At 42.2% G+C, this 113,441-nt stretch overlaps 3 protein-coding genes and 2 long non-coding RNA genes across 9 annotated transcripts; 2 read left to right on the forward strand and 3 right to left on the reverse strand.

Annotated features, from left to right (window-relative positions):
- Positions 1-2,366: 2,366 nt before the first annotated feature.
- creb3l4 (cAMP responsive element binding protein 3-like 4) lies at positions 2,367-11,191 on the forward strand. Of its 2 annotated transcripts, none has more exons than XM_084358558.1 (10): positions 2,367-2,628; positions 5,479-5,625; positions 5,702-5,975; positions 6,263-6,357; positions 6,448-6,537; positions 6,665-6,771; positions 6,881-6,949; positions 7,594-7,678; positions 8,030-8,126; positions 8,275-11,191. In XM_084358558.1, exons 2-10 carry the CDS (start codon positions 5,482-5,484, stop codon positions 8,628-8,630), a joined length of 1,317 nt encoding a protein of 438 aa, XP_084214684.1. In that variant the 5' UTR covers positions 2,367-2,628; positions 5,479-5,481; the 3' UTR covers positions 8,631-11,191. The 2 variants fall into 2 exon arrangements, with proteins under 2 accessions (XP_084214684.1, XP_084214683.1); XM_084358557.1 differs by having other exon boundaries at positions 2,368-2,628; positions 6,233-6,357; positions 8,275-11,190.
- An 8,885-nt stretch (positions 11,192-20,076) lies between these two features.
- On the forward strand, positions 20,077-89,022 carry LOC311260425 (atrial natriuretic peptide receptor 1-like). The gene is made up of 22 exons (XM_084358220.1): positions 20,077-20,746; positions 23,617-24,429; positions 49,412-49,599; positions 53,575-53,688; positions 58,242-58,377; positions 73,682-73,776; positions 75,731-75,866; positions 76,079-76,163; positions 77,481-77,598; positions 77,774-77,848; positions 79,162-79,239; positions 79,882-79,986; positions 80,070-80,141; positions 80,293-80,455; positions 80,954-81,109; positions 82,382-82,550; positions 83,764-83,910; positions 84,548-84,671; positions 84,770-84,838; positions 85,105-85,279; positions 85,814-85,912; positions 86,765-89,022. Exons 2-22 carry the CDS (start codon positions 23,673-23,675, stop codon positions 86,908-86,910), a joined length of 3,207 nt encoding a protein of 1,068 aa, XP_084214346.1. The 5' UTR covers positions 20,077-20,746; positions 23,617-23,672; the 3' UTR covers positions 86,911-89,022.
- Positions 79,614-83,759, reverse strand: LOC311260427. Of its 3 annotated transcripts, none has more exons than XR_014623014.1 (3): positions 83,687-83,759; positions 82,326-82,533; positions 79,614-79,818 (listed from the first exon to the last, which is right to left on the reverse strand). It is a non-coding gene; the product is annotated as an uncharacterized lncRNA (long non-coding RNA). The 3 variants fall into 3 exon arrangements; XR_014623015.1 differs by lacking the exon at positions 83,687-83,759 and adding an exon at positions 83,108-83,667 and having other exon boundaries at positions 82,326-82,530; XR_014623016.1 differs by lacking the exon at positions 83,687-83,759 and adding an exon at positions 83,108-83,667.
- On the reverse strand, positions 85,148-90,648 carry LOC311260426. 2 transcript variants are annotated; one of them, XR_014623013.1, is made up of 4 exons: positions 90,310-90,648; positions 86,747-86,832; positions 85,773-85,919; positions 85,148-85,257 (listed from the first exon to the last, which is right to left on the reverse strand). It is a non-coding gene; the product is annotated as an uncharacterized lncRNA (long non-coding RNA). The 2 variants fall into 2 exon arrangements; XR_014623012.1 differs by lacking the exon at positions 86,747-86,832.
- A 2,783-nt stretch (positions 90,649-93,431) lies between these two features.
- On the reverse strand, positions 93,432-109,501 carry LOC311260178 (NLR family CARD domain-containing protein 3-like). The gene is made up of 12 exons (XM_084357716.1): positions 109,484-109,501; positions 107,918-107,974; positions 105,860-105,985; positions 105,376-105,519; positions 104,690-104,735; positions 104,108-104,333; positions 101,044-102,826; positions 100,762-100,935; positions 98,232-98,405; positions 97,965-98,138; positions 97,830-97,876; positions 93,432-96,772 (listed from the first exon to the last, which is right to left on the reverse strand). The coding sequence occupies exons 3-12, from the start codon at positions 105,964-105,966 to the stop codon at positions 96,231-96,233; spliced, it is 3,417 nt and encodes a 1,138-aa protein (XP_084213842.1). The 5' UTR covers positions 105,967-105,985; positions 107,918-107,974; positions 109,484-109,501; the 3' UTR covers positions 93,432-96,230.
- Between the last annotated feature and the right edge of the window lie 3,940 nt (positions 109,502-113,441).

The raw sequence follows: 113,441 nt of genomic DNA on the forward strand, positions 1-113,441 counted from the left end.
AAAGGTCCTAACCTGTGATGAACGTTCATGAGTAAAATACAGCTTCATTGAGGAGCAGGGACACCGTGCTTATTTACCGTCAACAAAATGACAATCCATGCTTTTATTTTGATGGTAGAGTCTCTTGTCTTCCGGTGGTATTGTGTCTGACTGCACAGCTGGGAGGAGGATCCATCCAGCTGCTGAACAGACTGTTACCTTTCATCACTTATTACTGTAACAAAGAGTCAGAGGTCAACATGAGTCCGATGAATGGATGAGGGTCAGAAACCGTCAGTTTCGACTGAACACTGGTTTTCTGTTCATGTTTTTTATGTTATTGGCAGATTTTTAGGGACTGAAAAACAACCTGTGACCCTGAAACCAACTGAAACGATGAATTTTACACCTCAGATTACGACACATGTGGAGCAATTCAACATGTCCAAACATGAAGTTGCAGAAATCATTCAAACACCATCATTCAACCACGAATGTTAAATTATGCAATCCTTTATTCAGATGTTGACCTCTGGAAACAACGTGAGACCTCCTCTTAAAATCCAGTCAGGTCAATAACAGATCACAACAGGAGAACTCTCTCTAAACTCCTCCCTAAAGACGTCTCAAAGCCCCTCAAGAAACCAAAGTGTCCCTCACTTTTCCTTTGAATCCCATCAACAAACTGCAGATGAACCGCAACAAAGTTGTTTGGAGTCCTTTGAAAACATCTTCAGCCAAGTCAAGAACCTTGAAACCCGTCCTTCAATTAAATTTGAAATCAAACAACCATAAAAAGCCTTGAGAATGACCGAGAAGACCCTTGAGAATATGTGACGAACACTTGAGAGTCCGTAGTAGACCCTTAAATACCAAACCCTCAAGAAGACCTTCAGACCATTCAAGAACCCTGAAACCCTGTTCTTTGTCTGATCGTGACAAACACCTCAGAGTCCATGGTAGGCTTTTAAATATTGTAGGAAGCCATCAAGAACCCCTCAAGCTCGATCAGGAACCATGAAACCCTTATCTTTGAATAAGTGGAACTCAAACAACCATTAACCTCCTTTAAGAACCACCAAGAAAACCCTCCAGGATCTGTGATGAACACTCAAGAGTTCATAGGCTCTTAAATACCGTAGGAACCCATCAAGAACACCTTCAACCCAATCAAGAACCCTGAAACCCTGTCCTGGTAGTCCTTCAATGACCCAGCTAGTGAAAGTAAAAGAACCCCTGACATCTCCCAGAACTCCTCAAAACCACTCAGAAAACACTCAGAAACCCAATGAAGAAGTCCTGAAACCTTTCCAGGGAACCACAAAATCTTCCATGAATCCCCAAAGTTGCAAAAGACCATTAACCTTGGGATCCTTCCCAACCTGGTTCAGGATCTTCTGATCTTCATTAATGTTTCGCCTTTTATTCAGAGTCATAGAGAAGGTTGAAAGCACAATATTCAAACATGATCACATTAAAGACACTGAAATCATATAATTAACTAAAAATTTGTGAATGGATATTTTGAATTTAAGGAAATCTGCCTGGATAATCTTTGTATTTGGTGGTGAAGCAGTAATAAACCAGAATCAGTGAACAGGCATCGTGAAACACACCGGGCATCACGTGAGATCATTAACTGTGAAGCTTTATCTTCAAAACATGCAATAAAAACTTTATTAAAAGCTGTGTCACATGCAGAGGATAAAACAGAGTTCATGTGCTGGTTTGGTGAATAAACATGCAGCTCATATTCACTTCTGAGGTTTATTATACGTTTTGTAAGGGAGTCTGGTGACTTTCTTCACTTTTCTTTCTGTTTACTGGATTTGTAAACTTTGACACAGAAGCAGACAGTTAATCAATCAATCAATCAATCAATCAATCAATCAATCAATCAATCAATCAATCAATCAATCAATCAACAAACTTTATATAGCACCTTTCAAACAGATCAAAATAAAATTCTAAGTGCTTTACAAGTGATTGAAAAAAAAACATGGTATAAAAACAGGTTTAGAGACTAATGCACAGCAATACACGGTAGAGTAGAATAATAAAAGATAAAAAAAAACAAGCAATACCAATAATAATAAATATTTCATGTAAAATTTGATTTAAAAAGTTTATAAAATATGATATAAGAATAAGAACAATAAGAACAACAGTAAAATGTAAATACAAACATATATAAAAACATAAATAATAACCAAAATAATCTGTCGATCAATAAAAGAGAAATTATGTAAAGAAAATAAAGTCTTAATCATTTTTAAAGTTCAGTGTCTTGACCGCGCTACTGCTTCAGTACAGCAGGGGGCGATGTGAGCTCCACCTGTGATGTCAGACAGCAGCAGAAGAAGAAGACACAGCTGAGAACGAGGAGAGAGAAGAAGAAGAAGTGGAGGCGGAAGCTGTGTCGCTGGTCCTGGACGCGGAGCTGCCAGCTGGACTTTTTATTGACTGGACCGACAGAAGGCAGCGTGTGGTGTCTGGTAGTGTCCCCGGTGCTCCTGCAGCCGCGGAGGGGCCGCTCGGTGATGAAGACCCGGAGGGCCTGAACCCGGAAGAAGAAGAAGAAGAAGAAGAAAAAGAAGAAGAAGAAGAAGAAGAAAAAGAAGGAGAAGAAGAATCATCATCATCAGCTCAGTGAGTGTTAACATTAATCGTGCTGTTGCTCCTGTTGATCCGGCTGAACCAGGATCAGGCCTGAGCCCTGACACAGCTAACATCAACTGGCACTAACTAGCATTAACTCACATCAACTATCATTAACTAGCATTAACTCACATTAACTATCATTAACTAGCATTAACTCACATCAACTATCACTAACTAGCATTAACTCACACTAACTCACATTAACTAACACTAACTCACACTAACTATCAATAACTATCATTAACTCACATTAACTAACACTAACTCACACTAACCATCAATAACTATCAATAACTATCATTAACTCACATTAACTAACACTAACTCACATTAACTATCATTAACTCACATTAACTAACACAAACTCACATTAACTAACATTAACAAACTTTAACTAGCATTAACTCACATTAACTCACATTAACTAACATTAACAAACATTAACTATCATTAACTCACATTAACTATCATTAACTCACATTAACTCTCAATAACTAACACTAACTCACATTAACTGTAGTTGTTGTTAAGTATTTGCTACTTTATACTTTCACTACCTTCCAGAGGGAACCATTACTGTACTTTTTACTCATTAATCTGTTACCTGTAGTTACTTTGTAGATAAGAGATTTAAAAAACATGTAATGAGTAAAATATCAGACTTTGTTTTACAGGAAATTAAAACACCCAACAGTAAAAGCAGTGATGTAATGTAATTAAGTACATTTACTCGATTACTGTACTTAATTAGGCCTACAATTTTAAGGCACCTCTGATTTCTGGTCTTTAATACTTCCACTCTACTACATTTTTGAGACTAATATTGTACTTTTTACTCGTCTACATTTATGTGTTAACTTAAGTTACTAGTTACTAAAGTTACTAGTTACTAGTCAGGCTGATAATCGCAAAAAAGAAGGATCATCTATGGCACAAAAGAAGCTCGTCTGCCACCATTGTGCAACCAAAACAGGAAGAGGCATTGTTCAGATCAAACTGGGATTCTTGTGGTTGGTTTTTGCTCTGGACAGTAGTCTGCTGCTGGCTGTAGCCACGATGCTAACGCTGTGTCTTTTGATAATAGCAGTAATTTTCGATGTTTCGATTCATGATATTATCATGTTACCAGGGTCATATTTCTTTCTTTGTTTTTTAATATATGAAAATACACAAATAAAAGTTTTGGTAGGTGATTTTTTTTCAATCTGAGAGAAATATAATTCACCTACCAAAACTTTTCTCCTCGATCTTTTTCACATTTATTTATTTTTTAAAGGGACATAAGAACATAACAATGCTGTGAACACCGTTAAGTACGGAAGCCCTGAGAGGCAAGTGAGAAAATAATTGTGGTGATCCGTCTTCTGATTTAATTTGTGTTTGTGACATAAACCTTTTCTTTCACCTGTTCCTTTAAGTCATGCACACGGGAGAGAAAACAGTTTAGATCAGAACAAGAAAATGGAGCACCTGAATGTTCTGTTGACCCTCAGGGCTTCCGTACGTTTCTGTTTCTGATCGCCAATATATATTTGATAAGAGAGTATTAGCTGATGTATCAGTCGGCTCTTTGTGTTTCTCCATGTAAAATCTTTATGACGTTCTGATGGAGTGTGAACTATTATTGCATTTTATTTTATTATCAGGATTTTTAAGTCTTTGTTGGGGCATTTTGTAACGCAGGAGATTAATGAAGAGAGACAGAAGAAGAAGATTTGTGATCGTGACTGTGTCGAGTTTGAAGTTTGTCGGCGTCAGTGTTCCTTTGTTGTTCAGTCCCTGTGAACCCAGAGAAACGGAGGTGAAGGTGGAGCAAGATGGAAACACGTTCAGCAGCTTATCAGGTTTCTATTCAGTCAGACAGGCCAAGTGTGTGTGTGTGGGTGTGTGTGATTGTGGGTGTGTGTCTACCAGGATATCCTCCTCCAGTGTTGTGTCACCTGCTTTATCAGGATCTCCGCGCTCTCTTTGTTCTGCTCTTTACTTTCTCGAGCTTCACTTTCACGTGTCACACGTGCAGCTGATGATTGTTTTCATTCTGGATTCATCAGCTGATTATTGTCTCCATGAATCCACCGACTGTTTAGTGAAAATAGCGACAAATGTGGCGACAGTGAACCCAAAGTGACACCTTCACAATGTTCAACTGTTAAAACTCTAGCTGATAAATGGACCTTTAGGATCTTTCAATGACGTAACAAGCCCGACATCAATGCATTCGGATACAGGAGGCAGCGACGTGTTTCTATAGAAGTGAGTTGCATTTTGTCAACAAAATATGGAGGAGGACAAGGAGGAGGAGGAGGAGGAGGGAAAGAAGAAGACGGAAGAGGAGGAGAAGGAGGAGGAGAGAACCAAACAATATTAAATAATCTGTTTTTGCTCACTACAGCTGAGCCTTGCTCAAAGGCTTCAAGTCAGGAACTTTATTTTGAAATACAAGAATATGAAATGATCAGTTATCGATGTCGGCCATGAGGAGCAGGTGATTATCAGTATTAAAACAATTGTTTTGTTTGTCCCTAATTCAAATGATTTAAAGAAAAAGCAGCAAATCTTCACATCTGTGAAGCTGCAACCATCAAATGTTGTTTCAGGAAAAATGTCTGAAAAAACATTAAAACAGTTCAAACAATCGACTGATTGATTGTTTCAGCTGAACTTGTACAAACAGTTTGATGTATAACAAACATCAGAGTTTATAAACTGAACTAAATGTAGTGGAGTAAAAAATACAGTAGTTCCCTCAGATGTAACAGAGTAGAAGTACCTCACATTTATCCTTCAGTGCAGTACTTGAGTAAATGTACTTCCTCCGTCTGTGTGAATGTGTTTCAGGCGATGGACGCAGAGAGCGGCGAGCTGTTTCTGGGCGGCGGCGTGGCGGCGGACAGCTGGCAGCTCGACGCTCCGCTGTCCTGCTCTGACCTCGTCTTCTGCGGCTCAGAGAAACCCCTGCAGGACTGGGCGCTCGACCCCAGCTGTGTGAGTGTACCTGACTGTATGTGGTACAGGTGAGGTCACCTGATGCAGTGAGTCTGACCCTGTGACTGTGTCTCAGACGCTGAACGACAGCGAACCCGAGGACGTCCTCCACGGCGTCGACCCGAACGAGGTGTTTCCCAACGGGCCGCCTGCCGACCCCTCGTCTGAGAGCGACAGCGGCATCTCTGAGGATCCTGTGGTGGAGAGTCCCGTCACCATGGTGACAGCTGTGACCACGGCGACCACCCAGCCGACCCCGGCAACCATCTACCAGGTGGTTTATGACATCAGCGGCTTGAGCGGCGTGAAGACTGAACCTGGACAAGAGAACGTGATCTCTATAGAGCTCGGTGAGTGTTGGTGATGGTTTCTGTCGTCAACGTTCATTTAAGGTTTCACAAAGAATGAAACAACTCTTAAAATCTCAACATTTGTTAAGGGAGTCTGGTGATGTTGTGGTCACTAGTTCAGTGGTTCAACCAGGAGAAGTAGAGAGGAAATCCAACACTGACTTCACTCAGCTGGATTCATTCATCATTGATTTTTATTCCAAACGTGGACAGCTTGATCGTAACCTTTCCATGATGTCATTTCCTGTCCTGTCCAGATGATTGGAGCTCTCAGATGTTGTTTTCAGACTCGTGCGTCGTCAACGAGCTGCCCGTGCTTCCTGCCGCTCGCCTCGACGGCAGCTCTACCCTCTTCAACCCTCCGAGTCCTGACGATGATCCGGTGAGAGTTTTGTTTTCTTACTCTACTTCCTGCTGACGGTCGAGAGTTGAGGTTTGACCTGGAGGACTGACTCTTCTTCTACTGTTGCAGCTGTACTCAGACCTCCAGCTGACCGAGGAGGAGCAGAAGCTGCTGAATCAGGAAGGAGTTTCTCTGCCCAACAACCTTCCTCTCACCAAGGTCAGACTGCTGAAACTCTGAAACACCTCAGATCTGTTTTCACAGTATAAAAAATGTCACCTGGATACATGAGGGGGCGATCACAGTGTAGAGACTGATGTTGATCATGATGAAACTTTATCTGCAGGCTGAAGAAAGAATCCTGAAGAGAGTTCGGAGAAAAATCCGCAACAAGCAGTCGGCTCAGGACAGCCGGCGGAGGAGGAAGGAGTACATCGACGGGCTGGAGGGCAGGTACACAAACGGACCGACCGATGGTTCTGGTTTCTTTCATTTTCAGATCTTCTCAATATACTGTGGTTGTAAATATGTAAATATTGTAAATATGTGTGTGTGTGAACAGGGCAGCAGCCTGCTCGGCTCAGAACAAGGAGCTGCAGAGGACGGTGGAGCAGCTGGAGAAACGCAACATGTACGACCACTTTTATTATTGTTGTTGTTATTATTATTATTATTGTTATTATTATTCTCAGTTATTGGCTGTTTACTGATCGGATAAAGAAGGCTGGATTCACAGGAGGAAGTGATGAGTCACAGTTATTGAACAGCTTTGGTTAGTGTTCATAGAAAAGTCTTCAGGTACGTCAGTAAAATCAAAAACGCTGCTCAGAGATCGATCCAGTGTTTCCAGCAGCAGAGGGCGCTGTTGTTGTCTTCTTCTCTGTGTCGTCTTCTTCTTCATGTTGCCTTCCTCTTTCTGTAGTCTTCCTCACACAACATTTCAAACCTCCCCCTTGTAGTCCATAATGATGATGATGAATTTATTTTGCTTCCAGACTTCCAGAATTAACATCTCAGCAGCATCAGCTCAGGATGATCCTGACTGCTGACTGTTGTTCTGTTCTTCTGATTTGTTGAGATTAGCTCAGATTTTAAACATTCATCCGTTCTGGGCTTTTTGTGATGTAAATACAAACTGGAAAAACTTGAAGATCCCGAGGCGACTCTGTTAGTTTCACTGTGTCTCTCTGAGACGAAGACACAGAGGTCCATGTTTTCTTTGACATTTTCTGAGGTCAGATTTAAGTTAAAAGTCGATGTGTCGATGTGTTTCAGGTCTCTGCTGGCTCAGCTGCGACAGCTTCAGTCTCTGATCAAGCAGACGGTCAGTAAAGGAGCCCAGACCAGCACCTGCTTACTGGTACGACACATACACTTTGTCAGTTTTACAGTTGTCAGCTATTAAATGAATCCACAGCTATTTTAATAATTCACTCGAGGATTTTTTACAAAACAAAAGTCAAAATTCTCAGATTCCAGTGAAAATGTGGATATTTAGCTGTTTTGTCTGAACTCAGGTGTTCAGCTGAAGGTTCAGTTGAAGGTTCAGCTGAAGGTTCAGTTGAAGGTGATGTTGAAGGTTCAGCTGAAGGTTCAGTTGAAGGTTCAGTTGAAGGTGATGTTGATATCATTCAGTGTGAAATACACAACCTGAGTTTGCGTCAGACGTCATGAACACGCAGACAGAGATGAACTGTGTTTGTGTCCTCAGATCATCCTGGTCTCTCTGGGTCTGATCATCATGCCGAGTTTCAGCCCGTTCAGCCGCCGCTCGTCTGCAGACGACGACGACTACAGACCAACAGGAGGTCAGTCACTCTGACATCACTTCCTGTTTTTTCAATTGCATTTAATCCAGCGATGTTAGCGTCACATCAGCTGGTGGTGAATTTAATATGTTGTGGTTGATTCGATGATACAGAAGCAAAGTAAAAATCTCTTCTTCTGTCATTCTAGTTATTTCCAGAAACATCCTGACAGACCCCTCCTCCTCCCGGCCAGCAGCAGACGATGCCGACAGTCCGCCGGTCCAGTCCGACTCCTCGTCGCCGCCGTCTGAACTCACTAAATCTGAAGTCACTAAATCTGACCTCAGCCAATCAGGACCTGCTGATGGCACTGACATCCTCCAGGAACCAATAGAAACCCCTGAAAACACAGGCTTCGATGGGACGGCCCCAGAGGGGAGCCAATCGGGGAACAGCTCAGCTGTTGTTGCCGGGCAGACTGAGCAGCTGCCGCTGGGTCTGAGGTCGACGGCGGGGACAGGAAGCCACGATCCCGCTAAACCCGCCCACGCTGACGAGATGTAGACCGACTGTTTCCTCGGTCGTGTCGGGACACGTGATTGGTTGGTTGGAGTTGGTCTCGGTGATGAGCTGTCGATGTGACCGGCAGTGGACGCTCTGATCGATCGCTGCTGATCAGAATCAGCTTCTGTTTGTCATGAATTAATTGATCGGTGGTGGTTTTAAAGACATCGGCCATGATTTTATTTTAAAGGAATAGTTTGACATTTTGGGAAGTATGCTAATTCTTTTTTCTTTAGAGTTAGATGACATATTTAAAACCACTCTTACGTCTGTATGATCTTTAGCTTAGCTTGGTTTCATTTTTGGAAACAGGGGAACAGCCAGCCTGCCTCTGTCCACCGACCAGCCACCAAGTTATCTCTTGTTTGGTTAAACTAGGGTAAAAATGACACGTTGTAGTTTTTCTTGGCCATGCTAACAGTTTCTCTTTGTTTGCAGTCTTTGTGCTAAGCTATGCTATCTGTCTCATGTTTGCCGTTCACAAACATGAGAGTGAAAACCATCTTTTCATCCAAAGGCTCATGAAAATGAAAATGAAAATGAAAATGGACACATCTGTTTCAAACGATAAAAACAGGCGTCCGTAACGTTAGCATCGATGTCAAGCAATACAACCACTAGAGGGCGCCGCTTGGAGTCAAAACAGTCCACACGGCCCTCCACTTTTCCCTCGCCACTGTCTAGTCTCCTCTCAGCTCTTCTGTAGTATCTGTCTGTTTAAAACTCGTATAACTTCTCCTCAAAAAGTTCCAGCATTTTTAAAACTTCTTCCTCTTGTCCTGTGGTCCTGTCTCGCTTCAACTACATCGCAACACTGCCCCCCACGACTCATGGAGGTACTGCTCCATTGGTCCGTATCTGTAAGCTTTCAGAAAACGTGCAGAAATACAGATGAAGTGAACGGACGGAAGGCTTCATCCGTATCGAACGTTGAGCATAAACGAGCCTTAATGGGCATTTCTGCATTACAACACTTGTATTTCCACCGGCTGCGACACGGTGCGTCTCAGAAGAGGCGGAGAACACGGCAAGTTTTTTGACGGAAGTAGACAGAAGCTGCACAGAGCAGATCGAGTTGACAGGAAGTCAGACAGCACAATGGCAAAGTGCATCCAGTCAGTTTTCAAAATAAAACACCCTGTGCAACTATAAACACTAAAGAACGAACCATTTTACTACTTTTCCATCTCAACCACAGGAGGAGAATAGACACAATCTGAGCACCTCGACAGTGTCCGGCAGGCGTGAACACTCCCGGTGGATATGAAGCCGCGTGGAGGAGGGAACAAAACCACATCACACACGAGGTCGTAGAGACGTGACGCGTGAATCAAGGCGCCAGAAAGGAAGCAAAGTGTTTTTTTTAACAGTCCATTCTGTGTTTAAACTTTAACTCAAAGAGAAACGAGAAGCTTTAGTTCTCCTAACTGTGTCACGTTAGCTTTACTCCAGGTTATCTGGGCTGCTGAAGCCTCACAAAGAGACTTCCACATGAACTTCAACACAGAAACTCTCCTGGATTAGCTGCTGTAGATTAATTGTATATTGATCTAAGACTCAATTGATTACACAGGAGGAGAGTATACCTCCACATGGACTCCATGTGGAGCATGCTACAAGCTAACAAAGCTATCAGAGAATTTATTTGTTCTTTGCTTTCTAAGATAAAAAAAAGCTTTTTTACTGTTTATTCAGAGTTTTGTAGACCCACATCTAAATTAAACTGATTCCTGTGAGGCCAGTGGATCCAGTTAGTGTAACCGACCCGTCAGAGGTTCGATCCTGTAGAACAGAGAATCCGATCACCTGAGATGGATCCTTAATTTGGGATATTGTAGAATGAGATCTTATCTGTTCTGACTTGAGTTAACCAAAAAACAGTCATGAAATCCCTCCGGCTCTTTGACATTTCATTGATAAAATGGGGGAAATAGTTGTTGTTATGTTTTTGTCTTATTTTTACGCTGATCCGTTAATTTTTCACCTTTTTCAGGTGAAAAATTAACGGACACGCTGGTGTAACGTTGTGCCATCACCCAACACCACCTGCTGACCTCTGACCTTAAATCTGCTTCTCAGCCTGTGAGGCCTTTTTCATCCCTTATAGTTAAAGGAACAGTTCACCCAAAAATTAAAACTCAATCATAACCTCCTCCATGCTGATGTAAAGTCAGGTGAAGTCTCGTAGTCCACAGAACATTTCTGGAGCTTCACAGTAAAACAGAGTTGCAGCATTCTGCTGAACACCTGAAGCAGCTGGAGACATTTTCTTTTTCTTTCGATCGACTCATTGATTAATGGACTAATTGTTGCAGCTCTAATCAGCAGGCCTGTTTCTTGCTATATGCAGACTATGCGGTTGTAACGGACCCCTGGAGCCACCAGGGGGCGCCCACAAACTGTTGTAGTGATGATGTGGTTTTATGTGTTACATTTATTGTTTTTGGAGGGGAAAGGGATATTTTCTATTTTTATTTTATTTTACTCTGCTTTTCTTTTCTTTTTTTAAAAAAAAATCCTAATATTTAAAATAAACATTTTAAGGAAAATGTTGCATCTGTCTGTTTTCTGCATATTTCATTTTTATAATGCAATTTGTTATATATGCAAGTTTCACTGAAGTAAAGTTGTGAATGCAGGACTTCTAGTTGTAGTGGAGTATTAACACCGAGTGTTACTTAAATAAAGGATGAGTCTGTGGAAAATAATTCACAATATTGAAATATAACAAATATTAATACCAGCAACATCAGCAGTAATAATAGAAAGAGTGAGCGGACCTGTGCTGTGGTGACTCTACCAACACCCACCGCTCGTTACCAGTAACCACACTGGAGTCCCAGTGTACACACACACACACACACACACACACACACACACACACACACACACACGTCAGCTGCTAAATGTCAGCTAATAAAACCTTCAGCAGAGAAAAACATGTTTAACCTCTCTGACCCACCAGAGATTGATCACACAGAACACAAACAGCCGTCTTCATCATCATTACATCATCTTCATCATCGTCGTCATCATCACAGCCTCTGAAGGTTGGACTGTAGTCGAGCACATACTGTACAAAAAAATCATAAGATTTATTACATTTATAAAATGTGACATAAATTAATGTTTAAATCTTTCATTTCTATTGTATGAATTAATTTTGTCATTTTCTAAATTTCCTTTTTTGATTTATTTCAGAAGCAAACTAAGCAGTAATTTCATTTTATGTTTCAGTTTATAAGACATTTCTACATTTATTTTTAATGTTGGTTTGAGTGCATTTAAGGACATAAATCATTTATTAATTAAGACATTTTTGATTTTTGATTTTGGCAGTTTCAGTTCTCGACACAAACCAAGTCTATGTGCACATGTATATATATATATATATATATACATGTGCACATAGACTTGGTTCATATGTTCATACATATATACAGTATGTATATACATATATATATATATATATATATATATCATATATATATATGTATGTCATATATATATATCATATATATATATGTATGTCATATATACATATATATCATATATATGTATGTCATCACCTTTTCGCTCTGCTCATGACTATTGAACTGATGTAACAAGTGAATTATCTCGTCTTGTTTCTCAGACATCATCAGGCACCGAGTCGCTCTGAATTCTCATTTTTGTCTAAGTTAACTTCTGACACCAGCGTCGGCTCTGCAGCGTCTTCTGAAGGTGTTGAAGAGACTTAATGACTCACATCAAAACATTTAAACTCCTGTTGGTCTGTTGGTAATGAACGTTGTTGAGCAGCAAAAATAATAAATAAATAAAAAATGACACTAACACATTTTGTCTCTGCTTTTTCAAGAGACCAAACCTCTGCTGACATTTAAATGAGTTTTGTAGAAAACAACATGTTGAACCAGCACACAGACCTGATTTACAGACCTCACCTCCAGTTCAGGAGATATCTGAGCCAGGATCCTCTGGAGAAAAATGTAAATGCGACCTGCTGAGCCTTCACTTATAAAAACAGAGTTAATCAGTCAGAGCGAGCGGCCTGTTCCTCTGCACATGGTGAGCAGACCCACAGCTTTTTGAATATTTAGATCCTTTTCTGATGAATAATTGACAACAAGAGCCTGAAGGGGGCCACTTCCACTTCCTGTTGAAATGGCACCGATCCACAGAGGAGCAAAATACAGCGAACACAGTTCTACTGCTGATTAAAGATGGATGGATGGTGGAGGGATAGACTGTTGTCGATCACAGAGGACAGAGAGGCTTAATTATTCTTCATCAGTTCCCTTTAATTACATCTAATCTGCAGCCTGGTCTCACAGCAACATTATGACTTTCAGCTCAAAACTAAATGACATGGTTTAGTCTGACGTTACTGTTGGATCAGAAAGATACGTTTATACAGACAAGGAGCAGTTCATCTAAAACTGTAAACTCAGTCATCATCTCCTCCTGATGATATAAAGTCAGGCTCAGCCATCGTCTCCTCCTGATGATATAAAGTCAAGCTCAGCCATCGTCTCCTCCTGATGATATAAAGTCAGGCTCAGTCATCGTCTCCTCCTGATGATATAAAGTCAGGCTCAGCCATCGTCTCCTCCTGATGATATAAAGTCAGGCTCAGTCATCATCTCCTGATGATATAAAGTCAGGCTCAGTCATCGTCTCCTCCTGAGGATATAAAGTCAGGCTCAGCCATCGTCTCCTCCTGATGATATAAAGTCAGGCTCAGCCATCGTCTCCTCCTGATGATATAAAGTCAGGCTCAGTCATCGTCTCCTCCTGATGATATAAAGTCAGGCTCAGCCATCGTCTCCTCCTGATGATATAAAGTCAGGCTCAGCCATCGTCTCCTCCTGAGGATATAAAGTCAGGCTCAGCCATCGTCTCCTCCTGATGATATAAAGTCAGGCTCAGCCATCGTCTCCTCCTGATGATATAAAGTCAGGCTCAGCCATCGTCTCCTCCTGATGATATAAAGTCAGGCTCAGCCATCGTCTCCTCCTGATGATATAAAGTCAGGCTCAGTCATCGTCTCCTCCTGATGATATAAAGTCAGGCTCAGTCATCGTCTCCTCCTGATGATATAAAGTCAGGTGAAGTCTCGTAGTCCACAAAAAAATTCTGGAGCTTCACAGTAAAACAGAGTTGCAGCAATTTACTAAACAACTGAAGCAGCTGGAGATGATTTAAAACAGAGAAACAACCAAAAAAACCCATTAAAATGTCTCCATGTCTGCTGTAATTGCAGTCTGCAGAAGCCCAGAGATCCCAAATTTGCACCCTCAATACATGCCAGAGGTGGACAGTATCATTTAAAAAAAAAAAATTAAAAATATAATGTCTTTATTGTTTACTGCTTTTGTCAGTTTAAGTCCTCCATACATTATGATACCCTTAAAAATACCCTTATTTAATTCTTAATTAACTTTAATTTAAGGCAGCCAGAGATCATCAGTCTTCTTAACGCTTTGACTTAACGCCTAAGAAGCACCTTCATTTTACAAACTGCTCAATCAATAAACTCAATGAGACGTGTGTGACTTTGCCCTTTAATTCCCGCATTAATTTGACATTTTTGGTAAATGGATTATTTTCCTGGTATGACTCACTCCATTAATAATCTGTTATATGGGAAATAGTTTCCAGTTAAAACAAGGAAACCAGTTTCAAAGAAAGCGACGGATGTTTACAGTAAATCCTGTCGTGTTTCCATCACGTTTCCAGCCGCCTGGAACCAAATCCATTATTGATGTTTGTCTTCCACTCTGCAGTTTTCCAGCCGGTCCTGCGTCGACGCTTTACTGCTGCTGAGATCTCCCCTGAGTGACACATCATGTCCCAACACCATGAAGTCATCCAGCAGTTTATACGCTTTAAATTTTCATGTTTGGTTCCCAGTGAAGATATTTTAATAATGTTACATTTAGGAAGATGTTTACAGCTATAAACAGCACATGTGAAATCCCTGTTTTCACATGCAAAATGCACCTGAGACAAACACTTTCATCATATTTAGCACACACACAGTGAGAGCTGTGTGTTGTCTTACATCACCAGGACTCACTGTTCTCTCTGAGGACAGGAAATAACAGAAAACGAACCGATTACATCAGTTTCTGTATGTAGATTAAACCACAGACAACTCAATCTCCCTCCCTCCAATCCCTCTAACATCACTTCAGTTTGTCTCATCTGTTGAAAAAAATGTCTCAAATATGCTCAAAAGTATCTTCTGAATAATAAACATTCATATTTTTTTACCCAGCAACTGTATATGTAACACATTTATGATCCTAATGGGTAAAAGCTGGTTTGGTTTTCCTGGAGCACACTTCAGAGAAGAGTGGAAATCATTGCTGATGGGTAACAGCACGAGTGCACGTGGAGGGTTTACATGACGGATATATAGGACGCTGACTCCCACTCTTAGTGAAGCTAATGGCTTTCCTCTACATCCGAACGCCCCCAGCATCGCTTCTCCTGACGGGAGGCTGTCAGGACGCAGAGCGCTGCTGTCGCTGTTACATCTGCATCGCCTCCGTTTGATCTGGATTAAATCCCGTCTAAACTCTTCTCAGTCACGGTTTGAATAGTTTGTCTGAAGCTGACACTTCACTCAGAAATGTGTTTTTTATGAGACTGACTCTGTTCCCTCTTTCTCCAGCTTCACTCTCAGAAATAGATCTTCCTCTCCAGCACTTTCTACCTGACGTATCTTCTTCCTCTGAGCTCCATTGTTGGTGAGAATCTATTAAAAACACATCAATGAGCCACATTGTTGTCCCTTCATCACCATGAACACACACCCTGCTGCCACAGACACTCGCTAAAGAGCTCCCAATGTGGATTCATCCGCCGCTGAAAATAGTCCCCAACAAGTGCACTATTTCTGTGTGTTTGATTGTTTACAGCGAGCAGCTGTTTCAAGACAAAACAGGTGTTTTTTACGATCTTCAGGAGGAACATTTGGGCTTGTAGCTGCAGACAGGAAGACAGTCTCGTCCTGTGGTTCCCCACTTGTCCACCAGATGCCCTCAGAGTTTTCTGCCCTTCACCTGCTGCTCTTCACTGCACACCTGTCCCAGATGCCCTCAGAGTTTTCTGCCCTTCACCTGCTGCTCTTCACTGCACACCTGTCCCTGATTCCCTCATTGAGCCCCAGATTGCTGCTGCTGCTGCTGCTGCATGCTAATGTGCTTCAGCAACTCCTGCCTGTCGCTTCTGTCCCTGTCCCTGCTCTGCCTGTTAACACTGGTGTTGACCTGCTGCCAGTTAGACAGTCTCTCTTCAGACAAGGTCCCTGTAATTCAACCGCTGAGGAGCTTCTGGTGGTCACTGAGAAGCTTCTTGAATATCTTCATGTGTTGAGTGGTCATTTAGGATGTTCTGGGACTCTTTAACGTAGTTCTTGTTGGTTCTAGTTCATTCAAGTGGTGCTCTAGTAAGTTACAGTGGTCTTCACAGAGGTTCAAGAGGTTCTCAGAATGTCCCTGTCGAGGAGGTTCTGGAGATCTTTTTTGGACTTCAGTACTTTAGGTGCTTCTAGTTGTCATTACGGAGGTTCTGATGATCCTTCAGTGGTCAGTGGTCAGTGGAGAGGTTCAAGTGGTCACTGAGAAGCTTCTTCAAGACCTATATGGGTTTGGTGGATCTGGGTGTCTATTATGATGTTCTTTGGTACTTAAGGTGCTTCTAGTGGTCCCGATGAGGTTCTTGTGGTCACTCAGGAGCTTCTGGAAGTCACTGAGAATAGTCTACTGAGGAATGTCTCTGAGTTATTAAAAGAATAATTCCACATTTTTTGAAGTATCCTTTGTGTTCCTGCTAAGGGTCAGATGAGAAGATAGATATCACTGTGCAGTAAAAACGATGATGCAGCCTGTAGATTATTGACTTTAGCTATCCGGATAAGTCAACATGTCACCAGAGTATTTTGAAACATCTCTCGTGAGTCAAACCATAAAAATTCCTCACAAATGCATCACGTATTAAAACCAGCTGGTGGACAACACACTGTTGTTATAAACTCCCGTCCTTCCTGTTGTTATATATGTCCTTCCTGTCGTCCCTCCACTTTAACTGTGTGGTGGCATTTGTTTTTATTGGTCTGTGAAAAGCTTGTAAAGGGAACAGCTTGATGGGGACGAGATGATCCTCAACCTGCACTGATGGAAGATAACGCAGCTATAAAATGTAATGGCAGGGAGACGTAACGGGGGCAAAGGGTCTGAGCAGGACGCAGACACTGCAGCCACACTGCAGCTGCAGAGACTATGTATGTTACACGCTGTTATTACTGTAAAGAACGGTAAGGATGAAGGAGATTTGTCCACTGGAAGACATATTTATACATTTAGAGTGATTATTGTACCTTTGTTTTCTTGTTTTAGACCATTATCAGTTTTACTGCTAATATGTGTTGCAGGGCTGTTTTATGGTGTTATATTACTGAACCCCTGAGGGCCAAGTGGAGAAACTGATCTAAACCGTCTTCTCTCCTGAGTTTATGAGTTGAGAACTGGTGGAAAAAAAGCGTTTTGCCAGGAAAATCTTTTCTAAGTTGCTAATTTTTTGGTGAAAAACATGTAAAAAACGTTTTTTCATGTGTGAAACTGAATCTGTGAAACATGTCAATTTTTATGTTCTGAGAAAATAAGTTTTTCATCTGTGAAATCAAATGAAAACACTTTTTTAATTAAAAGGGGAAAAAAGGTGGATTTCACTTTCAGGAGGATATTTTCTCATAAACCAAGTGATTTAAAAAAACAAACAAAAAACATTGAAGTGAAAAAGACGGAAACAAAATGAAGGCACTTAATTATGTGATATGATTATTCTGCAAAACGTTTTCCACCAGTTCTCGACTAAAAACACATCAGAGGGAATAACTCAGATTTAATTCTTCACCGGCCGTCAAGACTTCTGTAATACACAGTACGTCATGATTTGGGTTAACTGTTCCTTTAAGCTTTGATCATAATTTAATCCGTCTATCATTAGTTAATCCTCGCCTATTAGTCTGCTTCCTTATCTCCTCTCCTTTCCCTGTGCTTCCTTCCTTCCTTCCTTCCTTCCTTCCTCCCTCATCTCCTCTCCTTCTTTGTCTCCTTTCCCCTTTGCTTCCTTCCTTCCTTCCTTCCTTATCTCCTCTCCTTCCTTTTCTTCTTTCCCCTGTGCTTCCTTCCTACTCCTTCCTTCCTTCCTTATCTCCTCTCCTTCTTTCTCTCTTTTTTCCCCTGCTTCCTTGCTACTCCTTCCTTCTTTATCTCCTCTCCTTTCCCCCTGCTTCCTTCCTACTCCCTTCTTCCTTATCTCCTTTCCCTCTTTCTCTCCTTTCCCCTTTGCTTCCTTCCTTCCTTCCTTATCTCCTCTCCTTCTTTCTCTCCTTTCCCCCTGCTTCCTTCCTACTCCTTCCTTCCTTCCTCATCTCCTCTCCTTCTTTCTCTCCTTTCCCCTGTGCTCACTTCCTACTCCTTCCTTCCTTATCTCCTCTCCTTCTTTCTCTCTTTTCCCCTGTGCTTCCTTCCTTCTCCTTCCTTCTCTCCTCTCCTTCTTTCTCTCCTTTCCCCTGTGCTTCCTTCATACTCCTTCCTTCCTTCCTCATCTCCTCTCCTTCTTTCTCTCCTTTCCCCTGTGCTTCCTTCATACTCCTTCCTTCCTTCCTTCTCTCCTCTCCTTCTTTCTCTCCTTTCCCCTGTGCTTCCTTCCTACTCCTTCCTTCCTTCCTCATCTCCTCTCCTTCTTTATCTCCTTTCCCCTGTGCTTCCTTCCTTCCTTCCTTCCTTCCTCATCTCCTCTCCTTCTTTCTCTCCTTTCCCCTGTGCTCACTTCCTACTCCTTCCTTCCTCACCTCCTTTCCTTCTTTCTCTCCTTTCCCCTGTGCTTCCTTCCTACTCCTTCCTTCCTTCCTTCCTTCCTCATCTCCTCTCCTTCTTTCTCTCCTTTCCCCCTGCTTCCTTCCTACTCCTTCCTTCCTTCCTCACCTCCTCTCCTTCTTTCTCTCCTTTCCCCTGTGCTTCCTTCCTTCCTTCCTCACCTCCTCTCCTTCTTTCTCCCTGTGCTTCCTTCCTACTCCTTCCTTCCTTCCTCATCTCCTCTCCTTCTTTCTCTCCTTTCCCCTGTGCTCACTTCCTACTCCTTCCTTCCTTATCTCCTCTCCTTCTTTCTCTCTTTTCCCCTGTGCTTCCTTCCTTCTCCTTCCTTCTCTCCTCTCCTTCTTTCTCTCCTTTCCCCTGTGCTTCCTTCATACTCCTTCCTTCCTTCCTCATCTCCTCTCCTTCTTTCTCTCCTTTCCCCTGTGCTTCCTTCATACTCCTTCCTTCCTTCCTTCTCTCCTCTCCTTCTTTCTCTCCTTTCCCCTGTGCTTCCTTCCTACTCCTTCCTTCCTTCCTCATCTCCTCTCCTTCTTTATCTCCTTTCCCCTGTGCTTCCTTCCTTCCTTCCTTCCTTCCTCACCTCCTCTCCTTCTTTCTCTCCTTTCCCCTGTGCTTCCTTCCTACTCTTTCCTTCCTCCCTTATCTCCTCTCCTTCTTTATCTCCTTTCCCCTGTGCTTCCTTCCTACTCCTTCCTTCCTTCCTTCCTTCCTCATCTCCTCTCCTTCTTTCTCTCCTTTCCCCTGTGCTCACTTCCTACTCCTTCCTTCCTCACCTCCTTTCCTTCTTTCTCTCCTTTCCCCTGTGCTTCCTTCCTACTCCTTCCTTCCTTCCTTCCTTCCTCATCTCCTCTCCTTCTTTCTCTCCTTTCCCCTGTGCTCACTTCCTACTCCTTCCTTCCTCACCTCCTTTCCTTCTTTCTCTCCTTTCCCCTGTGCTTCCTTCCTACTCCTTCCTTCCTTCCTCATCTCCTCTCCTTCTTTCTCTCCTTTCCCCTGTGCTTCCTTCCTTCCTTCCTTCCTCCCTTATCTCCTCTCCTTCTTTCTCTCCTTTCCCCTGTGCTTCCTTCCTACTCCTTCCTTCCTTCCTTCCTTCCTCATCTCCTCTCCTTCTTTCTCTCCTTTCCCCTGTGCTCACTTCCTACTCCTTCCTTCCTCACCTCCTTTCCTTCTTTCTCTCCTTTCCCCTGTGCTTCCTTCCTACTCCTTCCTTCCTTCCTTCCTTCCTCATCTCCTCTCCTTCTTTCTCTCCTTTCCCCCTGCTTCCTTCCTACTCCTTCCTTCCTTCCTCACCTCCTCTCCTTCTTTCTCTCCTTTCCCCTGTGCTTCCTTCCTTCCTTCCTCACCTCCTCTCCTTCTTTCTCCCTGTGCTTCCTTCCTACTCTTTCCTTCATCATCTCCATCTCTATCAATTGTTCCTCTCTTTTCCTTCCCTCTCCACCTCTCCTCGCTCTCCTTTCCATCCCACTTGACTTCCTTCCTCCCCTCCTTCCTCCCCTCCTTCCTCCCCTCTCTCAGCAGCTCTCCGCCCAGACAGACCTCAGCCAGTCCGTCCTGTCTCTCAGTCCAGCAGCAGCGGATTTAACAGCACCCCTCGGATCACCACACATGATTTAAACGGTGCAGTGGATCCTGGCTGCCCGGGTGAGCAGAAACCAGGCGGCTGTAGAGCCGGTGTGACCGGAGCTCACCTGCCGGAGTCCAGCGGTTCATTCAGCTTCATCTCAGCTGGATTTACGGACCTGCTCTCTCTCACTGTGGATTATGTGGATTATTACAATTTCAACAGGCTCTTGTCGTGTTGAACCAGTCACCTGACGGGCTGGCAGGACACCTATGTGACAGGTGAACACGTGAAGTTTGATAGTCCACAGTGAGTGACCTGATGGAGACGCTGGCTTTTAATCACGGGATTTATTTGACTCATTTTTAAACTTTTATACACGACTTTCCACTTTGTTACCTTGTCACTGGGATAAAAGACTCATACACCAACTGAGCTTCTTTAAAAATCATTATTAGACAAAAATAAAGTGAAGTTCCGAGTTATTTCTGTTTATCTTCTTCCACCCGGAGGACTTTACCGGGGGACTGGACGGGCGCTGCCGGGGGGAGCAGGGCACGCGCCGGGCATGTTTTGGCGGGCATGGATGGTTAGCTAGCTCACCTCTCCCGGCTAAAACCACCCAACTACCGACAACATGGAGAGAGGAGCAGACAGCCGCTGAGGTACTGACACACACAGTCAATCTGAGACGTGATATCATGTTTAGAGGATGTATTGATTTACATTTGAGAGGATAATTGACGTTGGGCCGCTGCGTGGTTCTGTCCGGAGGGAGTTGATGCTTTTAAGCAGCGCGGATCCATTACAGACCGGTGTTAATGTACGGAAGCCCAGTAGGACCAGCAGAGACTAGCCGTGAGGCACAAATGTGAATATAATAACAAAATTATGATTTAGTGTTGAATTACAGAAGCACTTTATTTATAACAACCAGGACAAAAAAAGTTTTAATCAATTATTTTGATTAAAAGCTTATAGAGTGCTGTAGTAATGAGTCAGTTAGCATGTTAGCACATCCGGTTCCCTCCTGTCAAAGTCTGCGGGTTTTTTAAATTGTTTTTCAGTTAAATGTCTGAAATAAATTAATAACAAGATCCCTTCTACAATATAAAATACATTAGTTAATGTCCCACAATTTAAAGTAATAATCTCAAAGATTTTCATGTAAATAAATATCTGTTAAGTCACTATAAAAGCGCTCGCATTTGCTGTAATACCAAAGATGTACGCGTGTCGGTGGCAACTTTCCTGGAAAATATCACCAGCTGCGCGGCGAGAGTAGGTGGTTGGCATCATAATGACCAGAATAAGTTAGCCTTATGTTAGACAGTGAATAAGATTGATAGCAACCATTTTTTTATTCAGTGAATAGTAAGTGTTAATTTTACCATCTCAGAAGACATCATTCCCTTTTCGCTTTCATGTGGTGTTGTGATGGAGGCCTGGCCAAGCTGCCAGCTGACTGACGTCACACAGGTGACACCGGATCTCTGAGAAGCAGTGAGGTCCAAAAATACACCTGCAGTTGCAGCTTCCAGAAAACTTTGAGATTGCCAATTTAATTATAAAACTCTTCCGTGTGTTAAAAACGGTTAGTGGTTGCTAACAGGTGTCTAAATGAGACTACAGAGGTTGGAAGAATCATAAATTTGTGTCTGACACACAGATTATTTTCTGTAATAATCCAAAATCCCATCCCATCGCCTTTTTGTCGAGGGAACCAGGGAGATGCTAACTTCAGGTTAGCCTACAAAAATACGTCATCGCTGCACCTGTCTATAGAGAGCCGAAGTCACGCCGCCTTATTTTGGAAAAAAATTGTACAGTAGTCAATGGAGAGAAAAAGAACAACTTTTTACACTGTTTAAATTGTGCCATGAATCACACACATGATGTTTTTTAGGTAAAAAAGATAATTTTCAAGTCAATAAAGTTGCTTTTTGTCATAAAGCTCAGTGATCTTCTCGCTCATCAACTCCAACATGGCTGCCGCCTTGGCTCAGAAAAGGTAGTAAAAGTGAAAATCACAGTAAATCTGCTCATATTGACAACTGCAGACAAAATGAGATATATGAAGTGTTGTCTTTTCCTGGTTTAAAAGGCTGTATTACAGTAAAGTGATGGAAATATCTGAACTGTTCTTCTTTTTCTTTACCCAGTTAGTCATTAAATCCACATTATTTGTAAAAAATGTCATTGTGTTAGGCTAATATTTTGTGAAAGTGCCGATAGTCATTCCTACAATATGGTCACAATATTGATGTTAAATATTTGTGAAAAAATATTGATACTTGATTTCGTTGCCTAATCCTAGCATTCATGAAGTGCTTTTGATAATTAGATTTCAAAATAATGAGATATATAGCATGTATCGCGATATAGCCTACAAATATTGTGATATTATTTTAAGGCAGTATCGCCCAGCCCTTCTCTGTTGAGATAGCAAGATAACAAGATATTAACAAAATGTAATATATTTGTCAGTAGCCTCAAAAATCCATTGGTCGGACTCGCCAACGACTACTCTATAATAGATTATTTAATGTTGCAGCAGGTTGAGGCTCATCAGTTGCAACGGCTCATGTTTTATGAGCTCGTCATAATAATGTTTGTACAATCTTTATCTGCAGAGAAGCTTTCAACCATAGTTATGAAATAAAACATGGGATATTTGCTCAAATCTAAAGCAGTGAAGTAGCACTTGTGTAATGTGATGACATTGATTAGACTGATATTCATATCAAACTTTCATTGTGATTGAACAGAAATTCAGATTCACGGCCAGTTTATTTTCCACTTCATGAAACGTGCTTCAAATGTAATACGAGCCGACACATTCAAGTGCCTGCAGCTGAAATACGGTCTCTGCATGCACACCTCTCTCTAGATACCGAGTTGTACACCTCTGTGTGTCAGTGGAAACCAAAATGACCTTTTCTCAATACAAGCTCTTGTATGGCACCAACACAGAGGTATATAATGAGAACACTAAATCAGGTGTTCGCTATGTCAGCATTAATTATGAAATATTTCAGGGTTGAATTGTTTTCAAAAGAGGAAAAAAAACCTGTCATCAGTCAGGTAACAGCTGAATCTGTTAAGAGAGCGTCACTAAATCTGTCTAGCTGGATATTAGTTTTTATTACAGGATGACAATGTGTTTCCCTCAGTTTGAGGTGTTCATGACACTGGACTTGAGAAAACACTCATCACTTTCAGTGTAAAACGCTCACTCTGTTTTGTATGAGGTGGGCAGGACTGGCAGGAAAGTTGTCCTCTAATTTCCCAGCGTCGGGGAGTTTTCCTCCCACGACTCAACGTGGCCCCAAACTCAGAAAGGCCACTCAGGACTGACTCGCACAAAATTATTACAGTGAGTTCAACCGTGACCGAGCAAAGCAGGTCCCATTGTCCTGACTGTTATTAGATTTCAGTTTTAGGAGGAAATACGTATCATCCTTTAAGCTTAATCAGGACAGGACTTCATTTATGTTGCATGTTTTGTTAATGTTCCCCTTGTATGTATCCACAGTTAACGGGGATAAATTATTCAGCTGTGGTGGAAGTGGACTTCCTGCTGGGGAGAGGATGGCCTTTTGGAAGGAGGGCACTACTCTCCTGCTGGTTCTGCTGGTTCTGCTCGACCTACAGCCGGTCGCTGGCCGATCGTCTCGTCACCGCAGCTTGAGACGTCAAACTCGAGGGCACCATGAACACCGGGCGCAGCAGAACATCACGCTGGCCGTCATTTTACCTCAGAGCAACACAGATTACCCCTGGGCTTGGCCTCGCATTGGTCCAGCCCTAGAGCGGGCCGTCAAAACCGTCAATGCTGACCCCACCTTGCTCCCTGACCACCACCTCACTTACGCTTTCAAGAACAGTGAAGACAAGGACGGCATCTGCTCCGAGTCCGTCGCCCCACTCATGGCTGTGGACCTTAAACTTGCGTACGACCCGTGGGCATTCATCGGGCCGGGCTGCTCCTACACCGCCTCCCCTGTTGGCCTCTTCACCACCCATTGGGATGTTCCCATGGTTACAGCAGGTGCCCCGGCCGTGGCTTTTTACGGAGGAGTATACCCGTCCATCACCAACACGGGCCCCACCCACAAGAAGCTTGGGAAGTTTGCCCTGCGGATCTGTGAGCACTTTGGGTGGCGGGAGCACGTGATGCTCATGTTCAGTGACAACAAGGTGGATGATCGGCCATGTTACTTCGCCGTGGAGGGTTTGTACACGGAGCTGAAGGGCATCAACATTACCCTCGCTGACAGAGTCTTCGAAGAGAACAAGCCGGTCAACTACTCCCAGATCCTCGCTGACGTTCACAACGATGGCCGTGGTGAGTTGCCAAACAGATAAATGTGGCTTGTTAGTCAACTCAAAGCTTTTGACTGCTGCACTTAAAGATTATGAGATGTTTTCTTAAGTACAGAACTGATGCTTTCCCATGTCCACTCAGTTCCTATTAATAAAACCTCATCAGGTCGGGTTAAAAAAAGCTGCGTTTTCACCCAAAGCACCCAGAACTTTTAGTCCCTGGAACTACTTTTCAGGGAACTTAAAGGTTTCTTCATCGTTTGCGTCGTTGTCTGGCTTTCCACCGTGGTCTAAAGACCTGTGAAGATCAGGGAAAGTGACACTCCTACAGCACGTGCTTAGAAGAAATTGCGATAAGTGCTTGACAAACTCAGATAAATCAACCCCAAATATTATTGGGGTAATGTAAAACCATTGATTGATGTAAAAGTTACAATCTAACCTAAAGAAAAATATGTTTATCGGCTTATATTTGCTCAAAGGCAACTGCCATACAACATACATTATTTAATCTGGCCTGCTGTATATGAGGGCCACCTGGAATCAGTGAAAATGTTTAGTCTCACTGGACTCTGGTCCCTGCAGTGGACACAAATTTGAGCTCCTCAACAGGTTCTAGTCTCTGGGGAAAGTAACTATGATGGACACACGGCTACATTTTCAATCATTTCAGGTCTGGCAGGGTTTTGCTGTATCGCTGCAGGTCTCAGGTCTGTGTGTATCCTTTTTACCAGCAGACATTTTCACTTGTTATAGCAGGAAAAGCACAGGTAGAATTAATTTCCATGAGTGTCACAGTAAGCTAGTGACGGCAGAAGTTGATGGAAACGTGGGGTGAGATGAGATGCCACAAAGATCCCAAAATGAAACTGGGGTGTTGTGGTTCGTGTGAATGGTTTCTTAATCGCTCAGCTACCAAGCTGACTTGTGCTGCTGCTCATTTCAACCGCAGCTGCTGGTTAATTGATGGAGCGTCCTGCTGCTGCTGTTCTCTCTCTGTCTGCGTCTGTTCGTCTATGTTTTGGCTCAGGTCTAATTATCCTCAGGTCAGTTTGCACCATGTCTGACTCTTCTCAGGTCTCTTATGAATCACGTGCAATAATTTTTTTGAAAACGATATGTGCTCGCTGGGCTCAGTTGGGCTTCAGTGTGTCCAGACAGGTCCAAAATTATATTTGTGTCGAGCTCTCTAACATGTTGTGTGAGTGTGATGTTTGTGGGGCTGCGACTAGCTTTTGTTTTTATTATTGATTGATCCGTATAATGTCAGCAAAACAGTTCATAAAGCTGCATGGATGATGCATCAACGAGCCAGTGATACCGAGACAGCTGATTGGTGCTCTGATTGATCAAAGAAAAGCTTCTTCATATAAAGTTCTTGTTTGAGTTTAGTGCTTCTTCATATGATTTCCTAATATGACCAGTTTAAAGCTGTCTTTAATAATGATGTATGAATACTATACAAGCTATTTCCCCCTTCAGTGTTACCTGTTTTAATCATAAGATCCAGGTGAGAGCTCTTCACTGTACTTGTTTCCAGGATGTTTGTGGTCCTTCTTTATTGAACAATCCTGTCTCAAGCTTGTTATTGACGTGTGTGTTTGTGCCTATAAATGGAATCAACTTGTTCCTCTCATCTCAGCTTTTCAAGGTTTAGTAATTCGACACCGGAAGGAAACTATTTCTTTAGGTAGGAGAGTAAAAAGCAGGACAGCGTCCTCTGACTGCCCTTTCTTCTTGAATTGATCAAACTAACAACTAAAGAAAAGTTTTGTTTTATAATTATTATTATTTGTTTGGCTACAAATCAAATTTCCGTTTCTCTTCAGTTCTTCCCTGCAGAGTCAAAGCTGCAGGAACTATTCTCAGCTCAGATAGAAATGACACATAACGTATAAGACATAAGACCACAGAGCAAACTGCAGAGTGACGGAACGGGAGCTCAGCAGGAGACGAGTGGTCAAAGTGCAGCAGCGCCGTGCGTCTAATAAACTCTTATAATTACAGCTTGTGATGCTTATCACGGATGAACACGCTGATATGAAGGACAGAAAGCACGCTCGGTTCCATAGATTAATATGTTGCACTTTAGAAAGGGGTTCGTCTTCAGTGTCGCTTCCTTTATTGTAAATACTTTATATTTTTTTCAAAGCAATACTTTGAATTTCAACTTAAATTTCACAACTTGGCACCCATGAAGTTCCTTATGCACCATAAAAGCTTGTAACTGATGTTGTTGTTTTTTTTATAACTGATGTAAAAAGCTTCCTCTGGGTGACACCTGTAAATCCTTAAGAAAACAAACCTGTAACCTGTAAGTTACTTTAATTTATGCATTCTAGCTACAGAGACCCAATAACCATGACGACTGCCGCTGCTCATTAATGTGACTGACAAGTGTCACTGTATTAATGTCACCATGACGACCATCATTTTATTAATGTCACCATGACGAGTGTCATTTTGTTAATGTCACCATATCATATCACTGGATATTAAAAAATGATATGTAAAAATCGTCATACTTCTGAACAGTTTAGATAAAAAGGCCAGTAACATCATTATTGGACCGGTACCTTCACCTTGTCCTTTCTCTTCATGGAGACCAGATGAGGCAGGTTAGACTGCAGGGACTTGACTCGGAGTAACTATGGACTCGACTTAACTTGACTTCACTTGATTTACCCAAGAAAAGACGACTTGGACCAAATGACTTGAGTCACATGTCTGATATTTCTGGAAAGCAGTGGACAAACACATGATTGTCACGGTACAAGTTGTAAAGAGGTTGTTCAGTTCCTGAAAAGCTGACGTTTACGAGATTTAAAGTTCTCACTGATCCAATACAGCTCAGATCACACAGCCTGGCACTCTTTATCTCATCTTACTGCATCCATATACGTCATAAATGTACCAGCTTCTTATCTTGTTTTTTGCACATTATAATCTCTCTCTCTCTCTCTCTCTCTCTCTCACACACTCACACACACACACACACACACACACACACAATAATCCAGTCATGACTGTAAGCAACGCACAGCAGTGTGTGTTGAATGTTTTCTTGTTGATTCAGCTGCAGACTGAAGCTTGTGTGAACACAGTTATACAAACTGTCTGCTCGTCATGGTTTCTGCCTATCGCTCGGCCATCTCTCCCGTGTGATTTGTGCCTTGTTCGCCCTGTGAGCGAGCCGGGCAGCACAGCTAGTTAACCCCGACATTAGCTCCTGATCTTTGCCTCAGGGCTTCATCACTGCAGCAGCAGCAGCCAGAAATATGAGCTGAATCGATGCGTCCACAGGCCAGACATCAGCTCGGTGCTGTAAATGGCTCTGCCCTGAGGACACAGTGGAAAGTCTGCATCAGTGAGTGATGCAGCAGATTTCCAGAATGGTGAAGGTGCTCAGGAGCAACGTGTTTTTATTTCATTAAGAGACAAAAACACAATGCAAAAAACAAAGGGCAACAACAGCTTTCTCTCACAAACAGACACAAAATCAAACCTTTCAACATTAATGTACAGAGGGTTGACACAAGGCTCTACCTAAGGAAACTCAACAGGATTAAATTCCTGTGACGAGTTCTCGTCAGCTTTTACAGAGGAGCAATAGAAAACATCCTGACTGGAAACATCATAAAAGTTTTAAGTTCATTTCCTCAGACTCAGCTAGGCCGGCTCAGCATCTTCATTCATGCCACAGAGCATGTTTGGATGTTGAAACTGGATATCTATTGAGTTATAGTCAGGATGTTTACTGGCCTCACCTTTGGCTTCAGGAAAATATTTTCACTTTTTAAAAAAATATTTTACAGACCAACAATTAATCGATGGAACCATAAAAGCATCGCAGATGAGCTGATAATGAAAGAAATCATAATTTTGCAGCCCTAAAAATGTTCAAAACTTTGTCTTGAATTGTTTCTTGACCGCTGATCAGTCGTGGTGGCAGCTGGCTAAGCCTCTCCAGCAACTTCCAGCTTCTCCTGGGGGATCCCGAGGTGTTCCCAGGCCAGAGGAGATATGTAAAGCCTCCAGCTAGGTCTGGGTCTGCCCCAGACTTTCCTCCTAGCTGGAAAACCAACGAAGAAAGGTGCCCAAGCTCAGGCCGGTCACCCTACGGCCGAAGCTCATTTCGGCTTCATGTGTCCGTGATCTTATTCTTCTCGTCACTACCCAAAGCTCATGACCGAAGGTGAGTGTTGGAACGTAGATCGACTGGTAAATCGGAAACTTCACCTTCCGGCTCAGCTCCCTCGTTCCCTCGATGCTCCGGCGTTACCAGCAGTCCATCTCACACACTTTACCTGAACCTTCCCACTGAAATCACTCCAAACTGAAAATGCAAATAAAAGCTAACTGTAGTAAAGAAAAAAAAAAAAACGATGTTGGATCACAATTTGTGGAATTCAAAATAATGTGCTTTGTAGCGTGTAATGAGTTGATATTTAACCAAAGGAAATCAGAGGAATTCAAACAAGGTTAAAGCATGTGAGAAATTATTTATTAAGGGCCATTTGACTTTGAGAAAAAGCAAAGCAGCGCCTCGCTGCTTCCAGCTCTCCTGGACGGAGGTTCAGTAATGAAATGAATGTTGTGAGTGTGCTGAGGTTCTGTTCTGGTCATAAATCCAGCACACAGGCCGCTGCTTCCTCTATCTGCGGAGGTGTATCAAAGTGTAAACCGACCGAGAGCACAAACAAACACAGCAGAGAGTTTCTCTGGTTCCCACAGAGGCATTAATCCTCCCGACAGGGCATTCATTAACAGAGGTCAGGAACCTGCCGCCTTATATGGAAACTACAGGCGGCCTATCAGATCTGTAGGTATTTCCTGCCAAACACACTCAGGCTAATTTTACCTTGTGTCTCTGCCTTTTGTCTCCTAAATCAAACATGTAGTGACTCTCAAAGCTGCTTAGACAGAGAACAACAGTAGATTAGGACTCTGTTTCTGTTTTGGAAAAATCAATAAGTAAAAAGATGAGGAGGTTTGTGCAAATAGATCCGATTAAAGCTGCATCTGAGATCACTCTCATTCACTCATTCACTATATCACAGACTCCCAGTAGTTGTACTCCAGAAGCAGTGAGCAGAAATAAAATGGAAAATTAACATTATCGGTTATCAGCAGATAACGAAATTACAGCCGATAAATCAAACTGATAATACAAAGCCAAATTGCTTTAGTTGACTTAAGAAGTGCAGCATTTACACACAGCATGTGGCGGTATGCACCTTTATAAAGTTACCAGCAGCCAATAAACACAGAAGAAGAACAACAATGCGGTTGTTGCGTTCATGGCGTAGAGCTGCTGCACCTGTGTAGAGCCACGCAATGTAGACAAGAGCCACACATGGAGTGTGCCTTGTTTTTCAAGTTCAGAGGAAGACAACGCAATTGTAACTTGCAATACGTGTTCAGCAAGTGTTCGCGGAGGAGAGAAAAAGTCTATGACTTTAACACAATAAATCTTATTAGTGCTATGAATAATAAATCAGCCATCTTTGCCTGCTACATCTGAGCCTTTTTACCCTCAGGGGTGCATAAACTAAAGGTTATAAACTTATTTTAAAATACATAAATGTGAAATTATTATCGGTATCGGCTGTGAGAAGCAATTATCGGTTGAAAAAATCCATATCGTGCCTCCCTAATATGAATCATGTAGCATGACTCTATAAACTGTGACACATTACAAAGTATGAACAAAGGGTTAGGGTTGTGGACAATTTTTGTATATAATTAATTTTACATTTTTAAGGGCAATATGGACGATATTGTTTCTAGATTGAAAATCAATTGATTTGAGCTTTTAATTTTGATCATGCAAATCATCCTGCCAACTTGTGCACAGGGTATTTCACAACAACAGCGTGACTTTCTTAGGCTAGTTCAGAAAATATTCACTCACATATTCATTTCTGAGTTCAATAAAAAGTACCTCAAAGTTACAAAGTTCAGTTTCTCACATGTATCCAGAGTAAACTCTCTTCCCAAAGAAATCAGTAAAGGATAGAAATAAAAGAAGAAAATGAACCCAACATCTCTGACGCTGTTGGAGTTTCCTCCGGCACCAGTCAGCTGATCATCTTTGTGCAGAGTAACTAAAAAATGGTGTATAACTACTCTTCGTGCGACTTATTAACTCTGTGGGTTAATGTCTCCTCTGATCAGACGTAGACTGACTGCTTCTCATTTCAAGACATGAATATAAAAGCATCTGCACTGCAGTAGTGTAGTATTTTTACAGCTACTTCCTTGTTAAACTTTGACCCACCGTTGTCTCTGTACGTCTGTAGTTGTGGAGACAATGCAGTACAATTGAAACCAGGGTTTTTCCTGCTATTATCAGTTTAGGTGCAATGGTTGTAGTTAGTCATCAGTGGACTTCATTAGCAAGTTTTATCATTAAGCTTTTCCTGGTGTTTTCTGGAAGCAGATGCGATTTCTCAGTAATCTTCCAACACTGAAACTGGTCAAATAAACATCATCTTAAACCTGTGACAGTGTTGATCTACCAGGTCCCCAGAGGACGAATCCTACGTTAGTGCCACCGTCAAGTTTAAAATTTAAATTGTCTAATAATTATACCAAATACTTTGTACTTTGTGTGTGTTGCTTATTGTTAGCATAACACATATAGTAGCCCGTATCTGCAAATCTTAGCTTGCTAACATGCTGCACTTAGATGGTGAACATTATCTGAGTGTGAGAGGGTCAATATTTAATATATAAAGAAATCCTCGTAAAAACCTATGTGGATTTGCCAAGACTTTTATTTTGAAGGGTAGACTTTTTAACATTTCTGGTGTCACGTGGGGCTGCACCATATCGGAAAGACTGGCACTGGGATTTTTAGGTTTTCTTGTGACGTATACTGTGATATGAAAAAATCCAGGAATCTTTATCAGATAACTTGAACAGCTCTGACGTGACTCAGACACAAACGTTCACAGACGAGGTAATGTTTGTAAGTTTTCCTCAGATCGTCTCACCGTTACCTTGAGGAAACAGACATTTTAGAATGAGAACTGTTACATATTATATCTTTAACAGCAGGGGCGGACAGTATTGAAAAGTCCTGGAGTTGTTTTTTCCAGCCCGACAGACTCCCTGATCCATATTCAGACCGCTTTGTGTCTCATTAATGCAAAGCCATATGTTCCAGACACACTGAGAACAGACTGGAGGAAAAACATGCACACACACACACACACACACACCTTCTCAGCATTATATGCAGAAAGGTGAATGCTGACAACATTTCTCCCTTTATTTAATTTTCTTCATAAATAACTGGAGGGAATCAACCAACAACAGATGTTCATTATTTTGCAAAAACAAGGTGTTTTATTATAAAACTAAACAAATATTTCAGTTGGTGTGTTTTCAGCAGCATCATTGTCAGCTGTATCTGATACTGAGTAATTCCAGAAAGCACATGTTATATATGTGAAGCAGTTAAAATAAGGTTAAGTAAACACTCTGTGGGACATTAGTATCCTCTAATGGCCTCCACAGTGAGTCAGCAGGTTCGGATTCAGTCCGTTCATGTTGTCAGTGCTCTGCCTGCTGCATCAAAGGAGATGTCAAAGAAATAGTTTCACATATACCATTGATTAAAAACATGTTTTTTATGGAAGATGATTTGGACCAAATCTGAAAAATGTATTTGAGTTCTGAGTATAAAGTTAGAATTCAGACTTTAGACTTTTACTTTAGACTTTAGACTTTAGACTTGTATTTATCCCACATCCGGGAAATTTACTCGTTACAGCAGCAGGTAGAACAGACATCCAATACGTACAGGGGACATAAAACAAGTAGACTTAAAATACTAAAAAGGATTTAAATAAGAGACAGAAAATATAAATGTGTAGGAAAAATAAAAAATAAAAGGTATTAACAAGGTATTATTGCACACAGTAATTACACAGAATGGTGGAGGTAGAAGTGGTAATAGTGCAAGATACGGTGGTGTTAAGGTGCTTATGGTGCTACGTTAGGAGTTTGTGGTGTTGTACAGTCTGACTGCAGACGGGATGAACGACCTGCGGTAGCGTTCTGTTTTGCACCGCGGGTGGAGCAGTCTGTTACTGAAGGAGCTGCTTAGGGCCCCCACAGTCTCATGTAGGGGGTGAGAGGGGTTGTCCATAGTAGACGTCAGCTTGGCTAACATCCTCCTCTCACCCACCTCCTCAGTGGAGTCCAGAGGACAGTCCGAGACTGATTCTGATTTTAAAGTTGGAAATCAAATTTAGTAATAGCTGTAATCATTATCAGCTTCTGTATGTTTGAGTGGAGATGGTGTGCTGGACCTGTAAAACAACAGCGTTGTGTGGTGATTACGTGCAGCTTTTTGAAGTGAGGTTGCCAGTTTTGGTACCATTTTGGCTATAGAGAGAAATCTGAGCTCACAGACTGAATCTGGCAACCTGTGCTATAGCTGGAGACCGTTCATTGTGTAACTGCGTGGTGCATAAAACTCAGAGGCAGTAATTCAAACTTTCCGTTGAGTGGAGGAATCAGAGCCCACTCTCTGTGATTGAACAGCCCTCCAGGTGATTGAGAACTCTGGCCTGTCACCTCCCACCGCCTTTCACGGTAAATAACAGCCCGGCCAATTACGACAAGAGGGCGAGAGAGACGTCGTGACCGTTCGGCGGTTGATTGCTCTCGTGGAAAGAGAGACGACCACGTGTTGAGAGAGCAAGTATTCGCTCTGAACCTCCACAAGAGAAACTAATTAGAGATTCCAGAGTGCTTGTGTTCCTCCGGAGACTGGAAGTGGTTAATCTTTCACTGGACTGCTTCCCCTCTGCTCTGCTTCTCAAACTAATCAGCTCTGCCCTCATTAGCTGAAGCCAAGTTGCAGTTAAGTTAGCTTTTCACAGCTAACAGGCGCTAATTAAGAGCGAGCGGATAGCTGAATGAGTATGTAACAGCTCACTGGAGACCACGAGGGCACTGAAGCATTTTTAGCTAAAGTTAACTGCTGGTTCTCATTAAGTGCGACTGAATGTAATGAAAGCTTTCATTTAGCAGCAAGCGACCAGCTGACAGGATGTGTGACGAGGCTGACACGTCAGGCACAACAGCTTAAATAGTTTATAATACCACTGTGCGTCTCTCAGCGTGTCTTCTGCCCCAAGTGGCCAAAGATGAACTCTCTAAAATAACTAAAACAATCCTCATCATAAGTTACCAAAAGATCAAAGTGATGACGTTGAATGTTTTATTGATTATTCAGACAGTGATATTGAACAAAACAGCAGCAAATGCTCTCCAGATCTTCTTCAGATTGTTTCTTTTGTCCAACCAACAGTCCAAAACACAAGAGTTGGATGCTTGTTTACGAGGCTGTTTACTTCCTGCCTCATTAACACTCGATGTGTTGCTGTCTCATGTTTTCAGTGTTTATTTGTTGAGTTAGAAGAAGAAAAGTGAGAAACATGCAAGTTTTACTTCTACCACCTCCTATTCGGACACTGTTACTTTTTTTTTTTTTTTTTTTTATTATGTTGTTTTAATTTTTGGGTTGAAATGGAGTCATTCATTCATTCATTCATTCATTCATACTCCCTCATCATGTCAGTCCGCTCTCTGCCGTATGTCTGCTTTCCTATCACACTGAATCTAACACAAATAGACCCAAAGCCAGCAGCTTGGCAGCCTCTCCGGGTTTATCTGCTGCTGCTAAAACGCTGCATAATGTGTTGGCCTCAGCGCAGCCGAAAATCTATCCATCACTGTCCCGGTGCTGGCGCTCTGCTCTCCGTCCTAATAGGCCACGTTGGTTCGGATCCAGACGGTTTCAGGAACATCTGATGCAGCTCCAGTAACGTGGATGAGTGTATTTCAGTGAGTTTCCTGGCACCAGCGTGTGTTAACAGAGCGGGTTCAGGATGTGTTTTTACCCTTGATCACCAAACAATCAACATGGAAGAGAGTAGACTATTGATCACAATCTGTAGCTGAGAGAAAAGCTTCTTTTTGTGTCGTCAGTAATAGTTGAGCAGCCAGAAGATTTAGAGCCTAAACTTATTTTACGATCGAAAAGGTCAGAAGCTGTTGTTCTCATTGCTGTTTTCACACAGTACATGTATCAATTTGCATGCGTTTAGCTTGGATTGCAGTCATTTATAACTCATGAAAGCTGTTTTTAGTTTGTGAGCTTGCTAATAATGCCAGCTCTGATCACTTCAGGTACTTTGGTGTTGTAATTTAATTCTTCCAGTCTCAGCCCTGTCTCCTAATCAAATAATAATGATGAGAAAAACATGAGGAAATGTTTATATCGAGAGCTGAAGTGAAATTGAAACGTTCTCGTCTCGTTAACATTTGTAATTATTCTCCAGGTGAGCCGTGAAAATGAACACAAAGGTCCTCTGATTCCTCCTCCACAGACACTTTTATAAAACAGAGATTGCAGCTAAACATGTGGAAAGAAGTGAGTGGATATCTTTTCAGTCTGAACCTTTTCTCAGCTCCTTCAAGTGTTTGTCTTCACGCTAGGTGCTTTTTTCAGGAGGCCACTTTGATGCCAGGCATGACTCATTTCAGCCACCATGCGTCCCTGTGAGTGATGTCATGCAGATTCAGTTTCCAGCCCTGAAACTGTTTTTTCAAACAAGTTTGTTATCCAGCAGCCTGCTGTTGGTAGCACAGACACTGGGAGCTCTGGTTTTACTCTGGACAGGTGTGTCTCTATGTGATAGGAAGCCATTTTATCATGAAAATATCTTGTTTGTGTAAAAAGGAACCTGCTGAAGCTTTTAGTCCACATAAACATTTCTGGAGCTTCACAGCTCGGCAGCGTCGCAGCATTTTCCTAAACAACTGAAGTAGCTGGAGACCTTGTCCAGTGTAATCCAAGTCTCCAGAAGCCCCAATATCCCAAATTTATTTGAAAAGACGTTATTTACACCCTTCACACATGGTCGAGCTTGTTCACCAACTTTAGACGGGGTGCACGCTTTTAGCTTAGCAGCTACAGTAAAGATTTCTGCTTTAATCGTATGAAAACAGACCTTCCAGCTTCCTAGCGGGAGATTATTGTTTTCTTCCTGTTTAAATCGATTTAAAATGAAAATATATATTCACATATATAAATCACAATAGCCAGAGCATTCATTCTTTTTGCAGCAGAAGCTAAGACTTTCATCTTCCGTTGGAGTTTTATGTTTTCTATTGATTGATGAAATGATTTCAATACTTTTATAATTCTTATTTGTTTATTTTATCATTATATTTATGGTATGAGCTGTGCTCTTAATTTATTTTGTACTGCCTTTAGATGTGTATGTCTTTTTTATTGTCCTACTGGTTGTTGTCTTATATGTAAGGTGACACTCCCTGGAGGATTAATGTAGTATTTTGTATCGTGTCGTGTCGTAATGTAACGTATCGTATTGGCTTACATAATCTTTTATCTTAGGTTGTACAGATTTCATGGATATGAAGTATTTGAAGACAAATTACATCATGATAAGCAAAAATACCAATGTAGGCACTGGTGGAAAGAGTGTAAATAACATCTTTTCAAATCAGTTCAGGGTCAGGAGGCTTTTACAACCTATATGGAGCCATTTTATAATTTAAATCAAGTCTCCAGCTGCTTCAGTTGTTTAGCAGAATGCTGCAACTCTGTTTTACTGTGAAGCTCCAGAAATGTTCTGTGGACTACGAGACTTCACCTGACTTTATATCATCAGGAGATGATGACTGAGCCTGACTTTATATCATCAGGAGGAGATGATGACTGAGCCTGACTTTCCATCAGCATGGAGGGAGGAGATGATGACTGGATTTAGATCTTTTGGTGAACTGTTCCTTTAATATTTTCAACCGTAGGGGGAAGACCACAGCCCTCATTTATTTTTAACGTCTAAATGAACAGTAAATTGCACAGATGTTGTAGTTGGACTGAATACATTGACTCCCACTGTTGTCATAGTTACGTGTTTACTCTCCTCAGCAGCTGTAATCTGTGATGATCACGGCAGCAAACTAAGAATATAATGATCACTGATAAAGACACTTTTGTTGATGCACTGATGGAGGCATTAAGTCACGGCAGGAACAAAGAGAGCGGGCGACGCCTCTGGACTAATCATCAGACAGAAAAGCAAATTTATCAAATCATCACAGTGCGTTTTTTTTTTGGTCCTTTCAGCCCTGAAGGAAAAATATCTTGATTACATCACATGCCGTCAACGAGCTGACAAAGAGATCATTAAGATAAAGTGACTTTCATATTTAATCATTATACTGTGTGAGATCTCAGACGCACAGCGAGCTGAGACGCACAGCATCCAGTCTGTAAATTACAGCATAATCAAACAATGAAAGGAAAATTAATTTAACCTTTACTGGTGGAAAATGGATTTGTTGTTTTATACAAAAATTCAAGTGTTATTCTCTGGGATTTAATATTTTAATTTCTCAGAGGATCAAATGCTGAAAGACATTACGAAATCTGTTTTAAAGGCAAACCGTCTTATGTAATGATGTTTACTTTCACAACACAAGTATTTTATTTATGGTACGACATCGATTCCTGTGTGTGTCCCCTTTTCTGTGGGAGCCTTTTGGCCGTAGAAGGTCTAAACCACGGCTGCGGACAGAGTAATAATAATAATAATAACATATTTATTTATAGAGCACTCTGGCTCTATAAAAAAGTTTCTGGGGTTAAATCATGACGTAGATATTTTCATACTAAAGTCTGCACAGACTCAGGACAGGCTTGAAGTCCAGCCCCATGAAGAACCTTGTCAAGTGATCAAACTGACAGGAAGTGTACCGACCTGTTGGCTGAATAAACACTCAGCTCTTAGATCTGTGACCTCCGTACTTCTACAATCCTGGCGAGGTCGTTTCCAAAATCTTTGGTGTAAATTGAGTTTTGAGAAACATCGGCTGACATCACACTCTGCGGCTCCTGGCTCCCTGCACGGGGGAACCGTGTGATGTCACCGCCTCATCTCCTGTCGTCGTGGCGGCGAAGCGGGCAGTCAATCATCCTGAACAAATCTACCCACAAGGCCGTGCTTCAGCCCTCTTTCCCTCTTCCTCGCCTCCGTTCCTGTCCATCTGGCAGTAGTTAAAGATTAATATGCTGGAATCTCAGAGCCGAGGAGCCGGGAGAAGACGGCTGGTTTCATCAGGCGCAGAGACACGAGGGCTGCAGTGAGAGCGGAGATATCAAACTGGACCGAGGGCTGAAAACACCAGCACAACAGTTCAGTGGGTGCAGACTGGAGGGTCTGTGTTCACACGGACGATGACTTTGAGTACATTAAAAACACAGAGTCGTCAATGAGGCAGCGATCATCGACTAATTATAAACAGCTTCATAAGTCCTGATCAGTGTTGTTCCTCAGTCAGGGCGGTCTGTGTTTTAGAGAAGACCTAAAGACTTATGAGTAATTAAGAATAAATAACTGTATTTACATTCACAAATAGATTTGCTGTCAGCAGTATTGTAAAAAGTACCCAAAAGTCATATTTAAGTAAAAGATATCGTGTCAAAATATTAGTTTCAACCCATCTGATATTATCTGTACTTAAGTATCAAAAGTAATTTGTACTTCAGTGTGTAAAAGTAAATTGATACACATATTTGCGTGTATATATTGTATACTGTGGTTTGTATAATTATCAGTATTCATCGATATTCAGCATATTTTTTAATTATCTGAATCAATGTTTTTTCAATCTGATCGCTAATAAAATAAATCATTATAAAAAAGGTGTCAATAAAAAATGTGCTACTTTGGCTCTGATGCAGAATGTAATCCGCAAAGTAACAGGTAACTAAAGTTATCAAATAAACGTAGTGGAGTAAAAATACAATTTGAACCTCCAAAATTAAGTAAAGTGGAAATGTAAAGTAGCAGAAAATTGAAAAATACTCAAGTACAAGTACCTCAAAATTGTACTAAATTACAGTACTTGAGTAAATGTACTTAGTTACATTGCATCACTGATATAATCTACACTGTAGTGAGTAGTGTATTACTAGCCACATATCTTACATCTCTATATCAAGTACAGTTTTGAGGTACTTTGCTTGAGTATTCCCTTTTTCTGCTGCATTATAATTCCACTTTACTACATTTTGGAAGCAAATATTGCACTTTTTACTCATCACATTAAATAACTTTAGTTACTAGTTACTTTTCATATTACATGCAGCAAATATATGTATCATTTGATTTTACCTTTGATACTTTAGTACATTAAATATCAGATATTGTAAGACTTGCTCGTGTACTTTTTGTATGGCTTTGGGTTCTTTATACAACACTGGATGATACTGACTAATACTGCAGTATGTAATAGTTAACAGTATAAATAAATGCTACAAACAACAGGAGATGTAGTTCGTTCTGTCCTGTTCTGTAAAAGCAAAGAGAGGCACGCTGGACTGGAGCCGATCAGATGTGAATGTATTGAGTAAGACAGTTGAATTTTGCAGCTGCCCAGCTGTTGCTGAGGCCTGCAGGCTGCAGATACACACCAGCACGCCTGGACTCAGGCTGATAAACTGTCAGGCTGCTGCTTCACCACGGTGCACTTATGGATTTACACTTATCTTACACTGGCAGGTACCACGGTCCAAAACTAGCTTGTGTTCGGGTTTATTAGATATTAGACTTTTAGCATCAGCACTCATCATTTAAACACTAAAAGTGCAGTTTGGAGTATTTTCTTCAACCTGAAACTTCCTGACTGATTTACATTAAGTTGTTTTGCACCAAACCAAATGTTAAAGGAAGCAGATCAGACTCATTTTGTAATATTCATATTTAACAGTACTGGAAGTCTCTGACAAACATCCTCCTCGATACGTATCAGATCAGAAAGTGCTCATTTTCACAGGCAAGGAAAAGATCTACATTCTACAACTTGTGCCGTAGTCTCACACAAAAACCTTTGAGGAACAAGTCAGTTTGTAAATGTGATTCCTGTTTGGTGTCCGTGTGGCTGGGCTGGACGGATCGTGTGTGATCTGAAGCAGAAATGAGGCCAGAGGTGGAGCGGTGGAGGCTGCAGAGCTGTTGTTCTGGTGGGTCACGATCCACCTCAGCAGGAGGGCCCTGTGGGACTCTGGAGGGAGCGTTCAGCAGATGACAACACGCTGTTGTGTCAGAGCGACTTCATTTTCTGTCCCCTGCAGCTTAAGCCTCAGCCAATTACATCCCCCGACAAGAAACCTCTGCCCCCCCCGGGCGAGGAGCCAAATGGACTCGGTGACGGACTTCTGATCAACCTGCATTATAAAGTCCTCCAAACCTCATCTGCTTCTCTTTAACTGCAGCTCAGCCCTCTGGGCCCTTACAGCATCCTGAACACTGACAGGAGGTTTCTATAACATCCATATGATTAAATATGCTGCGACTGATCTCTGTAGACCTGAACAACGTATTGGTGGCAACTTCTAATTCTCTTTATAGACATACTTTACAGTTCAGAAGTTTGAAAACACCTGAAGGAAAACTTCACCCAAAAACTCATTTTCTATAGTCCACAAAACACTTCTGGATCACAACAGTGTTGCAGCATTCTCCTAAACGACTGTAGTTGTGAAAAACTACTAAAAAAACATAAAATGTCTCCATACAGCTCGTCTGGTGTAATCCAAGTCTGCACAAGCCTCGAGATCACAGACTGATCGGAAGAGATGAAATCTTCACTGTAGCTGCTGAGCTAAAATTGTTAGCGTGCACCTCGGCTGTAAAACCACAGCTAAATTAAAACTGAACGTTTCTTTATGTTGCAACTTTACTTCGTTGAGGTTGAATTTTCTATTTCTCTCTCGTCACAACGCTGTGTTTATGCTCTGGTTGGGTTAAGGCACAAAAACCACTTGGTTAGTGTTTGAAAAACATCTGGTTTGGATTAAAACTCTCAGCCGCCTGACTGCGGGAGTGTCAGGTGTTTGTGGCAGGTGAACTTGTGCACGTTTAATGAACATGACTGCAGAGTTCAGGCTGCTGCTTCAACGTTTCATAACATGACCGAATAAAGAAAAGGAATGAACGCTGCTGCGTTGAATATCCAGAGTACATTTTTAATGAACTAAAACTCAACAACTCTGCTGAACAATTGTGTCTATATTAGGTAGTTTTCTGTGTCTTAACACACGATGTGTATGAACTACAGCAGCAGACTGTGATGACCAGTGACTTACCGTGACAGTAGAGTACATCAAACACAGTCAAAGTCAGAATGTAGCTGGTTCAGACTCCAAGAGGAAGCAGCGCTGTCCAACAGTCCACCTGAGACAGTATCACTGCACACACTTTGTGTCTGAGACAGAAGATAGCGGGAGGAAAAAATCACAACTATCGGCCCTTTTAAGATGAGATGAGACTTTGTTGATTCCTCACCAGGGAAATTCACGTGTTATAGCAGCTCACAGATTGAGTGAAGGATAAGAAAATTTAAACAAGATGAAAGCAAATCAAATACGCAGTAGAAAAATAGAAATATAGAATAAAATACTACTGTTAATAAAAATAAAAATAAAGACTATGTACACTCTATTCTCAGAGACTTTAAGGACCGACAGCAGAAAATCCTGTGAGTAAACGCAGGAACTTCCTTTAGTTTGTTGTAGTAATTTGATTTTCTTGGGTCGTGCTGGAACTGTGTTAATGGTGTTGATGGTCATCGTGTGTTTTTTGAGCTCTGAGTGGGTCGAAGGAGAATCAGCTGAGAGGAAACCAAACATGGAGGTAAAAGGGAAACTCTCTTCCTGCTGTAATTGTAGAAACAGCAGCTCGTTGAGCAGGAGGTGAAGCTTCCTGAAGGTGAGATCATGAAGGGCGTGAACCTCCTGAGGTGAGACTGTTGAGAGGTTGTTTCTGCCTCACTAGCTCTCAGCCGGGTGTTGGTCTGTCTGCCGTCAGCTCGCCAGACTTGTTGTAACACTGGCGTCCTCCTGAAGTAGAAATAAAGTAGTAGTTTTTACCTCCATCAAGGAGGTTTTGTTTTCTCCTGAGTCTGTTTGTTTGTTGGTAACTTCAGGGTTAGCTACAAAAATATGTCATCCATACACGACTCTATTGAGCTGGCTGGCATCTGTGAGTGAGAACACTTCGATAAAAGAAAAAAAAATCTCGATCTAAGAGATTTTAAGGTTTTTTTATTTGACATTGGATTAAGCTTGATTGAACTAAAGGGGACTGGTGGGCTTTGGCGAAGGTAGGCGCTCTACTGAGTGCTGTCCTTTTGATGGTTTTGTGGGCCATTTTGCAAAGTAAGTACTTTGATGTATATTTTGATGCCGGTTCCTTCTACTTTTACTTCTGATTCAAAGTAAATTTATTTATCATTTTAAAACACTGAGGTTGCAGAATGAAGCTGAGTTTGAGTCCTTTTATGCTTCATCACTTAAAAACACACTCTAAATTTGAATGCATGAGTTTTACTTGTAATAGAGTATCTCTACACTTCAGTATCGAGTACTTGTTCCACTACTGTCTGTGCAGAAATATGTGATAATGAAGAGCCAAATCAGAGACTAAGCTTCAAATGTTTCACTTCCATTTATGCATGTTTAAGCAACAATAAGTGTGTTTTACTTGATAAAACTGACATTTAAACAGCTAATATGTAATTATACACAAATATCTATACAGTACACAGAGACACGCCGTTCCTCCCTGCTTTAATGATGAGCTACAGTCTGATCATGATATTGAGCTGGTGGTGACGGACGCGGCGCTGCGTTCCAGCTCAGTGGGTCGTCTCTTCACTGTCGACTCTGTTCTCCTCTGATTAGGCCGAGTGAAGGAAGAGGAAGACGAGGAGCGAGTGAAAGAAAGTCTAATTGAAAGGCTCAACACTTAATAAAGAAGCTGACAGGCTTTCTCTTCCTCTCACACATGGATCTATTTAAAGAGCCCGAGAGAGAACCGGCACGGGAACGTTAAGGATGCAGATTTCACTGACGACAGCAATCAGAACCAATTAGCTGTGTCAGGCATGTATGGAGAGCCGTAATGATGACGCACACAAACAATCAGCCCATTTAAAGATATTATTTCCTCTGTAACAACAACATTAAGACTTCATATGAGAGAAAGAAAACAGGAACAACAGGAAGCTAAGACTCCTAAGACCTAATCTTGTTTCACTATGTGATCACGTCATCACACAATGCAAGTACGGTGGAAAAACAAGCAGTGGCACCAGAGGATTGCCCCAAAATGCTCACAGGAAACGTTGCCTAAAATAAAATCTGTAATAGCTAGAGAATTCATCCTGTGTACAGCAGGAAGCTCAGACTGTTGTCTTTCACCTAATCATGCTATACGTGCTGTACGTGTACAAAACTTACATTATTACATCGTTCAATTAAGTTGTGAAGTGCTAAGAAATATTTTGTTCATTGTTTCTACATGTAAAAAGCTTTATGTTTTTATTTAGTAAATTTAGTTTATTGACTTACATGATCTTTTAGCTCAGGTTTTTACAGGGAAATTAAGCATTTGAATTAAAGAAATTACATCATGATAAGCACAAATACTGTTTCTGTTGCAGAGTTCAAAGAGTTAAACTCAAATCTCCCTGAAAACATCAGATGTGGTTATTTCCAAATGTCCCACAGCTCCGTCAGCCAGTCAGTCAGTGATTTAATGTCTCAGTGGATCTCTCTGTTGCACTGATGTTATATGTATGCATCTGTATCTGAGGTCTGTGTTCTGGCCTGACCTCTAATGGCTTCGATCCAGCTGTGTCAGCAGGGGAGCGTCATCGCCACTTCCTGTTTTGTAAACAGCCCATTATCGAGTGTGTCCGTTCTGTAGAAGTTCCTGCCGACACAATGACCTGACGCAGGTCCAAAGCTCTCAGACGCGTGTCTCCTCCAGAGGTGGAGTCCAGCTTCTCGCTGAGATAGAAGAGGATCAGGCTTGAATGAGGTGATGGGTCAGTTTGAGCGTCCACATGGAGAAATATATTTATCCACAGCAGGTTATTTCTGCACGTCTTTCGTACATAGATCGTTTGCTCTTGTCTTCTCTTTTTGCAATCTTTAAATCGTACTTTAAGTCAGAGTACAAAGCAAATGCTCATGTAATCTTGTAATCTCATGTATCTTGGCTGATAGTCTTTAAAACCGATGATGACCTGCTCAGCGGTAGCAAACGGGGAGAGGAGGATACTTAATGTTTGATTGACATCTGGTCCAACGACCAAAAGTGTCAATAATATTATTAAAGAGAAACATCGATCGTTCAATCTGTGATTGAAGGCTACCTGCCGAATCTACGACACGTCAACGTCAGGCGCTCGTCGGTCAGTAAACTAATTAGATAAGATAATTAGGTTCCAAGATGGCTGCCGAGCGGCAAGACTTGCCTGAAAAGACTCTGATTACATCTCGTCTTATATTTCATGTCTGACTCACCTGGTCTGAAGTGTGTGTGAGGTTCGCACATTTTCACCTCACAGCTGCCTTTAATGTGTAGAACAAAAAAGACATGCACATGATTTATACATCTGGCCGCGGGTCTCTTGTTTCTGTACGCTGTTGAACTGTAGTTTGAGATAAGTGCATATTTCTTTGCTCTGCTCTCACGTTGCCTCAGTTCAACAACTAGAACATCTGCACACATCTGTTCACGTCTCTCCACTGACTCCTAATGCTCGGCTCAGCTTCACATTTGTCCATTTTGCCAAACTTTTCCCAGCTCAGCCTCCCGTCTGCTGCTGTCTGCCTGCACCGTCATGTGGTTTGTGGTGGAGGGAAGGGTTCCTCATTCATAGTGTGTGTGTGTGTGTGTGTGTGTGTGTGTGTGTGTGTGTGTGTGTGTGTGTGTGTGTGTGTGTGTGTGTGTGTGTGTGTGAACCTCTGACAGAGATTTTGAATCAATACTTCTCAGACGGAAGCATTTGACATTTCGCTGTGCGGCTTTAATAACACTGGACTTTTATTTTCCCTCCTTCAAATCAATGCAAAGAGCAGAGTGCTGTTTGCTTCCAGCATTAAAGCAGAGGAGAGCCGTAGTGAGCCAGGAAAGATCACAGCATCTCGTTAGAGCTTCAAAAAGGTAGTTTCTATCAACAACACACAAGTAGAAGAGCGTAGAAGGTTAGAGGCAGCGGCTTCTCCTGACCTTTACTTTGGAGAGACGAAGCAGCGAGCGTTTCCTCCGCCTGCAGTCACAATGTGACGTCTGCAGTCTTCAAACCTCAAAGTTCACATGAGCAGGACTTCTGTGAGATAAAAGGACTTTTTAAATGATTCTGATTCGCATTAGATTTTGTTTAAAGGGTCACAGCATCATCGATTTAATTTCTATAAACATTGTATATTTTTTTAAAAACGCTCCTCACGGTCATGTTTCCTTTATGAATGATGTTTGTTTATGTTGGACCAGAAACACTTTGACATCTTGAGTATTTTCCACCTTAAGCACAGTGTTAAGTCTTCAGACGGCAGAGTGAAGACGAACATGGCACAAAAAGGAGATTAAGCAGATAATTACTTTTCCTCACATCCTACTTCCTGTCCGACCTTTGCTTTTCTTCTCCTTCACCCCTAAAGTGTGAAAGCTGGAAGCTGCTTAATTCTTTGATATTTTTTAAATGACAAAGTGGATACGAAGACGTCAGATCTCAGGATTATTGAGAGAAACTGCAGTCGGAGACAAACTTTAGACGTTATTCTTTAAGTTTTTAAGCTTTTCCTGACTGTGGATGATATTAAAAGTGATGTTCGGGCTCCAGGTGTTTCTGCCGCTCCATCCTGTGCAGCTCTGAACAAAATCCTTTCATCTTCACGGCTGTCATACTGTAGCTGGGAAGTGGAAGCTGGTCTGCTTTCATCTCAACACGTCTGCAGCAGACAGGAAGTGTGCCGGGGTCAGGGGTCAGGGCCGGTCCGCCGTGATCCGGGCTCCTCCTGCAGGACTTTGCTCTTCCTGGTTTGAGGGTCGTGTCTGCACTCTGACCTTTGGTACTGAGTCAACCTGACGCAGCAGCGACCTGATGTCTCATCCTGTTACATCATCAGACAGTCAATCGACAGCACATTTATCAGTTTATCAGCTGTGACCACAAATAACGAGAGGACAAACAAACTGCTACAGACCAGGGATTTTAATGATTAATCGATTAATCACTGTTAAAATTTAACGGATTAAAAATGTCTTAGGAGACAATCAGAGACGGGCACGAATACATCAAAAAGTATTTAACAATAACAGATTACAGATGCTTTCTTTTCAAATATATCCAAATAAAACACAAAACACTGATGTGAGACTGATGTCACATTTTAGCCATTTAGGCACTTCAGTGTTTTGTTGATTGGATTTCGTTGCCAGTTGTTGAACAGTGACAGACAGAAGCTCTGGCATTAAAATTAAGTCATTATTTTGACTTAATTTCTTTATCTGTTCTTTTAACTCCTAATGTAGCCGACGCTGAAAACAATTTGCTAAAGGAAAAATGTTCAACATATTTCACAAGTTATTAATGATTAATCAATAATTGATTGTTAAGGCAGTCGACTTTCGATTAAAAAAAATTACTTTATATTTGCATCTCTACTCCAAACAAAGAAAACATATCAATCAAACATCAGATTCACACGTTCACTTATAAATGATAATAAGATTCAAGAGGTTTAATTTCACTCCGGTCCTACGAGTGGACTCGTTTTAATTTTTTGAAATAGAGTATAAAACAAAACGTGAAAATAGTTAAAGCGAGTAATAAAGGTATTAAAGGGAATAGGTAGAAACAGCAGGAATAAGGTGTATGTGTGTGTGTGTGTATGATATAAAACACACACACACACACACACACACACACACACACACACACACACACACAAGATTCAGTTTCAGCAGACTGTAAACTCGCCTCGGCGGCGGCAGCGATGGATTCTTGAGCCTCGTATCAATCAGAAGAAAGCTTTTAGCCCTGCGAGGTTTCTGTGGTTTCACCGTTCGCTTCCTGCTCAGAGGTTATTAAAGCTGAAACAATAGAGGCGCTGGGACAGGAACGGCAGGCCGGAGGAATGTCATCACGCCTCCAGAGACTTCCTGAGACTCCTGACAGAAGAGTCAGGAAGAAACTCTGGACTCTCAGCATCCCGGGAACCAGCGAGCAGAGAGTCTGTCAGTTAATTAAATATCTGTAAAACAGAGCTGGGAGATTTGCTTCATTCACCAGCCAAAAAAAATCCCAATGGGTTTATAAAAAGTTAGTTTTGCACCCTGAAATAAACAAAAACAAAGAGGACGTGTTTCAGTCGAAGCAGAACAGCTGCTGAACCAGAGATGAATGAAAGTGTCGCGTCCTGTTTTTACCGATAAACTCGATTGATTTTGTCTGAAGGATCTTCACTCAGAGGCTTCATGGATTTTTTCTCAGTGTAACTGCAGACCTGTTAGAGAGGCCATTCACAACACACACACACACACACACACACACACACACACACTGGTCTGTGATGATCCCATTGATGTTCCCTCTAACAGATGAGTCAGCCAGTGATCAGCAGTGGTGGCGGTGGCGGTGGCGGTGGCGGTGGCGGCTCGTCTTGCCTCCAGCTGTCTGAGTCACAGTGGGCGGCCCTCGGCTGCTCGCTGTCGTCTTATTGATTACGGTTTTCTTTTCTTGCTGTACTCCAGATCAACAACATCTGTTCTCAAACACACTGAGGAGAACAAACAGGAAATTAAAGCAGCGACAGCAACGTTTGCTCCTAATTGGATCTTTATTTTTAAGTCCGATTGAAGAGGTGACATGTTGATAACCTCGTCCTGCTGCTCTGAGTCGCAGTGTGAGTCCAGAGTTTGAGGCAACAAAGGAAACTTCTGAGAAGTTGAATTTCTTTTCAACTCAGATTTGCAAAGATCTCTTTTTTAAGGTCTTTTATATAAACGTTCGTACTCAGCGGTTTATTTTAGCTCAGTTTGATTGACATTAGATTTAAAATGAGAGCTGATTGTTGGTGATGTTGCGTCTGATATTGGTGCTCAGAGGATGGTTAAATAATACATGTACAGAGCTTGTAGAAAGATGCAGAATAAAAGTCTCTTTTCCTTAAAAATATTATTATGATCATGAATTATTCATTTAAAAGGTGATATTGTTTACATCGGTAAACAGTTTTTATATTGATCGGTTTGTGAAAAGCTTTAAACTACGGCTTTAAAAAACCTTGTAGTTTGGTCCTGTTTATCCTGATTAAGATGTTTAAATTCAGAGTTTTTATTCTGTTTGGGCTTTTAAACTGATTATAATCTGAATATTAGGCTCCATGTAAAGGCAGTTAATGTAGTATATATACCTGTACAGTACACGCAAAACACAGCGAATGCAGAAGCTGCGGCAGCGGGGTTCATATCTGTGATTCAACAGACTATAAGAAGCTTCACCTCCTCACAAAGTACATGTGATCCCCGAATCGAGATAAAATCAGAGGCACAAACATTATTCACAAGCAAAAATATAAAGACTAAGATGAAGAAATTAACATGTGTTGTGAATAACGTAGGATTTCTTATCTTCTAATTGAAATAAACGATAAAAAATGGCTTCCTAGACTCAGCACACCTTTAACTCAAACATCCAGTCAAATGGGAACTCAAACTTCTGGGTGTAACAAAAAAAATCCACCCAATCACAGTGTTTTAAACTTTCCCACCGTCTGTGTGTCCTATCAAATCAAACTGAATCGATAACTGAAAGCTTATTGGTTCATACTGAAAACTGCCTGATGCCCCGCCCCCAACATTTGGTTGAAACAGGAAGTGATGACACCACTTCACTGAACCTGAGATAAATAAGTGGACGATCAGCTGTGTAAGTGTTTGTTGAGCAGGTGTGTCATCATGTGTTCACGCACTCAGAAAGAGCTGCGGTCAGTTCCTGTTTTATCTCAACACAGAGCAGTTTGTCATGAAGCTGAAATGTCAGAATTAATCAATAAAAGAAAATCAATAAAAATTCACCATGAGGGGAAGAGGAGCCACCTGGTAGAGAAACAGGAGAGGACATTAGGAAGGTGTCCGTGTGTGGAAACCATCAACTAGAGACGTTAACCTTCGGTAAGCTGCATCAGCACCAACACCGGGACATGAATCAATGAAAATGTTGTTATGAAAAGTCTGAAGCAGCAACAGAATGAACCGTGTTGTGTGTAAAAATACTGTTTTGTTGTTGATAAGAACGTGAAGTGAAAACTTGTTCTTGTTGTTTTGTTTTGGGGCTAAATTATTAACATTACACCAAGTCATTAATCTGAACCTCTCAAACATGGAGGAGGTGGTTTGCAGTGAGCGTGAAAGGCTGCGAGTGGATTAATCTCACTTTCTTTTGAATCTATTTCTTCGTCATATTGAGTTTATACACGTTACTGAATATCTGGATCAAAATTAATGTCTTCTGCTGCAAGATATTCAGTTTTATCTTGGTTAAATTCAGTGGTTTTATTCCATCAGTAGATGTTTGTACTGTGTTAACATCAAGGTTGTCGATCTGTCTGTTCTTCATGTGGGTTGTGAAGGTTTTCAAGTTAAAGCTTGTAACGGTTCGGTTTGTTGCAGACTAGATGACGTCATCTTGTTCTGTTTGCCAGGACATAATATTTGTCTTAGTTCCTTAACTTAATGCACATATCTTATTTCACAATGTCAAACTCTCCCTAGTTTCTCTTTGAGGAGAAATGTCTGACATTCCCACAGTGTTCATGTGATGTTAACGTGCACACCCTCAAATTAAAGCAGCCGCATTTTAATAGTGACTGAAATCAGGAACACAACACGGCACCACAGCTGCACTCTGCTGCCTGATGTTAATGTCAGTCCACATGTGTAAAGAGTTATTGCAGATCACAAAACACTGTATCAGAATAAAATATAAATTATTGTATTGAAATATTTAAATGACTTCATCACTAACCGCGAAATGTGCTGCAGAAGCTGCTTGAACCTCCACTGACATCACTTCCTGTCTCTTCTGTTTTACAGTGATGTTTGTCTGCTGCTCGCCCGACATCTTCAGGAAGTTGATGGTTCAGTTTCGGCGGGAGGATCTTCCTCACGAGCAGTACGTCTTCTTCTACATCGACGTGTTCGGAGACAGTCTCAACTCCAGACACGGGCAGCCGTGGGCGCGTGGGGACGAGGACGACGCCTACGCCAAGGAGGCCTTCCAGGTACGTGAGCGTTGTCATCCCCTGCACGAATCCCACTCCAGCTCCTCTAAAACAGAGGTTCTGGTCCAGACCTCCCCAGAAAATCAAGTTAACCTCCGTCATGAAACCTGAAACCTTTTCAGATTTTACCTCTTCCTTTTGACAATGAGAAAGAAATCGCCTTGTATTTCAATTCAGACTTTTGTATTTTAAAACAAAAATACTTTTCATTCATTCTTTAAAAAACGTTTCTGAAAAGAAAGTCGAATGACTGAATGAATAGACCTGAGACTTAACCTCCCGCAGTGTCAGTGTGTGTCTGTGTGTGACGCTGTGTGTTGCTTTTGTTCGACTTTTCCAGATCTTTGTCTTGACATGACAGACGGATGTTAAATGTCCCTGCCTTCTTTTCATTACTTAAAAATTCAGATTATTTCTTTTTTTGTTCAGGATTTCTGATCGTTGCATAACAGCAGCATTTTTTTTACCTCTGCACTGAAATCAGGAACACGATGACTCATCCATCCATCAGACACGCACAATGTCTCAGACAGCGCTGATTGAATCTGATCGAAGCCCTGAGGAACGATCCGTCCCACCACTGTTCTCCATCTTATTCACAATCACTCAGAGTGTTGAATTAACAGACATTCACATCTGAGACTATTAAGGTAGAAGAATGAATGAATGAATTCTCTTTTGATTGAGGCAGCAGGAGGGTCAGAGGAGCAGACACACTCACACTGTTTTGTTAGGTGACTTCAGTCTGGTGGATGAGGAGTTAAACTCCGACCTGCTGCCCTGCTCAGTGTTTGACGTCAGTCAGTCGCACAACCTGATTTCCCAGGCTCCTCTGAAGTGTCTCCTCTCATCTCCATCTCCATCTTAATCTCTTTTGTCCTCTGAAATGGGCTTTATTCTCTACTGACCGTCCTCTACACACACATATGCCGTGTTTGTTCCCCAGAGCAATTACCGTCTGCCTCTGTTGCGTCTGTCTGCGGTATTTCTTTGTGAGGCATTTTCATTTTCCTCCTGCAGCTCCACAGAAAGTGACGTGAAAACACTTCACACACATATTCAGGATGAGAGAACAGATTTTCAGACCGACTGAAAAAAACTAGGAATGTCATGCAACGGTCCTCCCATGAAACGGCTAATGGAGCAAAGTTACATGTTTCCTGTAAAAACAGGCATCAGCCAATAGCGTGTAATGTAGGTCACATCCCACCCCCTCACCAGTGCTGCCTCTCCTCAGACTGTCAGCGTCCATTGAACACGGTCAGACCAGGAGATGTCTCTGAGAAGATGGAGACCTGTTTACAGCACCGAGGTTGTTTTCTTGCCAGGTTTGTCTCCTGGCATCGCGGGGCTGAGTCAGCGAATAGGATTGTTTACCGAGCAAACTAATTAACAGCAGCTAACCCAACGCAATTATTGTCCCCATAAAACGTGACCCAGTTTCACCCGAATCGCTGAACAAAGTTGTGTTTTTGTACGGTAATCGGCGAGGTCCAGTCTCTGACAACACACTTTTTGGTTTTCATACATCCATGGCAGCATCATAAAATTAAGAAAAGCATTTAGAGGATAAAAAATGAATAAACACCCCCGAGTGCAGGATGAGTCTCCTGAAGGTTACAAACTCTGAAACAGCCTCATACTGTTGGGTCTGATACAGGTGTAAAGGTGAGATATGGGGCAAGACACGTGATAAAAACACTTAAACAGCATTATTTTACTTCATGGGGACTTGAACAGAAAAACAGACTGACCTGAAACTAGAGTTCGTGACTTAACACTTATATGTAAAACGCTTTAGTTGATATAAAGACTACAAAACAAAGAAGCTCAAATCTCAGACAGCAGTGAGAGCGTCACAATCACCAGGGCTTTCAAAGCTAGGGTTGGCAGTTTTGGTGCCACAAACAGGGTTGGAAATCTCTTTTAAAAACACCTGGTTTTGTTGCCACAATCGCTGCTGGACATGTCATGAGATCTCATCAAAAACACCTGGTTTTCTTGCCCAAAACAGGGCTGGACATGTCCCGAGGTTTTGTGAAAAACGTCTAGTTTTGTCGCCACAAATGGGGCTGGAAATTGTTCAGAGGTCTCGTTAAAAACTGCCGGTTTTGTTGCCAAAAGCAGGACTGGATATGTCCCAAGGTCTCATCAAAAACATCTGGATTTGTCACCACAAAAGGGGCTGGACATCCCGAGGTCTTGTTGAAAAAACCTGGTTTTGACATTTCTCACAGAATAATGCACCGTTGAACAGAATCTGATGCAGATCCAAAGACGAACATCTGGATCTAGAAGATTTAAATATGCTTTAATTGATATCTGATCAGGCTTGATTGAATTAAAGGAGACTGTCGGGCCTTGGTGGAGGTATGCGCTCTACTGAGTGTTCTAGTTTGGTTTTTATGTTTTAAACTACTTTCTAGTCTCGTCTTTTTTCCATCAACAATATTGCGTGTTGATAAAGTCACAGTGCTTGATGACGTCTCGTTTTTGTCATGAGAAGAAACGTCAGTGACAAAGTGCACGTCACAGTTGTCGTTAATGAAATGAACACTGCTGAGCTGTTAACGGGCGGAGACGGTGAGAGAGGGTGAGTCGGTGTGCAGCGGGGTGAAACACCGCCCGTCTTGGTAAATAGAGATTAAATAAGATGAAGGATGAGCCGGGCTGCGATGTGGATGACTGGCCATCAAGACAAAAGACAACAGTGGAGCTGCACTCAAATAACATCTGTGTGTTTAGAGAGACAACAGGTTGACAGACCGAAGCAACATTCAGCCCGTTTCTCACAGGAAAGGAATTCACTCAGGTTGATAAAGACGTACAGAACAAAACAAAACAAAACAAAAAGACATCCTGAGTGATTTATTCCAGAGAGACTCAGTCTGAGGAGAAACGGATTAGTTTAATATCTTCAGAAAATATTTCAAATCACCTCAAAGACAGAAAAGAAGTCGATTTCCTTCAAAGCAACAGTTCACTGGCTTTAAAGAATTAAAATGAATCACTGACAATTTGCAATTTAAAAAAATAACCTCTGGGCTTTCGGACTTTTCAGAAAGTAGTTTGATTAAAGTTATTTCAGCTTTTTTTATGCCTCCGTGCTGGTGGTAGCCGCGCAAAAGGCATTAAGTTTTCAGGTTGTCTGTCCGTCCTATTCTTGTGAACGCACAACACAAGTTTAATGATTAAGAGTTTGTTGTCTTCATCTGTGTGCGTACCGACCGTCATGGTATGGTAGCAGTTTGGTTAGGAAAGAGAAATACTTCAGGAAAACATCATGGTTTGGGTTCGATCACATACATACATACATACGTACATACATTACCTAAGTAACTTCACTATTTTAGTTAGCATTGACTGCTAGTTTCACTCTGGACATGAACAGCAGCTGCCTCTGTGGACTCAGGACTGGCTATAATAATAACTATAGCTGCTAGAGGTCCCCCCCCCCCCCACTCTTTCTGGTGGTACTGCTCGGTTTCATCTGCATCCATAAGCTTTCAGAAAACTTGCACAAATACAGACGACGTGAAGGCAGAGTACAGACAGAGAGGTGCGTCCAGATAAAGCTAACGTTGGGCAAGAATGACCCTTTAACAAGGACAAAGACAGAGCCCACCTTCACCTTGCTCCAGCTTCACACCTCACACCTCACCTGTGGGCGTCACACCAAATGTGAGAATTGCCACACCGTGATTTGACGGTGTGTACTCTGACACCTCTCTGGGTCAAGTCCTGACAGCACTTGATGATCGTCAAATCCACCACAGTGACCCTGTCAAAGGACTAATCTGTTCTGATCCCATCATGATGCCTTAATGTTGCATACACTCTATGAAGTCTACATTTAACATGTAAAACCAAACTGAGCACCAGGTTTGACCTCGACGGCTGCAGACGGGTCACAGGTCTTCAGTCGGTGTTCATCAGCAGACGGTTTTTTTAAGATCCTTCTCTTCCTGTTTTCAGAGTGTGAAGATCCTGACGTACCGAGAGCCTCAGAACCACGAGTACAGAGAGTTCGTCGACACCCTGAAGACCGACGCCAGAAAAATGTTCAACTACACCATCGAGGACTCGCTGGTGAGTTATTGAACCTGGAACAGAAGAAATAGCAGCATGTTCTCACTCCCACCTCGTCATATACAGCAGCTCGACTGGGAGTTTTGGATGTGAGGGCTCTGTGGTCAAGTTAGCATTAATACGTAATGTGAAACATCTGTTAGACCTTCAAAATAAAACTTGTTGACAAACTGATATTAACGCAGTCAAATGGTCGCAGTGTGGTTAGGTTAGGTGTGGTTTGGAGGTTTAAAATATACATGTTCAGTCTTGTAACTTCACTCACGTCACGTCACGTAACACAAGTGTTGATAATGATAGTAATCTTTATTTGTATGGCACTTTTCAAAACATGGTTACAAATAAAAAGGACACACACAACCCTAAACCACAAGAACAACACATCATTAAATAATGATAAAACAAAGATAAAACCTTGTAAAACTAAAGTAAGATGAGACAGATAAAGGTCAGACCAACTATAAAAGTAGATTTTGAGGAGCTATTTTAAAAGAGTTTCTCAGACAGGCTGTTTCAAAGATGTGGAGAAAATGTCCGGTCTCCTTCAGGGAGCAGGCAGCGGCTCGGCTCAGAGGGTGCAAGTAAATCTATAATGTGAATAGGAGCAAGGCCATGTACAGCTTTAAAAGTAATTGGTAAAAGTTTAAAATCAATTCTGTATTGAACAGGGAGCCAGTGGAGCGGTGCAAGGATGAGAGTTATATCCCCTCATGTTGCCTTGAATCTGTTAAAAGTCTGAGTTTTGGATATGCCGGAGACGAGAGCTGTGGCTGAGTCCTGAATACAGGAAGTTACAATAGTCCAGCTCTGATGAAATGAAAGCTTGGATGACTTTCTCAAAGAGTGCTCGGGACACAGCATTCGTCAAAGGTCTGAGTCACAGATCACTTCCAAATTGCAAAAATATTTATTTTTGATTTGGGGCAAAACATCAAGTGAGAAAATGTGTCCGTGTTGTACCAGTCAGTGGAACATATAGCCGCATGTCGTCTGCATATAAATGGAAATTAATGTACCACTTCAGGATCTTCTGGCCTAAAGGAAGCATAGAGGAAAAAAGTAGCAGACCAAGAATTGACCCCTGGGAAACTCATCTTGTAACTACGTTACTTGCGTAATAAGCGCAGTAAACGGTTGCCTGTCAGCGTTTTATTATCATATCTGATGTCTGTGGATTAATATTCCTGCTGCGATCTATAAGATCATCGTGTTTGTAGCGTGGCTGTCCTGTGACGATGCGTTTTCCAGCTGATCCAAGATGATTTTATTGAGCTGAAGAAGAAGAAGGAGAATTTTCTTATTATCCTTCAGTTTATCCCAAACAGTTTATCACGAGGCAGGAAGGGGAATAAAAAACTGTAATCTGAACAGTAACTAGTAACTAAAGCAGTCAGTCAGACAGATCTGTCAGGTTCAATATTAGTTAAATAGTTAAATGTATACCGTATTTATAGTAAATGTACTTCAGGGTTCATCCTCTGGAAACCATGAATGACAGCAGGAAGTGTTGGACGCCCTCGGGCCTCAGTGCTGGTGGATAAATATGATCTGATGAAAATAGAGGAAATGAGGTTATTTGGCATAACGAAGCTGACAAGTTCGACCTGGAAGACAATGAAACAATACATTATTATGCAAATGTGTAATTAGCGTCGTTAGCAGCTGGATGACTGAACCAATTCAGTTTAGGGCAGCTAATTTAGACTGCTGATCGTATCGCGCACACACGCACACACACGCACACACACACACACACACACACACACACAGAGGCAGCGATGGCGCTCACACTTGAAATCCCAGATCAGCTCATCAGCACAACATGTGGCTAACTGCTGCTGATGTTATCACCTGACATCAACGTGACGTGTTGGTGTGCAACAATAACAGACCTCAGCAACAGTGATGCTGCAGAGAGGAGACATCTTGTTTTCTGTTGTGTTCTCTCTTTTGAGGTTGTGCACATTTTATTGTGTTGTTACAAATGTGTCTTGATTTATATTCACAAGCAGACAGATACAAATTGGAGTGATGTTTCGCCCTCTTCACTGTGATTTTGTCCATAAAAGCAGGAAAACTGAAATTAAACCACACAAACTCACAACCATCAGCCTGCAACACAAACACTGTTAATGTGAGCAGCGAGGACGTTTTCTCTATGTTAAACAAACAAATCAGCCAATGAGAGAAATGAAATTGTGCCAGTTTCACAGTTTGTATGATAATAACAGCAGCTGCTCAGTGATGACGGGCTGTGTGTGTGTGTCAAGTGTGTCCAGTTCACTCCTCCGTGTCGCTAAAAGCAGAGAGCAGAGTTTTCATTCGTAAACACAGAGCGAGAGGAGAGAGGAGTTAATGAAACAGATACGCAGAGTTTAAAAGGGTCACGTTCACCGACAGATATGAAAAATAAATCTAATCATGTGTTGTTTTGTAAGAGACAGCAGGTCCTTAAGGTCACGAATGTTTCAGATTTTGAAGACATAAACAGCAGCGGTGTGCTTGTGTTTGTGTGAAGTGTCGAACACGTTCATGACAGTTTGGAAGTTAAAGTTTGAAACAACACATATTTCTAAATACAGATGTTGAGACTGTGCAGCTCACATGCTTTTATAAAGTGATGCCAGATGTTATGATAATGTGGACATGAATAATCAGGTGATTCACGTAATCAAATATTCTGATGAATTTCTAAATAATGAATTTGACATTTTGGGAAATATGTTTTTTCACTTCCTGCTAAATATGGTTAGCAGGTTAGCTTGAAGACTGGAAACAGCTAGCCTAGCTTAGCCATAACTAAACCCACCTGCCGGCTCCTCTACAGCGTATTAGTTTACATTTTATATCTTTTTCAATCCGTACAAAAACCAAAGTTTGTTTTCTGAGGAGTTCAGTGTCGGACGGTTTCTTGGCTCTGAGCAGGTGAACGGTAACGTGAGACTTCACAATGTTTCTGCTCCCGGCCAAGAAACAGTTCAGTGCATAGACCTTCTGTAAAGACAGTGTGTACACATCTCTCTGTCTCTGAGCTTCATGCTTCTGGCTCCAGTTGGCTCCGACGCCTGAGGAAGCTCTCGGAAAGCAGCTTGGACTTTGTGTCTGTTCAGGACAGTTTGTGTTTGTGCAGCCTGATATCAGAGTTGTGCAACTTCTTTACTTTTGACTTTTTTTTTAGGCTTTTAGTGATTTTAATCCAGGCGGCAATTGTTTGTCGAAACTAAATATTGATTTATAAACAAATCCTTTAAAAGGATTTAAAGCCTTTACACACACAGTCTCGTGTGTATCTCGTTAAAAATTCAGCTTTTTTAATGAGACCTTGGGACATTTTTTTCAAACCTTAACCAAGTGGCAGCTAGTTAAGATTTAGGCTTTGTTTTCATAAGAAGATGCTCATTAGTCACATTTTTATCCATCATAGTTTCAGTCAACGAACACTCAACGGCTCCATTTTTGCAGATTTCTTTTGCCAACATGCATCAGACAGTTTGATCAGGTTGTGATTTACGTTGTACTTCTACAATCCAGACGTTAGCTAACACACAAACCCAGCTGACATCAGCCTGACTCCTGATTATTTTAAGCTCGTCATCGATGCGTCTGAAAAAAAAAGGTTGTTTTTTTTTCATCATATTTTTCGTTAATGAAAGTAGCACCGCCCTCACCAAGTGTTTTCTGTGCCTGAAGTTGCAGCACATCTGTGGTTTTGCAGAAATGTTCGTTACCAACATCTCTTCTGGTGACTGGGTTGTAAATACAGTTTGCTCAGCAATTACTTTAACGATGTCATCTGCTCAAATGTATGATGAGACTCTATTTTGTCCCTCATCAGGCACCATATGTGAGAGAGCTAAAGTAGGCAGATTGTCTGGCAGTTAATCAGGAGCAGACAGACAGCTGAAGGACGCTAATGTAGTTATCACACACACACACACACACACACACACACACACACACACACACACACACACACAGATATAATAAGATGACACTTCAGTGATCCCTGTGGAGAAACAGGATACATCAAAGGAAACAAGAACCAGACAGATGGCAGTGAACACAACACAACACAACACAACACAACACAACCAGTGATAATTCATCTGATCTACAGGTGATCTTTAAACCTTTCCATCCATGTATAACGACCGTCCGATGCTTTTCAAGTGCTCTAGTGATTATTTTTTACATTAAAATCATTTTGTCGTCGTGTTTTCTGATGTGTTTCCGTCTCCAGCTGATCTCGGCCTGCACGCTGCAGCACCTCGTTATATTTAAGCAGCGATGACACAACCAGCCGCTCTGTAATTTCCTGCCTTTCATTTTTTGATCATTAACATGGGTTTCATGCTGTTTTCTCACTGCTCCGGGTCAATAAAGGTTGATTTAAATACTACGTTTAGCCAGTGTCATCAGACTGTCATTTTAATTTCAGGCCCATCACTCGGAGCAGGTCACAGGGGGAATATTCACAGGGAAAGTAGAAACATGAACAGGTGATCCATACAGACTGACTGAAGAAGTGATTTGTTCTGTTGTGTCGTCTGCAGATGAACATCATAGCTGGAGGATTTTACGACGGGTTGATGCTCTACACTCACGCTCTGAATGAGACCATGTCGATGTCGGCCGGGCGGCCTCCGGGAAAAGTCGTCACCAAGCGGATGTGGAATCGAACCTTCCACGGTCAGTTCATCACGGTGGTTTGTCTTTGTTTGATCACAGGAGGGGAAACTTAACTTCTTCTTCTTCTTCTCCTTCTCCTTCTCCTTCTCCTTCTCCTCTCCTCTTCCTGGATTCACCAATCTAGGTTGAATTTAATGTTAAAATCCTCTGTTTCTGCTGTAGTTTTATTTTATTTTATTGGTTTGCACATCTACAAGTGACACAAATTAATATACACGAGCATAAAAGACGAGGGTAGAGCTTCATCTGGGCAAAAACTGCTTTAATCCGTGAACAAAATATAAAGATAAAAATAAAAACAAATGCTCTCGATGATGCATTAGATGGTTTGACACTGCAAACATGTCAGATTTCCATTTTGAACTCAACTCAACTCTTTGTTCCCCCAGTTTTTGACACTTTAAGAGGACTGTTGACTGAATCTCAATGTTCATTCATTCCATTATTATGAATTTATATTTGATAGTAAACGCTGCTGTGACTGAGCTGTCAGGTGGAAATCAACCTGTCAAATCAAATTACATTGAATTCCTGAAGGTTTTGGTTCCATCCTGTCCGACTATAATGTAAATATTTTGCCTGTTTGTCGTCTGCTGTGCTCTGTGCTGTCAGAAAGTAAAAAATGCATACGTGTTATAGATGATAGTGGTGTTATCCCATCAGCTGTGACATTGTTGGTTTTGAGGCAGAAGATTTGAGCAGCTGGAGTTTGAATGGCAGCCGGTCCGGTCCGGTCCGGTCCGGTCCGCCTGATCACGTGTTCTTTACTGATTCAGTGGGAGGTGTAATTTAGTTTCAGTTACACTCGGAGCTGAACGTTGTAACATGAAATCTGTGGAAGAGTGAAGGAGCGGCTCTGAAGAGCTTCACTCTGAAATGAATCCTCGTCAGCTGAGAACTGTGACACCCACTCGAGTGAGATGACGGCTGACACCGAGGTCGGACTCATTATAAACCGTGTTGAGGTTATTAAACGTGAGGACTGATGCCGTCTCTGCGTTCAGCTCCTGTAGGACTGAAGAAAATAATGTGTTTGATATTTAAACATTTTTATTGTCCTGTTCTGTTTGAATATTCAGCTTCAGTTTATGTCGAGCTTCACTTCAGCTTGTGTTCTCTGATAAATCTGAACCTCAGATCGACTCTCTCTCTTCTCGTTGGCTTCTGTTGGTGTCATTGTGTTGCATTTCCCTCTTTAGAGAGCTTATCTTGGAGCTCGTATCTGTATCACCCTCAGCTAATGCCAGTTTTCTATGCAACCTTTCAAGAATGTACAGTATGTTCTGCTCTGATATCAGCCCGGCAGGAAATAAAAGCTCATTAATCTGCAGCTGTTGGAGACGGAGGAGGTCCGAGGAGTCCCGAACTTAAACACTGATTATATGATTTGAAAAGTGAAGTGTAACGTTCAAGTCAACTCAGGATTCTGTTCAATAGGAGATGAAGGACTCACGATGTGATACCTTCAAGAAAGAGAGAAGGACGAGAAGATGAGGTCTCAGAGTTCATGTTTTCAAACCGTGTTTTCTCTGCAGCGTGCAAAAATACAATCACAAAATCTCCTTAAAAAAATCACCAAAACAAGCAGATCCAACCTTCATGAAACGGCAATGAAAATTAAGAACATATTTGAATTTCCTTAATATACAAACAAGAACCTCATTAAAGGAAAAATCCACCCAAAAATGAAAATTCATCATTCATTCATTCATTTGTGCACGTTTGCAGCTAAAAGAGTAAATCCACTTGACATTTATTTAAAGGTGCAGTTTGTATGGATTTTAGATTAACACAATAAAACATCATAAAACAAATGAACAAAAATGATCAACAGAACGTGAAGAAATAAGAGTTTTGTTGTTTTATTAAAGATGGTGATGTAATGTGTTGCAGATATTTACTGAGATTAGCAGCTAACCAGCTAGCCACAGCCCATTCCTTTTTGAAAATACCAGTCTGAGCTCCCAGTCTGGACTGCTAGCTGCATGGCTAACTGAGCTAACAAGCTAAAAGCAGCTACAGTTAGCAGTGACTCTGGTGATATGCTGAATTTGAGGTGGCCAATTCTTAGATGTTGGACCTTTTTTTTATAAATGAACAAATAATGTTAAGTTCTGAAAGTGATGATTAAAGTAGCTTCACACTAGAGTGCATACCTCCGCCAAGGCCCAACGGTCCTTTAATTCAATCCAGGCTAATCCAGTATCAGATAAAACATATTTAAATCCACTAGGTCCGGATTTTTATTTGGATCTGCATCAGATTTAACGAATACACTGCAAGGTCTTAAAACCCTGAAGTCAGTTAGTATTTTTGCACATCCGGTTCCCTCCTCTCATCATTAAATGTCCACAGTTTAATTATAAAGCTCTTCATGTGTTAAAAACAGTTAGCGGTTGCTAACAAGTGTCTGAATGAGACTACAGAGGTTGTCGGGGACATTAAACGTCCTCACAGCGAACACGGAGACTCGTCTCCTCACTAGTCCGTCTTTACAGGCCCACTTTAGTTACACACTGTTCTCACTCTGACTTTACAACTTGTACATTGATCAGTTTATATAAACCTGGATAGTAATTGTGCAGTAAGACGCTCAGTGGTGGAGACGTTTGAGTCATGTGACCGTGATGTCGTCTGTTTGTAGCCTCTGATAAACCCGTCCAATCGTTCCCCACAGCTTATACGTACAGTTAGCGATGACAACGATGCTCTGCGTTCATGATAACGTTAGCACAAAGGATCCACCCTCAGCAGTGAGCGCTCACTGTAGGCTGTAGCCTCTTCGAAGGGTCTGAGGTTCCTTTTTTGTGCTTGTGTTTATATGATTGTGGGAGATTTTACAGATCAAACGTATCAGGACTTACTTCCGTTTAGGCGAGAGACAATTTTAACTATTTTAAATTCGTAAAAGGTCAGTAAAAAAATAAGAGTCGCAGGATATCTCACTGAAGCTCTGCAGGTTTTCTGCAGCAGTGAGGCATTAAACATCTTTCATCATTGCTGAATCATTTTGAGAGGTCTGCGTCTTGTTACAGTAAAGACCTCTGCAGAGATTCATGCATCGTTTGTACATCAGAAAGGATCCGTTTTATCTTTGCAGCTCTGCCCTTTGACCTCTGCTGTAAGAGGAAATACTCACATGGTAGAGAAGAAAGATGAGCTGGATTAAAGATTCGTCCATCACCGTTTGATCCATGAAACACAAACCAGATGATTTCAGCAGTTTCACCAAAAAGAAAGTGAATCTGTGCAGCTTTTGAAAAGCCGCCTTGTTACATCACTGCTCTGCTCTGTCGCTGTTCAAAAAATGATTTACTTCAATTAGTTTGACCTTTTAATGCAGCAGTTTATAAAAGCGATACATGAGGTCAGAGGGGTGGAGGAGAGAGGAAAAGTTTCCTCCATCTCTCCCTGGATATTCTCCTCCATCTTTTCACAGTGTCATCCGTCTGCTGTCAGGCTGCTGTGACCTTTGAACTTCCTCAATGCTGAGTCAGTAACAAAGGCTGTAAAAGGAAGTGTTCTGTGCAGTTGAAGTTTCTCAACTAAATGTTTTAAAATGTTGAAATGTGAAACACAAACAGACCCAGACTGAATCTAATTCAGGCTGCTGGTTCTTACAGAGCGTCCTCGGCACAGCAGAGTCAGAACGAGATGCTATGATTCACTGCAGAAATGACAATATCTGTGTTTTACATGTTAAGAATAGACTCGAGGCCTCATCTGGCTTTAACTGGGCTCATATTTTAGATTTAAGCGGGTTTTTGGACGGTTCTGCTGGAAACGAGTCGGTCTCAGTCCTTCTGTCCGTTCATCTGTCAGCCAAATATTTCTTCTCTTGTGGATCAGATTCAGCTGAACCATTCAAGATTAATAAAAATGACCCTGAATGGCACCAAAAGTTTGTTTCTAATTTATGTAGCGCTTTCTAAAAACAGCCTTACAGTTAGGATACAGTGGTCGATACCCAAGAGAGGACATGACATACAGCAACACAGTCCAGTTGTGTGTTGACTTTTATCTTGGGAGTTTTTTTCACTACAAGTGCTTCACAACTCTGTGTCCTTGGTCAACAAGAAAGCGAGCTGGTAACTTACAGTGTGCTCGCTGAAGTGTCCTGTGAGTCAGATCAACTCTCACATCCTCACGCCGGGTTTGAAAGGGTCTTCATCTCGGCATCACATGTTCGTACCTGAGCCCACCTGTGATCAGATCTCACTTCCTTGTTCTATATCCACATGAACACGTCCATCACCGGAACAAACCAATACTTCGATTTTTACACAAAGAAAGAGATGTTCATGTATAATGTTTGCTGAATTTACAAGAAGGAACAAATAAGTCAGAATCAGTCAGAGACAGAGTTTCACACAGTTTATAAAGTGTCTCCAACTCAACAACTCACTAAACTGACACATTTGTTAAGGGAGTCTGGGGACAAAGAAGACGCCTATACTGGTTACTGTTTAGTGTGTTTGTAAAATGTGACATGTTTAGATCAATAAAATGTTTCTTCTCTCATAAATTGAGTGTAAATGGTGAAATCAGTGTAAACAGTGTGTTCAAACAGCTGCTAAATGTTGGCAGGTAAGACTTTAGCACTTTAGACACAGAAGCAGACAGGCTGGTACAGCCATGCTGCCACAAACTGACACTTTTTACAAGGAAACAAACAACTTACTGTTTTCATTTAATGCTGAATTTACAAGAAGGAGACAATGATTCAGTCGTAGCCATTTCACAGAGTTTGTTAAGTTTCTCCTCGTGAAACAACTCTTAAAATCACTACATTTGTTAAGGGAGTCTGGTGATGCTGTGGTTACTGGTTCAATGGTCGGATCAGTTGAAACTGACGGTGTGTTCACAAACATCTGCTGCTCACATTGAAAGGTTAAGAGAGCCCAAACATGTCAGTTACATTACTGTCAGCTTCTTCTTCTTCACATCACTGAGACTGGAAATCAAGACACATCAGCTTCTTTTGGCTTCTGAGGGGAAAAGCAGATGTTTCCCGTCTGCTTCTCTTCAGGATCCTGGAGAGGAAGCGGACAGGGAAAGAAAGTGCCAGCGCTCGGGCTGCTCGTCTCGTCCCCGCTGGCAGCAGAAACCACACATCAGCGCAGCTCGCTGCCTCGGGCTCCCCTGGAAGCACATTTCCTGCTGCAGGAGGAGATGTCACAGGGATTGTTTCCACTTTGTCCTGATGCCGCGCTGCGTTCAAGAGTCTATTAATAAGATGCAGGTGGGAGGCACGTGGCTTTGTTTGAGGACAGGAAGCTCCTCCTTCTGCTGCTCGGAGTGTGTTCAGTTTTATTCAGACTGTTAAAGCTGTCAGAGCTGAGTTTGTTGTAGATATTGTACCTCAGCCCATCAGAACTGAAAACTAGAAGTACTGTAGAGGGTTTGGACGTGTGGAGACATAAAATCAGTTTAAACCGATCTGCTCCTTTTAACAAAATACCTTGTATTTGTATAAATGTTTGCAACGTACGTTTCAATCCATGGATATGTCGACACTTCACTTCACGACATCTTGATGTCTCCTTAAAAACATGCAGTGGTTTCACGTCTCTAACAGTGGTCTCTGGCTTCAGTGGTCTCTGGCTTCAGTGGTCTCTGGCTTCAGTGGTCTCTGGCTTCAGGGGTCTCTGGCTTCAGTGGTTTCTGGCCTCAGTGGTCTCTGGCCTCAGTGGTCTCTGGCTTGGCAGCCGCCTCGCATTGCTGTAATTTCACCATCCCGACATCAAAGTTGTATTCGGACCATTAGTGCCGTCAGAGATTGTTTGTTGTGGATTTTGTATCTCAGCCAACCAGAACTGAGGACTGGAGGTTTACTGGTGGAGACATAAATTCAGTTTAAAGCAGTTTGTAGAGACACTACAGGACAGCCGTCTTTAGACAGGACGACTGCTGTTTGGAGTCTTGTTTGTTTAATAAATCCCGTATCTCTGATGAAGTTGCCGTGATGTGACGATGAGAACGCCCCTCTTTTTCTTAGAGGAACAGATTGTCTTCTAAATCTTTTGTTTACTTTCTGAATCATCAAACTTTCAGATTATTTCCAGGTTTACGTGACAGTTTTAGAGACTTGTTCTGTGGTTTCAGACTTCTGAAAGGTCAAACCACAGCAGTTTAATTCTTTAGTGTTAAGTCTCCTCCCCCGGGAAAGTCATAAATGTGAAGCTTTCTGTCCTGTTCTCTTGATCGGTGCTGATATCGGTTGTTTTTGCGGGTATGAAGGGAGGTTTCTGTGCGTCAGAGGTGAGTTCAGCCTGCAGATCCTGTTGATGAATGACGAGAAACTCCACCAACTTCCTCTGTTGTAAGCTCTCCAAAGCACACAAACCACACAGCTGATGGACGAGACAAGCTCACACACACACAAACACACGCAAACCCACAGATTCTCCGTCCTCTCTCTCTCCTCGGTCGTCCTCTGTCAGGTCAGACCCGTTTACCTGCGCACACACTCGTCATCTCAGCCAATGACGAGCTGTCGTCACCTGATCCGTGCAGCAGCAGCTCTGATCGATCTGTCTGAGCGTTTCTGTCTCCTGTGTCTGGATCTCGCTGTTCTGGTTGTTCTGTTTGCTTGGCTGGGCTGGAGAGGTGACATGGTGTTTTATTTTGAAGGGTCACAGGGTCAGAGGTCATCTGGGGTCGTCAGTGTGGACGAGGAAAGTGGTGACTGACGGCGAGAGAGTTGATGTCATTGAATGTGAGCTGCAGGACACATCCAGGATGATGATTGATGGGTTTCTGGTCATTTGTGACATTTTTCATCAGTTATAATTCAGTTTGTGTCGAGTGTTACTGGCCTCGTTTCACATCTATGAATCACATCCCAGCTCTTTTTTCTTTTTAGCAATAAAAATACATCTGGTGTTCAGCTCATGAAGTTTCCGTCCAAATGTGGTGCAAAGTTTAACACATTTTCTCAAAAATCAGAAGATATAATGCAAATGAATGCACCTTTATATCTCCTGTTGGAGTTAGTTGATGGAGATAAACGTGGTGATGTCGTTGAAATGGTCATGAAGACAAAAAAAAATCGATCTTTGAAAATGAAAACTATGATGAAATGTGTGTTTTGTTTTGTTTGGTCAGACAAGACGGCGCTAAAAAGGATATTAAAGAAATATTTTGTAGAACGTGACAGATTTGCAGCTTTTGGGGCCGATGATCAAACATTATATGTAATAGATTTAGATTATAATATAATAGATTTATTTTGTATTAGAATTTGTTTTCAAATGTGTTTATCAAACATTATGATATGTAATAGAGGCAGGATATTTTACAGTTTAACAATAAACTCTAGTGTCTGAAATGAGATGACAGCAGTAAACTTCACTGACAAACCTCAAGCATCGTTGTCTGCACTGTGCTCTTTAAAATCAAAACGTTTAATATAATAAATATAATATTTTCCCTCAATTGTGCTTCTATCCGTCTGTCAACGTATAAACGGAGCATCCTTGTTTTTTTTTCATGTTAAGTCAGTGTTACTGGCAGTCGACTGTGTTGACTTGTGGCTAATTTGCTAGCCAGCGACGTTAGCTAGTACTTAATTTGAGGCAGAAAAATGCTGAAAGTGTGGATGACGTGAACGCAGCCCTGCAGGTTGCATTCATGTCATCAACATCCAAATTTAAAGATATCTTAAATGATATTTTGTCACTCTTTGGACGGTGCTCGGTCTCTGATATACCAGATAAAAGACTGGAAGAGTTTCATCACGTCTGCCTTCACTCTCTGTGATCGTCCTTCAGATTAATAAAGGTCATTTTAGTGATGAAAACGATGGCGACCACAATAGAAATCATTGATTTTAAAGGTGTGTAGGATTTAGTGGCATCTGGCATGAAGATGCAGATTTGCAACCAACTGAGTAACCCTCGCCTTCCAGACACACTGGACCTTTACGTAAGCTTGTATGTAACATTTCTGTCATTGACTGCACTTGTGTATTTTTTTCTTAATAAGATAATTAAGAAATATATAAAGTATTTGAATACAAATGAAGAGAAGTGACTGCACACACAGTAAAAAGCCTTAAAGACTCCAGGTAGGTCCATGCAGGTAGATGAAGACATAAAACTGAACATGTTGGACAATAAAAACTAGTTTTGCCTCTCGTCCGCTCATCGTCATGGAAACACTGGAGGTGAGTGCAGGGTCAGCTGGTGAACGCAGCTTATTTGTCCTGCTCTTCATTTTATACCTGTCCCTCTTCAGACCTCTTTGTTTTTCTCTCCATCCGTCCTCCATTAGTGTCTCAGCTGTCGTCGCTGTGTTTGACCTCTGCTTAAATAATCCACCGTCAGAAGTGGAGAGAAACACTTCAGTGTGCTTAGTAAATCCTTAATGCAGCGTTAATGAACAAGTCTGTAGTTTTTTAAAATTTCATCCCTGCAGTCCACGACGAGCTATCTTTAAAACTGTTCCTGAGGTCTGTTTCATTCGCTGTTTCAGTATTTCACTGCTGGAAAGATGCCCTTGTTTTAAACTGGGCTGTCTCTGCAGCAGAAAGACACAAATACTACATTAAATTGTTGCTACACGAGCAGAAAAAACAGAGGAAAAGAGCTGAGATATTAGCTTTTACTCAAAAGGTAGAAAACCTACAACAACCAGAATGCACTGCACCACACTGAACCAATGAACACTCCTGCTGATGGGTGACGGTATTGCGAGTTGGGCTGAGCTTGGTGTTGGCTCAGAGTCCGTTTTGATACAGGAAACAGTGAAGCAGCCAGCTGGTAACAAACAATGTGCCATGACAGCACAGAAACAGTAACTAAAATATGTTTGTGAAAATATTTTAGGAGATGAACTGATGGTGAACAGGATCCTGGTTCAGATCGGACCAGTTCTGTTTGACCAGATCTGTTTTCACAGGACAGAAACAAAATGGCGGCCCCCTTCAGTTCACAGTCTTTCTCTCTCGAAGCTCAACAGAACAACAACAACAAACACACTCTGGTAAAAGTAGAAGTGCTGATTCACCTTCTTTACTCCAGTAAAAGTAATCGAGTACAGGCTCTGAAATGTACTCAGAGTAAAAAGTCTCCCTCTGAAGGACATCTGTGGTCAAAGCTAACTGAAGCTCACGTCATATTAATATAATTCAAAGACTATTAAAGTTAAAGGTAGAGTCAGTAGGATTTGTCCCAGCTGTCCCTGAACGCACCACAAAGATAGTTGATTGTGTGTGGGTTGGTAAAGCGTCCCGAGCAGCAAACATGAAGATTCAACATAAAGAAATATAAATATGAAGAAAAATAAGCCAAAGCCCTTAACTGCAATTTGTTTAATTAGGTTAATTAGATTTTGTGTGAGTGAATTCATTTAACTTTACGTTTCCTTTACTTTGTTATCGACGGTCTGAATCTTGTCGGAGAGCAGATCAACTGTCTGCCAGCCCTTCAGTTATCGTCCTTCATGTTCGGTCTCCATCATCTCTTCTCTCTCCGTCTTATTTCTGTCAGTCACTCACACCAACGTCCTCCTCTACTCGTTTTTTTAATTTATTGTCTCCTCTCATCTGTCTCCTCTTGTTATTGAAGGAGACCCGACCTCTCCTCTCTCATTGTCAGAAGACGGAGGGGAGAGGAGACCCCCAGAAATAGCCCTGGAAATCTAATCTTGTGAAACCAGAGCCTCCTGCCTCGTCCTTGTTTTCCTCCACCGTGCTCCCTCTGCTGCTCTGCCCGTCTCTCTTTCTCTGCTGTGGATATCCATCACTGTGTGGCCTTTAAATCAGCATCACCGCAGCCTCACCGTGTCATCAGGGCTCTGCTGTGGGCTGATACAGCCAGTTCAGTTTCACACAGTTTATTGTAAATGTTCCATGAGCTAAAAAACAAAAAATATGGCTCCATATCTGTGTGTCAAACACAAGTTTATGATCCTTCCAGGTTTTGTTCATCCAGATAATCTCCACAGATGAACTCCACCTTGTGATGTTTGAAGGTAAATTAAATCTCCAGCAGTAACGTGAGGCTATAAACACACTCTATAACGACAAGGGACCAAATAAAACATTACATTGAGTAAACTTGTGGATTTCTTTAGTTTTATTAAAGTTTATAAGTTCACAGCTCAACAAAATATAAACACCGGTCTGGCTGTCTTCGACATGTTATATATTTCCCTCAGCTGAGCCTCTGCTGGCTGTTTCCAGAATCACTAAAACACATTTTAAAAACAGCAGCTCGCGCTTCAGAAATGATTTTGTCGTTTGGCTGAAATGAAAGAAGCGTTTCTGTGTTCAGACACCTGGAGGGCGAGAGGACAGCAGAGACCAGAGCGGCTGTCAGTTATACACTGTACTTTATGTCTCCTGCTGGCTGCCGTAGATTAACCCCGTCGCTCTTATTATCACACACTCACACTGAAGGTTAGTGACATGTCGTGTGTGTGTTCATGCTGTTGCTCTGTCGCTGTGTGATGAACCTGTTTACCTGCTCCGTGTGTGATGAAAGAGCACAGACGTTATAATGAGATTTGTCAGCCTTTTCTAATCTCAGATTTATAAGCAGCGGGCAGGATGAGGTGATTCTGGTAACTAGGCAACAGGATTTGGCTTAAGGACCAAAACGGGCTCTTCAGAACAGACCTGAAGCAGAAAGTGAAGCAAATCCTGTTAAACCGACCCAGCAGGGTTCAAACTGGGAGAGGACGACCGGAAAAACTCTAGTTTTGTCCTCGAAAGAGACAAGAAATGAGATTTGATACATTAATGAATATTTTAAAGGGTTTCTGTGGAGTTTTGGACTAAAGGTGGTGCTATAGCTGTCTTAAAGGGACAGTTTACCCAAAAATTATCTCGTAATCTAACGACCAAACACAGGAGAATAAAGAGAAACCTCTGCCTGCAGATCACAAGTCTACTGGCATTTATCTTGCTCGTCCAGCAACACGTAAAAGGCTATACGTTATAAAGTCATCAGGGTATTTGAAAGGTGCTTCTGTAGCCAGAATACCTTTTATTAAATGTGTTATGGTGGAAGGACAAGAAAGTAATGACAGATGCAGTCTTCTGTATCTCAAACAAAGGAAAGTAAGAAAAAATCTAAACTGTAATGTTTTTAAAAACCTTTGTGGTGATGCGAGTATCGATTTTCTGAGTTTACGAGGGGCACTTGAATGCACCATGCTCATGTACTGGGCCTCCAGATCTCCAGCTGTGTTCAACCTCACTTACAATTTACTGATCAATAAGAAATTTGATTGGAAAATAAGGTCCGTTTAAGATAAGAAAAAAAAAATCAGCCAATGAAGATCTTTCTCTGCTCATTAACATTTCTTCCCTAAAACTACAAAGTGCTCTTCAAAATGTTCACATGTACTGTGAAAGTACGCTGAGCACTGATCACACTAATCATCATTCATGCATATTAATTATAATAGAGGTTAATAGGCTTCAGTCCTCTACAAAATTATATATAAGGTGTGTGAGTGTGTGTGTGTGTGTGTGTGATTGAAATAGAAAGAAAATGTGAGACTGGGGGAGACGGGGCGGCAGGAGGGCGAGCAATAAGATTTCATCTGAGATAATGTCCCTGACGAATAGGACTCGGAGGAAGGAGGCAGGCTGACTGTAGAAACCGTGAATAGGAGCGAGAGGAGATCAGATTACATCTTCCTCTCTGCTGTTTCCGCTCCATTAACTAATGGACAGCCACTTCTCACCGTGTGTGATGGATCAGGGATATTACAGCAGATCTGTTGTTGGATTCATCAGGTTCAGCGCTGCTCACGTTTTGCTCTTGAGAGAAAAACTGACAGGTGTTTAAATCAACTAATGTTTTAATGTATCTGCGAGCTGTGACAGCCGGACACGTGAGTCATGATTGTTGACGTTCAGAAGCAAGAGGAGGAAGCAGCCTGATGACGTCACAGCTGCCTTAGAGACGAAGCACAGTTTAGTCCCGTCGTCCCCGGAGAGTTCATCGCTGTCCTGGGCCTCCTCGTCTCCCTGTTCTCCTGTCTGTGACCTGGAAATGGATTACAGCATCATCTTCAGTTCTGGTGCTGCTTGACCTGAGTGAGGCTTTGATAGTGTGGACCACCAGATTCACTAAGATACATTAAGTCTGTCTCATATGTTTGTGGAGGACCGTTACTTATTAACTTGCACATGCTGCCCTGGACAGTGTCGTCGGGAGGCACGACGTCTCAGCTATGCCGATGACACTCGGCTCTATGTGGGCATGTCTCCTGGTGACATCGGGCGACTTGACTTTTTAACTGTATTTCAGATATTAAGGCCTGGATATCACAAACCTTTAGTACTGAAGATATTGATACGTCATGTTGTGGTGTTTGGCTGACTGACAGAAGGACCAGCACTGATATCCAAAGCAAAAATCCTTTATGTAACATTAATGATCTCTGCTCAGAAAGAATCGTGAATCCTTCGGCTCGTTGCTTCTGTTCACAGGCTGGTCTGAGCTGAACTCTTACTATTTTGTGGTTTTGATTAAATTACATCCGATGGTTGAAGGGACTTGAAGGATGTGTGGACCATCAGCAGGCTGGAGGATGATTGTATGTTTGTGAACTGACTGCCTGCAATTTATTTACAATTGACTCATTTAACCCTTCATGAACCTTCACGCTGTCGCCACCTGACCGAGTCATTCACCTGGAGCCATCACACTGAACCCACCAGCATTTTCTGATGAGAGAACTTCTACTCGTGATGAAGAGCAATTACAGAACCCATTATCACGTACCGTGATTTGTTCCTCCAGCGCAGCCAGAAGCCAATTTTCATCACGGCTTCTTGTGTTCTCGCAGCTGCTTCGATTGTGAGATCCGTCTGTATGAACCGGCTCCTGTTCACTGCGAGCGGCTCTGACAGGAGGCTTGATTCAGTCCAATTATCTGTGGAAGTCAAAAAGACCTCAGGGAGCACAAATCTGAGTGGTTATCAATCAGTCGTGTTAGACTTGTTAATATTTTAGAGGACGGGGAGTAAAGTCAGTGTTTTCAGATGAATCCAATCAGCAGCGGTTCAGAGATCAGTTCAGAGAATAAAGATGAGGTTCATGATTGTTTAAGTGTCTTCAAACAGCAGTCAGGTGCAGAGTTGGTCTGTTCACAGGACACGATAACTGCAGCAGGAGACAGAAACTCAAAACCACCGTGTTGGATTTTTCTGTGGCTGCACACACAGCTGTCCGCCACACTGTTTTTTGATACCACCACCAAAGTCAGCGATTTTAACCTTGTACACATTCAGCTTGTTCTCACCGGCAGTTTATTACCACCCATATTTACGACCTCTAGGAAACCAGGTGAGGGAGCAACACAGTCTGTGTGTAGAGCAGGTGGGCTGAACGGATGGTTCAGACGCTGCTCACGTCCTCTGAAACACGCGTTACTTCAAGGAAACTTGTGGATTTCAGAGGTCTGGTCGTTCTTAGACATTTTGATGAAGAAATCTTATATATTCACCTTGCATCAGCCATGTAACGTAAAGCAGAAACATCTCCAAACAGTCGGCCACCAACGAGCTTCAAGCTCCTACAGTCACATCTTTTTAAAAACAGCATGTTTTGTGTGGCGCAGCTGACTGAACGACAGAGTTGTTACTTCCTGCTTTGTTCACCGGTGAAAGCAGAAGTCAACGATTCAGATGAATGATTTATTTTATTCTGATGTTTTAAATGCTAACGTTAACTCGTCACACGCACACACACACACGCACGCACACACACACACACACGCACGCACACAGACACACACACACACACACACACAGAAAACCAAACAAACACACCTTATCCTTGGAAAGCAATGCGTCACTTAGCAGACGCACCTAAAACTCCCACAATCAACCGTAACCTCAGTGTGTGTGTGTGTGTGTGTGTGTGTGTGTGTGTGTGTGTGTGTGTGTAACATATATTTATGACTTCAATAAGCTCTCACAGCTCTGACATTTCAGCGCGTCCTCGTCCAGTGAGCTCGTCTCTAAATGTCATCCTCTGACACAAAGACACCTGACCGCCGCTTGCCGCCTCTTTATCGTGACACTCTGACCCCGCCCCCCTCCTGACATCACCGTTTTACATCATCAGAACAAAACCAGCTGTCAATGTGTATTTTATTCATTTATATACGTGTATAGCTGACTATCTGTCCATCTTTGCCTCTGTTGTTTTCTTCACGTGTGACCTGTCTGACCAATCACTGCTGGCTCTCTGTTGATGCCTAATTACCTTGTTGTTTCCATGGAGATGAGTCATCTGTATCTAAGACACACACACACACACAGACACGCTTACACGCGCAAACCATCTAACTGCTAATTGGCTGTAATTAACCTCTGACGGCTACTTTCATCTTTTCCATCCACAAATCAGCGGGTGAAGTCGACCCCCCTCAACAGATCCTTCGGCTCCTTTACCTCAGTAAAAATACTAAAACCACTCAGTAAAAATACTCTGTGCTGTTACAAGTAATCGTTCTGCTTATAAAAGTCTTTCAGACAAAGAACATCATCCCAAATGTTTCCAACAACCTTCAAACCAGAGAGAGTTTACTCAACATCACGGTGCGTTTCAGTAGGTCGCTGCAGCTACGTCCGGGACAGGGAGGTCGGCAAGCGAGACTAAATTTAAGTTGAATAAAACTTAAAAACATTATTTCATCTGTGAACATTTTAACCTGAGTCACATCAGATAGATTCTCATCAGCAGCAGCAGCAGCGGTGGTTGTTTGAAGGTGTTTACATCAACATGAAGTGAGTTCGACGGCAGGAACATTTGTGTTTATCTGCCCCAAACAGCCAGATCACTTCACTGTACACTGGTCAAAAGCTAACGTTAGCGAGCAACGACCCCCCAGCAGCAGACGTTACATATTACATGTTTAAAGAGATCTAAACCGGTAAGAAAAATGTGTGTTTGATTGTAACCAGACAGCAAGTAAAATAATGAAGAGTCTTGAGGATAATTCAAAGTATAGGTCTAAACTATATTGCTTATAACTTTAACTTTAATCATGAAAAATGTATTTTCTAATTATACTTGCAAACACTGACCACTAGGGGGCTCAGTGAGCCCCTTAAACCTAAGTACAGATTGTGGATTCCCTCGGCTACTTTGAAAAATAGAAATAAACCCAAATATTTGTAAAGAAAAGAAGTTCTGGATGAATGGTTAAAGTAATGTTAAAATTTTGACCAAACCCACTGAGGAAGAGAATCACTCGAGCTCATATCAGGTTTTAAATCACTGAACCTGTGTGTGACCGACGGCTTCAACTCTGTGTCTCTGTTCATGTTGCTCAGGTGTAACAGGGACGGTCCACCTGGACGAGAACGGAGACAGAGAGACGGACTTCGCTCTGTGGGACATGATCGACACCAACACCAGCGCCTTCCAGGTCAGCACGCACACACACACACACACACACACACACACACACACACACACACACCATAGACATTTATTGACACAGCGACTGTCAAGCTGCCAAAATCCAGAGGAGAGAAGCGAGGTTTGGTACAAGTGTCAGTATTTAGTGAAAAGCCCTGGGTTTTGCCTCTCAGGCTACATGGAGGCTCTGCCCTGTGATTGGTGGAAGTTGTGCCTGCAGACATTTCTCAGGGCTGTTTAAAGATGCGAACTCCTTCATATTTTGGGTAAAAACATCATTTAATGTATTATTCTCCTATCAAAGGATGTTGAACATCAATGAAAGATGAGGCAGTAAACACAGAGCTCTTTGTAGTAAAGAGGCAAATATAATATTTATATCAACAAGTATCATGTCACATTTAGAAGAAATTGTAAATAAGACTGTTAATTTTGAAAGACCAATAACTAATTACATTATAATGTGTCATTTGGTAGATTGATATAATTCTATAAATGCAGGAAATATCATTCACACATCACTGGACATGAGTAGATGTCTCAGGTGTCTGTACTTTACTTTTTTGATGAGTTGAGTTTGATGCATCTGAGGTGAATTATGGATTATTGTTATTTGGCGTCATCGCACGCCGCCTTCCCAACATCACCAGACTGATGTCGACCTATCAGAGCACATCACGCACGGCAGACGAAACAAAGACGTAAAAGACGTGAACAGACAGAGAGGGAGGCTGATGGGGAGAAAAGGCGTGTTAGTGTCTCGTATCTGCAGAGAGTTTCTTATTTTCTCTCTTTGTTGCTGCTCGGGACGCTTTACCAACCCAACATGTGGCTATTTGACGTCCTGGGAATGAGACTCAACTATCAACTATCTTTGTGGTGCGTTCAGGAACAGCTGGGACAAATCCTACTGACTCTACCTTTAACTTTAATAGTCTTTGAATTATATTAATATGACATGAGCTTCAGTTAGCTTTGACCACAAATGTCCTTCAGAGGGAGACTTTTTACTCTGATACTCTGAGTACATGTCAGAGCCTGTACTCTATTACTTTTACTGGAGTAAAGAAGCTGAATCAGGTGGTCCAGAACGACAAGTTCAGTTACTGAGAAGCAGGACAAACGTTTGATCATGAATCTCGTCTGAGCTGGGTGTTTGGGTTTGTGTTGGTGTGAAAGAAATCCAGAAAGGAAAAAATAATTCAATCAAAATGTTTATGAAAAGACGAAACTTCAAAACAGCATCAGGATTCAGTCAAGAGGTAAGAGGCAGTCAGAGAGGTGAGATCTAGTTTGACCTTCACACATTCATTTGAGGGTTTTTCCTTCAGGTTTAATTTATCTCCTGCCTCGTCTGCTCTGCTCCACCATCACACCTCTGTCGGTTCATCTGCCTCGCTCACACGTCCGGACAGTTTCTGTCATTCTCAGGATCTCAGTGTGAAGGTTGGACCGGTCCCGTCGTCTCTCTGTAGTCCTTTGAATCCTCTGGGAACTGTCCAACATCTGAAGTGTTGGTGCTGGTTAGAGTCATAATGACGTCATATTACTCTTTGACTCTGTGTCTGATAGCTTGAAATAGAGTTATAATAGATTTTATAGCAGACAGTAACTTTTTAAAAAGGTAGTGGTGTGTTCGAGGACTCTTTATATCATCAAACTCAAGAAAAACATGTTGTGACGTTGATGAAAAGCACACGAGAGGAGAAAACAAACTTCAGGTAACAAAAATACTTGAATTAATTAAAAAAGCCTTTTATTCAAAACACCGACTGGTTTCCACCTTGAGGGCCTTCATCAGGGTACAAAATGGTGAACCAAGACGATCACTGCTCTGCATCACCGTCCTGCTCACAGTTTGACTTGAAGGTGATATTCTGCAAAAACAAGGACTCTAGTGTTAAAAACCGAGTCTTTTCTGTGTGTATATCATCTTTAATGTGTTTGTGGATTTATTCCAGATAGTTTTGGTGTACAACAGTTCAGAGGAGCAGCTGACCGCCATACCTGGAACCACGCTGCACTGGCTGGGCGGAGTTTGTCCTCCTGATGTTCCCGTCTGCGGCTTCAAGAACGACAACCCCATCTGCCTCGCAAGTCAGTCGACACGACCAGATCAGTTTACTTGAGTCTCACACATGTTGTGTTAAGATTTGTTCAGTGGCACTTTCTGGTTCAGTTGTTTTCTGGTTCAGTTGTTTTCTGTGAACCTCTCATGAACTCATGGTTGGTACTTCATTCATGTTGTGTCAAATTCAGTTCAAAGAATTTGGATGCAGAGGTTAATAAACGTCTTCTCTCTCTGACAGAGACGATCACCATCCACCAGATGGTCTCCATCGTGCTCTTCTTCATCTTCACGATGACGCTCACCGTCACCGTCTTCATCTACAGGTGAGAGCTGCAGCTGTCTGCTCTGATTGGTGACTGGTGTAGGGATGACGTATTTTTGTAGACTTACCCTGAAGATAGCATCGCCCTGGTTTCCTCTACAAAAAGCCTTTTGGAGTTTTGAATTGGATTTTGGATGATCACTGAAAATAATCTGTCAAACACAAGTTTATGACACTTACACGTTTTGTTCATCAAGATAATCTTCGCAGTTGATCACCACTTTGTGATTTTTGAAGGGTAAATTAAAAACTCCAGTCTCTTTCACTCACGCTGCTCCCTGATACACTCCTGGACTCCGTCAAATGAAATCCTGCAAACATCAGCTTGAAAGACTTGCAAAGAAGACTGGTTGAACTGTCCATCTCCAAGCATTTACAGACTATCTGCAGCAATACAAGGATGCTCTCACCTCAACCCGCCCCACCGACGACTCCCACCTCATTCACTCTGGCTCCACCGACCCCAAAGCTCTCCTCTCCAGCATTAACAAGCTTCTCAAACCCAATCAAATTCTGGATGCAGTCTAACTTCCTCCAACTGAACTGTGACAAATTGGACATGGTCATCATCGGCCCTGAATCCCTCATCAAAACAGCTCGCAACTTCTGCCTCACCATTGACAGCTCCACCCTCTCTCCCTCCCCACACAGTTGCGACCTCAGAGTCATCTTTGACAACAACCTCTCCTTTCAACAATACATTATTAAATCACCAGAACTGCCTTCTTCCACCTCAAAAACATAGCCCGTCTCAACCCATCACTCTCCTTCTCTGCTGCAGAAACCCTGATCCACGCCTTCGTCACGTCCAGAATTGATCATCACAACAGCAGATCCTCTACGGCACACCATCCAAACTCTTAAATAAACTCCAATACGTCCAGAACTCTGCTGCTCACCTGCTCACCCACACCTGTGACCACATCACCCCCGTCCTCCCGAAACTCCAGTGGCTCCCTGTCCCACAACCGATCCAATTCAAAATCTCCTCCTCACTCACAAAGCCCTCCACAACCAGCCCCCCCCCCCCCCACCTCACCGACCTGCTCCACCACCACACCCCGTCCCGTAGCCTCCACTCCTCCGATGCAAACCTCCTCTTCTCAGTAGCTGCCCGTCCCTCTGGGACTCCCTCCCCAAACACATCACAGACTGTACAGACCTCACAATTAAAAAAAAAGAAGAAATCTCTAGTGTCACCCGGACAGGGAGGGTGTGATGAGAGACACTGCCCAGCTGAATTATGGGAAATGAATTAAACGTTTTTGGTGGTGAGGATATCTCGGCCTGTTGCTTTTATTGTGACATCTCTCTGCAGGAGGATGAAGCTGGAGAAGGAGCTGGTGGCTCAGCTGTGGAGGATCTGCTGGGACGACATCCAGATGGGCAACCTGGACAAAGTGCTGCGCAGCGGCAGCAGGATCACACTGTCGCTGGTGAGTGCACACACACACACACACACACACACACACACACACACACACACACACACACACACACACACACACACACACACACACACACACACACACACACACACACACACACACACACACACACACACACACACACACACACACACACTCTCTCTGATCCTGTGTGTGTCTCCAGAGAGGCTCTAACTACGGCTCCCTGCTGACCGGAGATGGAAACCTGCAGGTTTTTGCAAAGACTGGATACTACAAGGTCAGTGTGTAGTTTTCTTCTTTGTGCCGATGATCAGTCTGACTGAACGTGAAGTACCGGAGGTGTAATTACACACATTTTCATGTAAATTACTGCCTGTTCTCTGCTCTCATGCAGCTGTAATCAGATTACATCCAGCCCCTGAAAGCCTCTTTAGTTTTCATGGGCCACACTGTCAAAAAGCTCTTTCCTGTGACACAGTGATGCCTTTAAGATCTCCATGCCTGAAAACTCAATGAGTTTTTCCTGTGTTTAGCCGGGGGAACTACGTTTTCTTTTTTGATTATTCAGACTGTTGATCTGTTGACTGTAAGTGCTCCGACGTTGATGTTTTGTCTTGTAACTTCCTTCTGCGCAGGAAGTGGGTTGTGTTGATTGACGTTTGCTGCTTGTGAACAGTTTGTGCCTCCAGTTTTATCTAATATCTGATCCGTTTTATAATCTAACACACAGCTGAAGGACCGACGGAGCTGGAGGAACATGAGACTTCCCTCTGGCAAACAATATCATAACAGATGTTGTCTGGGAGGTTGTTTTTAAAATGTGCGAGAGCAATATTTCTTTATCACAGTCGCTGTGGAGTCTCAGGTGGTTGAAACTGTTTTCCATCTCATGGACTTATTGTTTTTTAAATCAGATTTCAGACCAACAAAGAAAAAATCAGCAGGTGTAGTGAAAAACACAAATACTGTTAGTAACTTCACAACCTGCATCATTGTGCTGCTGAGTTTTAATCTGTCCTCTGTGGTGATGACGGGTTTATATCGGACTGAGTGAACCGATCCGGACCCACACATGACCTGTATTTACTCTAACCAGCGATAACAACCGGAGACTAAAAGACGTGTTAATCATGACTGAAGATCAGAGAAGAAGAAGGTGGAACTGGATCATTTTTTAATAAAACAACGTGTACTCTGTCAGCACTGAAGAGCTCTCATGAGGCTTATTTGACTTCAGTCATCACTGGCTGGACCTGCAGCTGTCAGGTGGAGTCAGGTGGAGGAGTCCCTCTTCAGTAAATCTCTGTCCATGCACTGATGTTGTGCTGCAGATGTTGGCGGGGAACGTGGAGCAGGAATCAGATCTTTATTTTTGAACAAATATAAAAAATCGCTGCAAACAATAAAAGCTAACGTCTGTCCATAAAAAGATCTGTGATGTTTTATGCGATGCTAACGTGTTTGTTAAGAGCTGCCAGCTCACTTCTCCAGGTTCAGGGTTTATAATTTAAATTTAAGATGAGGACCAGGATCACGTTTTGGATTTGGTATGAAAGGTTTTAATCTGATCTTCTCTTTGTGTTCTCTCAGGGAAACATCGTGGCTATAAAATACACCAACAGTAAACGCATCGAGCTGAACAGGATGGTCCTGTTCGAACTCAAACATGTGAGTGTCTGACGGTTCACTTCTTTACACTCAGACGAGAGACGTTTCAGGTCAGAGCTGCTGATTATAAAAAGGGTCATGGAAGAAATCATGAGAAATGTTAAAAGAATATTTCTTCCATTTTTTTGGTCCGGTTTCCTTCACAGCTGGACACACGAAAACTAAAAGGGACCCACAGCTCGTCAGGACAAACTTTACATATTTAGCTTAAAGCAGCAATAAATCATCCAGTTGTTCTGTCCAACACTTGTAGGACCCTGGCAGTGTTTCCGACTGACATTAATACATTTTCATAATTGTTGTTACAGCGGCAACAAAACACTCAATCACACTCAGACTTTGTGACATATTAAAAAAGAACACAGACCCAAGAACAAGTTTGCAAAAAGAGATGATTTTTATTCACCAACCAAAACCAACATTAACCAAAACTACAAGAGTCTGGAGGCCAGAATGAACAAGAGAACAAACAGGACTAGCAGACCTCCATCTTCAGAAGAACACAGAACCTGAGGGAGACCTTTCTCCTCCAACCTCCCTTATGTATGGGGCAGGGCTGAATGGTCTGATCAGGAGCACCTGAGAGGAGAGGAGAGGAGGGGGAGCACATAAAAACATATTAATGTATTTGTGTTTGTGCAGATGAGAGACGTACAGAACGAACATCTGACGAGGTTCATCGGAGCGTGCGTCGACCATCCAAACATCTGTATCATCACAGAGTACTGTCCCAGAGGAAGTCTGCAGGTACACACACGTGTCTACCTGTCTGCCTACAGTCTGTCTGTCTGCCTGGTTGCTTGTTGACGGTCTGTGCTTTGTGTCTTCAGGACATCTTGGAGAACGACAGCATCACTCTGGACTGGATGTTCAAATATTCTCTCATCAACGACATCGTCAAGGTCAGTTTCTTTATTCATCTGTTCTCTCTTCTTCTACACCGTTTATTAGTACAAACGTGTTGTTGTTATCTGATAGTATGTCCAATGAATGTCATGCACCTGAGAGTTTGCAGTGAGTGTTGTGTTTGAATACTTCTCTCTCTCTCTGCAGGGCATGGTGTTCCTCCACAACAGCGTCATCCTCTCTCACGGTAAACTCAAGTCCTCCAACTGTGTCGTCGACAACCGCTTCGTCCTGAAGATCACAGACTACGGTTTGTCCAGCTTTCGACCTGACGGCGACTCAGGAAAAGACGCTCACGCCTACTACGCCCGTGAGTTTTAGTCCTTTATCGATTATACTACAGTTACCTGCTGCTGCTCGTAACATTTGTGCTCTAGTAGCTCGTTCCTTTCCACACAGGAAGTCGAGAGTCATAGAATTAAGTCAGTCTCAGCACTCACATGTAGGACTGTGTATAGATACCAAGGTGATATACTTATTTCTTCCTAAAAACAAGAAAATAATACAAAGTTCAAGAATATAAAATGTCGTAAATACAGAAGCAGCACGAGAACTTTGCCATCATGAAATACTGTCTGAATTCTGACTTAAATCACTAATGTGACCAAATACTAAACAGCAACGAGTATTTCACCAACACGTAATCCAGTCATCATCTGACTCTGATTAAAGTATAAATGCATCAGAATCAATAAAGAAGATTTTCTCCAGAAGCTGTAAAAGAACCAAAAAACTTCTAAAACTTGACGTCATCTTACAAAACCAGCTGTTTCCACTCTGTGTACCTGGTGTCTGTCCTCGCCTGCAGAGAGGTTGTGGATGGCTCCAGAGCTGCTCCGGATGGAGTCTCCTCCTCCTCAGGGAACTCAGAAAGGAGACGTCTACAGCTTCGGCATCGTCCTCCAGGAGGTGGCGCTGCGCAGAGGAGCCTTTTACCTGGAGGGGGACCCGCTCAGCCCTAAAGGTAGGACGCAGTACACACCCAGCACCTGTCCTGATGGATCTGATGCTTAACAATAGCCGTGTGAACACCGTCCTCACCACCAGAGGAGCCTGTTTCCTGTATTTTGAGCTGTCCTCAAGTAAATAGTCTAAATATGGTCAAAGTTTTAATGCGATAATAATGACGACAAGTACAAGAAAGTATCTAAAAAACGAATGTGCAGCTTTTGCAGAGCTGTTTGTCCTCCATCGTTAATTAGATGTCTTTCATCAGTGAATGAACCCGGTTCTTTGGGTCTGTCCGTCTCCTGAATGTGTCATTGACCTGATGGAAGCAGCTGCTGTGTTCAGTCGTCGATCAGGAGAGCAGCGAACAAAGCCGAGGTCGGCGGATGGATGGATTGAGGGATTTGAGCTGATTTAGTCCGAGTCGTGACGACGGCTGAATGAGGTGAATTAGAGACGGAGCATGACACGACTGAAAACCAGCAATTAAACCCGAACAGAGAGGAGGAGGGAAATCAGAGCAACGACTGAACCACAGACTGGCTGAGAGAGAAAAGAGGTTCACTGTGGGATTTCTTCCTTTTCCTCTGACCTGTTGGCAGCGGCGATGATCAGCCAGCTGGACGGCGCTTCGATAAATCTTTCTTCCTTTCCAGCTTTATTTCCACAAACACTTTCCAGGAACTGAACCGCTGAAACTGAAGAGTCAAACAGCCTCAGAGCCGTCGGCCTGCAGTCTGTCAAAGGCCTCGTTTATTTCAAAGTGAATTTTCCATTGTAGTGTGTTTATATACAGAATCCTTTAAAGTTGACATGGAAACTATTCTTTAAGAAAAATCCAAATATAAATAAATAATTCTTCAGTGGACTTCAAGGCTTTAAGATATTCATTGAAGTTTGTTTTTTTGCACAAACATCTCCGGAGAACATTTCACAAGATAACTAGCTCATTATTTCTGTCCACATTCAGACTCGTCGATAATTATTTTTTTATTTCTTTATTTTTTTCTTTAAGTTTCTCTGCTTCAGTCCAGTTTTGCTGCATTTCTTCTCATTTCCACCGCAGTTTAATAACCATCCCTCTATTTTTAGTCGCTTATTTGCTAGTTATGATCTTCCCCAAAGACTTTTTTTTTAATCATGTGAAACCATCTCTGTTCCCTGAGGATGACCATGATATGTGGTTGAACGCTAAGACGGGACAAGAGAACAGACAGGTTTTAAACTGTTACCTGTGAGGACTGTTCATGTCTCCTGATATGTTCCTGATGCTCCTCTCCCTCTGCAGAGATCGTGGACCGGGTGGTTCTGGGCGAGTGGCCCTGCCTCAGACCGACCATCGACCCCCAGAGTCACAGTCCCGAGCTGGGTCAGCTGATGCAGCGCTGCTGGGCCGAGGAGCCGACAGAGAGGCCGGAGTTCAACCACATCCACCTGCTGCTGCGCAAACAGAACAAGTGAGTGATCAACAACAAGAGGAGGGTTAGCTCAATGACGAGGAGTCATGCGTCGAAGTAAAGAGGCTCGAGGTAAACAAACCAAACGAAGCCAGCGTACAGACTTTTTTTTGCGAATAAGGGGAAGTTTTTTATTTTATTTTACCGTTTCCATAAAGTTTCTAATACGATATTCTTCAAATGCTTTTTGGAAACACAGTGACGCCCTGGTGAACAGAGGAAGAAGGTAAAGAAGGTGTTTGTCTGTGACACACAAAACCAAGACCTCAGTCGTGTTTTTGGTGTTGATGCCTTTTGGAGATTTTTTTATGCAAATATCAGACACATAACTTTCTGTGCGGTTAATTGGGCGAACAGACGGGAGGGGAGAGACAGACACCGGTAATTTGGATTAACAGGCGACTCTGTTCGCGTTAAGCTGCACAGTTTTTTTTTTTTTTTTAGTTTTAGGATTAAAATTTGGATTTAATAGCTAGAGTACTTTTTTTAAGATGGCGAGCAGCAACAGGCACCGAGGGGGTCTGTGTTTGGGTAAAGTTTAGCCTCTGATCACTCACCAGATACTCGGTTTCTTTCTGTTATCCTGAAGCATCTTGTGTTTCCATCTCCTCCCTGTACATGTATTAAAGTGATGGTTAGTCTGTTGATGTGGGGTTGTCAGTGTGTTACCTGCAGTAGATGACCGTCAGAGTATTGTACTGCTGCAACTGTACCAGCAGCAAGACGTATTTGAGCCATCTAAAATATATATATCTGTTGAAGTGTGCGCTGTTTTTGCTGCTTTCCGTTGCTTTCAAACAGCCTTTTCCTTTGGCACTACAGCTTGTGCGTAGGAATATGGACGTTGTATGTTTGAGGGAATGTAATGCAAAAAAAAGTTAAAAACAGCGTTCACTTAAACAGGTATTTATGTTAAGGTGGGACTAAAATACGTTTTGCTGCTGGTAGTTTCAGCCGGCGCTGCTTCTCCACACAGAGCGGACGGTCTAGTGACGAGTATCCGGTGAGTGCTGACTTTCATGTCAAGTTGCGCAAAAAGCCTTTGAAATATGACTGACTGGACCTTTAACGTAGAGCGGGAGATGAAAACAGGTAATGATCTGCATCTCTGTGCTTCATGATGGAGATTAAAACACCTGGAGTCTCTGACGCCTGACGCAATCCCACTCATGATAATAACAGTCGTCATTATCCTGTTTGTGTGTTTGTTCAGGGAGTCGAGGACCAACATCCTGGACAACCTGCTGTCCCGCATGGAGCAGTACGCCAACAACCTGGAGGAGCTGGTGGAGGAACGAACACAAGCTTATCATGAGGAGAAACGCAAGGCTGAAGCTCTGCTGTACCAGATACTGCCACAGTGAGTACTACTACTACTGTACCAGATACTGCCACAGTGAGTACTGATACTACTGCACCAGATACTGCCACAGTGAGTACTACTACTACTGTACCAGATACTGCCACAGTGAGTACTGATACTACTGCACCAGATACTGCCACAGTGAGTACTACTACTACTGTACCAGATACTACCACAGTGAGTACTGATACTACTGCACCAGATACTGCCACAGTGAGTACTACTACTACTGTACCAGATACTGCCACAGTGAGTACTACTACTACTGTGTGAGTACTAATACTACTGTACCAGATACTGCCACAGTGAGTACTACTACTACTGTACCAGATACTACCACAGTGAGTACTGATACTACTGTACCAGATACTGCCACAGTGAGTACTGATACTACTGTACCAGATACTACCACAGTGAGTACTGATACTACTGTACCAGATACTGCCACAGTGAGTACTACTACTACTGTACCAGTTACTGCCACAGTGAGTACTGATACTACTGTACCAGATACTGCCACAGTGAGTACTACTACTACTGTACCAGATACTGCCACAGTGAGTACTACTACTACTACTGTACTAGATACTGCCACAGTGAGTACTAATACTCTACACCCCTCCCTCTCTCTCAGCTCGGTGGCGGAGCAGTTGAAGCGAGGTGAGACGGTTCAGGCCGAAGCCTTCGACTCGGTCACCATCTACTTCAGTGACATCGTGGGTTTCACGGCCATCTCAGCAGAGAGCACGCCGATGGAGGTGAGCGGAGCCGCACCTACTTCCTGTTGTTATGTGACGTACAGACTCGGGTCTCGGTGCCGTGGATCAAACAGACTTCTGTGATTCTGACTCTGCAGGTGGTGACTCTGCTGAACGACCTCTACACCTGTTTCGATGCCATCATCGACAACTTCGATGTTTACAAGGTGACAACAAACTGCTTTAATTTATTGTTATCTACAATAATTTAGCTGATTTCCAGAGGAAGTTCTGAACTAGCTTCAATCAAACAGAAGACTCGAAAATAATTCTGCATTTTAAGACTTCAGCTTCCTCAGAACACAAACTACCTGAACAACCATTAAAATGTAAAAAGGTTTCATGCAGAGTGGAGCTGAGATAAAACCACAAACAGCCAGCAGACTTCCTCTCTGACACTCACCTGTTGTTTGTGGTCGTGTGGCGCCCCCAGGTGGAGACCATCGGCGACGCCTACATGGTGGTGTCTGGGCTGCCGGTGAGGAACGGGAATCTTCACGGCAGAGAGATCGCCCGCATGGCCCTCGCCCTGCTGGACGCCGTCCGAACCTTCAAGATCCGCCACCGATCAGAACAGCAGCTGAAACTGAGGATCGGGATCCACAGCGGTGAGGAGGAGGGATAATATATACAAGTACACATCATCAGTTCATATTTATCTGACAGCAAACAACATGTTTTACTCCATTTTCATCAAATCTGTCTCTAATTTTACTGGATGAAATAAAATGTTTGAAGATGAAGAGTGAACCCTTCACATCACTTTTGTTATCGGGGTCTTTCTAACAGTCGCCAGGATCGAACACCTCGTCTGTGATTTATAGTCTGATGTTGGTGTGTGTGTGTGTGTGTGTGTGTGTGTGTGTGTGTGTGTGTGTGTGTGTGTGTGTGTGTGTGTGTGTGTGTGTGTGTGTGTGTGTGTGTGTGTGTGTGTGTGTGTTGACGACTGTTTTCTCTGCAGGTTGTTTCTAACAGAATAAAAACAATAAAACAGTAACAGAAGGAGGAGCTGCAGTAAAAGTGATAATAAAATAAGTAAAGTCTCTAATCAGGAGAAAGGAGATGAAGTGACAGGAGCTGTCTGAGCTTCGCCTCATTTACCTCAGGACAGGTGTATAAACCTCCTCCTCTGCGTGCTGCAGGTCCGGTGTGTGCAGGTGTTGTGGGTCTGAAGATGCCTCGTTACTGTCTGTTCGGTGACACCGTCAACACGTCGTCACGGATGGAGTCCAGCGGAGAAGGTCAGAACTGCAGACACACAAACATGTGACGACAACCACGTGAACATGTTTAGGAGGATCATTTAACAGAGATTTGTGGAAATGGATGTGAGGTGACGATCACAACTCTGTTGATCCCTGGTGAACAACACAACCAGTGTTAGCGTGGTGTTACAGAGTGACCAGAGAGCAAACAGCTGCAACTAGACTTAGGTACCGCTCACATTTGAGCCGATACCAGGACCCAACGGTACCTTTTTAGTTTTGTTATCCATCTAGATAGTTTTGTTGTGAGTTTTCTCTCCAGTACAACAGAACTACACTTGACAATGTTTCATCACGACCGGATGACTGGAGATAATCCACAGATTGTCGTGAGCAGTTTGACGTAGGAACTGTTTTCTTCACATATCACTGCGCAGAAGGAAACATGCATCTACTCCTGGACGAGAGGCTCAGCTGACAGACGCCATGAATGTTAACATCCTGTGCCCTCAAAATCACGAGCCTCCAGTCTGCAGGCTCCATCCTGCACGGTGATACGTGAAGAAAATAGTTCCTACATGAAACTGCTCACAACTCTCTGTGGATTATCTCGAGTAACCAGCTCATGATTTCTGGAAAGAAACATCACTGTTGAGTTTTTCAAATTTATTTTGTTGTCGCTTTGAGCTCAACAAGCTGAGCGACATCTAGTCCTGTTATATTCAGTTGTCTCTACAGCAGATATCTCTGAAACTGTCCCTTTAATCTGCTGCCCATGTGATAGTTAGTCCATCCAGAAACCAGATTAAATAACAGATGTGTTCATGAGTTGACTAATAATCCTCGGTGTGTGTGTGTGTGTGTGTGTACCTTCATGTGTGTGTGCAGCGCTGAAGATCCACGTGTCGGCGACGACTCGCGACGTCCTGCTGGAGTTCAACTGCTTCCAGCTGGAGCTGAGAGGAGAGATCGAGGTCAAGGGAAAAGGGAAGATGACCACCTATTGGCTACTGGGAGAGAGCGACAGCCAATGACGAAACACCTCGGACAGGAGGGCGATGGAGGACAGAGAGGAGGGGACGGAGGAGAGGAAACGAGGGAGCAGGGGAGAGGACGGAGGAGAGGAAGCAGAAGAAAGTGTGAGGAAGGACAGTAGAGAAGGTCTCAGGTTCCTCGTCGCCCTGCAGCAGATCTGTCAGACGACCTGCACCTCCTGGTTGTTTTCCTTTTTCTGAACTAAAGAGACGTGGAAGGTTTCAGACTGCTACACCGACCACACGTGAAGGAGAAACTGCAAAAACTAAAGGAGCAGTGTGGAAGTGAACAACAGAAAGACAGAGAGGCGAAGAGTGACGGCGTTCTGTGACGATGACGGAGGAAAACGTGGTCAGAGAGCTGCAGGGACTCAAACTGTCCACAGGAAGGAGCTGAAGAGACTCTGTATATTGGCTGTGTCTCAATTCAGGGGCTGCATCCTTGGAAGGGCGCATTTGAAGGCCAATTACAGCACAACGCCGCCCCAATTCAAAGGCTCCTCCAAATGCAGCCCACAAATGTGGCCTTCTTTTCCCTCTTTTTGGAGGATGCACCGCTACTATCCTTTACGGCCTCCCATATCCCAAGATCCTTTGTGCCCGAAAAAGAAGAAAGAAAGACAGAAAATGCATCATCAAGTGGTCTAGATCGTCACTTTCGCGGGCCTGGGCGGCAGAAATCATGATGTAAGGGCGGGAACATCTGGTGACCGTCCCATTTAACAACGGTGGACGCGGCTTTCGAAGGATGCAGCCCCTGAATTGAGACACAGCGATTCTGTGTTCCAGATGTTGCACCTGTGACACCGTCATCGAGTCTGACAGAAAAAATCTCCTCAGACTCAAAGACTGAACGATACAAGTCTTGTTTCTTTCTTTCGTGTGAAATATGTCAACAGCCCAGAATCAGCTGGTATTTACTGTGTGAAGAGTCTGTGCTGCTCTTTAACAGAGCTGAGGGAGTTAAAGGAACAGTTCACCCAATAAAGAAAGTCCAGTCATCATCCATGCTGACTTTCATCAGCATGGAGGGAGGAGATGAAGAGTGAGTTTCACATTTTTGGGTGAACTGTTCCTTTAAGATACATTTGCCAAAACAACCAGTTAGTCTTCATCCCTTTCTTTTCCTTTTCTCTCTTAAGCGGTAAAAATAAAGTTTAAACGACACGTCAGAGGGAATATCAATCTTTGTATGTTTTGTCGTCTGTGTCTTCTTCACTTTGCTGTTAACGAGCTCTTTGCTGCCCCCCTGAGGCTGGAGGGCTAAAAACACCCGCTGCTCCCCGACAGTTAGGACAGTGGGTGTTTTTCTTCCAACCGCCACGAGGGGCAACAATGAGCTCGTCCCACACTTAATAACAAACATACAAACACAACTATGAGATTTATGGTTCAATGAAAATGTGTTCAAACTGTAGTTCTACAGGAGGAAAGAGTTAAAGGATGAAGACTAGCTGAGCGGATGAGTCGGGCTCGATTAAATTAGCAGTATTAGTTAACGACACTGAAACGTGACGTCCGGCTTTGCAAAGTTACAGAATCCAAAGAAAAGTGTGCAGCTCCTCCTCGGCTCTGAAATACCTGGAAGCTGTCTAGAAATATACAAATGTGTCTTTTGAATAAAAAGTTACATGTATGTTACATGTACAATTAAATCTCATTAAGTTCAGCGACGCCGCGTCTGCAGGGGATCGGACCTGTGACGCCGGACACCGTCTGGACCTCCATTAACCAGGAGGAGGACTGAAACTCAACAGCTGTTTTCTTGTGGATTCATGAACTGAAAAAGCCTCAAAAATGTAAACGTGTCTTAATGTTTAAAAAAACAACTGATATTTTTGTAAAGTGACATCACGTGTGTTTCATGTGGAGGAGCAGTTTCAGAATATACGTCTAGTTTTTGAAAAATGATCTTTAACTGAAGCTCATCGTGTCTGAAGAGATTCTAGTCCTTCGCAGGTCGACTCGGTCGTCCTGTGCTGTGATTCTGCATCAGGCTGAAGTTTAGCTTCAGTTCAGGCGATGAGCCATTTGTTGTTACTGGAGATCGAAGCAGCAGTGTGTGTTTGTACTGACCTGAATAAAGTGCTGTTTGTTGCAGTAGTTACATGATCCCACACTGATTTTGAGTCGATTGATCACATGACCTGGGAGCTATTGAGCTAACATGCTAATATTTACATACAAAAAATAATAAAAATTAATAAAAAATATGGAAAGATGTAAAAAGTAAAAACAAGAGGCGTATCTCATGCAGCCAGTGTAGTTACATGATCCCACACTGATTTTGAGTCAATTGATCACATGACCTGGAAGCTATTGAGCTAAAATGCTAATATTTACATATAACAATTAATAAAAATTAATTAAAAATATTTAGAGATGTAAAAAGTAAAAACAAGAGGTGTATCTCATGCAGCCAGTGTAGTTACATGATCCCAACATGATTTTGAGTCAATTGGTCACATGACCTGGGGGCTACTGAGCTAACATGCTAATATTTAAATGTAAAAATTGATAAAAAATATTTAGAGATACAGTAAATGGGACATCCACCCATTCGTCTCTCCATGACATGTGCGCCTCATCATGAAGTGCTCCCTGAATAAAGTTTATATTCATCATTCTCTTTAAATTCAGGTCCCTCGTGTCCAGAGATTATCACACACATTTGCAACAACCCAATGAATAACCAATGTTTTCATTAATTACAAATACTCATTCATCATCACCATTTTCAGATCAACCCCCAAGATGGAGATACACTGTTCAATTTTAGGAACCGTTTTCAAATCTAAATGAAATTAAAATGAACTTGTTAAGGATACAGTGCAACATCCATGCAGGATACAATGATTGCATCCTGCATGGATTTCAGCTCGTCACACTGACGGAAACAGGACGACACAGACAGTTACGTCAACACCGAGCAAGATAGAAAAAGTTTCTCTCTGTTAGCTCTTACTACAAAACATGTATTCAGGGACACGCATCAATTGATAACATTTTGAACTGACATTGCTGCAGATGTAAAAAATGTACCGTGGGTCATTTTTATAATCTATTTTACAAGTGAAGTCCCAGCAGCTGAGTCAGAGCTTTAGGGTCTGAACATTAAATGCAATTGTATAAATCGCTGGCTTCACATCTTTGATCAAGATTTTGACCCATATCATTTTAGAAATGTCATATTTTACCTTTTAGAGTTATCTATCCCAGCTACTGATCATTAAAAGACCCTTGGCATGTGGCCCATTGAAACACTGTGTCCTTAACAAGTTTTTTTAATTTCACGAAATTCAAAGCTTACTTCAGAATGACTCATACGCTTCCGCCTTCAAGGAATACTTATCGATATAGGGGGGAAAAAATCACCCCTTGGACAGTTTTGATACTCACTAGTTCATCTCTACACGACGGACCCTCCCCAACAGGTGTCGACGTCGTCGTTGTTGTACCTGCCGGGTGTGGGTTGCTAACTGCTGCTGCTGCTGCTGCCGCAGTGACGACAGTCGTCACTTTCTGTAACTTGGAGATCAGCTTTCTGTTTTCCTCCTTCTCTCTCCTCTTGTCAGCTCGGCTGGGGCAGCTTCTTCTCATCTGTCTCTTTTCTTTACTTGTCTCTTCTCTCCTCTTCTTCTCTCGCCACTTCGCGCCGTTTGTTTTCGTTTTGCTGCTGTCTTCCTGGATCCGTTCTGCACATGCGCAGTAAGATGGACTGATCCAATGTAGTGGAGACTGAAGGGGGGGCCCGACACACACATAATATGATTAGCATTCTGCTGCATTTTAGCGAGAGGATTTTAATCAAAAACGTAATTAATGTGCGCAAATAAGTAATAACTGTATTAACCATAACTGTATGAGGATTTTTATGGGGCCCTCAGGAACGTGGGGCCCAAGGCAACTGCCTAGTTTTGCCTAATGGTAAGTCCGCCCCTGCTGTCAGATAACTTTACATCACGTCCACAGCAATCAGTTAAATTTACGTTCTGTTACATCATGTCAATAAACCTCGTACCTGTCGGCTGTGTGCTGGAGATCAGATTTGAGACTGTTGGGAATTGATGGGCAATAAAACTGGTTTAAGATGGCCTCACACGGGGCACCATTGTTGGGTACTGATGGTAGGGCAGGTGTGGCTATTAGAAATTCAGGGTCCAGTAAACAGACCAAAAATAGTCTCAGGGTTCACTTTAAATGTAAATATGTGGGGGGGAGACAGAGAAAGAGGACCCAAGATGGCGAAGAGCCAAAATGGCGGTCATGATCACTTGGAAGGTGACGTCTTGGATTGTTCCGTTGAAAGGACTACAAAAATGGCCGAACAGGAACTGGGGAACTCACGTTCGTTCGACTATAAAAATAGCTGAACCGTGACTTGGAGAAGTCACGCGTGGACACAAGTTAAAAAATGATAATGATTTTGCTGAATCATGCGTCTAGAATTCAAAAATGGTGGATGTGAATACGTCACCTAAAGGTAGTCAAATGAATGAACGCGAGAGTTTAACAACGGCAATGGTTACACCACCGTTGGCTGTGTGTGCGCTTTGATTGCACACAAGATGCATTTGGAGGGACCGCAAAGGTCGTCGTCCTACCACGAGGCGTCCGTCTCTGAAATCATAAAAGGGAGATATCACGAGACACATGTATCTTATGTTATAGCGAGGTCATCGTTACGTGTGTATGCGCGTAACCCCTAATATGTGTGCGTACATGTGGGTTAGTTAGAGAGAAAGAAAGAGAGAGGAAGACAAAGACAAAGGGCTAACGACTTTAGTGGCAGCTAGGTTAACACTTCCGCTCCACGGAGTAGTGATGAGCAAAAAGGAGAAACAAACAGCACGTTTTACAACATAAAACTAACAGCAAATAAAGAGGGACATGGCGGTCCAACAAAAATCACAAACAAACAATGTAGCTCACAAGCATGCAATAAATGCTAACTTCTAGTATCTGCCCAGACACTAATTAAACCTCACTTGTAGTCGTGTCTTCCTTAATCCAGCTCGCTTCCTCGGCGTGGATTAAAGGCGGTTGTAGCAACACGTAACTCTGGGACTGCGATGAAATGAGTCTGCAGCTATATTTATCTCCTGCGGTCGCGTGGAACCGATTTGTTCAGGTGTGCTCACAGACAATGGGAGATGGAAGTTTTCCCAACCTGGGGGGACTGTGACAAGCAGGCGCCAACTACTGGACATTAGGGTCAGTGCACTTTCCTTTGTTTACCAGGCTTCGTTAGTGCAAGGAGGCCGCGTTTAAAGGTATAGCTGGTAGTCCTGTTCAGAAACACTTGTTATACTGGGTGAAATGGTCTTCCCACCCTGAGAGTAGTCCAACATAATGTGTTCAGAAGAAGGAAGAAATAAATCAGCCCTCTGTGGCAGCTGCAGGCCTGTAAAGACTCTGACCAATCCCTCCCTCTCGGTCCGAGTTGAAAGAACCAATCAGAGGCCTTCATGCCTCATCCTGCCTGCCCCCCTCTGTCCCCCCCTCCTCCCTGCTGCACTCATCACGTGTCACGTGTTGCCGGATATATTCAGCACGCTGCATATGGAGTTAGCAGGAGATCCACTCCAGGTCAGAAGGTGGCGGTAATGCACCTAACAGCTGTTTGCCAACCGCCATAAAACAACAGTAGAAGAAGAGTTAGCACAGTTAGCAGGAGAGAACAGTGGCAGAGGAAATGCAGCTACAGTAGCTCCAGAAGTGATGCAGAGCTGCTGTCTTCCTGTTGGACAGGTAATTATTTGTTTTGCTTCGGGGGGGATTTGTTATTTTCATGAAATATGTAACGTTAGCCAACTGAGCTACTTGTGTAGCTTGTATTAGCCCAATGCTAACGGCTCTCCTCTGCCCTGCTGACGGACTGTCTGATGGGGGCGGGGCTTTGGACGGAGCACTGACGGGAGGGGAAGAAGGGGGCGGAGCTTAGACCAGGTGCCACTTTCAAATCTTGCAGCTCTCCAACATTAGCAGCTATAGCTTCAAAGCTCTGGGCTACGATCTGAGAAAGGTTTGAAAAAAGTCCTCATCTGTTCTGCTGCAAATCAAATGATCATTTGTCAGGTTCCACACTTGTACACTGTCCTGTCTTATCTCCATCTCAACACCCCTGAGTGTGCGATCAGAGGAAAATGGCCACCGTGTGAATATGGTCTATAGAGAGCTGAAGTCCCGCCCGTTCTGGTTTAGCCTAAAAATATCATATTATTTTAGGGCCACATCGCCCCAGATGAGAAAGTGCAGCTGTTAGGAGTCAAAGGAGCACTAACACCTGTATCACAGCTGGAACTGAGAGAAAATATATATAAATTATACTCAAATATATTCAAAACCAACCGACCACAAACAGCAAAATAAGAAATGGTCATTTTTTTAAAGAATTACATCCTGAAGCACCAAAGTTCTGTGACACAGTGATAAAAGTAAAACTAAATAAAAAATAACCTTAAAAAATAGAAAGATTTAACTTCTGTTAAATTGTGCACAAACTAAAGTCGAGTCAATGGTACATTCATGTTACCTTTATTTAAAATATAAAATATGAATCCAGAGATTAAAGATGACGGGTTAATAAGTCCACAGGGTCGTTGCACAGATGATAAACAGAGTTTAACATGAACCGATATTTCTGTCACTGGAAATAAAATGCTGGTCACACAGAAAGTAAAACAGATGAATTCTGGGTAGAATATGGAAATTGTCGCGTTGCTGCCACCTGGTGGCACCATCGACGTTTCACTGTTCACACACTGATCCTGTGAAATTACTAACCTGTCATGTTTAAATCCATCTGCATCATTTCATTACAAGTAGAAACACACACAGAAATATAGTCTTTTAAAAAAACATAGTCCAATATATGTATTTGTTTCTATATATGCGTTAAAATATCAAAAATACTTGAACATACATTATAAGACATAAATGCATAAAAACAGGTAGCAGTTAGCTCACTATCAGAGAGGAGGCACTTTTCTCTAGATAATCTAGCCGAGTCCTGCAGTGAGTTTTGCTAAATGTTAATTTATGCTCAGAGTTAGAGACGGACACAGACGAGCCTTCTGTTTGTATTTCTGCACGTTTTCTGAAAGCTTACGGACCAACGGAGCAGAACCTCCAGGAGTCGTGGGGGGGCAGCGTAGCTAACAGTTCATGAGAGACACGATCAGAGGACACGAGGGAGAAGTTTCTAAAAATGCTGGAACTTCTTGAGGAGAAGTTTCGTGAGCTGGTGAGAAGTTTGAAAAATCTGGATGATGTAACTTCACAAAGACAAATAGTCACTACAGAACAGCCGAAGGAGACTGGACGGAGGCGAAGGAAAAGTGAAGGTCTGTACAACACCAGTTTGACTCTGAGTGGCGCCCTCTAATGGTTGTATTGTTTAACATGGAGCATAAATGAGCCTGAAGGCAGCTAACAGCTAACGGAGCTAAACACACAGCAGGACTGAGTTTATGTTCAGAGGAGAATGAAGTTTTTACAGTAAACTGCAGTTTAAAGTACAGTCTTAAAGTACAGTCTGGAAGGAAAAAGTACTTTGAATGGTAAAACTTCACTACCAACTTAAGTCAAGGAAAACTGTTTTCTGGGCAGTGGAGTGGTGAAAAAAGTTAGGGCCCAGGTCCACACTGTGGCTGTGCTCTCAGGAGCGCTGAGATCGTCTCTACAACAACAATATGTTGACAGCCACACTGATCCTCTGAGGTTCTCCTCTAAGATCTGTTTGTTTTTTATTTGACATGGGACATCAGAGCGAGGAGGATGTGGGTGATGACATCATCCATACGAGACAGAAATACGGTGAATATCATCACCGATCCAGGAATGATGTCACCAGAGCCTTTCTGAAAAGTTGAGATTTTCAACTGGAGGCGCTTGATGCTCGCTCTTCATTGGGAACAATTGAAAGAGATGCTTTGTGGACACGGGGCCTCAGTCTGGAGTCCTGATGTGAGAATGTTTTTGGTTGGGATCAAGAGCAGAACATCCTCATTTTATTTATTATCACAAACACTCAAAATCACACTCTCAGAAACAACACGTCTGGAGCTCAGCAAAATTCACACCAAAATGTGAAGTGGCATTGTATTGTTGTATTGACTTGACATGTGGCAATGATACATCACTGATACAGTCATCAAATCAAACTCCATAGCAACCATCCCAAAAACACCTTACGATGCCCTCGACAACCATTACAACCACGTGAAAACGTACTAGCAACCATCTTGAAAAGCATCCACAAAGGAAAATTCCCTCACATGAAGAAAAGTTCACCTGCTCGTAACCTCAGCGACTGACCAGCTCAGGACTGAGCAACCAGCCAGTTTTCTTACCACTTATCACTTTGAACAACTTCAAAACACAAACTTGCCACTTCTCTTTAAAATATATACAAAATAAAATAAAGTGGCGCTGACCAACACTAGATTTCTGGGGCAGACGCAAATATTTAGATATAGATAACATCTGATATTCAGACATGTTTAGCTAAATGTGGTTATCAAACATGTGTAATGGACAGCATATAACAATGAGCTTCAATGTCTAAAAAGAAACTTTACTGGGAATTTAATTATCATAAATGACCTCGAGCCAGACTAACAATACTCGTGTTTTCACCGGCTGTGCCTCGACACGTTTCAGCGGCTTCCTAGAAGTGGCTCTTCAAAATAAAACACCCTGTGCCGACCCTGGATCTACAGCACAACAAGGTCGGAAATATGAACATTAAACACACTTAGAGAGCCAATAAGGAAAGAAATTAACTACGTACACAATCTACAACTCAACAATATCAGGCAGGCGAGACGCTCCACTTCTGAAACACTCCTGGTGGGATGTGAGGACAAAACAGAGTCACACACACACACACACACACACACACACACACACGGTAACAGAGACGTGCCCAGTTGAATCAAGGGGTAACGTCAGTGGAGCAGAGAGACAAAGCACTTGAGAACGTAAATAAAGTCAAATCCTTTACACAGTCGATCAAAATCCGACCCGAGTCCTTCACAAAGAAATCCAACAGTCCAGCAAAATTAAACCACTTTCACAAATCATCCACAGGCTCATATAGAGCAGGGACGGGGAAGGTCTCATTTCATGTCCCGTTACAATCTGCTCACACGGCCACTAAAAAAGTGATTAATACATGGAACTTGCTACATAGAGCCCTTTAAATACAAATACACAAAATAACTGTTGCAATACAACTTATTGCAACATTTAAATTTGTGACAAATCATCAATTGATTAATTGCGTGGATCCTTGATTCAGTCCTTTCTTTGCCAAGTTATTTCAGCTGAAACAGCCTCAATGAGGAGCCCTTTCCCCACACCCTGAATACTGGGTAGAGAGGCTCAGTGAACTCGGTGACGAAGGTGTGCAGGTGTGTGAGCGACCTTCCAGAAGAAACTCTGTAGAAAGACAGGATGCCGGCCTGCCAGTCCAGATACACCGCCAGTCCACGAGAATCACCCAGAGGTACCGGGAGGACGATGCTCTCAAAGTTGTGATACGCGCGGTAGCCTTTCCCAGAACAGTGCAGACCCCAAGATACTCTATTGTATCCCATCACGCAGTCGGTTTCTGGCCCTTTGCGACCGATGCTCTTGTAGGTCACTCCGATCCCGACCCATTTTCCGTCCCACTCCACCTCCCAGTAACAGCGGCCCTGCAGGCCCTGCTGGGAAAGGACTTGGGCCCAGTAGTCAAACCTGTCAGGGTGATCGGGGTACGGCTGCTCCTCAGCACCCTGGAGAACTTTCTGTTGCTCGTCGGAGAGGATGAGGAGTTTGTGAGCAGTGTTAGGATCCATTGTTAGCTCACATGCATCTGGTTTAAGGAAGAAGTCAACGAGTTAGACATCTTTAACGGCAATTTATACAACTGAGCCATAGATTATACCTGCTCCTATATGGCTGGTGGGTGTCCTTATCTCAGGAAACCTCAAACTAGATCAGGTTAACAGTAGCTGCGTTTACATGGACCCTAATACTCCACTAATAATCAGGATAAAATGCCTCATGTAACCACCTCACTCAGAACAGAGTGATCAGTATGAATTTTAAATCAGATGAGAGGGCTGGTGTAAACCTTTAAAGGTGCAGTATGTGAGAATGTTACAAGAAAGTATTCAAAGATTAACTGAAATTATCATTATAATGTGAAGAAGTAACAGTTTTGACATTGCGTTGCAGAGGTAGCCACTTAAGTTAGCTGGCTAACCAGCTAGCCTTGCCCGGCCAGGTCCAAATCTCCTGTGCTAGCATTGTGAACACTGGTCCTTCCCCTCTGCGCCAAGCTTCTAGTTCAGACCACGAGCTGCACAGCTTATTAAGCTAACTAGCTGATGACTCTGGTGATGTGCAGCCCCATGTCAATAGAAAAATATTAGCTCCTAATAACCCTGTAAACACTTAATCTGATCGTTTCTTTCTGGTTGGAATAAATGTATTCTTTATGCACATGTTGGTTCTCCATGCTCCATGTGGGGCTAACATCAGGGGAACATCAGGTTTTGTACAATCACAAAACAGAACTGGTCTGCAGCTGATAAAACTTCTTTTGTTGGACATCTTAAAGATTAAAGGATTGCTGAACGTTTCGTTGGTCAAACGGCTCGAATCAAAGAGTTAAACAAGGAAGTTTGAAGTTTGAAAAGATGAACGAATAATGCTAAATGAGGTGTCTGATATGTAAATATCTTGGTTTTAGAAAAAGAAGCTGCACTTTGTGTTGTGCTGTTCTTCACCTTGACATCTGCCTGTGCAGTTCACTGCATGAAAAATGTCCACAACCACAATCAGAAAGTTCATTTTCAGTGTCCAAACATCATCAGAAAGGTTTCTACTCATCAACGACCGACTTTAACACAAAATTCACAACTTACGTCGTCTCAGTCCTGGTTTAAACCAGCGTTCTGCATTGTGGTCGACTCTGTGGGGCAGATAGAAAGACGTCAGCCTGGATAATGTCCCAGCAGTAAAGACACAAAACAAAACCAGCATTAGACTGTGTTCTTTACCTGAGTTTAGTTAATTCACATCGTCCTTCCTCCAGAGCTTCAGAGATGAGCTTCACTCCTGCCTCTCCGAGGTGATTGTAGCTCAGGTCCAGCTCGCTCAGGTGCGATGGGTTGGACTTCACCGCCGAGGCCAAAAAGACACAACCTTTCTCTGTGATGTTACAGAACGACAACCTGTGACAGAGTGACAGAATAAATCCTTAACTGAGGGTTGATACGTTTCAAAAATACTAAACGAGGATTAATAGTCTCCTCCCCAAGGGATACCTCAGAGTTTCCAGTTTACAGCACACATTTCCCAGTCCAGTGGAGAGCAGCTGCACTCCTGAGTCCTCAATGTCATTATCACTCAAGTCCAGCTCTCTAAGATGTGATGCGGGACAACTCAGGACTGAAGCCAGTTTCTTGCAGCCTGTCTGGGTGAGTCCGCATCGGTTCAGCCTGAAAGGACAAACAGCATTTTAATAATAATAAATGAAATATAACGTTCAGTAGAACTTTGTGCTTTGGTTACTTTTAGTTATATCTTATGGATCACAAAGCAAAGCACAAGCCTAACCTGTCTTTTGGTTTCATTGGACATACTACTAAAAAATACAACAAAGCTATGAAAAAACTTCTTGGCTGCACTGAATTTGCAGGCTTCTGTATATGATTGTATTATATCTCTCCCGCCACTCTCTCCTCTCTACCATCCACAGAACAATTCTCTCTACTGTCCACAAGGAAGCCTCCTCCGCTCTCTTGTCCTCCCTCTCCTCCTCTTTAAACGCTCTCTGTCCCCTCACCTCCCGACCAGCACGATCATCTCCCCACCTCCCTGGCTGTCTGAATAGCTGTGAACCAACAGATCGGTGTGACGAGCAGCAGAGACAAAATCATCACAAATCATCCTGATGACCTTGCTCACTCCCACCGCCTCCTGTCTGACTTCACATCAACTGTATCAGCTCTACCTGTCAAAGATCAACTCCTTTGCCTCCAGCCCCAGGAAACTATTCTCCATATTCTCTTCTTTCCTACCCCTCCCGCTCCCTCCTACCTCACTGCTATTGACTTTACAACTTACTTTACCAAGAAAGTAAAAGACATCAGCTCCTCATTTACTCCTAGGCCCTCCCAGAAAGCACCTCCCCCAACCCTCACCTTTGACAGCCTTACGTGCTTCAGCCCTCTCTCCTCTGAAGATGTTCACATGCCAGTGACGTCTAACCGTGCCTGTTATGCTGACAACAGCCATTTGTTCCTCTCCTTTCCCCTGTCCTCCAATACCCACGTTGCCGCAGACATCTCCGCTTGGACAACTGCGCATCATCTCAAGCACAACCTCAGTAAAACTGAACTCCTCTTCATCCCGGGGAAAGACTGTCCTCACATGGACCTGTCAGTCACTGTTGAGGACGTCAGCATCTGCAAATAAACTGCAGCACGCCTCGTTTTCAATCTACCCAAATGTGACCCTCCTCCTCCGTGACCTCCACTGGCTTCCTGTTGCGGCCCCCATCAGAGTAAAGACAACGGCTGTGTCCAAATTCAGTGGCTGCAACCTTCAATGACCTAGCCTTTGCGGTCCACGAGGGCTGGGTCCTTTGGACAGGTCTTTGAAAGCCTCGTCCACCGTTGTTAAATGGGACGGTCTAGCCTTCGGAGTATTTCCTGGTTGCCTCACCAGATGTTCCCGCCCCTTACCCTTACATCACGATTGTGAATGAAGAGATGCATTAAAGTCTGTTTTGGTTCAAATCTATCAAACATGTACATTTATTTGTGTGTGTATAAAAATTAACGACAAAATGTGTCAAATCTAAATTGAATCATCAACATTACATAATAAACATTAACCCATTGGTGAGTAACAGCTATATTTACCATAGCATCACCAGCAACACGTATTTTAACTGAAAGTTGAAATTTGGAGGTTTTGAAGTTTAACATATCTGCCGTTGGATGTTTACATGACTAAAAACCAAGTATAAACCCATTACTTAAATTTGTCATGTCATGTCTGCGCCACTTGATGTCCCCATTTTCTCTTGCTTCCTCTTGTTTCGGGACTGAGCAGCGGTGCGTCCTCCGAAAAGAGGGAAGGCCAGGCTGCATTTGTGGGCTGCGTTTGAAGGCGCCTCTGAATTTGGACAGCCTTCGCGCAGCGTTGTGACATAATTGGCCTTCAAATGCGCACTTCGTGGGCTGCAGCCCCTGAATTAGGACACAGCCAATGTTGCTGGCCTTCAAGGCCGTCAACGGAACTGCCATATACCTCCAAACACTGGTCAGACCACACACCCAAGCGCGAGCACTTCGCTCTATAACATCAGCTGGCCGGCCAGTACGTCTATCGCTAAGAACCAACACAACGCTCAGAGAAGTCGTGACTCTTCTCTGCTCTGGCGCCCCAGTGGTGGAACGAACTCCCAACCAATGTCAGGACAGCGGAGTCAGTCGCCATCTTCTGCAAAACACTCAAGACTCACTTGTTCAGACTTGCTATGTGGCGACACCTCAACGCCGCATAGCATGACTCTCTCCCATCCCTCCACATCCCCACCCAAAATAAATAAATTTTAAAAAATAATTACATGGACTTGTATGTTCTTACCCTTAGCACTATGTTGTGGTTTCTTTCTTGTGACAAATGTACTTACTGTAAGTCACTTTGGACAAAACAGAAGGGTGTATATGAGGAGACGAACAGGAGAGAGAATGATACCAGTGTTTCAAACCCACAGTGAAACATGGTGGTGGGAAGATTCAAGTTTTTTAAGTCACACTATCGTCAGCTTTAGCATCGACTCACCTCAATGTCTTCAGTCTGCAGTTTGGGCTCTGGAGTCCGGGGCAGAGATGCTCGATTCCTGAGTCTTGTAAGCTGTTGTCACTCAAGTTTAAATGATTCAGCTCATTAGAGCTCAAGCTGAGAGTGGAAGCCAGCTTCTCACAGCAGTCTGCAGTGAGATTACAGTCATTCAACCTGATAAACAGAAAGACAAAATTAACTTATAATTAAAAATCTGTGGTGGACAAGTTCAAGTGATAATTCTTAAAAATGAATAATTAGAAAATGATATGAGACACTTGCTTTGCTGATCTGGATGCTTTGATGGCTGGTAGGAGCCTGAGAAGGCCTTCCTTTGTTCTGGAGTATTTCTTGAGGTGGATCTCCTCTGGTTTCTCCGGTGAGGTCAGCAAAACAAAGACCAGAGCTGCCCACTGAGCTGCAGAGCGGTTGTCCATCACCACGTCTCGGTCTGAGTCCAAGTCACTCTGGATCTCCTCCAGCAGAGAGTGGTCGTTCAACTCGTTCAGACAGTGAAAGAGATTGATGTACTTCTCTGGATGATGAGACTGATTTACTTCCTTCTTGATGTACTCGGTGGTTTCCCAGTGACTTTGTGTGTTGCCGGTTTTTACCTGAATCTTCAGGCCTCTGAGCAGATCCTGATTGGACTCCAGAGAGAGTCCGAGGAGGAAACGCAGGAAGAGATCCAGGTGGCCATTTTTACTTTGTAAGGCTCTGTCCACTGCAGCTTTGTGCAAGTCAAATACAGGCTTGGTTTGGACCATCTGTTTAGGTTCCTCCATCAACAGGTTCACACCTTTGACCGTGTACATCACATGGACGTACAAAGCTGCGAGAAACTCTTGGACGGACAGATGCACAAAGCAGAAGACTTTATGCTGCATACAGCACTCTTCCCTAAAGACTTGAGTGCACACTCCTGAGTAGACAGATGCTTCTTTGACATCAATACCACAGTCTTTAAGATCTTCCTCGTAGAAGATCAGGTTGCCTTTCTCCAGCTGCTGAAAGGCCAACTTCCCAAGTGACATAATCACCTTGTAATTCTCCTGGGAGTCCAGTTGTTGATCTTCACAGTACTTGACTTTCTTCCGAGCGGTCTGATGTGACAGAAAGTGGATGTACATCTGAGTCAAAGTCTTTGGCATTTTTCCTCCTGCTGCTTTGGCACACATTTCTCCCAGGACGATAGAGGAAATCCAGCAAAACACTGGTACATGGCACATGATGTACAGACTTCTTGCAGACTTTATGTTTGCGATTACTCTTTTGGCTAAGGTTTCATCCTCAATTTTCTTGTTGAAGTATTCCTCCTTCTGTAGGTTGTTGAAGCCTCGTATCTCGGTCGTCCGATCCACATACTGTCGAGGGATGCAGCTGGCTGCAGCAGGTCGGGTAGTTATCCACAGTTTTGCTTCTGGTAACAAGTTTCCTGCAATGAGGTTTGTCAGCAGCACATCCACTGAGGCCGACTGTGTAGCATCACAGCATCTCTCATTTCCCTTGAAATCCAGAGGGAGTCTGCACTCATCGAGACCGTCCAGTACAAACAGGACTTTGCACATCTTCAGTTCTATCAGAGATTCTTTCAGGCCTGGAGAGAAGTCGTACAGGAGCTCCATCAAACTTCTTCTTTCATTTTTGATCAAATTCAGCTCCTTAAAAGGAAGTGAAAACAGGAGCTGGATGTCTTGATTGGTCTTCTCCTCCGACCAGTCCAGCATGAACTTCTGTACCGACACAGTTTTGCCGATGCCTGCTATCCCCTTGGTGAGCACCGTTCTGATTGGTTTGCCTTGTTGGTTGGGTAAGGGCTTGAAGATGTCCTCACACATGATCTGAGTTTCTGAAGACTTGCGTCTATTGAACGCTGTCTCAATTTGTCTCACTTCATGTTCTCTGTTGACCTCTCCGCTGTCCCCCTCAATCAGGTAGAGCTTTGTATAAATCTTTTTAAGAGGCACAGGCCACTGCTGTGTAGTTACTTCCAATATGCTATCATTCTTTCTCTTCAGTGAAGATCTTAGTTTCTTCTGGTACATGAAAATTTCCCCATAATGACCTAACAGGACAGAAATGTGTAACATCAACAACAACAACAATTTGTCCTGTGCTTATCCCTCTTGGTATCCTTCCTATCAGTTCTGATGAGGTTGAATTGCTTGACTTGACTTTCACTCTATGATATGTTTTTGCACTTGCCTCAACATTCATCTGCTTGAGATACAAGTTGGCTCACCTGAGCTTCTAGAATTGTAAATGTGCTATTAAGGGATGCACGATAATTTATCCACCAGATAACGGGAGATTTTAATTATTATTATTCCCCCAATATAACAGGTGGCATTATGCTGCTTAAAAGTTGGTTTTCTAATCACCACTAACACAGGGAAGACAAGGAAGAGAGGGGGAGGGGGAGCAGAATGACAACAAGTACAGCACTCTAGCGGCTCAAAGAAGTTGTCGCCCATATTGACAATTTTTTTTTAAGTTTCAGAGGAAGACAACTATACTGAATACTGAATACTGAAAAAGATGAGTGCTCCACTGCCTACAGAAGTGCCTATTCAACAGGCGTTTGAAAGCCGCAGGAAGTTTTCTAAAGATAACCCAAAGGCCAAAGCAATTACGGACAAAAGCACAGAATTTTTTGCACTTGACGACCAGCGAAGACCAAGAATTTCACAAGCTCATAGTAAATTTGGAGTCCAGGGATTCTCTCCCGAGCAGCTGCAGACGTGTCCCTACCTGCCCTGTATGACGTGGTTGCTTTATTTAATATAATTGACGGGTCTCATTTGATTATGTCAAAGCACTTATTTTAAAAGAATAAAGTGCTAAATAAAAGCAAAAGTATGTTTGACGTTTTTCAATGTATTTTACTAGAGAAAATAAATGAATATTTGAAGAGTCAGAACTGTTCTTTGGTTTTGTGGGTTATAGTGACGTCACATCGATGTTAGAGCTCAACTCTTAACTATAACTCTTAGATCTTAACTCACTACAGCTTAGCATTTTTTACCTGAGGTACACATAAACTATATGTTTGGAACTTTTTAAAACACAAATACATAAACAATTAGCGTTTTTTTTATCAGTTATTGGTTGCAATCAGTTATTGGTAATTATCGGCTATGGTATTCGGTTGGAAAAAATCAATATCGTGCATCCCTAATGCTAATGTTAAAATTTCACCTAATCAATCAATCAAATTTTATTGACACCTGAGAAATTGTCAAACAGGAAAGAAACTTGATGTGTAACATTCACTGAACTTCAGTAGTCAGACTTGGTGACCTCTCCTAACAAACACAAACTCATAAAGTAACTTGCAGTCTCTTACTTTGCTCAAGAGTGTGAGCATGTTCGTCCTCATTCATGGACCTCAAGATATGGAGGGCAATCGTCAGAGCTGCTTCTTTAGTTTTTTCATCAATCTCCACCAGTTGATCATCGAGTACGTCCTCCTGCTCGTCTTCTTCAAACAATTCTTTGTGTTTTGCAGAAAGGACCTTCGTAATGGGTCTCAGAACTGTCTTTACTACAGCCATGGCTTTAGACTCAAACTCCTGACAAAAATCATGAAAATGTTTAAAATATCAGCATCATATTCCCTCAGGTCTAAGTCTACATCATACAGTTATATTTTGTTATTTTATATTTTGTACAATTAAATTTTACTGTAATGACGCTATAATCATTGTGCAAAAACACTAAAGAGCTAGTGAGATGTCTGTACCGAGTCAAAATCTGTCATGTATTCATGGTATTAAATGGATCAATAAATCTGCTCATAGTTTCCTACGTTTAACTATTTGTGTGACCCTTTCACCTCTTAGTGAACCTCTGTGACTGGCAGAAACTGTCACGATGAACAAAAAATAATCAATTATGAAGATAAGTGGATTTTTATATCACTGCCTACCTTCAGGGTGTCCTGGTTCTGCTGCATGCTTGATGTATTCTGGTCACTGAAAAAGTAAGTATCCATATCTGAGTCCATATTTTAGTACAAGCAGTATCCAAAAATGAGTTTTTATTGTCCCTTTCAATTTAAATATTCTACCTACTGCATCCAGAAAACTTTTTAATCCAATGGAAGCCCATTTCTGCACGATTTTAAGACTTTTTCTTTTCCCCTCCTTTATCTAACTTTAATTTATTTGTGAATTCATGTAATTTATGGTTCTTGATTTATGAGATCATGGATTTTATTTGACATGTATATCATGATTGTTTGTTTGTTTGTTTACTGGTAAGCTAATTGCATTGGATCTTATTACCCTTGACAGTTTGGACGATTAACCACACCTGCCACCATAGAGCTTGTTATATCACGATGTGCATGATATGTAAATATGGTTGTGGTTTTCAAACAGTCCGACCTAATGAAGATCCAAATGGGATTGAAACGTTTGTTTGCAGTTGTTACCCTCTTTAACATTCACACGATTTCTAATAGCAGATAGATTTTTAATAGCAATAACGAACCAGGATCTAAATTGCGATTTAAAAAAAAAAGTTTTTAAAATATTGCTCGGACTTAAATGTTTTAAGACTCCTCCAATGTCCTCCTTATTGTATGATTTTTTTTTAAACAACATCTCTCACCTTGTTTGTGCACATGGAGGATTAGCTCCAAAGACTGGAGGATAGTCTTTGGAGCGGTCACTCTTTGCAGACTTGAAGCTGATTGTTGAAGACGCTGATCCTCTCTCAGATCCACATTCACTCATCTTCAGGTCTTCAGCGAGTCTATGAAAAAGGCCAGTGACAGGCTGAGTGGCTACGTTTGCATGCATACAATAAACTGTTTTTTGCCCTCATTACAAATAAGACAATATTCTGACTGAGCTACATGGCAAATGGAAATTAATGTTCCACTAATATTCCCATTAAAATGCCTGGCAGATGCAACTGTTGGCTGGTGTGTTTACAACGCACAGGCTGTGTGTCACAAACTGTTGTAAAAAACCCAACTGAGGCGCTTATTCTTAAATCGTCTTTAAACTTCTTTTAAATCTAAAAAAAAAGTTTTATGACTCCTCCAATGTCCTCCCTATTGTATGATTTTATTTTAAACAACATCTCTCACCTTGTTTGTGCACATGGAGGATTAGTTTGAAAGACTGGTGGATAGTCTTTGGAGCGGTCAGTCTTTGCAGACTTAAAGCTGACTGTTGAAGATGCTGATCCACTCATCTTCAAGCCCTCAGTAAATCTATGAGATAGAGATCAATAACACTTCAGACTACACCGAGCTTCACTACGAACTAAAAAAAAAATAAAGGTTTCGTATAACTGTCAATGAATGACAACTTCATTATAAACATATTTTCCAAATACGGTCATATCAATCACTTATTCATAACTTCAAAATGATAAAGATACAAATGTTAATGAACTCTCCATAGAGTAGTATAGAGAGGGGAATATTGGACTCACGTTTACCAGCTGGAAACAGAATAATATGTTGTTAATGTTGCTCTGTTTGTTGTGGTGATGTGGAAGACATTTGTTCAGAAACACTGCTCCTGTTTCAACAAACAGCAAACAGTTAAACTTACATCTGACTTTTCTAAACTTTATTCAGCAGCGAGTTTTACGCCTGAATGTGATCATTATACCTGCGTTTGTTTTCTCTTGTCTGGCTCCCTTGGCTTCGGTTGTCTTTTCCCCTGAACAGACACAGTCAGTTTAGACAGTGCTCGTCTTTGATTGTGACACATTCATCATGAAAAATAAATAAGCATCTAAACATTATTTAACATGTTCATTAACCAAAAGCAGCAGTAGCAACACCATCAGTAGCTCCAGAGAAGTTTCTGTTGTATTACATGTAGGGCTGGGCGATATGACCTTTTACTAATACCCCGATATTTTTAGGCCATGTCACGATACACAATATATATCTCGATATTTTGCCTTAGCCTTAATTAACACTTTGATGCACACAATCATGCCAGTATGATGATTCTACGTGTCTACATTAAAACATTCTTGTTCATACTGCATTAATATATGCTGATTTTAAACATTCATGCCAAAAGGGTGAAATCACAACTAAACAAATTCATCAAAACTGTATTTATTAAACAGTTATTAAGCAGTGGCACAAACATCATGTCATTTCAAAACAAATAAAGTGCCTTTTATGCATAATGTAACTAATATGACGTATCAAAATAACACTAAATTGAAGTGCACATTTTGTGCATAATGCCATTAGGATATTTTAAAAGGAAAATATGCACTTTTGTGCAGGGTGTCGGCAGTTGTAGAGAAGTGGGTCACATTGGTAAGTTGATTGGCCAGCTCTTCTCTTACTTTAATGTACAACTCAGGTAGAGCTTTCTCTGCGAAATATTTGCAACTAGGTAGATTATATCTTGGGTCAAGTGTGTTGATGAGCTTTCTGAATGCGGGCTTTTCAACCACCTTCAGTGGGGCCATGTCTTTCGCTATGTGGTGGGTTACTGCAGACGTTATCTCCTTCTGTTTTTGACTATTTTTGTCGTATGGTTTTGTTCTGGAAAAAGAAGACGCCAGACTCAATTGCGTCAGTGCTGGTTGCTTCGGCACTTTCTTCGATATGGCACCGGCCGGAGATTTGCTCGTGCGGAGTTTCAAGCACTCTTCGTTTTCTAGCAGGTGGGTTCTCAAATGGTGAGATAAATGCGTTGTACTACCACCTTTTGTGGCAACGCTTTTGCGGCATACTTTACATATTACGGTTATTTGTTCAACGTCCTCCCTCTTGTACCCAAACCACCGCCATTTGTCATAGCACCCGCTGCTGCCGCTACCTGAGATCTCTGCTGCTACATGCTGCCGGGCGTATGACGTTGCACGCACGAGAGAATGTGATGTACGTGACTAGGTGCGCTTGTTTTATCTCTCTGTGCGGAGAGATGAGAAAGAGTGAGAAAAACCTGTAGTTCAATGCCTGCGACTAAAAGCAACTGCCTGACAATTTAATGTATACTTGAATATTCACAATATAGTCATTTTCTACATCCCACAGAGAACAAGCCGCGATACATCGAGTATATTCGATATATCGCCCAGCCCTAATTACATGTCATGCAGAGCAGAAGGCTGCTGGTTGATGGTGATGGTTGGAAACAGTCACGTACAGAAACATTGCACTTACATTAGTGAACTCTGCAGAACAACTTGAGAAATGTTGGCTGCCGAATGGAGACACCACCTGTGAAAATAGCTGAGAAATTTGAGAAGTGGTCATGAGGTCATGAGGTCAGCTGCATGTGAAAACAGAAGTGAGCGAGTCAGAAAAAAGACTCTGTGCAGTGTAATGAAAAACAACATCCATGCAGTTAATCATTTACTAATGATGCTCAGTTTCTGTTGAGACAACAGCTGCAGTTTGTCCTGTGGTCCGTGCTGCACGGTGTACAATAAAGTATTTCTGATATTTTCTCTTAACCCATGCATGTAAATGGACTTTTAGTGTGTTAATATAATGTTAGCATCCAGCTCAAAGCAAGGCTGGAATAAAGCTGACAAAGTGCAGCTTGATGCAGAGGTTTTTAAACTGTGAGGCGCCTGGCCAGAAAGGAGGACGCAGACGGAGAGATGTGAGACAAGGAGGCTGTTCAGTCCTTAACATCTGTCCTGAGTGATCCGATCACAAGGAGACAGCATCAAGTCCATCAGTTCACATCGGGCATTAACATGCGTCTCTACCTGGTTCTTCAGTGAACACTTGTGATCGGATCTCACTTTCCTGCTCTATAAGCAAATAAATCACTTGGGCAACCAGTGTTTTTTTTGGGAGTCTGGGGACTTTCTTCACAGGGACAAAGAAAGAAGAAGCCTATGTTGGTAACTGTTTACTGTATTTGTAACATGTGACATGTTTAGTATTATTAAAATGTTTCTTCTTTCATAAATTGAGTGGAAATGGTGAAATCAGTGTAAACAGTGTGTTCAAACAGGTAAGACGCACACAGAAGCAGACGGGCTGGGACAGGACGGATGGTGACACCAGGTCTGAACAGCCTCAAACATACTGTGGGAGGTAAAAGCGACAGGTGTTTGCAGGTTTCATGTCCCTTTGTGCTTCGGCTGCTTACCAACACAGTGAACAGTTGAAGCTGCTGCTGCAGTCACTTCCATGTTACTTACACTTCCTGAGGATATCATTATCTCAGATATCGTGATAAATCTACCGAAACTGTAGAAAAAAGATATCCCTTACAACTCGAGCCTGAGTTTCCTTCAGTGTCAAAGTAATCTGTGTAAAAGCATCAATAGATGACTTGTCTAATGCTTTGAAAGGAGAAACAAGTTAGTTCTTTATTTCTAAAAAACAGGAAGAATTGTATTTTGGATCAAATGTCAGACTTGAACATAAGCCACAGTTAAATTGGTCTGTGCATGTTGAGTAAATTAATGTTTATTGTATTTTTGTGGTTTGTTGGTTTTGTTTCCTTGTGTTTTTGTTTGATATTATGATTTTTTTTGTCAAATTTTGTGACAAACTAGCTGTTATTGTGGTTTTACTGACAAAGTGACATCATGTGATCTGATAAAGAGTTTAATTTCTATAGAGTTCATAAAGTTTGTTTTTGAGAGACTTTGAAATAATGAAAATACAAAATGTTTGCACTGTCAAACAACACAGACATTAAATTTGTGTAGACAAAAATAATGTCACTACACTTCTTTAATACGACCACTAGATGGCGGTGTATACCTGAATGACGTCCTCAGATATCAGTTGTTTACTGTAGATAAGCTCGATGGGCGGGGCTGGCTCTGGTTTCACACTCCACCACAGTATCCTGAAAATATATGTAAACATATGTTATAACAAAAAGACAGAACGACATGTCGTCTAGGTGTCACGTGCAACATGAAGCATTTGTCAACAAAAAGCTTTTAGATAAAAGTTGGAGGGAAAATCGATCCAACAACAAAACATGTTTTTAAAAAGTGCAAATTACGCAGAAGAAATGCAAAGAAATACATCGATGTTCCCGCCTGAATATCATTTATAAAGCTTCAAATAAATAGTGAGAAGAAGGAAATATGAAATAAACCTCTTCACCGCAGAAACCACCGATAAGTTATTTTCTGTTAACGTCGGATCTTTGTGTCTGTGTCGAGTCTCTCCGGATCTAAACTGTTTCCCTGAACATCTGAATCACCTGAACTCAGATCAGTTTTTATTGAACATGTTCCGTTAATAAAATCTTAGTTAGAATCTTAATCCTAATTAGTGAAGTCAGTAAACTCACCGTCAGCTGGAGTCGAGCGGGAGAAACTGACGCAGATACGAGACACAGGCAGATGATGTTTCTAAACAACGTCTTTACTTTCACTTTCGCTCGTTGTTGCCAGGTTGGGTTGTTTTGAAAGTTTCCAGTCAGACAATTGTTCAAAATCCCCCCAAATATTTTCTATAATAAACAACACATATGAATTCATACACAGCAGCAACAGTACTGTGGTTCATCACAGAGTTTAATATGACATAATAACTAAATAACAGAAGAAGTGCAGTGTTGTAAAAAGTACTATAAAGTAATACTTGAGCAAAAGTTAAGATGTTGTGTTCAAATAGTACTTAAAGTGAAAGTACTTGAGTAAAAGTCTTAAAGTATCTGGTATTAAATGTATAAGTTAAAGTAAATTGTACATGTATTATATGATTGTATACTTTGTGTCGGCCTGGACAATTAGCAGATCTAATATTTAGTCTTTTTTTAAAAATAATCTGATTGTTGATAAAAAAAGTTCAAATTAAAAATGCACTCATTCGGCTCTGATGTAAAGTAAAGTTACCAAATTAATGTTGTGAGTAAAAAGTTCAATATTTGTCTCCAAGATGTGAAGTGGACACTTCAATAAGATCTGTCTGTCCCTCGTCTGTTAATGGACGCTCTTCATGTGGCTGACTGTCCATCATCACTTTCATCTTCTGGTTTCATTATTTTCCTTCTCAGCCTTTTTATTTGATGCTACACTCTGAGCAGACGTGTGTGTGACTGTGTGTGTAGCCCAACTCCGTTTTATTCTGCACAATGTGACCTAAAACCACCCAATCTGGCAACACAGCTTGTCCTCTTCCACAAGAGGATGTGGGCGTGGTTGAACTCCTATCTCTGTGTGTGTGTGTGTGTGTGTGTGTGTGTGTGATAAGCTGTAATCTTGTTGCAGTCAAACTGAGCAACGACTCTTGGTGCAATAGTTCCCGTTATGTAACGGTTGTGTCTCACAATGAAACAACACTCTGTGTAAAGCTGCACTCAGTTTGTTTAGTGACCTGATACTTCAGATAATGTGTCGTACTTGAGTCTAAAATAAATTAACAAAGTTGTGTTACTGCTCTTCGTTTGTCTGAAGTCCAGTTCTTCTCTTTTCAGTCTTTAAAAAATATCACTGACTTCTTACCCTATGAACTTTGCTCAGGTCCAGATGTTTCCTTCAGTCCTGAATACTGTCTGCACACTCAAAGTCCAGGTGGGACGACCTGAGAGGTGAAGTCCAGGGCGATAAAGACAATAAATCATCATCATCATGACATTTTTGTCCTCCGTCTGTATTTTACAGCAGTCAACAGTCCACTGTTGAGGGGAGGTTGTATACTGATGTATTCACTTCATCACTTCTGGTGGGTTAATCGTTAATGCATATTTTATAACTAGCTAACAATCTGAAGTTAACAAGGAAACACAACTGAAACAAATAAGTGAGGAGTAAAACACAAGTATAGAAGTATAAATTATAAATACTCAAGTACAAGTATCTCCAAATCGTATTTAAGTACATTACTTACTTTCTACAACTGCTTAGGAGTCAGACTTTAATTTAAACTTCACATTTCAAAAATATTTCATTTCAATAACTGATATTTATATTAAAACATTTTCAACTGAGGTCTCGACTGAAAATCTGTCAAACTGAAAAAAATCACAAAGACAACAAATAAACTGATTTCAGAAGTGAAATGATAAAAGTCAAATAAGTTGTTTTCTTACTTCCAAAGAAAATCAGCAGATGTTTCCTCACATCTCCACAGTCGCGTCTCAGAAAAGCAGCTGCAGCATCAAAAACTGCAGATACATGTTGAGTCCTTTGGTCACGCAGGTCACACAGAAAACATGAATATAATATTTAAGGACGTTTGATCGTGTGTTGAGAATCTCAACTTTCTTGTTGCAAATAAGCCGAGTAAATATTTCAAACGCATGAAGACAATTTTGTTCAAACTGATATGAAACTAATGAAAAAGGAGCTTTTCAGTCATTTCCACTGAAGTTTCCTCCTGTGACGTTCTGCAGCTTCATTCTTCTTCAGATCTTCATGTGATGAGCTGCGAGGAAACATTCAGAGAAGCATGAAGTAACGAACAAACAGAGAAAACAGCGCTGACTTAATATTAATAACGACAGGAGCTACACGACGCACAACACTTTCAACACAGTCAACATCAGGACTGGTAATATGGATAAAATCTTCTCCACTGGAACAAAACTTCTGCCCCTTTAAGACATAAAACAGGTGAAGATACTGATTATTTTCATTCTATATATTTACATCAGTTTACTGATTATTCTCTAAATGAATCATTTGATCCATAACGATCCACATCACAGGTTCCCAGAGCCCAACGGGTCACCTTCAGATGTCTCTTCAAGAAGAATATGGCTCTCTGAAAATCTTCAAAGATGAAGAGTTGCTTTTTCTTTTGAAGACAGATTTTATTCATATTTTGTTTGAGTCAACATCAATTATCCTTAAAGGACATCAAGACAAACCTCAGAGACCCGATCAGCAACAAAGACTGTCGGCAGCATGTCTCAGTGTTTAGTATTTTGCAAGCTCACGTACGTTACATCAGCGTTTAATATGTTGTATAAATATCTAAGACTGAGTTCTTAGAGTAAACCATCTAAAAAGTGTTTCCTGAATGTCTTCAGTTAGCCGACATAAAAGAGGTCGGCTACAGTTAGAAACCAACATCATAATCACTCCTGCAACATTATTTTATAGGAAAACGTCCACAAAATCTGACGGCTCTGTGATTTTGAGTGTATTCTGATTGGCTGTCTGTGTTTCTGTCATTCATCTAATTACTCTGAACGTGATCTGAACGATATCGTTCCTCACTACTGTTGTTTTTTTAAACGTTCTCTATATAGTTATTGATCTAGTTCTCGGTGTTGACAGCTCTTTGGTCTTTGTTAGGATACACATGTTCTACTGTGAACAAGAACATGGCTGAATATGTTCACAGATGACCATAAAACTGTACAAGAGGCAGAGACAGTGTTTGCACAGCATCAGGTGCTGCATAGATATCAGGTCAGCGGTGGAAATGAGGCTATGCAGCTCTACTAACTTGTGGTTTGGGCTCTTAAAATATCCACTCTGCTAAACAAGCAAAGCCACCAGGGTGTAGGCCGCGGTGGAACATTTGGTCAAAGGGTATCTATCAGTAAGTGCGTTTCCAGCCGTCACTGTCAGCGTCGGCTCTTGACAGAACGAGGATGCAGTGGTGAGTCCACCTTCTGAAGCATCAGCAGATTAAATGATGACCTGTAAGAAAACAAGCGTCTCTGTAGAGGTCTCCATTATTCAGACATCTACTGAGTCCACCCCTCAGTCTACATGTCTGTTATGTTCTCTGCCCTTCTGTTGTGACTTCC

Source organism: Pagrus pagrus (genome assembly GCF_965226575.1).
Source record: "Pagrus pagrus genome assembly, chromosome: 7".
Classification (NCBI taxonomy): Eukaryota; Metazoa; Chordata; class Actinopteri; order Spariformes; family Sparidae; genus Pagrus; species Pagrus pagrus.

Coding starts and splice junctions, on each gene's coding strand:
- creb3l4 (XM_084358557.1), top strand. CDS start 5,482: ATGGACGCAGAGAGCGGCGAGCTGTTTCTGGGCGGCGGCGTGGCGGCG. Junction 6,772..6,880: donor ATCGACGGGCTGGAGGGCAG/GTACACAAACGG, acceptor GTGTGTGAACAG/GGCAGCAGCCTGCTCGGCTC. Junction 8,127..8,274: donor CGACTACAGACCAACAGGAG/GTCAGTCACTCT, acceptor CTGTCATTCTAG/TTATTTCCAGAAACATCCTG.
- LOC311260425 (XM_084358220.1), top strand. CDS start 23,673: ATGGCCTTTTGGAAGGAGGGCACTACTCTCCTGCTGGTTCTGCTGGTT. Junction 73,777..75,730: donor CCAACACCAGCGCCTTCCAG/GTCAGCACGCAC, acceptor GATTTATTCCAG/ATAGTTTTGGTGTACAACAG. Junction 80,456..80,953: donor CGCTCACGCCTACTACGCCC/GTGAGTTTTAGT, acceptor CCTCGCCTGCAG/AGAGGTTGTGGATGGCTCCA.
- LOC311260178 (XM_084357716.1), bottom strand. CDS start 105,966: ATGAGTGGATCAGCATCTTCAACAGTCAGCTTTAAGTCTGCAAAGACT. Junction 104,334..104,689: donor AGAACCAGGACACCCTGAAG/GTAGGCAGTGAT, acceptor GATTTTTGTCAG/GAGTTTGAGTCTAAAGCCAT. Junction 98,139..98,231: donor TGTAAACTGGAAACTCTGAG/GTATCCCTTGGG, acceptor ACTCTGTCACAG/GTTGTCGTTCTGTAACATCA.